We start from the raw sequence: 131247 nt of genomic DNA on the forward strand, positions 1-131247 counted from the left end.
GCTGGCCAGAGCTTGCTTTGGTGCAGGGCGGTATGGTCCAGAGCCCGTCCCTGTACCTCTCTGACAAGGGGGGAGCAGGAGATGTAACCCTGCAGATGTAAGTCATAGCACAAAGGCGAATTGGCTCCAGGAATGTGCTGCAAGGAGTGTCACGCTGGTGCTCCCACTGTGGCTTCTCCCCACGATGTCCTCAGGGCTTTGACTGGGACATGCTCAGTCCCTGCAAAGCAGAGGCCAGAGCTGCTGCTGGAGAAGTGCATCACATTGATGTTGCCCTTGCTCCCAGAAGTCTGCTGTTCAAATTCTGATCTGAAGTGGGAAGGGAATTAAGGATATTTCCCTTGGGTGTTTATTCTCCCCTCTGTATGTCTGGACTGCTGCTTAGAGCAGGGGGAGAAAGGGCGAGGGCATGTTTGTGGGTCGTCTTCTTGAACCTGGGGTGTGTAAACCGTGCTGATGTTGTCCTTAGGAGGAGAGCTGGGCATGGGAAAGGAGGTTAGGGTACATGCTGGGGTTAGGTGACTGGAATTTTAGAGGGAGAGCAGGCAGGAAAACTGCTGCCAGGAGAGAGGAAGGGTATGCCTTGGGAATAAAGAACAAGGAAGACGGAACGCTTGCCAAAAGAGGGAGACTGGAACAGGGAGCTCTTGGTGTAGAAATGAAATCTGTGATCACTGATCCAACATAGCACCTGGAAGTAAGGGAGCGAAAGACTCTCTGCTGATGGAGAGCCTGCCTGGAAAGACATGTGCAGGCTCACCAGCCTGTGGTTTGTGCTCACAGCCGTGGTGGGTCTGAGGGAAAAGCCAGACTTTTTCTCCGCTGCTGTCTGACCATTGGCCTTACCACGTATTTAAACCAAATAATCAGTTAAGTCAGCAACCAAGTTTTATAGCCTGGGTTTGTGCAGGGGTCTGGTACTGCCCCATCTCCCCGATTCCTGATTGCTGTATTGGGTGTTATTTCTGTTCCTGTTTCAGACCTGTGATCAATACTTTAAGACACAGAGTCTGTGCACTTGTTTTTTTCAGGTGTGTCCAAACTTTTCTGACCTTACTGCAGCACATAGGTGCCTTTTGCTTCTTACTCTGTTTGTCTGTCTTTGATGGCATTGGAAGCTTTCTCCCTTCCTCCCACAATTAGCTGAATTTATCTGAGTGCTTGAAGCCTGGGCAGAGCGGTTTGGTTTCAGGATTGCTGTAGCACAGCTTGATCCAGTCAGACCTCAGACCCCCGCCTTGCACCACAAGAGCTCTCTGAAGCAGAAGTTCCTCCTTAAAGGCAGTTGCAGTATTAGGATATCTTTGTACCACAGAGGACAGCTCAGGACTCCTTGTTTCTTTGACACATCCTTGAAGAAACGTGCCAGTGCATGCAGAAACCCGAACACTCTTTCTCCTGGACTTCCACAGGGAGCGTGGATGAACGTGTGGCTCAAGCCCTTGCTGTATCAGACTGCTCTGGCATGAAGTGCTTCCCAGCAGCATGGCTGTAAAGTGGCAAAGCTATGAAACATCACTGCAGAGCGAGGTAGTGAATTCAGAAAGCAGCTTCATCCTTTCTCAAGAGGTGTCAGCTCTACAAACAAACTTTTCAGCACTATGTTCCTCTCTCTGGCCAGGAAAGGCAGGGAATAGCCCACCTGGAAACAGATGTACCCTAAGCCCTCTTCTGCATCCCAACTCACTGACATATAAAATCCTTGAACTGACCCCAGGGCAGATATTTTTTTACCCAGAAGAGAGGGCAGGTGCCAAGGGTTCAGTGGACTTTTACCACTGTTGTTGAATTTACACAGAGGATGGTCTGGTTTTGACGGCTGCTATCCGCAGTGCAGAAACGTGAGAGCTGCCTTCGGATGTGTGGGGTTTAGAGCTGGGGGCTAAATCTCTGTTCCTATTGCTATGTGCACCTGTGTTAGGAGAAAGGAAGCAAGAGGTATGTCATTGCCGTACAGTTACAATTAAAAATGGAAAATGATTTCCAACCCATCATCTTTAAATTAATTTGCAAGCCTTGCAGGTTCCCCAGTCCGCTGTCTGTAGGCACCGTGCCTGTGTGATGTGGATGTGAGTGGGTAACCATACAAATTAAACAATCCACACTGAATAAGCTGATAAAGCTATTCTAGGGGAGTAGGAGCTACTTGAATACCTGTCTTTCAATGTATCACTGTAGCTGGCATTTTGTCTGGGTAGTCACGGAGTTTTTCCTCCTAGCTGGGCTAGTCAGGAGGTAAAAGATGGACTACTGTGTACAGACCCATGTGAGAGGGTAGGTCAGAGCTGTGGTTGCTACCTATAGAGACTAAGTGCTTGCTTGGAGACGTAGTTATGACTGACTTCACTGTCGTGCTCTCCTCTCCTGTTGTGCTCTGGCCAACTGCGTGTGAAGGACTGTCACAGCTCTTAAAACATTGTTGCCCATCTCCTTGTGGGTATCCCCTCTTATTTGTTATGGTTCTGAAGAGCTGTGTCTCCAGAGGGATAGTGATGGAGTGCCCTGCCACTGTTGAAATGCCACAGTCAGCTGAAAAGCAGCCTTGCTTTTTACCTTTATCTCACCCAAGCCCCAGGTGCTCTTCTTCCCCTGTGCTTGAGATTTTTGGTTTGTTTTGTTTAAAGTGATAAAGGCTTCATAATAAAATCCAGGCTTGTATTTTAACCCCTTAGCACCTGCCATAGAAAGGAGATCCTAAATAAAGAAGATAGTTGATGGTTTACTTCACTGTAACACTGTCAGGACAGCCCTTTCTATCGGTCCGAAGGTATCTGGGTATCTATCCGTCCGAAGGTGTCATGTGCAGCTTAGCACTATATTACCCACTCGTGTCTCACTGAGGGTTTATAACTGATGCTTGTAAAGTGCTTTGATGGTAAAAGACTGTCTATGTTTGAGATATGGATATCAAGATTATACTCAGAATTCATCCATCACCTATCTGTAGATGCTTTGCATTGCTTATTTCCTAATGAAAATGGAAATGCATTTCCTGGAAAAGGGTAGCATAACTGGTAGAGGAGTAGAAGAGGAATACAGAAGCTTGCCAGCAAGCCTTGTGAGTCCAGGGGTGGTTGAGCCTTGTGTTGTATAATGGAAGTCGATGCTGGTGTTGGATGTGTGACTGAACGTGATCTTCCACAAACAGATGTGAGGAACATAAGGTAGCAAAATATAAATACTCAGATGAGCTAATATTACAGCATTCCCATCAAAAGAACACTCAGACACTTGGTCTTTCAACAGGTGGTGTGTGCAAGTGGCACATCATGCTTGTGCATGTATGAGGTTTCAAAAATTAAGCTGCTGTGTAAGTGAAGCTAGGTAGGGGGCCAGGGAAGAGTAGTTTGTTACAGCAAAGGGTCAATGTGATTTCATATGACTTTGGAGGCCTGGGGGTGACTGAGCTTCGCTTTGGGCTCAACTCATTATGTAGAACTATGTGTAGAGATCAATTGTTGATCCTAATTTCTTCCAGAACTTAAAGGTTAAAGGAGAAGTTTAGTCTGTCTTCACATAAATGAAACTTGCAAGCTTTTTAAGAAGAACACTGCATGCTTTCTTGAAGGAACTGGGGAGGAGTCAGATGCACTGACATACAGTATTTGGCATTTGATTATGCCTGAAGGTACTACAAGGTGTGGGATGCTCCAGTGGGTAGACAATGTTGGAAGAATTCCCTGGAGTTGGAGACACCTCTGCTTTTCCCTTCCCTGCAGGACAGTAGGGGTAGCACTAATCAACCTCCCACCTTCTAATGGCCACAAATGATAAGAAGAGACCTCTACATCTGTGCAGTGATGCTGCCTTGGAGCCCAAAGCAAAGGCAAGTCTTTGCTCAGTGGCTCATCTGCTGCTCTTCCCTTGCACGTGATCCACACGGAGTCCTGCACAGCCTGGTGTGGAGTCCTAGATCTGCTGTATTATTGGAGGGCAATAAAGCTAAAGCACAATCTGGGTCTGAAGAGCTGCACCATGCTGTGCTTTGCTGTGACAAGGAGGTAAACAGCCACCGAAGGCTGAGCCTCTCCAGCTCCTAGTGACTGCAGAGAGAGAGCTGTGTTCGTTGCGCTTCTCAGGTCATGCTCCTTCTTTGCAACGATGCTGGATAATCAGCTATTCAAAGCCATCTGAGCTTGTTTGTCTATGTAGAGTATCAGCTCTGGGCTAATCTTGCCCCTTATCTAATCGTCTTGTACCGCTGACAGCACTAGCGCAGCGATGCCTCTGTAGCTCTTAGTCATTTGGGTGGCAGTTTGTACATATGCTTCCTTTATTTTGCTGCACTATGTGAAGATGCACGTGAGCTGCCTGCAGGGTCTGGGCAAACTGGGTGGAAGAGCTCTGGAAGGCTTCACTGGGTTGGGGTTTTGCACCCAAGGTGCAGGGTGAAGGCTTTGTCATGAGAATGATGCTTTTCCCCTAGCTTCTGGAAAGGTCCTTGGTTTTCTTTCCTTATAACCTTGCTTAACCCAGCAGCTACTCGTGAGGGTTTTAATTTTTGATTTGTCTCTCCTGGCTTGCAGCCATGCTCCTGAGAGCCAAACTGGGAGTGATTCCCAGTCCAGATGTGACAGTAGCTCTCTGGGAGACCCTGCTGCCGAGAGAGAAGTGGAGTATGTGGAGGGTTTTAAGTAACCCGATAATGTTGGTCTCCAAAGTCCTTGCTAGCTTGCTCTTTTTATTCAGCCTGGAATTTGGATTACCCAGCAGTGCATCTGTCAGCTCAACCCTGTTACTGGTTACATACCATAGTCCCCTATAGGAGCCTCAGATAAATGTTGTTTGAAACACTGCATCTTTCAACTTGGTCCACAGTTTACCAATATGATCTGCAACCTGTGTAAGACCAATAATTTCTAATACTATAGAATAAATGTTCATGCCAAGACTGGCTCGTTGTCCTGGTGCGGGAGATGTGGAAAAACTGTGCTGGGCTAGCAGTGTAGCAGAGGAAAGGGCTCCTGGAAAATGCGGTCATGGTGTGACAGCAGCATGCAGACTGTCAATGCACAGGCTCTCGCTGGAACAGAAAAACAAGTTAGGAAGTAATGATTAAGATATTAAACACAAATTTTCATCCAGTAGTGGGTTTACCTTGATAATATCTGCTTCCTATCCACAATCCAAAGATTTTGCTGTTGCTATTGACTTTACCTGGAAAGCACTATGGATATTATCAGGACATGTAGCCTGATGAAATTTAGGATGAATATAGCATTAGATACCTGGTGCTTTAGTTATGATGTTAAAATACTGATAAGCTGTGTAGTCACTACATCCTGTACTTATTTGGAAGCACATTCAGTCAAAGATACCGATTGCATGCTTCTCAGTTGTGCAGAGATCTTTTGATTAAACATCTCTCCATAATCTTTCTGAATTTCATTCGCACTATGTACTTTCAGGTGCTGTACATATAAGTGAGAATATTCCCCCCTTTGTCAGTCTCTTGACAAACCTGGATATTGGTTGAACATTTTTTTTTCTTTCCATTCAACCCAAGCGTTCTCATTCACTTGTGAAGTTTGTAGGAAATCAAATATTATGAAGTACATGTAGTTTTCTGAATAAGTCTACTTCAAATGTATGCACACAAACTGCATATGAATAAAACAAATAAAGAAAAATTAATGCCTACAAGATAGCTTCATGCTGAAAACGAATGTTCCATAACCATCCTGAAACACAGCATATGAGTTCAAGATTTATTTCTAATACTTGCAAACAGGAAACAGAATTACTAATCCTGACTAATCTACCCCAAGAAAGTGCTTTTCTATGGCCTGAAGGACTGAAATAAAATCCATTTGTTTGTTTGCTTTGGAAATAATCGGGTTTTCTGCGTGGAAGGAAGCAGGGCAGAAATGTGGCTCCTGGGGAAGAAAGGGGAATTTAACCGGGCTGCAAATCCCCCTAGTTCTCCCCAGTGACCACATCTTCTCACTCTTGGCCCTCTTCCCACTTTGCAAGAAAAAAAGGATCCTAATACAAGGTTTTGTAAAAAAACCCCACACTTTCCCTAGCTGAGAAGCTGGAACACTTTTGTGCCAGAAAGTTGCTGAAAGACGGAGCAAATGTACATTGAGCTGAGCAAGGGTGTCTGAGGAAGAACAATGAACTCTTTCTTTTTTTATTTATTAGGGATTTAGGTCTGGATTTGGAGTTGCTGATTCAAAGAGGAAACATGAAGCAAATTGGAGCTGGCCTTCTTTTTAGCAGACCTTACCGTGTGAAAAGCTAGGGGAATCTTGTCCTGGATTATCAGTGGAAGTAGGGCTGAGAGAGTCAGAATAACCTCAGAGTCCCTCAGCACCAAAAGTTAACTTTTTTCTGTTGGACTGGGAGTCATTTGTCAAGAATTTTGATGCCCAAAAGTAATTACATAGATCTTAAAATTGGAATGTTATCTGGAAGACACAGTTTCCTATAAATTTGCAACAGTATTTTTGACCTTTCACGTTGAATTTGTTTCATGTTTTTATTTCTTAAGGGTAATCAGCTAATTACTTTTACAGTTGTGGTCTCAAATGAGTGAAAAACAAGACTCTCCATCCAAAAAAACCCGTATCTAGACTTCTGCTTCCCAAGATTTAGACTGCTCTTCTTCTATCAGGGGTGCTACGCAGCTGCAATTTGGTGAGGAGGCTTTTTGTATTTGCAGGGAAGTCCCTGCTTGGCAGGAGGGTGCTGCTGCTCTGCCAATGTGCCACATGCTCCATCAGTGGAAAACAGATGGTTTTTTTTCTCAAGAATTTTTTTTAATATCATGAAGAGTTAGGATACTTGAGTTTTTTGAAATTGTCAGAGACACTTTGGTCAAACCCATTTGCTTTGGTACTGTGAAACTCTGTGGGAAACTTTTATGGATGCTGAAGGGGATGTTTTACTAGCTGGAGAACTTGTGTTTGAAGGCATACACATTCTTGAGTTATATGTGTATTTAAACTCTGATCGTACCAAGGGTAGATATGAGCGTGGAAAACCAGTGCCATCTTACTGTAGATAAAAACTCACTAAGCAGCAATAGATCTTCTAGGCAGTACACTGCACCTGCTGTGAATTATTAATATCCTAACCTAGATTCTGTTGAAACTAAGGGAAAGATTTTCATCAACTCCAGAAAAGGCTGAATGAGGCTGTTAGCTGGCCCCGGTGTTCATGTGCGTACGTAATCACACTAAAGGACTGCTAAAAATTGAGTGCTGGCTTATTAATTGCTATAGTGATAAGGCGGAGACCTTCCTGTATATGGCCTGTTTGAACTGGTTGAAAAAGGTTGAAGACAATTTCTGCATTCCCCCCTACCCCTTTGTATTTCCATTTCACAGTTCTTATCAAATTAACCTGTCAGAAATGTCCTTGTCGTTTGCCACCCTATGCTACAGTAGGCGATAACAAATTTCAGGAAACATCTGTTGCCATGCTTTAGCTGGGGAGATTTTCCTGAAGTTTAGGATAATGTAGCTTTTACTTTGTGTTCTGAATGACTGCGTGATGCTGCTGGATGCCGGCACGTTTTTGTGGCATTCTAGGCAAGCTCAGACTGCCTTCTCATGGGAGGGAAAACTCCTGCACGGGACAAAACTGTGCCCTCCGCTGCTTTCTGGGAACATGATAAAGGTGCTTTCATCCCTGTGAAAGCAGGACATCCCATAACTCAGCGTAGTTTGTGACTGTGGCTGCTCCAGGGTTTATAGCCTGGGCTTTGAAAGGGTTTTTCTCCAGTGCTTAGCAGGGTAGGTAACCATCAAGAGGAAGCTGCATCCGACCAGCCTTTGAAGGCAAAAAGAGAATATTAAGTGTACTGAAAGAAAATGAATGAACTCGTATTTTTACAAAGCTAAAAGATGCCTTTCAGCTTCAGCCCTTACCACAAATGGTTTGGGATGAGTCGGTATTCCGTAAGAGGGACTTGCTGCAGGATGCACCTGGTGTAAAGTTGCTTTCTTCCCAAAGGCAGTGCAGAACATGGGGACCATGTGTGCTCGCCCGCGGGACACCCTGCAGCCCTGGCCCAGGAGGTCACGGGCCAGCTGAAGGCAAAGCAGAGCTGTGCCATTACGGAGGATAAAGCAGTTGCTATGAGAAGAAAAATATTATCCCGCTTTCTGGGAAGGTTACTAGCTCTTGGATTATTTTTTTTTTCCTTTATTTTTTGTGAACAGCTAATTTTAAATTTCAAAATGTACTGATTTGTTACCAGCTGATCTTTAAATTGTTGCCTAAGGGTTACCTCTACTATATATCGCCTGTTAAGGTGCCTTAGTCAAAGAGACCAGAGGGAAGTTTGCATTTGCACTCTTGTAATGTGAAAGAGCCTACACAAGCTGTGCATTTGCAGTGTTGTTGTTGTTTTTTTAATGTCAAAACCTGAAGGGGAAGTATAGGATGCCAAACTTTTTACCACATTCGAAATTTGTTATGCAATTGTGAAGTTCGTGGTTTCACTCTAAGACTTTGTGGGTTTAGCGAAAAGAGCAGCACCTGTATTTAAGCTTGGAGGTGTGCAGTTAATAACTTAAACACAAAAATAAGTAAGCAAAAACTTCCTTGTCTGGGCTTATTAGGTAATTTTCAGCTTGTCATTAACTCAGTCAGGTCAAGATATCTGTGGCGTTGCTCAAGGATTTGTGCAAAATGGTATGTTTTAACCCTTAGTAATTTCAGCTGGAAGTCTATTTTAATCTTGCTTTTTTTTCCAAAAAAAAATGAACTCGACACTAATACCCCTGGGTCCTCATTCTCCATGTAAACTTCAGGCAAATAAAAGTTAAAAAAACCCCAAACCTGCCCTAAATATGTGGGGGGTTTCAGTTGTGTTAGCAAACCATTATGTAATGGAAATGGCATGTGTAACTAGAGTGGTACTGGCTGCCACGCAGGTGAGATGGGAATGCGAATGCAGTTTTCATTCTCGGGCCACCGCTGCAGCTGGGAAGCATGGACTCTTCCGTGGCTTTGGGGTGACCGTGACCACCTGTTGCCCTTTTTACACAAAAGCAGCCTGTGCCAGCCAGCAAAGGCGAGTGCTGACATCTCCAGAGAGAACAAACAGAGCCCAGGAGAGCAGCGAAGCACCCTGGCACGGTAGCCTGGTTTAGAGTACATGGAACGCTTGCAGCTGGCACAAGAACCCTGGGCTTCACACGTTGTCACTGAGTGACTCCTTAGTAGTGCCCACTGATGTGCAACCTCCTGTCTCATGTAGGGTAGGAGAAAGGAAGCAACCTTCCATGTGCCTCTGGGCAGGAGCTGGAACACTTGCTAAGGGAGGACAGCTTGCAAGGACAAACGTGCTCCTCTATCGGGCAGGTGCTCCTCTATCGGGCAGGTGCTCCTGCGTCCCGTGCCAGGGATCCCTCTGTTCCAGCTAGGCTGTGGTGCTGCGCGAGGCGATAGAGGGTGGCACTCATGGCAGGCCATGGCTGGAGCCAGAGAAGATCAGGGGTATGATAAAGTGAGGTCTCCGTGGTGGGTAACTGGGGCAGTAGGTGTCCTAAGCATGGTGGTGGGACAGGCTGGGGAAGCACCGGGTCAGAAGTGATGGCTCGACCAGCTTGCGCTGTTCAGGAATGGGATAGGGGACCTTCTGTTCCAAGAAGTACTTGTTGTCCCAACCGTAAAGCTTGCTTGGGTCCCTGCATGACGGCAGAGTGCATGCTAGCCAGTGCAATGGGCAGGGGAAGGGTGCCAACACCCTGTAGCTATTTTGTGTAGACAAATGGACATACGCTCAACATGTAAATTGATAAATGGTGGTTCTTGATAACAGAGATGTGTCCAAAAAATGCTTATTGTCCACTGATTATCACCACTTTACCAGAGAGAGGCCTGTTCAGCCTGTTTTTCCTGTCTATTCCCTATAAACACAAGTTTGCACAGGAAGGTTTGTTATTCCCAAGCCAAACCTATTTGTTTTCCTGTGCAGCAACAGCTGAGTGAATCACCCCATCACAGTAGGGAGAGTGGAATTGTTTCCACCCATTTCCAGAGACAATACGGGTGATTTATAATGAAGGGCTTTGACAAGTTGTTCTCTTAATCCCTGGATTGGCTTTTATCCCAAAATGAAGATGTAGTTCACTGACTACCTTGTTGTGGAATACTTTGATGGGGTGTATGTTGGCCACCCTGATGTTATCCAAGTCCTACAAGTCTTTTATTAAAAATATTCCCAGGGCTCATCTTTCCCCACGACATTAACCTGTATGTTGGCTCTAGTTCTCACCCTGTCTAAACACAGCCTTGCACTGAAGCATGAAGGAGTGGGCAACCTCAGTTTTGTAGCCAAGAAGGAGCATTAACCAAAGCCTGAGCTACTCCGGCTGCCAACCTGAACTCCCTGCACTCATCTCCCTTTCCCACAGGAGCCAAGCACTGGAGCAGACCTTGCAACACGTGGGTATCCTAATTCCAGAAGCCTGTGCTGCTTCAGTGTCTTTTTTGTGCTCAGTGGCTTACACGGGTGGCTCCTGTGGATCTTCTCCCTCTGTTGAAGCTAGGCAGCTGATAACCTCCAGGGCTGGGTCACCCATCATCTTGGACTGGCATCTGTAGCCTTGCCTTGTTTGGTACTTGATGGGCTTGGGCAGATGAGATGGGGGGCCGTCCTACCAAAAGCAGAGCTCTGCTTACACACATGGTTTAAGTGTTGTGACGTTAGGTGTTATATGAAAATGCAAATGACAGAATGGATGTACATGTCCCAGTATGCAGATGTGTTTTGTAAGAAATGAGATTCATTGAGGCTTTTTTGAATGCTAGGCACTAATTTAAAGTCAGAGCATTAAAATCACTCTGTACAAGCTCTTTGGCTTTTGGAAAGGGCTGGGTTTTCATTAATTCTTTCTGCGTTCCCTTTCTGACCCCTGTAGGCACTGACATCGAGTTGGAGGAGCCCAAATAAATCCTCACAGTGGTGGAGCATGTTTTTTAGCTGGCAGGTTTGGGAAGGTAAGCATGCTCAACTTAAGATATCCTTTAAAAGCAGATGTCATCTGCCATGACATCTGGCCTGCTCCTGGGGCTGAATTTGTGCTCGTGCACCAATGCTCGTTAGAAATAGTTGTTAGGAGATGTGGGTATGTGAAGAGTGTGAAAACATTCTGTGCATTTGGAATTCGTGGCGGTTGAGGGATGTTCAGTGTGCTGTAGTCTGGCACCACTTGGGACTCTGCTGTTCAGTTCTGTGTTAAACATGTGCTGGTGAACAGTAAACTCTACCAAATAAAACAACTTACTCCTTTTGTCAGCCAGAAAAATTGTGCTTGGGGTACGTTCCGGCAGAAGAGATGGTATTTTATTTTTTGACCCAGATACTTTGTTTCTTTGTTGGAGTTTAAACATGATAAATATTTAACTACTGAGCTTTCTTGCTCTGATTATCTCGGTGTAATATTTTACTTAATATTCAGTTAAGCAGATGGAACATCATTGTTGGTTTATGTATTTCTGTAATATAGCTTTATACCTTGCAGCTTCTGTTCTCGAGTAGATTTAAGAAGTAAAGCATGTAAACTTTATATTTTTTGTGTGATGCCTTTGACCCTCAAAAAGATAGATATACAGAGGAATGGCGATGGGGGAAAATATTTTACAAGAGGAAAAGTGAACAAGTTGGCTTGTTTGTACTGCACTTGCAGAAACAACCAGCAGAACATCCTAAGTTTGTGGTTTTACTTAAATAACTCTCAGATTTGAAAAGCTTTATGTTCACTGTTTGCATGAAGCAAGTAGTAAATCTGCTAGTAAACTTGTGCATACATACAGCTTGGAGGAGGAAGGATGCAACCTGTGAACCGAAGTTCAGAGAAAGGAAACGGACTTGTGGCAAATTAACTGGCTTTAGCACAATTTAATCTGTTGTTGTTTCATGCTGGTTTTTCCAGTCCTGTGTCATTACATAGGTACTTTGCCACTGGAGGAAATAACACTTTTGCTAGCCTAACGTAAGCAAACTGTATCAGTTGTGGCCAGGTTGTCGTCTTTTTCTGATCAGAATACTATTTCCATAGGACTCCTTTACTCCTTCGTATCTTCTGGGGTTCAAACAGACTCCCCACTGCTGTGGGAAGGGCAGTTCCTATGTGCTGAGGGTGAACTAAACAGAGACTTTGTCAGTTCGTACAGCCGTTGGTCATCAGAAGATCCCAAGCCATAAGCTACATATTTATGTTCAATGGGGTAGAGAGCAGAAGGAGAAATATTTGATAAACAGAGACAGTAACAGAAAGTGAAAGGAATAGTAAGTGAAGTTGAAAAATCCTTCCTGTGTTTTAAAAAACCCACAAAATCCTCAAAACTGAACAAAGTAATTACATGTTTAAAAACATTCGCCTTTTAAGTTCAGGCTAACTAAAATAGGTTGCTTTTAAGTTGGCTTTCTAGTTTTGTTTCTATTTTTTTCCTGAAAAGTCTCCCTATATATTTGTGTATGTATGTGCATACGTATCATGTCTGTCTTCTGGCATGCAATAGAAGTTTTGCAATTATTTTTTTTTCCCTGTGCATTTATACAGAGGATTTCTTAAACATTTTGTTTTCCTGGTTGGTTACCTCAGTGTTCAGAAGACTAATATTTCGTGGAACTCGGTACATTCGTGACTTCCTTACTTCTGTCATTCTAAGTTGAAGAACTATTTAAAGTAACATAATGAGCGTGACAGAAGCATCGTTTAGGTTGGCTCTGCGCAGACCTTTATCCAGCTCATACATCAGTATGTTTGAGCTTGTGTTCATTCGTGTGTAAGGAAGACAGATGACTGTGGTCTTCGGGAATCTCCCCAAATTTATTTTTCTCTCTCACCTAGAGCAGAGTTTCTTACTTCTGGTAGGCTCTTACATTTGGGGTATTTGCTGTTGTGCCCAATACGATGTATTTCTTAGGTGAAAACGCACCCATATGGGGATAAAAATGGCATAGAAATGACCAGCTTCAGTTGACTTCAACAAACCAGTTCATCTGTTGGAATCCTACAATATCTTACGCTAGTCTCTTCTTCACACAGTACCTTCTTGTCCCAGCTCTAGCTGCCATTTAAGCTCAAGTCCCTCACTTCAAGAGGGATGTAGAGGTGTTGGAGCATGTCCAGAGAAGGGCAACGAAGCTGGTGAAGGGTCTGGAGCACAAGTCTTATGAGGAGTGGCTGAGGGAACTCGGGTGGTTTAGTCTGGAGAAGGGGAGACTCAGTGGGGATCCTATCGCTCTCTACAACTAACTGAAAGGAGGCTGTAGGCAGGTGGGGAAAGGTCTCTTCTCCCAGATAACAAGTGACAGGACAAGAGAAAGCAGCCTCAAGTTGCACCAAGAGAGGTTTAGATTGGATATTAGGAATTTTTTTTTCACTGAAATAGTGGTGAAGCACTGGGACAGGCTGCCCAGGGAGGTGGTGGAATCACCGTCCCTGGAGGTATTTAAAAAACACGTAGATGCGGTGCTTGGTTACATGGTTTAGTGATGGACTTGGCAGTCCTGGGTTAAATATGGACTTGATGACCTCAAAGGTCTTTTCCAACCTAAATGACTCTATGATTCTATGAAAGAAACTTAGGTCCCCGTGTTGCCACTGTCTTTCATTGTGCGGCAGGAATGTGTGCACTCACATCCCAGAAAGACAACCATACCCTGGGCTAATTCAAAAAAAGTGTGGCCAGCAGGCAGAGGGAGGTGATTCTACCCTCTGCTCCATGCTGTTGAGACCCCACCTGGAGCACTGCGTCCAGTTCTGGAGTCCCCAGCACAGGAAAGACATGGACCTGTTGGAGCAGGTCCAGAGGAGTGCCACAGGAATGATCAGAGGGCTGGAACACCTCTCCTGTGAAGAAAGATTGAGAGAGTTGGAGCTGTTCAGCCTGGAGAAGGCTCCAGGGAGACCTTATTGTGGCCTTTCAACACTTAAAAGGAGTCTTATAAGTCTTATAAGAAAGATGGGGACAGGCTTTTAGCAGAGCCTGTTGCGATAGGACAAGGGGTAATGGTTTTGAACTAAAAGCAGGTAGATTCAGACTAGGGACAAGGAAGAAATTTTTTACAATGAGGGTGGTGAAACACTGGCAGAGGTTGCCCAGAGAGGTGGCAGATGCCCCATCCCTGGGAACATTCAAGGTTAGTTTGGATGGGGCTCTGAGCAACCTGATCGAGTTGAAGATGTCCCTGCTCATTGCAAGGTAGTTGGACTAGGTGGCCTTTCAGTGTCCCTTCCGACCCAAACTCTACAATTCTAGGAATACCCCAGGTGACACGCAACCAGACATATATTTCTGTGAGAGTGGGGCCCACTGGTGTCACCTGCCAGGGCCCTGGGGACACCTGTAGACCTTAATGAATGCTGAATGTGGATTCAGACCTGCTGAACGGCAGAGCTCAGAGGGCCGTGATCAGGGGCGCAGAGCCCAGCTGGGGGCCTGTAGCCGGCGGTGCTCCCCAGGGTCAGTGCTGGGTCCAGTCCTGGTCAGCCTATTCATCAGGGACCTGGATGAAGGGACGGAGTGTCCCCTCAGCCAGTTTGCTGACGATACCAAACTGGGAGGAGCGGCCAGTTCAGCAGAAGGCTGCGCTGCCCTTCAGCGAACCCTGGACAGGCTGGAGAGCTGGGCAGGGAGGAACCTCGTGAAGTTCAACCAAGGCAAGTGTAAGGCCCTGCACCGAGGGAGGAACAACCCCAGGCACCAGCACAGGCTGGGGCTGACCTGCTGGGGGGCAGCTCTGCGGAGAAGGACCTGGGAGTCCTGGGGGACAGCAGGTTGCCCATGAGCCAGCAGTGTGCCCTGGTGGCCGAGAAGGCCAATGGTACCATCCTGGGGGTGCATTTGGAGAGGCATGGCCAGCAGGTCGAGGGAGGGGATCCTGCCCCTCTACTCTGCCCTGGGGAGGTCACACCTGGAGTGCTGTGTCCAGTTCTGGGCTCCCCAGTTCAAGAGAGACAGGGAACTGCTGGAGAGGGGCCAGCGGATGGCTACGAAGATGATGAGGGGCCTGGAGCATCTCCCTTATGAGGAGGGGCTGAGAGAGCTGGGGCTGTTTAGCCTGGAGAGGACTGAGAGGGGATCTTACCAGTGTCTACAAATACCTTAAAGGCGAGTGTCAGGAGGACGGGGCCAGGCTCTTTTCAGTGGTGCCCAGTGACAGGACAAGGGGCAACGGGCACAAACTGCAGCACAGGCAGTTCCTTCTGAATATGAGGAAGAACTTCTTTACCTTGAGGGTGGCAGAGCACTGGGACAGGCTGCCCAGAGGTTGTGGAGTCTCCTGTGGAGATGTTCAAAACCCACCTGGATGCAACTGTGCAACCTGCTCTAGGAGAACCTTCTTTAGCAGCGAGTTGGACTAGATGATCTCCAGAGGTCGGTTCCAACCCCAACCATTCTGTGATTCTGTGATTAATGGTCCTGAGCAGCCTCACCTGGGACCCCCACCCCTGCCCCTGCCCTGTGGTCCAGGGTGCGGTCTGGACTACACCATACCCAGCCCCATACCCTGCTCTCCCATGTTCTTGTTTTGATTTCCCTGGATGGAGCCTGGACAACATTGCAGGTAGTTGGTGGCCAGCCCCGTCTCCTGGATGGGCCCTAGACATGCGTCCCAGCCTTGTCTCCAGTCCTGGTGCTGGATCCTGCTGTTCTCCACTGGGTCTCTGCACGGACCCCAGCCCTGACTTGTCACCTCAGCTTGCACAGGGCTGTTGGCAAACCCCTGTGGTGCCACCTGCCCAGGTGCCCTGGCACTGCTCCTGGGGGAGAGCATTGCCTCTGCTGGAGTTGCCCTCGGCTCCTTGCTCGCTCCCTGCTATGGAGTGACCCCACTACCTCTTCCTGCTCCGTGGCTTTTCCTGTCAGGGCTTAACGTTCCCTTTCTCAAGTGGATGAAACAATTACAAACACAAACCAAACATTATTCCATTTCCCACTAGGAAGAGGGTTGACAAGACATAAGTAACTATGCCTGCGCCACGGTCCCAGTGTGTCATGTTTTTTAATTGCAATATATGCTAGACATTTTGAAGTGCTTATTTACATAACATTTCTTTGGTTTTCTTCTCTTGAGATTCCGTGCGAGTGTTAGCAGATGCAGATACAGTATGGTAGAAGGCTAGGCAGTCTGTTTTGTATAAAAATGATACACGTGGGATAACCTGATTCGGTAGAGTGATGTGCATGCCCTGTAAATCAAAATAAAAACAACACAGCTAAGAGGCTGGTTGTTTTTTTCCTGGCAGACGCTTAACTTACTTTGTCAATGATAGCCAATGCACGTATATAAGAACAGTACTTCGGTATCAATATTGTTGGGAAAAGCAAATACCTGTGCTGAAAATTCTATAATATGCGTAGATTGCTGAAATAGAAATGCTCTGTTTTGGGTAATCTATTTACAGGATAATTGCCCTGTTAATGTAATGGTGCTGGAGAGGAGTCCGAGAAAGCTGGTTGTTTTTCTAAAGATTGCCTTCTCCAAGCTCAGCAGTGGTCCATCCCAAAGCGCAGGCAGTCAAGCAGACTTTAGTCATCATTAGGGAAGCCACACCTGGAGCACCGTGTCCAGTCTGTGCTCCCCAGTACGAAAGAGACAGGGACATACTGGAGAGAGCCCAGTGAAGGGCCACGAATATGGTCAATGGACTGGAGGTTTCCTCATACAAGGCGAGGCTGAGCAATGTGGCATTGTTCAGTCTCAAGAAGGGAAAGCTTGGGGGTAGGGGGGATGCTTGTTGGTGTGTATAAATACCTATTTGGGGGGGAAAGAAGAGGGAGGCAGGCCCTTCTCAACAATGCCCAGTGACAGGACAAGAGGCAACACCCCCCCCCCCCCCAAAAAAAACCCAGGGAGTTCCCTTTAAACAAGAAACCCAGAAACTCCTTTTGGATCTCTTTATTTATTATTTCGTTTATCTGATATACTTAATGAGAGTGGATTTCCCTAGTGAGATGGGTTTAGAGCCTGTATGCCCTGTACACTGATAAAAAAAGTTGGTGACATCTCAAATATAATTAAAAATGTGTATGTAGTTGCTAAAGGGTCCTAGCCCCCCCTGATCCACAGGAGCTCCAGGTTCGTTACCTCCCCTGTGTAAGATAGACAAAATCTGCAATTACAATATTGGACTATGAGCAGCTCCTACTTCCCTGTTGTCTATATATGTTTTTCTACATAGCTTGGTTGAGACTGAGCCTGTCTCTTCTCTGATAAGCTGGAAAAAAGCCAATTTCAGAGTAACATAGTCCCTGGATGTATAATCTGGTGAGTGTCAAGTAGGAGTAGATACCTGGCACTAGCGAGATGCCTATTTAAAAATTGCGAAGCTGGGACTTTTGCAATTCCATGTTGATGACAGGATTCATGAAAAGGTATGTAGGGGGGAAAGAGAGAGACTTTTTAGAAACCCTCTTTCCAGTGAGAGACAAGAGAAACTCAGTTCACTGAAGCTTCCCTGAGAGAGGGCTAAAACATGTGGTTTATGGCCTTTAGAAACCCAGATGTGGGGAAAAATGTGCTAATGAAGGATTAATTAGCATAGTAGAAACAAATCATAATGAGTTTTGGTGGCTGGCAGATGGAACCTAGAGGGACAAAACATGAAGTCACCAGCGCCTGAGATGGTCTATTTCTGCATCGCTTGATTCCTTCATGCAAAACCCTGGACCCAAGGCAAAAACCACGTGGCAGAGTCTGGCTGTGTCTATGTGAGCATGGCGTGTAGCGCGATAGGAACAAACCACCAGAGCCCAACCGCGGCAGCGCAGCTCATGTCCACGCCGCCTGGCTTTGCTCGGGATAGTTTTAGTGTTGCTACGGACTCCATGCCTGTTAGCAGCTGCAGTCAGGTCAAATGACCTTCTGGATTATGCGTTACCATTTTCCTTCCCTGAGAAAGGAATTTATTTTGCATTTCCGAGCCCCTCTCCAGCCTCAACCCAAGTGCAGCTAAATGGTGGCTATCAGCAGCTTCACAAGCGCCGTCTTCCTTTGTGCTAAGCAGTGAACACGGGCTGGTTCCCTTGCTAAAAACCTCGTTTCGCAGGAACTCCTGTGCCTGGCATAATCCAGTATGAACTGAAGCATCAGGAAACGGGGGTTACCTTTATGGAAAATATAGGTACCACCAATAATTTACAAAATATTTATACATATATTAAAAAAAAATCGGTTATTTCAAGTGTGTGTGTGGGTTAAGGCTATACGTAATATATATATTTTATATATATTATGTGTGTATATATTTTATGTATGTTGCGTATAGCCTTAACCCACACACACACTTAAAATAACTCAAGTAATACCTACAAAACACCGGGAAACGATGGCGATGCAGAGCGTGCAGCACAGCGGGCCCAAGAGGCGCGGGCGGATGATTTACAGGCCGAGGGGGCTGAGGCAGCGCAGGGCCAGGCGCGTCCCCTCAGGGCACTGACACCGCGTCCCCTCACACCGCCGGGCACTGCCACCGCCGGGCCCCACACACCGCGTCCCCTCACACCGCCGGGCCCCTCACAGACCAGCTCCAGCGGCGGCCAGCGGGTTACTCCCCGCCCCGCAGCAAGGTCATCGTCCTCTCCCAAACCCCTTCACAGCGCCACACGGGCCCCTGCAGCCCGCTCCCCCCGGGGGCAGAGCCGTAAGAGACGCTCCCCCCGCACCCTGTCATCTGGCCTTGCCAAGGTGTGAGGCGGCGTGAGGCGGTGGCCCCGCCGTGCCCGCGCTCGCCTCGCTGCCCCGGGCTTTCGCTCCGGTTTGTGCCCGCCGCCCTCACCGCGGTTTTGTAGGGCTTATTGTGGCAACCCCCGGCGCACCGGAGCGCTGCCCTGAGCGGTATGGGGTGGCGGCCGTAGCCCGTCCGCCGGCCCGGGGGCGGGGAGGGAGGCGCGGCGGGGCGGCCGGGGCGGGGGCAGGCCCAGGCCCTAGCGCCCGCCGGGCGGCGCGGGCGGGAGGGCGGGCGCAGGAGGCGGGATCGGCACACGCACACGCCGCTCCCGCCGTGCTCGGCTTAAATAGGGCGGCGTCGGGGGAGCCGCGCACAGCCGTGGTTGTTGTTGCCGCCGCCGCCGGGAGGTGAGCGGGGCGCGGGGGCACCGCCGCTGCCGCCCGGGGCGGGGGACGAGGCTGCGGGCCCGGCCGCGCCGATGGGCGGGCAGGGCTGGGGGCTGTCGGCCGTCAGGGACGCGCCGGCCGCAACTTGCCCGGCCGCCGCCGAGGCGGGCTGGACTCGCCGGGGCCTGCCGCTGCCGCCCGGCTCCGCGGCGCTGGGGCGGCCTGCGCGGCCACTGTCACCTGCGGGGCCGGGCGGTTGGCGAGGGGTGGCGGGTGCCGGCGGGGCCGTCCCGCCGCCGGTCCCCTCAGGCTGCCTCCCCGGGGTCGCGGTGTTTTCGCTTCCGCCCCGCGCTGGGATGAGCGCCCCGTGGAGCCGGCTCGGCTTCCCCTCGCACAAAAGCCTTCAGGAAAGCGTAGCCGGCTGCCTCCGGCCTCCCCCGGCGCTGCGGCAGCTCCGGCTGGCAGGGCATTGTTCGGGCTCCAGCGCTGCCCGCTCCCCCGGCACGGCCCGGCCCGGCCCGGGGTAAACAACCCTGGCCGCGGAGTGGTCGCCGCGGCCGGCGCCGCTGTCGGGGCAGCGAAGCCCGGCGCTGCCCGGGTGCCCAGCCCAGCAGCAGGTAGCAGGCTGGGGAGCGCAGTGCTGCGTGTTGACCTGAGGGCTTTAATGTTTAGTTGCTTGGACCTCGTCCTCAAGTAGGCTGTTCTCACGGGCACGAATGCAGCAGGCACTTGAAGCAGCTTTTATTTTTGTTTTTCGTTTTAAGCGGTTGAGAGCGTGTATGGATATGTAGCGTAAGGCAAACTGGCCTAAAATGGAAGGTTGAGCGACTTTGACTTTGCAGGCCTCCCCTCTGCTGCTGGGTAGGACTTACAGTGCTACAGCGCGGGGATTTATCCTGGTTACACGGTGCTTTTGTTCTAGGATGCATACATTTCTCGTTCCTGTTGAACAGGAATTGCAACACTTGGAGCCTTCTGAATTTCTAAAGGCCATGTCGGTGAGCTGTCTGGGGTATTACAGACACCCTCTTGGACCTAGTAATCCATCTAAACGTATGCCTTGCTTGGGTGAGGGTCTGAGATATGATGGTCATGTCCTGTGATAGGAAGGAGTGACAGCTAAAGAAACTGCTGTAGAAACCCCGTGGTTCTGATTCTGTAGATAGACCACAGCTATTCCACGCAGTGTTAGCAGATATTTTTTTTTTTTTCATCTACATTGCTTTACAGGGAGCCATAGAGTTTTCTAAGCTTGCTCCGGAGTGTTTGTATTTGCATGTCTGCTTTGGACCATGCTCTCAAACTCACAAGCTGAAATTTCTCAGCTCAAGAGATCTGGATCAGATTTCTTGGATCTAGAAATTCTGAGTATAAGAAGGCATTATTGAGTTTACTGAAAAAGACTTATTTTACTCTTGCAACAGCAACAATATTAATAATGCAAAAACTGAGTTCTTCATGGAACCACATTGTTGGTGCCTGATTCTCTAAACTGCAAGAGTATCTAGCTCACTTGTATTGGAATATGAAAAAGACTGATGGGGAAAATCTATAGCTTGTAATTATAAGTAGCTGTTGTGTGTAGCATATTCAATTCAAGGTCTTGAGCAAAGGGCCTTGGCCTATTCTGTGGACTGCATGATTATAATGGATTGTAAAGGCAGCTTCTAAATCTGGTAGATGCTGGTTTGCAACTACAAATCTGCCAACATGAGGTTGGAAGTAAGTCTTCAGTTCTTGAAAAGCAAACCCCCAAGTAGCCTTTTGCTTCAAGGGCAAGTACAAGACTGGTATTGATAGAAAAAAGAAAGCAAATAATTCAAAATGGAAGGAAAGACAACTTCAAAATGGTTAGCTGGGTAAGTGACTCTCCTATTTCTTGAGTGAAGTCTGTGTAGCTAGCCGATTATCCTACCTCATTGCTCCAGTAGAAATGAATACCACATGAGATTTTTTTGGAGGAGATAGAGGTCGGTTATACTTTCTCTGTCCTGGGTGTGTTGATCTCCAGTGGGGGAGAGAGTAAATGGTTTCTTCTTTCTTTCCCCTCCAAGAAAACAACGCTTTGACTAATGTGAACAATAGAAAATACTAGTAGGTTGGTTTTCTGGTTTGTTTTTCTAAGTCCTGATAATACATTTGGTAGAAATAGGTAGACTCAAAAAGGCTAATGGCACAAAATTTTTCAAATGTGCAGTAGAGAGGGGGAGAAAGATATTCTGGCTCAAGGAGATACATTGCTTGATAAATTGGGCTTCTGGTAGTCTGATGGATAGACTGCCTGCCGTATCCTACTTCCCTGCTGTGCTAAATTAGAAGTTTAGATATGTTAAATATTTTAATATGTTAAATATAGCCAGTGGTAACGCCCCAGAAGTCCTCACAATTAAGAGGGGAGACCGTTTGTTCATTGGTTTTGTGTGGGAGCTTACAAAGCCATGTGGCTCAAGGAAGCACTGCTGTACAACATTGACCTTTACAGGCAGTAGGCTGAACCCTGGCTGCAGATGAGGGGCTTGCGTTTCTGGAGATCCTGCCTGGCTCCTGCAACAAGGACACTTAATAACACAAGGCTTCTGCTCTTTCTTGCTACCTTCCATGCTGGGAGTTACTCAGCTACAGAGAGTAAAATATGATAGTAAAATATTCCCTTTTTTGTTAGGATTTTAATCTTAGTAGTACTGGTAGCTTGTCCAAAACTGACTGAAAACAGCATGCATGGTTTTATAGAGAGTTAGAGGAAAATTTTTAAATCTTTTTTTTGTAGTTGGACTCCTTAAGGTTTATAGCAGAAATGCATTATATTCTGTTTGGAGAAGATTTCTGGCTTTCTCTATGAATTTTTGTTCTTAAACCCAGAACTCTTAAGCTTGTTAGTTTGATACTGCATCTGCCTTGTTTTGAAAACTTGGCCTCCGCAGCTGGGCTGCGTTAATAACCTGGTAAGGATGGATTGGTTTCCTAGGAAAGCTAGAAGAAAATGCTTACTATCACTGACACAGAGGAAACGGGGATATCTTAATATCAGAGGTCAAGAGGTTGCTTTGTAGTCATCTTTCTTGTGATGCTGGTGTTGGGAGGTCACTTGGTGAATCAGTTGCTTCTTCTAAGTTCTTACTGATCTGTCCAGTCTCATAGTGCTAAGGGTTATGTTTATTTTTTTTAAGCACCCTTCTGAATGTAAACACTGTCTAGTGTGATGCAATGTGGTTTAGTGTACCTGACCCAGGTTGCCTTCTGCTAGACTTCAGGTGACAGAAGTATGAGTAAGGAAACTCATTCTTGCAGAGTCTTGGGTGAGCACTTGAAGTGTGTGTGAACTTGATGTTGCATACTGGGCTTTCTGAATAAATAGCCTTTTCCTGGGAGGGAATGAATAATTGGTGTGGTCTACTCAAGCTGTTAATGTCACAAGAAAGCTGCTAGTTTGTAGCAGTTTGCTTCTGTAGGGTGATTTTTTTTTTTTATCTAAACTGTATTTAGATTGAGGTTAAATTAACAGAGTAATGTCATGATGTACTTGCAAATCCGTTGTAGGGGTGCAATTCTAATGAATGGTAACTTAGGCTGCAAAGTAGTTACTTGTGACCATCTTCTGTGGCCTTTGAAGATGAGAAACTGATAAGACTGTTTAGTGAGGTGTTGTGTGTGTATGGGCATGCATCAAAGGAAGCTTAAATTGATCACTGTCTCAAACCAATGCTTCCTACTAAAACGTTTTCCTTAATATACAGGGTTGCCAAGCGCTGCTGGAGGAGGACTGTAGTTGCTCAAAAGGCATTGAGCAGGTTCTTGTCATGTGGTTCAGCTCCTGAACTTGAATAAACTCCAGTGACCTCATTGGTGTGCACTCAGATTACTTGTTGGACATCATTAAGAGGCAAGAATCCAGGTGCTGTTCCATTTGCCTACAGCCAAATGTCTGAGGACAGGGCTGTGACTCCCCTTGTAGATGGAGACAGTGATGCATCAATATCAGATGTAGTGCTCCTTAAAGGTTGTAGCAAGAGTCTTAACTTCAGTTGCTGCTTATTAGTAATCCCTATGGCCCAGCTGATGGGGCTGAATCCAGTTTGTAGGCTGCTGCCCTCCAGTCCTGCTTTGTCCCAAGTGCAGGAATAGCAACTGAACCAGCAGAGGCAACCTGAACCACTGCATGATGCCCTGTGGTTGCTCAAAGCCAGACTGGGGGGCTGAAAAGGGGTTGGAGGTGGTGAATATTAAGGACCTGCTGATTCCTCTCTGAATAATGGGATGGATTCCTCGCTAACAGTTTTTTATTTTAGTTCCTCCCTTTTTACTGTTGCAGGAAAGTTGATCTGTCAGTTGCTGCTTTAAAAGGATTTATAGCTTTGAAGCCTGGCTGGGTGATCTAGGTGATTCTGGGTAAGATGAGATACTTTTTTTTTTTATGGTGGGGGGTAGGTGGAAGAGGAGATCAGAATAGTGGATTAGGCTGTTCAATAGTACTTGATTTGTTCAGGGAGGTCCTTTGTGGCTAAGGAGAGACTGTCATGTCCTATATGACATGACAGGCTGCACTACAGGTGACATCTTGCTGTTGCATTTGTGTTATACAAAGCTTAAACGGAGGATCCTCCTTCAGGTTTCAATTACCTATGCTCCTTTGCTGTATCTTGAGGGTGGTTGTGGTTTCCTTACTGGTTAGTTTCGCTCTGTCGTAGATGGTTGCAAGATGGTCAAGTTACTGCCTTGACTGCAGGGCTGGGGAAGAAAGTCCTGGGAGCATCTGCATGCAATGTTTGGAGTTGCATGTTTTAAGGTGTAATATCACAACAGTCCGTCCCTTTCCCCAGCCATGCTGCCCTGTTTCCTCCTGGGACCTAGTGGCTATCTGGTCATCCAGACAAGAGTTGATCTAGCTGAGGACTAGTATCAGAACTAAACCAGGAAAATGGTGTTTGCTAGATGACCTCCCTAGTGTGACTGTACAACCAGATGGGTGCCTGTCCAGCACAAAGAAGGTTTCAGGAGCGTGTATCTGGCACAGGTTAGACTGACTGAAATTTAAGATGATTATAAATGTACTTTGAGATGAGGATTATGTATTTTATTCAAAAGAATTTCTCTTGTTAATAGTTTTGTTGCACCTGCTTTTATACTCAATAAAGGGGCTAGAATATGGTTCTGCACTTGCTCTTTCAAAGGATGAGTGAAGAAAGACTTAAGTAAAACAGAGATCTGTGGGAGCTGTGTAGCGTAACCTGTAACAGTAAGAAAACAGCAAACTGCAATGTCAAGTAGCTGTTGGGATAACCCAAAGGTATTATATGGGTGGCTGATCCCCTGCTCCAGCATATCCTAGTGAAAAAATCTTAGTGCCATGTTACCCATAATAAGAGATGGGCAGCTCGTCTTGCAGCTTTCTCCTGTCTGTAAGAGGCTGCAGAAATAACACAGCCACTTATTTTACACCAGGTAGTGGACCTGCCTTTATGGCAGGCCACTGCAGTGCTAGTGTGCTGTTCATCTAAATATTAGGATAGAGGAAGAGAGGCCGTTGGTTCTTGGGGTTGTTTTTCTTAGCAATACAGAAGCTGATGGCTGTTCTCTTCCGTTGCACTCGAACGATGTCTGGCTATGGATAGACAATAGGCAGGCTGCTGCCGGCTGTAAATAGCCCATTGTACACTGAGAGTAGGAGCAGCAAAGAACGGCAGAGTCCTGCCAACTTGGGTCGTTGCCTTGAGATACTGGCTCTGCTGTAAAGAATGAGTCTTGGGTGCTGTGGGGTGTGTGTGCGTGTGTGTGAGCAGAGAGTTGGCTTTGTCTCAGCCATACAGAGCTCCTTAACCAAATTGATATGATGAGTTCAGAGGGATGCTTTCATGGGCTGGATTTTTGGAACTGCTGTTTCTGTGGAGGTGGCCAGGACAGGTAGTTATCTCTGAAGCAGTTTTGCCCTGTTATTAAAACCACTTTCCTCTATCTGTCTGGTATTGTTTCTAAACTTAGGAACAAAGATCTACTGGTTGTGTTGAGGAAAGTGCTTTTGACCTCAGACACTGTCCATTCTGCTCTAAGATTTTTGCTATATGTAGCAACCAGAGTATCACAGACTGGTACTTCTCTTATCAAGGATCTTCTTCCTTTGGGTCTCCAGCTGTGACTTATAATCATCTGCTGTGTCCTGGCTCACGCTGGGTCTGAGCTTCTGAGTCTATTCCTTGTGGTCCAGATCCTGTCTGGATGAGAAGCAATCGCAGGCCCCATGTCTGTGAAGACAGCATGGCTTTTTTGCTTGTCTTGAGTGAACAGACTTAGCTGGGTCCTTCCTTGAGGAAAAGGACTGCAAGCAAGATCCTAGCTCCACTGAGAAGATCTTTGTGTCTCAATCTAAAGGCTTTGAACTGCGCTCCCTGGCCACGGTAAAGACCCTGGATGTCTGATGTGATTGGAGCATGAGCCAAGTAAATACTGAGATGGATCAAGGAAGGATGAGAGGCATTGAAGCCTTCTTTCTTGATGGGGTGTGTTTGGATACATATGTTAAGAATGTGAGTTTATTCTCCCTGTTGCATTTGGCTTTGTCTTAAATACAGAAAATGGAGAGTTGGTAGGACTTGCAGATGGTGTTAAAGCTAGGAATTGCTTAGTCTGGGAGAAAACTCTGTCCTAACCTTGGCTTTTGTGCTGATGAGGCAGAAGGTATAATAAAAAAATGTTATCCCTCAATATAAACCTAAGCAGTAAAACATATCATTAAGTAACTGATAACTTGTGGTATAACTGCTCAAGAGAGGTTTTATGTTTACAGGCTGCTCTACAAACAACTGGTCAAGGAAATGAAGAGTAGTGGTGGGTGTATCTTTGCTTGTCACCTAGGCTGAAATCATAGCAGCTCCTTGACTACAATGGGACTCTTACGTGAATAAAATGATCACGTTTACTTCAGTTATTGTTAGCTGTAATAGCACCACAGCCTTTTGAAAGAGTGTATCTCTAATTACATTGCCTTCCTAAATCATAGTGTGTGCACGGGACACATCATGACTAATGCAGAGAGAAAAGCAAGTGCCTTGTTTTAAGTCGAAGGTGTTTACTGTGAGGCTTGAGGAGGGAAAAGCTAAGCTTGCTTCTAGCCTTTACATACGTTATAGCCCCCTTTTATCTAGTTTCATAACATGGTGCCTCATATACACAGAATTAACTTGTAAGCCAAGACTTCCTTGCCGGAGTTACTTTTTATTCTTACTGTTCATCTGTGTATGTTAAAACTTGAGGTAGTTTTCATGCCTGCAATGCTAATGGGCATGATGATACATAAAAAGCAAGAGTATGGTAATCCTAACTGTTAAGTCGGTAATTCACTTTTTTTTTTTAATACTTTTATGCCAAGAGAAGGTGAAGAGGTTCCTTGTTAGCATATTCAGTTCATCTCTACCTTCCATTGCTACAGCCTGATGTGTTGTGGGTTTTGAGTATAGTCTGCTGTGTATTATAATGCAAATAGCCAAAAGGCATTTCTGTAGGGCGGCCCCGCACTGTGTATCTAGGTGATGCAGCCCTGTACCCTGAGGCTACACCACAAAAGAAAAGTGGGTGGGAAAGGGCAGTGCCTGCAGACTGAGGAGCACTCTGTGGGTCTGGGACCCTTCCAGAGGTGGAACTTGATTCTATCCTGACACTGCTCCCATCCATGACTTTACTCCAGCCTGTCCTTCTGCTAACATTGTGAAACCGTGGGCCCTTTGAACCAATTTTTACAGCTTTTTTGCTGTCTCTAGCAAATCCTTGTCTAAATACTAGTTAGACTTTTTGTGAACTAGACAAGTCTTGTGTTGCCTGGTTGAATAACGGATTGCAGCAGTAAAGATTTCAAGGGCAGACTGTAAACTAGAGATTTTCCCATAGAAATGCAAAACCTTAGCCTGGTATGGTTGGTTTTAAAACTAATAAGCATATAATTCTGCCTGTCTGGATTTTGGTGTCTCCTGCAGTGGTGTGTTGTTACACAGTATGTTCTAACTATTTGACCACATATCCCGACATTCTTTAGGACATTTGTTTAACTTTATTGTCCATAGGAAATGGCCAGACCTACATTATCTAGGTCAACGCACCTCTGCTGTTCAAGCAAGCAGGAAAGCGTTGCTTCCCCCTGCCCCAGCCAGGGAGCAGCCATTGTCGGCCGGCCCTGGGTGGCATGGCAGGAGGCTGAGGTGGTGACAGGCACCGGTGAGCGCCGCTGCCAGCCGGGCTGGCGGCCGCCCTTCAGCGGGCGGTGGGGTGACCGGGTGCCGGCTGCCATTGGCCACGGGCAGGCTGGCCGCCTGCTGCTTACCTCTCACCCAGTGGGCAGGAGCTGGTGGGTTTGGCATGTGACAAACGTCCCGGGAGACCTTGGCTGTGGAGGAGAGCACCAGCTGAGCTGACTGCAATCCCTTTTTTCCGTGGCTGGTTATTTGCTGTGGAATATCCATGTCAGCGAGTGCTGGCGGGGAGCAGCCTTTTTCAGCTCTTCCTTCTGTGTGAACGTGAGAAATCAAATGTGCTTCCTGTGCTTGATTATATTGCTGTGTACTTCTGCCTTGGGCCTCCTTAGATGCTGCTTTAGGCTGCCTCATGACCAGAGATAAATAGCTGGCATGGTGCTAGGAGAAATGGGCAGCTTGCTAGCACAGAGGAGCTACAGGAGGTTACCAGCTTTGAAGGCAGCTTGTTGAAGTGAGCTTTCTGTGTGTGATTGAAGGGAGAGTAGAAAAGAGAGTTTATTTTACTGGATTTAAGAGATGAAAAATCCTGCTCCTGCTATGCCACCACAGGATTAGGATGCTCTTTGTTGTGTTAATCAAGGCAGGTTAACATTTTAGCCCTGCCCTTCCTCTCCTAGACTTCCCTGTTTGACACTGTTTGATCAGTCTTATAGTACAACTACTTATTTTGCACTTGTGAAATGCTGTCCTTTAACAAAACTTTTGCTTTTTTCTGAAACCTCCTGTCAGCCCCACCTGTTTTTCTGGACTATGAACCAGTAATTGCTTGCTTAATTGCAGCACATAAGCCTAAAGGTATTGCCTGCGTAGTGGCAGATCAAGTTATTTCGTTAGTGGGAAGCCAGTAGGATATATCACTCCCACAACAAGGGGGGGTGTGTTCAGATTTTTGTGTGTAACTTTCTTTCATATCACCAGATTCCAGCGTTGGGACAGCTGCACTGAACTGCAATGCAAGCACATGAGTTGTTTAGACACCTACGAATGCCAGAACTTGGGGATGTCAGACAGTATGTGCGCACCCTTCCAACAAATACGCTGATGGGCTTCGGTGCTTTCGCAGCTCTCACAACCTACTGGTATGCAACAAGACCAAAAGCACTAAAACCACCATGTGATTTAGCAATGCAGTCTGTGGAAGTAGAGGTAAGTGTCACTTGATGGATTTTGAAGCCTAAAGGTGGCATTCAGAGAGACAAAACACTGATTAACATAAGAGTGTTTCTCAACTTGTAGTGTGTGGGAAATACGCTTCGGGGCATGTTTGTGTTTTTTTTCTGAAATGTGGCTTGAACTCTCGGGTTTTTTTGGCTTTTCAAATTTGAAAACCGGATTGAAGTTATAGTGGTAGTAACTAGCATGGGAGAGCAAGTCTTTGGGCTGAGAAAACTGAGCTTCTGATCTGACTGGTGGCAGGAAACCTGTGCCCGTTAGAATTGGCACAGTGTGTTTTCAATTCCTGGCCACGTGTTTAGCTGATGACCTATTAAATTAGGTCTTGGGGTCAGAGTGAGTATGCTGCTGTATACTGATTAGGCTAGTACTTTTCTGTTATATATAGCTTATAATAGCTGACAGATGAGACTTTGTATTGGGTTACAAGCATGAAGGTGGTACTAATTGTCCTTAGATGATCTGCGGAATAATATATTAGTCCTGCGAAGAGATCCCAGCCATGGAGTAAGTTGAAATTAAAGCAGCCACCTGCTAAACTCTGGATGTGCTTAGTTTTTATCTTGTGCTGTTTAGAGGCAGACAGAGTTGCTATTGGGTGGTGTTTTTTTCATCGTGGAGTCAAATATGGAAACAGTCTGACTGGGAGTAACTGTTGCTTAGAAGCAAATATAGACAACTGATTACATGGCTGGGGTTTCCTGAGCAGCAGTCGTTATATCAATTCCCCTGTTCACTGCAGAGTCAAGATTTTACCGTTACTTCATTCTTTCAAGAGTGCCTCTGTATTTCTTCAGGCTGCACAAGGCGCTTCCTCCTTTTGAAGGAAGGAGACTGCTTTGAAAGGCTGTAATCTTCAAGGGAGATACTTACTAAATGTAGGATTGTAAGGCTGGCAGTATCTTTCATTGATAGTCAGAAACTACCACTGTATATTTTTGCATACATACTTGCAACTGAATTCTCCCTTTATAGCATTCTTCTGTGTGGATATACTGCATCTGGTTGTCCTGTATCAAATGCAATTAAGATGGCTTCTTGTGCTTAAGAGTAACATGACTACAAACTGATGAAATGAATGTGGCAGAGCAGTTTGGAATCTACAGCACGTAGTTTTCATGAAATTTAGCAAAGCAGATTCCTGTCATGGTCTCAAATTAGGCACTTCCTTTGCCATGTTTCATGATACTGAGATTGAAGAATAAAGCATTAGTTGGCCCCTCCATTCAAAAGTTCAGTTAGTGCCATTTATTTTCAGATCATCTTCCCAGTATGGTATCCAGTAAGCTTGCTGACAGGTCATGTTACTATAGCAAGTAATGGTCTGCTGTTAGAAGTACACAAAGGGGAAACAAATATGCTCTGGCAATGTGATAATTGCCAAAAATGCCTCTTGTCAAGGAACACGTGTAGAGTAAGGATCCAGAGGTCAGATTTTGCTTATCTTGGTGATCTTTTCCCATCCTGACAGCAGCCACGTAGTGGATAGAATAATCTTGTAGAGCAGCCTGTTTTGGTGGCTGGAATTACCTAGCAGTGAAAGCTTTCCAGCTCTGGAGGGCCTCACTAGTTTGGTATAGACTTCAGCAAATTTGGGGAGCTTTGTATTAGAAGACAGTAAAATAGTGGCTCTTAACTGGCCATAAGCAAGCAATTTGTCACTGGTTTTATCTGAGATTCTTGACAGCAGTCTCAGTTCATTGCCTTTACCATGAAATAGCTCATCGCTGCTGAATTCTGTGATTGAAATCGTTGTTTGGTAGCATGAGACTTCACTAAACTACTTAATGCATCATTGATCCATGTTGTACTAATTACCAGCGTCTCTTTGATCAGAGCAAGATAGGTATAACAGCATTATTTTTCATTGCCTCTTTAGAAAATGCATTTTAATGGGAAGATGGATGAACAGTAGTAAAACTCAAAAACCAGCTGAGCATATTAGCATGTCTTGGAAAGAAGAGCTCAGATTTTGAGAACACATTGGAATGAGCAAGATCTATCCAGCTTTGTTTATTGACAGTGCAGATATAGCCCTTAATGTAATGTTGTAAACTGTACCAAACTAATCAAATGAGAATGTATGTTTTGAAGCAAGTTTCAAGTGCCTGTTAGAATTGATACTCTTATGACAACGGTAATGAGTGTAATAGAGCATTTGGGATTCAGTTTCTCACTGCATTTTTGTTTAGAATTTCACTTACCTGCATTCTCTTATACATGTGTTCAGCTATGTCACTTCTTATTGTCACTTCTACAGAAGAAAAGTATCAAATATTGCTCTCAGATTATGTCAACATTTTTTTCTGGCTTAGCAATACAATATTAAAAGACTTAGAGAGTAAGCAATGTGCCTCAAAAAAGACATGGCAGAAGGTAATTCCTCTTCTCTACTGTTCTGGTATCTAATCTACCTGTTCATTAATGGTAACAGTTTTGAACTATAAACAAGCTTCTGTTAATTTTTACTTGTGGCTTATTTCCTTGGCCTCTAACAAAGTTAGATGAAGTCGGTGACTGGAGTAGGGTTTCTACACGTTCTGGTAATAAATCTTCATAACATTATATGGGAGGGAAAAGGATCCTATTTATTTCTGTTATACGTCACTTCCCATCTCTGGAAAGCTTCGATTTGGTAAGCCAGGACCCAGTGATCCATTTTAACCATCACTGAATGAACGTAAAGATTGCACACTTAGTTGAATATTGGTATGGAGAGTTACTGAGAGTATCAGCTCTTCTAGAGTAGATACCATGATGAAAAGATACGGAGTATGATCTTTAAAGTATACATACTACAGTTAGGTTTCACTGAAAGAAACCCTCTTGTCTTCAGAGCTCCCAACCTGATCTCTCTTCAGGGGATCTTCTCAGAGGTAAGGTGAAAATCTCTCAGGATCCACTTTAATCTTGTCTCCCCTCCTACTGACAAGGGACTAATGAAGAGCAATTCTAAATAAAGTCTGACTAGTGTGAGACTGTATTGCTGAGACTTGTGCTACATTAATGGTAGAAATAGGGTATTAGTCCTATGCTCCAGACCACTGATCATCTTTGAAGACCTCTGCTGGCCCCTCTCCAGCAGTTCCCTGTCTCTCTTGAACTGGACACAGCACTCCAGGTGTGACCTCCCCAGGGCAGAGTAGAGGGGCAGGATCCCCTCCCTCGACCTGCTGGCCATGCCTCTCCAAATGCACCCCAGGATGGTACCATTGGCCTTCTCGGCCACCAGGGCACACTGCTGGCTCATGGGCAACCTGCTGTCCCCCAGGACTCCCAGGTCCTTCTCCGCAGAGCTGCCCCCCAGCAGGTCAGCCCCAGCCTGTGCTGGTGCCTGGGGTTGTTCCTCCCTCGGTGCAGGGCCTTACACTTGCCTTGGTTGAACTTCACGAGGTTCCTCCCTGCCCAGCTCTCCAGCCTGTCCAGGGCTCGCTGAAGGGCAGCGCAGCCTTCTGCTGAACTGGCCGCTCCTCCCAGTTTGGTATCATCAGCAAACTGGCTGAGGGGACACTCCGTCCCTTCATCCAGGTCCCTGATGAATAGGCTGACCAGGACTGGACCCAGCACTGACCCTGGGGAGCACCACCGGCTACAGGCCCCCAGCTGGGCTCTGCGCCCCTGATCACGGCCCTCTGAGCTCTGCCGTTCAGCCAGTTCTCAATGACCCCACTGTCCCCTCGTCTAACCCACTGAGCTTACCTGTGAGGGTGTTATGGGAGACAGTGGCAAAAGCCTTGCTGAGGTCAAGGCAGACAACATCCACCGCTCTCCCCTTGTCTACCCAGCCAGTCATTCCATCACAGAAGGCTATCAGGTTGGTCAGGCATGAACTACCCTCGGTGAATCCACTTTGTCTGTCCCTGATGACCTTCTTTTTCTCCACATGCTTGGAGATGACCTCCAGGATGACCTGTTCTATCACCTTTCCAGGGATGGAGGTGAGGCTGACGGGCCTGTAGTTTCCTGTGTTGTCCTTGAACTTTTTGAAGACTGGAGTGACACTGGCTTTCCTCCAGTCCTCAGGCACCCCTCCTGTCCTCCATGACCTTTCAGAGATGATGGAGAGTGGCTGGGCAATAACAGCTGCCAGCTCCCTCAGCATTCAGGGGTGCACCCCATTGGGGCCCATGGATTTGTGGGTGTTGGTTTTGCTCAAGTGATCTGTCGTGTGATCCTCCTCAACCAAGGGAAAGTCTTCCTTTCTCTGGACTTTCTCTCTTGCCCCCAGGGTCTGGGAAACCTGAAGGCCGGCCTGGGCAGTAAAGACTGGAGCAAAGGCAGCGTTCAGGAACCCCACCTTCTCTGGGTCCTTTTGTCACCAGGGCACCCACCTCATTCAGCAGTGGGCCCACATTTTCCCTAGTCATCCTTTTGCTATTCATGTACTGTAGTCCTTGATATCCCTTGCCAGATTTAATTCCAAATGGATCTTAGCCTTTCTCATTGCTTCACTGCATGTTCTGATACCATGCCTGTATTCCTCCCAAGTGGCTTGTCCCTTTTCTACATCCTGTAAGCTTCCTTCTGAGGTTTGCCAGAAGGTGTTTGCTCATCCATGCAGGCCTCCTGCCCCTTTTGCTTGATCTTAGTCATAGGAATGCACCTATCTTGAGCTTGTAGGAGGTGATGCTTGAATATTAGCCAGCTGTCTTGAACTCGCCTACTTTCTAAAGCCCTAACCAAGGACCTTCCTGGAGGAATCCTGTGGAAGTGGCCGAAATTAGCTCTTCTGAAGTCAGGGTTGCAGTTCTACTTACTACCCTGCTTCCCTCATGCAGGATCCTGAGCTCCACCATGTCACGGTCACTGCAGCCAAGGCTGCCCCCAGCCCTCCCATCCTCAACCAGTCCTATGTTTGTGACTACAGTGTCCAGGAACACACATTGCCTTGTTGGTGCTTCTACCACCTGTGTCAAAGTTACTGTCAGTGCTCTGCAGGAGCCTCCTGGACTGCATGTGCCTAACTGTGTTGTCTTTCCAGCAGATATCAGTCTTCCTTGGGAACCAGAGCCTGTGATCATGAAGCTACCTCCAATTGTCTGTAGAAGGCCTCGTTGACTTCCTTATCAGGTGGCCTGTCATAAAGTCCCACAACAGTGTCCCACATGTTGGCCTGCCCCTTAATCATTACCCATAAGCTTTCAACCTGTTCTGCATCCACCCCCTAGGGTGAGCTGGATGCATTCTAGTTGCTTCCTCACATAAAGAGCGACTCTACCACCTCGGCTTGCTGGCCTGTCTTTCCTAAAAAGTACATAGTCGTCCATGACAGCATTCCAGTCATGCAATAGCTGAACAGCTTTGGCTATTGATTTGAATGCAAGTGTATGCCTGTCAGATATATTAAATCTTGCTTTAAAAACCCAAATACTTCTGTTTGGCTCCAGTTCTGCTAAAGCATGTAGAAGGATAGGATATAAATAAACACTAGGATGTCAGCATTTTCTAGTAGTAAGAGTTTGGATTTGTGACGCTGACTTCACTCACACACACACACCCCCCATTAAGTTACGAATTTTAGCTGTTGTGTGCTTACCTAGGGATCAGCATGCTTAAAATTATTAAATTATATGGCTGGTTTGAAGACTAGTTTGTATTTCTTGCTCCTCAGAATATACATGTTGGTGACCTAAGCACCACTTATAGTATACTTTCCATCTTGGGGAAAATAGAAATTGGGTCTCTTGCCTCGGAGGTGTGGTGGAACCAATAGTGTGTCTTGACCTTACTGCTAATCCTGAGCAGCCTGTGTCAGCAAGAAGCAAACCCAAGGCTTGAACAAAAGCAACTATCCTGTTATGCGACCCAAACAGGCACTGACAGAGTAATATAAGCCTCTGTAGAATAAATCTGTTTCCTTCAGCTGCTGCTATTCTGAACCAATGCCAAGTTTTTACTTAGTGTCCAGCATTTGTTATGTAGTGGGTCAGTTTCCTGCAACTCACTGAGCTGCTGCAAGGGATGCCTTCCATGTGTAACGAGAGGCTGTTGTGTTAATCAGATTTTATTTCCTGGCTCCTTTAAGAACACTTTGGTAAAACTGGCAACCCTTTTGAGTGCTTACTTTTGTACTGGACAGATCTGTTAGATCCCATTAAAATAACTTTTGTGAAATCAGTGAAACATTCCAGTCCTGAGATTCAGATGTTTGGTGGTTGTAATGACCAGTGATTTTTAGAAAAGTTTGCAGCAAAGAGACCTTTCCCTGATATTGACCAATATTCTGGATAAGGACCCTTTGGACAGGTTCTTAAAACAGCCATTCTTGCTACTCTCAAGCAAAATGTGGACCGATACTATAGTATTGTCTAGTAGATGAGTTCAAACTGAGAGCATAAGGCGGCATCTAAATGACCTTCAGCATATTCACTGCATCTCTGAAGAATAACATTGAGCTCATGATGGTCTTAGCCCAGGGAGCTGGGTGTTTTCCAGAAAAAACTCTTACTCTAGGGCTGTTAGAAGTTCACTTAATTCTACCGTGGGGAAAAAAAGAATTGGGTAAGCAAACCCCCACATTAGTTGTGTTTTCCTTTACTAAAAATCATGAGAACTGATGGGGTCTTTTCAGTAGTAGCCTATTACAGAGTTTTGTGGTTGGTGGTTGTTTTTTTTCAGAAGGACAGTTCAGTCAGTGTTGTATCGAAGCAGTATGCCGTCTGTCTGATAATCCTCATCCTCAAATTTGGTTAGTGCCTTAGGCTCTGCAAAAACTGCTTTTGTGGTGCTGTGTAATACGGCATGTAAGCAAAACAGCAGTAGCTCAGATGAGTTGAAAACAAGTATTTCTTGACTGTTACCAAGGAATGGCTTAGAATATTATATGTCACTTGAAACGGGAATTGTAGCACATCAAACATGGTGCATGTGATACATTGTACTTGTTGACTTGACCTACAACTGTGGTTACAAACCAGGTTCTGTGATCTTCCTCAGGTTAGCTGAGGAGGTGGTAAAACTGGGAAAATCTAGAGGCTGACCTTGGTTATCAAAGATCTGTGAAACCAGTCCAATAAAGCAAGCAGTCTTGTTTTTATTTCCAGGTGGAGGCATGTGCTAGTGATCTGTTAATTTCGTATAGGGTAGATGTTGGTCTGAGTGCAAGTACGCTCTTGAGTTTCTAATGTTACAAACTTTCAGAGGTAAGCCAGTCATTAACTTGTTCTGGGTCACGTTCACAATGTAAGTTTCTGCTTACTGTCAAAGGAGTGGCAAGCACTGCATTAGGCTTGGTGTTTTGCTAAAACAAGTTAGACTTGTTTCAGTGTTGAAATATTTCTTTTCTCTCTGTGCCTTTTATAATGTGCTACCTCCTTTCTGTGGACGTGGGCAATATGACATCTTCTGCAGATAAACGGGAGGTTATCTAGCTTCTGCGTGGAACAGATGTTTTCTGGTCTTCCAGAATAGTTTGAAAACAGGAAAATAAGCCAATGGCTGGGGAGGGCCTATGATTGCATATGAATAGGTTTTTGACATTGTGGATGATGGACAATTCAGGCACAGATTTAGTTAGTCCAGGATTTGACTTGTGAAAGAGCCGGGTGTTGACTACAACCACTGATAAGAGAGGGAATCTTACGCAAAGTTTACCCAAGACCCTTTGTTTAACCACTAGGCTCTCCCTGCGAAGAACTTGCTTGTAGGACCCAATAACTGTGGTCCAATAGTACTTGCGTAACTGCAATTTGTGAAACCTGATTGATAGAAAATGAGATTATTTCATCAGTTAATCTAAAAAAGGTGATGTTAAAACTATGAACTACTAAATTCTTGTATCGACTTCCAATTGTAGCCTATATAAATGCTTACCTGCTGAAAAATGGTGATTTTAATCTTCAAGGTAGTACTGTCTTGACTGCCTCTAACTAGAGATCAGGGGGAAACCTTTTTTTGCAAGCTGGAATTAAAAAATTGAGTCCTTTAATCCAATTGAATCTGCCATGGAGTATTTTACTTATGAAAACACTTGTTTAGGGTGTTGTTGGCCACCCTTAAAATCCTTTAGACTTTGAAACCATAGTTTGAAGCGTGATTATGTTTTGTAATCTTAATTGGAAAAGGAGATTAGGATCTCAGCATTAATATTGTATCTAGAGAGCTCTGAGGCTGGAGTGATTTAGAAAGCTTGATGGAATTAATTATGCTATATCCTGCAATAATAGAGTAAAACTTTTCTTAAGAAAACCTGTGTGTCTAGTAAGGACTGTCTAAGGGTGTTCTGTTGTTCTCATTGGTTCTGCGTATTGTAGGTAGCTGAGGAATGAGACTTTGCCTGACACGTTTTTAGTAATGCAGGGAGCAGTCTGATTCTTTCAATGATGTCCTAGGAAACCTTGCAGAGATCTCTCCTCTGGTGGTGAAAAGGAACAGTTGTCTCAAGCAGAATTTGCCAAGGCTCATAACTAAACTTAACGGATAAGGTGATTTTATTCCTTCAGGAAATTAATTTATAACCAAATGTGTCTAACCTTCCTAATTGGTTTTCTTAGGGTGGTGAGCATGCTCGAAGGTCATCTCTTCTTAACAGTGATGAACTGTTGGTTTGCTACTACGATGATGTGAGGACAGCTTATGATATCTTCCAAAGGGGTGTGCAAGTATCAAGTAAGTCTAAAATTAAAATCAATATTTTCAAAAATAATGTATAGAACTAAAGGTCTGGGCTCTCTTGAAGTGGAGTTGGGGATAGGGGATATCTACCTAACAATAAAAATGTATTAAGTGAGCATTCTTGAAGGCAGATTTAACTGTGATCTCCTGTGAAGCAGAGTTGTGTGAATGAAGTCAGTGCTGTGCTCCTTAGCCTAAGCTAACCTTGTTGCCTCTGTCCTTCCCCAGCTTCCCTCCCTGTCTCCCCTCTAAAAAATAAAAACAAAAAGTTTGCCTTCTGAAGCTGTCTGCAAAAAATCTAGATGCTTAACACTGAGAGTGTGGTTAGTGTGGTGTCAGGACAGAGGAGTCAGGGGTTGAACTTTGATTAACTTTTGGTTATCTTTTTTAGATAATGGTCCATGTCTAGGTGTTAGAAAACCAAACCAGCCGTATGAGTGGATCTCCTATAAAGAAGTAAGTAGTCTGTCTAACTTAATGCTTTTGCTTGCTGAGACCATTGTTACAACATCCAGTAATGCAGTATAACAAATCTTAATCATTTGTAGATGTCTTAAAATAGTAGAAGAATATTGCAGAAAGGTTCTAGTTCCTATTACAGTATCTTAAAGGAACAGCCTCAAATATGTGCAAGGTGGAGAAGAGTATCTCCTTCGCTTACTTTGTTTATTAACAGTTTTATTACAGAATTTTTTGAGTTACCTTGGCAGCTTTCAACACCTCATTGCTGATGTTTAGAGCTTGGACACTGTGGCTGCAGCTTTGAAGTAGTATTCAGGGACTCTGACTGCTGCTACTTCAGATGTTTGCTTCTGAAAGTGTCATTTTACACCGGGCAAAGTTCTGTCTACAGATGTTGCTTGTGCTTCTTGACAATGTGTTCTCCACAGTGCTGAATGATGGCTGGAGAGGGCGTTAGGCTTCTAACTAGCAGCATGCTCCTTCGTGATTGCTAAAAATACTTTATGCAAATGCTTTAACAGCTGTGCACTTTCAGGTTGTTCCTGATTTAAGCAGTTATTGTCTCCAAATTTGCATAAACCTCTCCTGCTGCTGCATACTGTTAAGGTCATTAAACGCCTTTTGCGTGTATCAGACCTCACTTTTTTCAAGGTGATTTTGCTGGGCACATGTAAAGTGCAACCTCTCTTTAATAAAGCTTTGCAGTTTGAGTCATGTGACTAACATGGATTCAGGTCATGTGCTGTATGGAAAGAATTTAGGAAATTGCCTTCCCAAGCTGTGTTTGTAGAACTAGCTGGGTTTTGCCTTATTATTCTTACACTTTTTGAAGGGAAAAATGCTATTCCCATAGGCACTGAATGAAGCAGAAGGATGGCATATGTAGTACTTGTGACCGAGCAGAAATATAATGACGAATCATTCTAGGGTCACTTCTAGGGTTTAATACAGATAAAACAGCCTTTTCTGTGTATGTGGGCTTAAGACTTAAGCTTACACTTAACACTTTCAAGTCAAGCTGGATTGTCTCTTCTGCTGCGTATTAAGTGTAAGTATAGTATCTACAATCCACGTGGTGTAATTGCACTGCAGTATTCAGGTTATCAAAGTCACAGAGGGCATCCAAAATAGTTTTACTTCATACTAGTTATTGGTTTGGGGTTTTTTGTAAGACTTAAAGTAAAATAATGTTGAAGGTTATATACTGATGAGCTTGCTCTCTTTTTGGTTTTTGTCTTCTGTCTTTATTTGCCTCTCTAGGTTTTAGACAGAGCTGAGTGTGTGGGCTCTGCATTGCTCCATCGAGGCTTCAAACCATCTCAAGTTCAATATGTAGGAATCTTCTCACAAAACAGACCTGAGGTAACTTAATTGACAGTGTGTATCTTGGTGGCCTAGCTGCTGTAGAAGTGGCCACTCCTATATCTGTTGCTTTTTGGCAGTGTACTGATCTTCACTACTACGAGTGCATTTGGTGTTGGGAAAAGGTTACAGGCTGGTATTGTAGACTCACAAACCATAGACATGGCATCTTCAGCTAAGAACCAAAACTGATGATTGACACAAGTGTTGGTGTCTTATATTGTTTTTTTGCTCCCAGAGCTGAATGCAGAAGGCTGGAGAGCAAGAAGAGAATCGGGGAATCCAGAAGAACTTAACTAATTCTCTTTCCTTTCCAGTTTATAGAGGATGCCTGTTTAATGGGAAGCTAGTGTGGTACTTGGTGAATGTAATCATCACTTGCTTTAACATAAAAAGTGATGTTAGAGTACAAGGTAATTTAAAGTGGTTGGAAATCACAAGGAGGTGTTTAAACCCTTCAAAACACAAAGAAACACGTAACTATTAAATACTTGGACAAATAGAAGATGGCTAAAGGTGATAGTTCTATCTCTGCCAGAAGCCCTGGGCACAAAGATTCTGGGAAGGAGAACTGCTGATGAAGGCAAAAATCGAAAATTAATTGTAGTTTAATAAAGGGACAGAAAGACTAAAGAAAGTGACATAAAGATGATCACCTGACAAAGCAAAATGATGTTATGAACCTGAGAACTGTGGGGAGATTTAGATTGATTAGCTAGTGTGTCCATTTTAACTCAGAAGTCGTTCCAAATTGCTGTTTCTAAAAATGTTATGAAATAGGAAAGATTTCTTCTCTAGACTTGTTTATTAAATCTATATTATAGGACTGAATTTTTCTAACCTATGTTTATGTGCTTAGTAGCTGAAGCTAGTACTTGCTGCGCTAAGCTAGTTCAATCCAAATCTGTATTAACACAGGAGACTAGTTCTTAAATTTTGTCAAAAATATGCTGTCCCTCTTGATAAATTTCCCAGCTGGATGCCATTATCTGGAGCCATCTACAGTGTTGACAGGGTTATAAGTTGTATCAGTGTCTCGGTCATGCTGGACAACAGCTTGCTGTTGGATTCCTTCTGATTTCAGTTTGTCACTGAGCCTTCTCTGCTGTCATTAAAATGCAAGCTGTGTGACGAGTGACCTTCACCCCATTCCTCCTCTCCCAACCTACACCACAAAAAAACCCCTAACTCTAGCCTTGTACAGATGAAGAAAAATATTTTTTTCCAGACTCTTCAATCTGTAGTAGTTTGCTGCTGGGATTTTCCTGCTGGAATTCCAGTTCTAACAGCTACAGTTTTTTTTCTGTAATTAAAAAGGCTGGGATATCTCCAACTAGGAGGTTGTTAAATGACCTGATATTACAGACTCTGCAGTTCAGTCTCCTGTGCTTGTAACATTAGGAACTGGAAGTAAAAAAGGGAGCCAGGTGTTAGTGTTGTGCCAGTTTGAACTGTTTCTCTATAGACCTATAGTCCTCAACTGCTGGGTCAGTGCGTTTTCTGAAGGAGAGCACGGTAACGTGGTCTGCATTTGGATCACAGAGACAAAATGTGCTTGAGTTGCATTGCTCCAGCAGGCTTTGAGTTGGGTCTGGAATGAGCTGGAAAGACTTGTTTAAACCAGCAATTATAAATCTGGGATTTTCCCTGCTGAAAAGTACTGGATGGGTGTTGTGACATCTCCAACATAATCGCTAATCCAGACAGGAGATTATGTGAAGTTGGTTTTTTTGGGTGTGAAATGATTCACATTTGTCAGTTCAGGGAAAAACTGGGAAAATCCCCTAATGGGGAAAATCCTAGCATGTTACGTGCTTAAATAGTCACTGAAAACCAAACTTGGATTTAGAAATAAAAATACTACTTTCTGTTTTTGTAACTTGAAAACAGATCATCTCTTCCACAAGCAAGGAAGTTGTTCTGGATTGAGAAAACAGGACACTGAGATAGTGTCCCTTAATTCAAGATCAGAGCCACATCAGAAAAAGCAAACTGAAGCTTTCAGACTGTTGTCTGTATTCAGTACTAGTTGCTGGCTTGGGCTTTGAGAGAGATCTCGAGTGTCAAGGTTTGATATTGGTATTTAAATACTCTTAACTTTAGGAGCAAAAATGGAAGTAAAATGTCTTTGTAGTCCAGAAAATAAAGTTGTATTGAGAATGGAGGCTGCAACAGAAGCTTTTATCGCTGTATGCAGCTTTTGAAGTCCACTGTAGTAGACCCCCACTCTATTAAAGTAACTACTAAACTTCAGGCTGCTGAAGGGCAATACAGGTGCCCCCTTCTTACACTTAGAGGGGGATGCTATATAGGAAGAAATACTCAGTGGATCCTTTCATGGCTGGTATAGGTGTGCCTGCTTAGACTTACCAGTATGTCTAACATCTGCATGAAAGTCTAGTTACCTGTTATCTGGCCTTGTACTAGCTTTATAAGAAGTCTTTTTGGATAAGAGGTGTACAACTTGCCTATTGCTTAAATACTTTCAGAAAAATTCCCTGCATTTAAGGCTGTCTCAGTCAGTAGAGAACTTTAGGAAACTTGCCCCTTTGTAAAACTGAGGTTTAGCAACTTTAACATAGCCTCTGTATTAGATACTATATGGAATAACCAGCTGAATGATATTTAAGTTTGTCATCATACGAGGGTGAGGAAACTGGCTAGCGTCCTACAAAAATACTGGAAAGTGTGACAAAGTCTAGGGGTGGGGAAGAGAAACAGGCACTCTTGTTAATGCAGTGCTTGTTGAATTGTAAGTTCTGATAATTTTTAAAGACTCACGTTGTTTTGTTCGTGTCACTGGAACTGACTAAATGTACTGTGTCTGAGAATTTTTGTCACTTTTTGATGGGGAAAAACTGAAATGTTCCAGTTATACTGGCCTCTTTGTGTGTCCAGAGGCTCCCCTTTCAGGAGTCGCATACTACTCTGTATTTTGGTGTAGCTAGTTGTTTACAAACTATACCAAACAAATACTATCCAGAAAAAGAATTGCATGACTATCTTATCTTAATGGTACTTTGAATGAAATCAGGCTTTCTATAAAGCATTGCCAGCTTGTATCACACAAAATAAGGCTGCAATATCTATTCTGTTTGAGTACTGCACTCATTAGCAGGCAAATCCTACTTATAGCAGTTTGCAGGGATATAATTGGTTTTTTTATAGAAGTCTTCAGATTAAATTCCTTTAAAGAAGAATGGTTAGTCTTGAGAAATGCTGAGGAACTTTCTGGGGCTGGCTTTCTAAAAGACTTCAGTTTAACTGCCTGTGTTGCATGTCTGGCCATCAAATGAGATGCAGGTAATGTAGGGTTAAGAATACTCTGTGTATATAAATTTAATGCGTGGCAAGACATGAGCAAGCCCTTCACTGATTCATATACCATAGTAATACAGAATATTGAAGGCTTTGGCTACCTCTAACCTAAAACCAAGGAAAAAATACTGTACCCTTACTCAAAGTCTTTCTGTTAATAGGTAAACTAAGGAGACAGTTAATGTTAACTGCTTTTTCAGAAGTGCTTAAAATTACTCCTAGGGGCAGGGCTGAATTTTATTGGATTGGATTCTTTCCCATAGCTCCTTATTTCTTATTTTTTTTTCCTTTCTTCCTTCCACCGATAAAAATTCAGTAGGTCTTCTAAGTAAACAAATTATATAAACTGCCACTTTTTTTTTTTTTTTTTTTTTTTTTTTCAGAAAGACTTGCTCAAATGAGCTCTGTCCTGTTAGCTTCCTTGTTAAAATCCAAATATGAGTCTGTCTTGGGTCTGTTATGGTAAGCAAACACATAGTGACTTGCATATTTTCTGTTTTGTGCAGTGGGTTATCATTGAACAGGGATGCTATGCATTCTCCATGGTGGTGGTGCCACTCTATGATACACTGGGAACGGAAGCAATTACATATATTGTGAACAAAGGTAGGCCAGTTTCAGCAGCTGCACGTGTGATGGCAGAGCTGACTGAGGGCGGAACTGTAGCCTTCTTCAGAAGTCTTCCATTACCATCTCCTGAAATATGTATGGATCTAGTCTAAACATAACTTGTCATATTTATACTGTGTTTCTCTTTCACCAGCTGACTTGTCATTGGTTTTCTGTGACAAACCTGACAAGGCCAAACTTCTGCTAACCAGCGTGGAAAAAGGGGAAACTCCAATACTCAACACCATTGTTATCATGGAGTCTTTTGGCACGGATCTTGTGCAGCGTGGCAAAAAGTGTGGGGTGGAAATCTTCAGCATGAGAGAAATAGAGGTAAGCACACTTAACCCACTTCACTGCTTTCGTCCCATTTACTTGTGGAGGAAGAAGACTGTGTCTGTTAGACGGATTTTAGGACTGGGAACAAAATGTGGTAGATTAGTTGCAAAATACTTAGCTATCTCATGGGTTGAAGTTTACTCAAAAAAGAATTAAAAAAAGAAAAACAACTTGCTAATAGTATTTTGCAATGCTCAAAATGTAAAAGTGTATATGCCGAGATGGCAGAACGAAAGCTTGTTAACATCGTCCAGACTAAACACCAGATCGGAGTGTTAAGGCTTGCCCGTGCGAAGCAATAGCATGATAATTATATACTGTGACTAATACTTCAGAAATACTTATTTCAAAAAGAGCCTGTGTAGGTTTTGGTCTTGCAAAAAAAGGCATTTTCCCCTGTCCAGTGAATCTACAAAAGGTTTTATGGGGGAGGAGGAAAATGGCACTAAACTGTTCCAGCGTAAGCTTATAGTAATGTAGGGCAGTGAGACTTCCCGGCTTTGGAAGTAGAAACCATTTTGCTTAGCCACCTCATAATGTTCGAGTCTTGGTTTTGCTTGTAGATACTTTGTGTGCATAGGTCTCTTATGCAAGTTTATTTCATAACTTCACTCATGATTTAGAGAACTCTGTTCCCGGATCAAATTGCATAAAGTACATCTTTACTGTGAGGTTATGAAATTTGGTTTAGCCTGGTTCCAGCTGTTCTAGTGAAGACTTGGCTCACTAAGACTTGGGTGTCTCCAAGTAAGAGTGTGTGTCTTGTGCAGGTGGCAGTAACTGGTGTGAAATGCTTTGTTTCACTGAACCTGTTTTCATAGCAGTCTTAACTGCTATGTTAACAGGGCCATCTCCTGGTAAAGACACAAAAATGCCAGCATGTCTTTTAAAAGCTGATTAACTGTATGGCAGCTAACTAGCCTCAGCAAGACTGCCAGGTTGGCATGGGGCTGAAAACATTATGCAGAGTAAGTGACTTACAGCGCACTGGGAAAGGGTTGAGTTAAACTTGGAAAAAGGTATGTCCAGCTGCAAGCTGGTACACTAAAATCAGTTTCTTTCCTTGAGTTGAACTCCAGTTTTTGGCAGAGGAAGATGCTTTCCACTGCATCTTCTGGCTGCAGAAAAACAAAACCAGGGGGTGAATGTTATCTTTAAGTTAGAAGTTTAGATACTTCAGTGACTTCCAGTAGTACTTTGTAGCTCTTAACAACACTTGATTTTTGGATTAATGTAGTAATAGGTGCTCCCAGACACTCTTGTCGAAATCTCAGGACTTGGGCAAACTGAAATATTTTTCATAGTGTTTCAGTGAGCCGTAATGAGTTTTCCCTTTCTTTTTTTAAGGGATAGAGGCTTTTAGCGACACACAAAGGGCAACTATGAACTCTTTAGGAGCTTAGATTAGAATAGAGTGACTATTTGTAGCTTTCAATACTTGTTTTCTGGATTTCTGGCTTGATCTTATTTCTCAGCTGTGGTTTATAGGTTGTGTGACCCATTCCTTTGTGTACCTCCCAGGTGCCATAAGCTTGATTTCTGGTGGCCAATATCTGTATGTTATGCTGTGGTTACTTAGAGCTGTGGAGCTGTGAATAAACGGCTTTTCAATAGGAAGAGATGTTGGAGTTCTGTTCTAGGAGATCAAAAGAAGCGTGTGGAGATCTTAGCTGTATGTTCAGCAAGTACCAGATCTTACTCAAAACAGGCTGTAGCGAAGTATTTACCTTCTGGTATGAAATGCAGACAGTTTTGAGCAGGCAGCTGCATTGTCTTAGTGGCAAATTTTTGCATAATGGTCCTGTTTCAAAAGGGTAAACTTACAAGGATGGGAATGTTACCTGTGTTCTGGACACTCCTTGTTTTTTGTTAAACCTCTTTGGGTAAGCTAAAGAGGTACATCATCATGCTAAAGGAAGTCTAGGGCTAGTAAAGAAATGCATAGTGCCATTGTTGTGTACTTGGAATGTGAAGGCAATGGTGAGGTTGATGTGTCTGCTCTCAAAGGGTGATTCCAAAGCTATACTTTAGAAAAGGTCCATTTTCATTAGGGTTACAAGTTGGACTTGGTGATCTTTTCCAACCTAAATGGCTCTCTGATCCTATTCTACAAGCTCTTAGGCTGGTATTGTTTCTAGTCTTAAATGGGCATGACAGTAATAAACCTTGATTTGAAACTTTAAAGCTCACAGATATTGGACATCAGCTTTCAAGTCTTTCATCTTAATCTTTATGCCCTTGATGATAAAAGGATCCTTTTGATATCCACTCCCTCCTGCCTAAAGAATATCATAACGGTCAGGCCTGAATAATCGTAAGGAGGGAGAGGGAAGAAGAGGTTCTAGAGGAGAGAGTCCTGCGCTCTGTCTCCACTCTTCAGTATGAGAGGAGTACAAATCATCAATGACCCTTCACAGAGAAACTTGTCTTCCTTCTCACAAGCAGTGATGTTAGTGTGGGGTGCTTACTGAGATGAGTCTTGCTCAATCTGTTCAATGGTTGTTAGTGGCATATGTCTTCTACATGATGTATGGACTTGATTGCCTGCTGTGGCTTGCTGTGACACTGCTTAACCTTGAGCGTATCTAGTGAGTGGCTTCTGCTTTACTAGCTGGAAACAAAAAATCTGAGTTGTACTACTTCTGTATTTGTAAAACATGGTGGTTACAGAATAACTTTAAAATGTCCTTTAAAGCCTTTGTTACTCTTTTTATAAGCTAAAATGCCTTTACAGGCAGTCTAAATAACGGAATATTATGGTGTTTGGTAATGTTGGTCTGATAAATTTAAAGCAAAGAAGTTACATGCTCATGTCTGTACTGTTTCTCTCCCCTTTCTCTCCTTTCCGTAGGAGCTGGGAAGAACACACAGGCAGAAACCTATGGTAAGTATGAAGTTAGTTCAAGTGGCAATCTGAAGCTGGATAGCGTTCTGTAGATTAAACTAGCAAATCTCCTATAGCTCAAAAGTAACACTAATATTTCTGTGTTTTGTCCAGGAACATATTTTTCCTTGTTACCTTATTTATGCTAATACTTTCTTAACTCTCATAGCCTCCAAAGCCAGAAGATCTAGCAGTCATCTGTTTCACCAGTGGAACGACAGGTACACCTCATTACATTATGCAGAATTTATAATCCTGTGCGTGCAAAATTAATTCAGAAGCCCTCCTACTTTTTTTTTTTTTTTTTTTTTTAAGACTCTCCCCGGCTGCTGCATCTTTTTGGCAAGTAGTAGCTGGGGAAGTTTTATGGTAAGGCTCCCTTTGGTGTTGTGTGGTTTTTTTATTTATTTATTTTTTTCTCCATTGATCAATACAGAGTTGCAGCATTGGGGGGTGGAAGTGTTACATTTTTGGGCTTAGAAGTAAGTACTGAACCGGTATCTCCATTACAATAAAGGCTCTGCATCAGGCTTCAGACTTTCAATTCTTCCATAGTGGTTTTTTTTTGTACTGTATTAGCAAAATTTGTTCCTTGGCCCTGATCAACCTTGCTGTAAGACCAAAACAGACTGTCTAGCTGTCACACTTTACATTTGTGAGTTAATATGCAACACTGGCAGGGAGCAAAAGGGAAGGGTACAATGGCAAGCTACACTTTTAAAGCAGATGTGAGATCAGAAATTAAGTCTGGGTTTGATAGCTGCATCTTTACCTGCCAGTGTGTTAGCAAGTTCTCTGCCTTTAATTGATACACGAGAAAGATATTAATGTCAAAGAAGGGACTGATTGACTGAAATGCTATTAGATAAGTTACCAAACAGTGGTAAAATCAGAAGTATCTTAAAATTTCACTGTTGCATCCTGATGTGCTTCTTCCTTAGGAAACCCTAAAGGAGCTATGATCACTCATCAAAACATAGTCAGCAATGCTTCAGCTTTCGTGAAAACTACAGAGGTAAACTGCAAAGGTTAACATTGTGGATTTGTGTAAGGGAAATAATCTCAGGAGTAAAACCAACAGTGAAATCTCATTAACTTTGGTCTTAACTTTTAGTAAGATCCAAGTGAAAATATAACTTGACAGCACTCTGCCCATGCTAGGTCAGAAATCAATGTTTCCTGGTTTCTTCTGTCAGGGTCATGGATTTACAAATTGGTCTGACACAAACCAAACGTTAAAAGATCCCGATGTGGATCTGCGTTACATTCTGCCGTGGGCTTACAGTGTTTGTCATTAGTGGAAGTTCTGCATCAACAGGTTTGTGTAGAGGCTAGCCTTTTCCACTAAGGATGGGAGAAGCTATAATTTATTTTAACCCCCCGAAATACTTAAAGCCCTTAAATGAGCAAGCAGCACAACTCTTAAGCATTTTTACTTGATACATTGTTAACTTTTAGTTTACTTGAGACTACCGTAAAGTTCATCTGCAGGTTAGCTAAGAAGACAGTTCTAACACACACAGATGTAATTAAAAATAGAATTGTACTTATTTTGCCAAGTACTCTACATATAGAATTGTTTTTAAGTTAAGCAACTAGTCTCACAACTAAATCATGTAAGCTACTTTTGATATCAACCTCATGGTAAATTGCATAAGCAAATCTTCTGATCTAAGAAACAGTGTGTGTTTCTTTTTTAAACCCCTGAGGTGTACTGCTTTAGCCTTTTTCATTCCTCCTCCCTCCCAATGTGTATAATAGAACTTTCTGTGGTTTCTATGAGAATTTGTTTCTATTTGTAATCATATGAATGATAAAGTGTAATAATCTGGTCACTGTAGTCAAATCTAACAGATTACTGTTTCTGCAGTGTGTGTTACTCATGCTGGTTGTCAGTGCTGTAATTTCCTTAACGAATGAAAGACAATGCAGCTTCATTACTGACAAAACTGAAGTGAGGGCTGTGGTTTAGAGATTAGACGCTAGGTTTCACTGTTGTGTTTAACTTGGGCAAAATAGAGAATCAATGAGAATTAACTTTAAATTTTACCAACACTTTCAGAAAACATTTATGCCTTCCTCTGATGATGTTCTGATATCATTCCTGCCCTTGGCTCATATGTTTGAGAGAATTGTAGAGGTAAGCATCTGTTTGTACTGAACTGTTGAGAAGCTCGCTTGTCTTACAGAATGCCTGTCTCTTGAATCCCGGTGGTTATGAATATGTCCTATTCTTTTTTTGACTCTTGCACATGTGTATGAAAGCTTGAGGTAAGGTGCAGGGAAACAATATCCCATAGACAATATCCAGTGAGTACTATACAGCTGGTTTTCATGCGGAAATAAAAACATCAACCTTAGAGCTAGGGTTAATAAGAAACTGACCTGCTAGAACATGAGACAATCCCTTAGTACCTGTACGCTGCCTAGAAATTCCCTCTAATATAATCAGTGTACGATTAAAAATCCATGCCATTCTTTAATCTGCAGACTTTAAAGCCTTCTTTTATAATGTGGCATCCTGCTTGCTTACACAAAACTTATTTTAAATCAGTTAAACTTACTGTTGCTTCCAAGAAACTTCAATAAAAAGGGTTTTTGTTTCAGTGGAGTTCTCTTCCAGAAAATGAAAATAGCTTTTAATGCCATTTAAAGACAAATGTTGAAGTTCTCGTGGATCACTTGTTTTACCAAAACTGGGGCTTAATTTTTGAGGTTGAGGGGACTCAGATTGTCTTAATACTGGAAGACTTAAGGACCTCTGAGCCCATAGTTAGGTGGTACGCATTATTGAAAAGATGCCATTTCCTCAAACTTCTTGTATACAGTAGAGGCACAGGAATTTAATTACCATACTTGAAGTTGAATTAATGCCTCTCCCTTAGGTGAGATTGCAAATATGTATGTTGAAGGTAGTCTTGTCCCAATCCGTGCAGGGAAACAACAGCCTCCATGCAAGTGTGAAAAGGCATGTGGAGCCAGAAATTGTCCTGTGATTTCAGTTAGGAATCCTGAGCTATCTACCATAACTCTGTATATATACACATACAAAAATTTACTGGGGTATGTGTGTGTATATATGTATGTTAGGAAGATTGGGAATGTAGCGTAACTGAGGTGTGCAGGTGCCCTTAGGCTTTCAGCACTTTTTTTTTTTTTTCCCCTCCCCACCCCCCCACGCCCCCCGGTGACCTGGATATCTGTTATACTTCAGTGTCTGTTTTATTGATGCCTGTCTTGCATCGGAAGGTACAAACTCTGTAGGTAACAGCTCTGCTCTTGATCATGTAGTAGAAACAGGATTGGACATGTTCTAAAGGATAAAATCAGAAGAGAGTGCTTGGATCTCAGTATTACTCTGCCATTTGAGGTCTTTACAAAGTAGGTGATTACTTGTATGTTTACATAAGGAGATTAAGCAAGAACACTTTCTGGTAAAAAAGGAGAAAACATTTGTTACTGTCTGAGGTAGGTATGAACACAGGCTCTGTGAAAAGTAGTCTTTAGAGTACTACCCCTCTTGTAAAGTTAATGTTTGCTGATTATTTTTTTTCTGGCTTCCTTGGGAAGTTAGAAGGGTCAGTGAACTTGACAGGACAAATGTGTTCTCACCTAGCAAAGGCAGTTGCTGCTCAGTCCATATGAATTGATGCATTTGCTGCTTTTTAGCAGATGGTGGCAAAGCACAAGTGGAAAGGAGAAGTGACATTCTGAATATCTTGTGCAGGAAAGATGAGAATTGATGGCAGGGAAGGCAGAAAAGTATTATGGAGAAAGCAGAAGAAATAAAAATAAGTAGGTGTAGGTTAACAACATCTCTACTCTGCTTGTGTTTATAAATGAAACCCAAACAAAAAGGGGGTATATGGGTGTTGTGGGTGGAGCTTCTAGACTCTTAACAGAGAATATAGAACACAACCGGATTAAGTCTGCCTTCCTTGGAGTAGGTCTGAAGTGATGCAGAAGTAAGCAGTGGCTCTGCTGGAGTCTTCTAAAAAGCATCTTGATCACCTAGCAACAAATCTTCTGTTCCCATCAGTCCTATGAAATGGGAAGGAAAACCAGGGTGCAAGAGAATGGAAATAAAGTAGCATGAGGCAGAAATCCCTGTTGGACCAGTAAATAGGATGTATTGACTTTAAATGCAGAATTTCTTAGTAAATAGCAGGGAACAAACAAAGGTCTCGTATTTTTAAATAAGCTTGTTAAATATTTAAAATAGAGAGGTTCTGCTTTTCACTCTTTTGCTGCCTCTGAGAATTGTCTTATTTGGCCAGCTGCCCTTTTTGGGTAGCGGCTTTTGTGCTATACAGTCCTTGGCCTGTGTACACTAGGCATGTCTTGCTACTTGGTCTTTCTAGTCCCATTCTGTAGTCTGAGAATGCTGCAGAACTAGTCTAGAAGCTTGAGAGGATTTAAGGTGGATCCTGCACAGTCTAATCTGCGTAGGGTTGTTGTACATACACAGCTCGAACACATTATACATCCTGTGTTTTCAGAGTGTTTACCTTTTTCCTAACAGTGTGTGGTTCTGTGCCATGGAGCTCGGATAGGATTCTTTCAAGGGGATATCAGACTACTTATGGATGACCTAAAAACACTGCAGCCAACTGTATTTCCTGTAGTACCCAGATTGTTGAACAGAATGTTTGACAAGGTAAGTCTACAGGCATGACCTGTGCAGAGTTTGAAGATACTTTGTGAAGTTTGTGCTGTCAGGTTAGGAGTAACTGTTGTGCTCTGGGATGTTAAAATGGCATGCAAAAACTTACGTATCTCTTGCTAAAAGATAGCTGAAAGTGCAGGAAATAGTATTGCTTGTATTAAAATACTTTCAGGCAGCAAATACTAGTGTTGAAAAGCCTGACTGACTGGGGGACTTGGTTCTCTAGCTTGATTAATGGCTTACTGTTCTGCTCTGAGCAAGTTATTTAGGTCCAGTCTACAACGAGAACATGAGGCTTAGCATCTGCATGCCATGCTTTTAGCGTCTGACTCATGGAGTGGAATTTGCAAACCAAGGTCAGGTGTTGGCCTACGTTTGCGTGGACGCATACAAGTTTCCTACACAGCAGCCAGCATGTTCTAGCAGGCAGAATTATAAACCAGCCAGTCAGGAGTGCTGGGGAGAGGGTGTGTCAGCAGCCCCAGTCTCTTCTGTATGTACTGCTTGCCTGCTCAGGGTCATCCGAGATGGAAATTCAAGAAGTAGATTCTCTTTCTTGGACTTGAGATTTTAAATCATCCTTTTTGCATATGGATGACTGACTCTTCTTAGTATATAGCTGGAGGAATTGAAGGATATAACAAAGACGTCCTGTAACTGCTAAAGAAATGGCAGAGCTGCCTAGGCTGTCTTAGCCAGAACAGTGCTAATCAGGAGACTAGAGGAATGGCAAGTAATACAAGATTCTGTTTGGCCCCAGGAACAAATGGTGCAACTTGGATCCATTTGGAGGGGAGGAAACACTGAGACCAGCCTGTAGTGCTTAAAACATAGCCCCTCATTCTGCTCACTCGTTCTGTACTGGAATTTGAGAAGCAGAGCCAAAGCTTGGGACTCTCTTCTCCTATCGTGATGCCCTCTTGCTTCTTAACTCTGGTACCCTGAGGCTTTCATACTTCTATGACAGTGTTTCAACCTCACTCAGCCTTGCAGTGACCTAGCGTGTGAAGTTAAGAAGTGGGAAATTGGGGTGGCAGGGGGGCCACAATGATGAAGAGCTGCTGAGTCTTTCTCTTTCCAAGTGAGTATACTCATCTGTGGTCTGCTGTTGAGACTGCTACTGTGGCTTCCTGAGAACAACCAGCAGGAGCCTTTGGAAAGTCATCCAAAGAGCAAGTTTATATCTGCAAGACAGATCTTCATTTGGCATTTCTGAAGAGACCTGCATCTCCTCAGAAAACCCGGTGTTACTTTACGTACTGTGATGGTATGCTTTTCAGAATATGCTGAGGATTATACTCAATTTGAATTTTGATCATACTGGAATAGAAAAGTATAACATTCATTTTTCATTCATTCATTTTGATGAAGAAACTATGCACTGGAACAGCATCATGCAGCTTGAGAAGAGGCGCCAATTTTGGCAAACATCTCTGGAACAGAGGTGGAGGCCAAAATCAAAATTCACAAGTATTTTTTACTGGAATTCAGGTGCTTACCAATAAAGATTGTTTAATTTACTTTCTTTTCACTGTTGAAAATCTCTATGCATGCTGCTGTAAGAAAAAAGGAATGGCAGTCTGTGAGAGTTCTAACCACAAATTATCTTTCTTAATAGATTTTTGGACAGGCAGATACTTCATTAAAGAGGTGGATGCTGGATTTTGCTTCCAAAAGGAAAGAAGCAGAACTCAGAAGTGGTATAGTTAGAAATAACAGTTTCTGGGATAAAGTAATCTTCCGCAAAATACAGGTATGCTTGGAAGTCTCTGAGTCTAAGTTTGCAATTGCTGAATTCCATATGAATGGTTATAATCTGGTATGGCTTTCATCACTGTTTAAAGACTACCTGGCTACTCAGAATAAAAATCAAAGCGATCTTTTTATTTCCAACTTCATTTTTTCAGTTCCCTTTGTGCTAATAGTACCAGCTAACTGTATTAGGGAAGTTACTCTCAAACAGTCTGGCGCTTCTCTCTTGGGCCACTTTGAAAGCAAAAGCAAACGCTGTCCTTCTGAAGGAGGAATGCTAAGTGTGGCACAGTGCCACCTTTAGTCCCTACTGTCTCCTCACTGTTGGTCACTAGTAAGTTACGCCTGCTATTATATCTGGCACTCACTTGCTGTGGCTTTAACCTTGATTGTACAACATGCCCATGTGTCTGCTTTTTATAGCATTCGGGATGTATGAGAAGCTGATATAAGGCAGTTAAAAATAAAGTCATTGCTCTAAGTCCGTGACTTAAGCTCTTTAGACTTTTGGCACAGTCTGCGTTGCAGCGACACCACAGTATAGTCTATGTAGATACTGTATGTTTGAGATACTGTTTCTTCCAGCCATTAATGAGATTAAAAACTCTGCAAGAAAGACAGCTTGCAAATAGGAGGCTAAACTTTAATCTTTCAGCACTAGTGGGTGGTACTGTAGGTGAATAGTGGCTGAGGGTAGGATGGAAAAAAGACTCTGGAAATCTCTCTGAAATGGTTTTCGTGTCCACAGTATCTTGTGTCTGTTGTAGGCAAGTTTGGGAGGAAAAGTAAGGCTGATGGTTACAGGAGCAGCACCTGTATCTGCAAGTGTACTGACCTTCCTGAGAACAGCTCTTGGCTGTCAGGTGAGTTTCCTGGCTTTAATCTTAAAACAAAGATTTTAATACCTGGTTCCAGCTTTGTTAGAGCATTTCTAGTAGTCTGTGTATGTGTGTATATATATATATATATATATAAAAAACTCTATCTGGCATTCTTCTTGAAGACTATAAAAGTGCATACTCCTTTCCAGAGTTTATCTCTGTCCCTTGAGATTTCTGTGCTCATCCCAAAGTCTTTATTATAACTGAAGTAACCAGCTGAACTGGCTTAAGGTAAAGGTTTTGGAGGGGGCTGCTGTAAGCAGTAATTACTGTTCTTGGATTTTAAGTTTCTGGGCTTGCCTTGCTTACAGAATTATTCATAACTACTGTAGAGAATCTAATCAACGTGATGATATTGTAGTGTTCTTGCTTTGAAGACAAGACTGAGGACCAGATTGCACATGTTGCATTTATCTTCAGAGTATGGTGTTTTTAGGTAAAATCTGAATAACAGTGGCACAGGATAGAATAAATGTGTCAAAAAAAAACCAAGCAGAGAAAACACAAAAAAACTCTAAAATGTGAGGCTTTCGTGACTTCTTGAAGTGCTTCAGTAGTGTGCTGGTGTAGCAATGAGTTCTGCACAGAAAAGGGAAGCCTGTCTTGTGTATAATAATCACAGAGCTGTAATAGCGTGTAGGGATTCCATTCCTGGCTGTCTTGGAAAACCTGCCCTTAAATGATGTGGATGAAGTCATTGCTAGTGCTGCTGTTCTTGGTTTCTTCTTCTTGCGCCCTCTGCTTTCTGTTTTGATCTAGACAGGTGTCACGTAGCATGTGAAACAGAGTAAATATTGGAACTGAAGGTGGAATATTAGCACTTAAAATATTGTGTATTGTGATAAAACTCTTAACACAGTGATATTCTTTTCAGAAGATGCTGGGGATTTTGCTAAACTCTAATCGACTAGTAAAAGAAGCAAAATATTAATTTCATTTTAGTGAAGAAATCCTATGTTGAAAAATAAGAATCTTAAATAATTCTTTGGTTTCATGTCCTAGTTCTATGAAGGTTATGGACAGACTGAATGCACAGCTGGATGCTCACTGTCACTGCCTGGTGACTGGACAGCAGGTATGGTGTTTAGTGGTCTGCCTGTCTGTTAAGTTTCGGGACACTATACAGGTCACTCGTCACATTTAGTCTTCAGTACACCTATCATGAAGCATAAGATTCTGTTTTTCTTCATGTGAAGTAAAAAAGTTTTGAAGGGATTTCCTGAAGTTTCTACCCCTAAATAGTTGGAAATATTAAGTAATCCAAACTTTTAATAGGCTTTGTCCAAGCTGAAGTGGATTTAGGAAAGCGGAGGTCATAGTATCAGCCCTTGTAACTTTTGCACAATAGGAATCTGCTGTATGTAAGCACTGTGTTAGAAATGTAAACGGCATTTTTTGGTGTTAGAACGAACAGTCTGCATTTCTGTCAGTAGTTACCTCTCTAGCTTTGTAACTGAAACAATACCATATTTAAATAATATAATATTAATAATTATTATTAATTAAACCCATAGTAGGACATTTGCTACTTAAATGTACGCATAGGTCATGATTATAAGAAAAAACAAGCTTGAGTGCATGGGTCAGCTTGTAAAATTCTAGGGATATCTGAGAATTTAATGTTTCAGTCCCAGCAAATTTTAATCTATTACTGTACTGTTGTCGGTGTAGTGTATTACCAGAAATCGGTTTTCCATCTTTTTTTACTTTAGCATGTAACCAGCTTATTGTTTTAAGAACCTGACTAAAAAGCCGTTCGGGCTATTGAAGTGTACTCTATTTGATAGGTCATGTTGGAGCACCCATGCCATGCAGTATCATCAAGCTTGTTGATGTACAAGAAATGAATTACTTGGCTGCCAAAGGAGAGGGTGAGGTCAGTAATTTCAAAAGGTCAATATGAGCCTCTTATGAAATCTTGGAAAATGTTTTTTGTTCCTGAAATAACAACTAACTGTCTTAGTTTACTAAAACTGCTACCTAAAATCAAAGACCCCTGCCTTGCCTGCATGCAGTGTTGGCTAACGATTCACAGAAGCAAAACAAACTAGTGTATCAAAAGAGAGAAAGCATGTGGGGTAACAGATTACTGTGTATTGATGGTTGTATGACCAAATACGCTACCCTGCAGCTGTGACATAGTTGAGAAGCTAGCTATCCTTCAGTAAAACACTAGCGGAGGGCTTTCCCCCTGCTATTGCCAAGTGCTAGAGAACAGCTGATGCATATAGTTTGTTACCCAGCTTGTGATGTGTGAAATGAGGTGATTTAATGTGGCTGGAACACTGTTAAGAGAAATGGACATAAAATGCAATGAGGGCTGCTAATAATTTGTGACAACTGCCTATGTGTTCTTCTGAACATCTTCCTGCAACCTGTACTGTACAAATTGAACATGTATATTTTACAAATTGCACTTTGAGGATTCAGCTTTGTGTGTAAAACTATATGCTGTCTTTCAAATTTTTTCCAAGTAAGAGATATAAAACTTTGTGTACGTACTTCAAACAGATGTCCATGTAGTAATTTATTTTCCCCAAGCCCTGAAAGAAAATTAACTGTGGTATCTTTCATATGCTTTTGAGAGGCCTTGGGGGCAGTTGGAGTGAGAAACGGATAAATAAAAAGTAGCTTAAGTGGATGACTAATTTGTGACTGCAAACAATACACAATCTTTGTTTCAGTTGTAACTTGTGTGAGACTAGAGACAAATCATTGGGCTTTAATTCTCAGAAATACTTCAGGATTTAGTTGGGTGTAATGGTGGGAAAACATTTTCAAGTGGAAAGCACTGTCAAAATTCTTTACTGTTTTCCATATGACCCCATGTTTAGTCTTCATCAGGAATTTTTGCTTTACTTTAAGTTTTTAAAGCTTGATGTGCTAGAGGAACTGAGTATGAATTCTCATAATAAGAAACAGTTAAGTAGTGGATTATTTTTTTTTTAAAAAAACACCTTCTGAGAAAGTTTTGCTTGCACTTACTGTGAATGTTTGCTGTGTTAGGAGTTACTTTGGACTTGAATAAATAAATGTGGTAGCCCCTTAATATATCGGGTACCATCTTGATCTTTCAGTCCTAACTTCCTCGGTGTGACCTGTTCTGAATTCAACAAATAAGTGTTGTAACTTGTTTCGCAAAACTAAAGCCCATAGCTATAGAGTTGGTTCTCATTATCCTTTGCCTAAAATAAATCTTCCTCCTTATTTATTGCCTATCTGCTCTTCAGCTGGATTAAACACTCCTAGTCCTCTTTTCCAAGTAAGCTTTCTGTCTTCTCCATTCTGTCAGCCTTGCTTTTCACTTTTGTCAGCTACCTATGTTCAAGAAGGATAAATTTGTGAATGGAATTATAAATGCTTATATGCAGATGAGGTCTTAGTGCCAGGTAGCAGGATACAGATAAATGGTTTGCTGTCTCCGCCGGGAAAAGCTGTCACCTGGGGTTGTGGGAGCCATGCAAAATGACATGTTTGATCAGTCAGCTTTTGACTTGACCGGGATGCGTAGAGTTCTCCTCTACTCCTATCCTTCCACACAGGCTCTGTTTTGTAGCAGAAATGACTTGGGTCTTAAAAACCTATGACCTTGGTGATGAGTTTGGTATGGTCTCTATAAGGTCGTCAGAACCCTCACTAACATTCTGATCTCCTTCCTGTTGACATCTCCTGTCCATTGTACTGTCATTCACCAGCATGCCATATTTTATGCTGAGGTAAGCACTGGAAATACGTGGGTTGAGTTTTTCAAGAATTGGTCTCTGAACTATACTTCAGTAACTTCTTGTAGTCTGAGAATTGATCCTAGTGCCTGAAGATGCTTTAGCCAGTTCCTTGCCCATTTTATTATTCCTTGTCCATTAATAGTTGGCCTTGTATTTTATCAGCCCCTATTGATTTATTATCCATTTGGCCTTAACTTAAAACTGGATTTTCTATCCTATTCTTCCAGGTCTGTTCTAAAGTCCTGATAGTATTGCCCAGACCAGACCCTTCTTACTGTCGCTTGTCATCCTCGTGTGCCAAGCCACTCCCAAGTGGATGTGGCGGTTTGAATCCTTTTGTTGCTTCTGAGGACTCTTGTGTAGAGCTTTCAGGGGTTTTGGACTCCTGATTCCCCAACAGTTGTGAGCAGTTGAGCATCTTGAAGTTTTGCCTCCATACTGTTTATCTTGCCTATCTCTCTGTCCTCATTTCTAAGGAGGTATTTTATACTCCTGCTGATCCTCAAGTAACAACAGTCCTATCCTGTGTGTGTCCTTCTCCACCAAAGTAAACTTACACAACCTTGGGTGTTACATTGGGAAGAAATTACTTAAATTGGGGATCATCTCTGAATATTTCAGGCTTTGTTCCATGCTCCTGACTAGTTGCTGTACTTTAGTATTCTCTTACTGACAGATTGTTTTAATTTAGCTTGTGAGGGTCTGTCCTGATTCTCTGGCAACCTTTTCACCTATAAACCTTTAATCTTGTTGAAGCTTTTCTCATACCTTATAAGCACATTTCTGATCCTAATAATGCTCACACATCCAGGGTATATCCAGAGAAGCTGTTCTTCATTTTCTACTGAGTATACAAATCCAGACAACCTTCAATTTAAAGAAATTGCAGGTTTTCTTTATTGAGAAGTCTTGGTCACATTTGGACAAACATATACCTTGCTTGATATACAGCTTTTTCATCACTAGTTTTAGCACAATGCCCTTGCTGCTTACCAGAACTGAAACAAATACATTGCCAGGCTGAGAGGTAATATCTCTGGATCCAGCAGAATTTCTTCACATAAATAAATTTCCTCTGATAAATTCAGATTATTCTTATAGTAGGTAGGAACACTGCTGCTAGGCTAGGAGAGAACAGATGCTTCCAATTGCTTCTTATTATAGCGTATACCAATCAAAAATGTTAGGTCTCCAAAAACCATGAGTAAAGATTTCTGTACTAATGCAGAAACTTCATCTTGTCTTTTTAGTGGGGGTTGTTGAGAACCATTGGAGAAACAATTCATTGCAAACAGTGTTTGTGAACTTCCCTTCATAGCAGCATACACTAACAAATGGCTGTTTTCAGGTGTGTGTAAAAGGGCCGAATGTATTTCGTGGCTATTTGAAAGATCCCGAAAAAACAGCAGAAGCTCTGGACAAAGATGGCTGGCTTCATACGGGAGATATTGGGAAATGGCTACCGGTAAGTGAACTTATATAGCTGAAATGTACTTCTGTAGTTATTAGCAGTAATTTAACAAATAAAATAGAAAATATTTGGTATTGAACACAATGAATTAAGTGAAACACAAGTAATTTTAGGAGGAGGAAAACTACTGCTGTAGATAAATCTTTGTGTCTGGGGTTAAAAAAGTATTAGTGTCAGTCCTGAAGCTTTCCCTAGTTTGTTAGGTGGGTGGGGAGCCTGGTTTCTTACAAGGTTAGTCTTGACAGTACTCTGGCTGTAGCACTGTTGCAACTGTTACTAGTGTGGCATGCTTAAGCTGCGTAGATTGGTTTTTCAGTTGAAGTGCCTCTTCTGAGTGGAAGTTATTTCTGTCAACAGAATGGTACATTGAAGATCATTGACCGGAAAAAACACATATTTAAATTAGCTCAGGGAGAGTACATAGCACCAGAGAAAATAGAAAATGTGTATCTGAGATGTGAAGCACTTGCTCAGGTGTTTGTCCATGGAGAAAGCTTGCAGGTAAGCATTCTTCAGGTAATTTAAAAAATGCGGAAAAGAGTCTTCCTTTCCTCCCTCCCCCTACCCAAAACTTTGGGACTGAAATCTTGGAAAAAAAAAAATAATTAACATTATACGTTTTGGTTCTAAATGTACTTTTGACTCCAGCAGTTATATAGCATGTTTCTGGATTTAGTTTCAGATGGGATAGTGGAGCTGGATTAATTTAATTGAGTATTAATGGCTGTGTAAGTTGCTAACAGTGTACAGGGAAAGTAATAAAAAAAAAAACAACCACAAACCCAAGATGTCCAGGTTGCAAGTGTAAATTACAATGTGGGTCTCGACAAGAATAATTCTTTTTTAAGTGCAAGCTGCTCTCCTGTGTTCAAGTAGCAGAAAGGTGGTGACTTCACAGCAGGATCAGAAATGCTGTCCAGAACCTAACACTGACTAGTAAGAAAAGCGTAGGAACTAAAAGTGACTTTAAAAGAAAAGAGCTTGACAAAAATTCCTTTTTAGGCCTTCCTAGTAGCTATTGTGGTACCTGATCCTGAGACTTTGCGCAACTGGGCCAAGAAAAGAGGATTTGAAGGCTCATATGAAGAGTTATGCAAGAACAAGGTGAGTAATATCTAGCTGAACCGTTAGCGGTTCTGCATCAGCTTTTTCAAGCTATATACAGTGTGTTCCTGTGTTCACAGGATGTCAAAAAACACATTCTGGAAGACATGGTGAGGATTGGGAAAGAATCTGGTTTGAAGTCATTTGAACAGGTAAGATGCTTGAGAGAACTGAACACCTAAGTCTTTAAACTTGTTAACACCAATATAATCTGACTCTCCAGAAACTGCTTTTAATTTGCATCTGGAAAATTTTTAAAGTGGTGGGCTTTGTTATGTTGTCTGGGTGGTTTTTTTAATAGCCTTGTCTGTTTCAAGGAATGTGGCTTGGCTAGTAACTGTTTACTTTCCAGGTCAAAGACATTGTCATGCACACTGAAATGTTTTCTATTGAAAATGGCCTGCTGACACCAACGCTGAAGGCGAAGAGACCAGAACTGCGAAAATATTTTCAGTCACAGATAGATGAACTCTATGCTAATGCCAAAATGTAACTGAAAATGGAATGAGGAAAGTGGCACACGTCTGATGTCTACTTTGGCCTTCAAATCTGTAATTTGACTACAGCAAACATAGGGAAGGAAACTGTGCAATCATTAACTTGTACAAAAATGGGTACTTGCCATAGAAGCATTGAAGAAATGGAACACTGCCTTACTGTCGAGTTGTGTTGCATACTGTTTTTATGGTGACCTACAATTTCCAAAAAGAGCCTTAACTATAAATGGTAACTATATGTAAGTTATTTAAGACGTCCTTGGCCAAAAATGGGACTCTTTCACCAAGGAGCTAAGGTTTTCTTATTGCCAGCATGTTTGCTGTCTGCAGTGTATTTTTTTCAGTTGTCAATTCCACAAAGGATTTGGCAGGTTTGAAAATGTCTCTTAAGTATCTTGCATCCTCAGAAGGGTTACTTAATTGGTTCAAAAAACCCCAACCACCCCACCACCAAAACAACACCTTTACAGTTGTATAGCTGGTATCATATCTTGCATTAATCCTACTATTAACTGGGGCAAGGCATCTGAGTTTCTTTTCTCCCTTCTGTATCTGCAGCCAGTTCTGAGATGTACTTTTATAAGGTAGAAGTCAGAACTCCGTACAAAGGAGACCAATGAACACAAGTTCCTCAGTAAGTCTGTATATGCTGGTTCTTCACTGAAAGTGGGGATGCAGTTAATTCAGCAAGCCTAGGCTTTGCTATGTTGACACAATGCCGGAGTGGTGCCAGCCCGGAAAATGAAGAGAATCCTAACTCTGGCAACAACACTGGAGACCTAAAAACAAAACCATTCAGGAGGCTGGGCTATGCTAATGGTCAGGTAAACATTGCACCTGTACTAGCCACCTGTTTCCCTGTAACGAACATGTATTTAAAATGCGTATTTTAAAATGTGCCAGGTCCTTTATAAGCAGAAGAGCTTCTGACATAACCTCTCAGTTTTCTGTGCTTTATATATGAGCCACTGAGTATTCTTCACTGAATAGCAAAATAGGTCAGGTAGAATGTTTTTGCCTGATGCTTTGCAGCAATTGGAAGTATTTATATATGCCAACAGAAGTGTGTGTTGGCACAGGATAGGTATTTGTTCAGGGATAAGAACCTAATTCCCAGATAAATTACAAAATAACTATTACCTTTTGTTTGAGAGATCAGCCTTATTACAGCATAAGTCTTTTGCTATCCTTAACAGAGTTGGTTTTGCATTAGCATTCATTGCTGTTTTTTTGAAAACATGGATATATGTAAAATACAAGCACAACAAGGTTTGCACTAAGATTTGTGTGTGATTGTAATGCACTACTCTGTAGCATAATTTCATACTTGTGTGCAGTTAAGGTACACAAATCTGAGTCAACTGTTAGAGCAGTAGTTTGTTACATTGGAATTCAAATGTTTGCTTAGTGTTGGCTATTTCTATGTTTTATAAAACCAAAACAATTTTCAAAACCAATGAAGGAAACCAAAATAAATATTTCTGCATTTCAACGCAGTGAAGTGTTTGTTTATCAAGGAAAGGTGCTGCTGACTAATGAGCCCAGGTGTTACTTGGTAACTGTGACAAGCTGTAAAACTCCACTGACACAAACACACTAAATGAAGGATAAATGCTGGTTGTTGACGCTTTACTTGTGGAAGGTAACTTTCTGCTTTGGTCTGGTATTTATGTGTAAGGTTTTGGCTAGTATCTGTAAGAAAGGGATGCTGTTGTGTGTAACTTGCTCCATCAGTATTCTTAAATGAACAAACAGATCTTTCTTTTTTTGTCTGAAGTATGGTTTCTGATGGGTGGTGTTCTTACCATCATAAATAACTTTTAAGTGAAATCTGAGGATTTCTTAAATCTTACGCTCCTTCTGTGTGGTAGGGGTTGTCATCATTCCTCCCCTTCCCCCTTTATACTGTACATCTGGCTTTAATCAGGGGCGTGGAATGGAAGATTTCATGGGCAGATTTATCAGAACAGGCTCGATGAAGCATCACCAGCAAGACACTGTCTAGAGCTCGGTATTAACGTTCTGAAATAATAAGCACGCCTATGTTACTAGCTGTGGTAGACCTTCTGCTTTTGAGTAGTATCTCCTTTATACATTTCTTTCCTACTGCAGAAAATCTAAACTACGCTTTTTGTCGCTTGTTTGAGTATGGCACTGAGTATGTGTGTATGCTGCTTGGAAAGAGTGTGAAGTGTCACCACACCTCTCCTAACAGAGATGGTTGGCAGCTGGATCTAAGGGTTTTGTTCTTAACACATCCTATCAAAGAAAGCTTTCTTGAAAAGCCATTTTTATCCCACAGAAACAAAGCTGTGCGGTATGTAGTCTGTACCACTGCTTGTTACCCCTTCAGTTCATGGACTGCTAAATGGGGCTGGGTGCTATAACCAGCAAATTAGAGCTATAAAGAGAACTCACCACTGTTAATCCTAAAAGTGCTGTTTCACAGTGGCTTAGTTTATTTGGTTGGACAAAGGGGGTTGGGGGTGGGTGGGCAGCAGCAGGTGATACTTGAAAGAACGCTCTTCCTTACCTATGGATGAAGAAATATGGCCTGAAAAGCATCCCTCCAACTAGTAAGACTTCTGACAAATTGCTGAATCTCCTGTTAACAATTTAATTGCAGAGTAACTTAAATGTCAGAGCTGGAATGACAGGTTTCCAGTCTGAATCCTACTTTTTTTGCCACACATGCTTTTTTGTATGTCTTGATTAATTTTCTGAACTGCTGCAAGGTTTTTTTTTACCTTAGATTTCAGGTAATCTTTATAGAAATCACCTAAATGCACTTGTTCTAGATAGGAAGTGGAACCTTGGCCTACTCGTATGGTGCCACCCACGTACAGCACCAGCCCAGGGCATGGGGGTCGGAGAGGAGAAAACAGGGGTGGTGGCTGGGGGGAGATTTTTGTGGGGTTTTTTTCGGGGTTTTTTTTCCTTTTTTTTTTTCGGGGGGGGTTCGTGTGGATGGGTTATTATTTGTATTGGTTTTTCTCAATGTAGTCAGATTAGTTGGTAGAAAAAAGTCGGGGCGAGGGCTAGGTGAATTCTGGAAGAGTGGATCCAGAACGTGCTGAGCATCGTGGGTGCGCTCGGGCACTTAAAAAAAAATATCTTGGTATGTGGGACGGGGAAACGGTCTCTTCCCAGGTGGGGGGGGAAGCGCCCGGCGATGCCGCGGGACCGTAACTTGGTGGTCCGCTGTGGAGCGATCCGCGGGCACAGGCGTCCCCAGCCGGGCCGCCTTCCCGCCGCCAGCGCGCCCGCCTCCTGCCGCCCTTCCGCGCCGCCGGGCCCGGCCCCCTCGCGCCCCGCTTCCCCTTCCGGCGCCGCGCCGCCTCCCCGCGCCTGCCCTTCGGTTTGAATCGCGGCGGGAAGGCGCTGCCGGCGGGTGAGTCCCTGCGGGGGGCGGGCCCAGGGGCGCCGGTGGCCGCGGGGACCCGGGGAGAGCGGGGGGCCGCCGCCCGCCTTCCCGCCTTCCGGGCCGCGGGGCTCCTGGCGCTGGGCCGCGGCCGCTGCTGCCGGGCCGGGGCCTCCCGCCTGAGGGGAGCGGCGGCCGGGAAGCGGAGTGAAGGTGTCGGTGGCGTTCCGCGCCGTCTTGCTTTGTGTTTTTAATGTTAATGTCTCGTTACGAACTTAGGCGTGCTGTGGCGGGCGGCGGGCTCGTCTGACAGAGCGAGCTTCGCCCCTTTTGAAGCGGGTTACGCGTCGTGTGTGGAATTAACAAAGATTTCCCGTTCTGCCCCAGGTGCTGAGCCGGAGAGAGCAGGTTCATGTTGGGGACAATTTTTTCAGTAATTTCATCCTCGGTTATATATTCAGCAGCATATACCGGACAGTGAAATGTCCACAAAGAAGAAAAGGAAGATAAATCATTCTAGCCATAAATCCAAGGTGAGTTTTGCTGGGCTGAGCAGGATTATAGCAGTGGTGCCCGGGCCCTGGTGCGGGGCTGTTTGGCAGGGGTGCGGGGAGCTGCGCTGCGCACTCCCTGCTGGTGCACCTCTGGGGGAGTCTGGGGGGTTCTTACCTTTTATTTTTTTTCTTTTAGGAGTTACTACATCACCAGGCAAAAGTTTGAAAATGGTCTTGTAAAATTCGAAAGAGGACAGGGCACAAGGGCACCTAGGGATGGGCCAAGGGGTAACTGCTTTAAACTGAAAGAGGGTAGATCTAGATTAGATATTGGGAAGAAATCCTTCACCGTGAGGGTGCCGAGACACTGGCCCAGGCTGCCCAGAGCAGCTGTGGGTGCCCCATCCCTGGCAGTGTTCCAAACCAGTCTGGATGGGGCTGGGAGCAACCTGGTCTGGTGGGAGGTGCCCCTGCGCATGGCAGGGGGTTGGAACTAGATGATCTTGAAGGTCCCTTCCAACCTAAACCATTAAACTACTCCCTGAACAGGAACAGCTGGACACAGCACATATTTGTCTTCGTGATCTAGCTTTGTAACAGTAAAAGGAACGACTAGCATTAGCTAACAGAATGTACTTAGGGTGTAAAAGGGCTACAAATGGCAGGGGGGTTGGAACTAGATGATCTTGAAGATCCCTTCCAACCTAAACCATTCTACCATTCTGTCAACAACTTATAGAGGAAATTGTTGATGTGTCTATATTTGGTACCGTAACAAAACTTGGGAGGCACTGTAAGTGCTGGTAAAATTAAAAGCTCGGGAAGTCAGTGTTTTCTGGGACATAATTCTGTTTCCATGCATACATGCAAATTGGTGGGGAAATTCACTCCCATGCTTAATGGCGTGAATGACACATTTATAAATATTTTGTAGGGGAGGTTTAGATTGGATATTGGGAAAAATTCCTTCGCTTTAAAGGGTTAAGCATTGGAACAGGCTGCTCAGGGAGGTGGGAATCACCATTTGTGTAAATGCAGTGCTTAGGGACGTGGTTTAGTGGTGGGCTTGGCAGACACTTAGACTTGATGATCTCAAAGGTCTTTTTCCAACCTAAACGATTCGGTGATTCTATAAAGTAACACCATTCTCTTCTACCCTTCTGCTTTGTGGAAGTGTCTGTGTAATCCTTGATTTATAAATTCCGCTTTTTGTAAGAAGTTACACTATAGCTTTTACATTTTTTAAAGTGAACATAAATAAATTGAAAAAGGTTGGAAAATTATGTAGGACAAAGATGAAAGAAGAAGTATTTTAATGCCTGAAAAGAAAAAGCCCACAGATCATAGAAAACAGGTATTAGGCTGTTACAATATTTTTTGCCGTATACACTTAGTTTTATAAAATAAGATAAAGCTTGCACTAAGTCTAGTATCAAACAGCAGAATATATCAGTTTTATACCATCAGTTCTCTTAGGGGAAAAAAAAACCTAGCCTGAGGAAAAAACCATATGCTTCAAATACTTTATATCATAGCTGAGTAGTTGATATGGTCCTGGTTAAATGTATTTCTAGTCCAATGTTCTTGAAAGTCATTGTCATATTTAATCTGGTTTACACTCGAAAAGCTGGATGAACTAGCTGTTAATTTCATACCCATCCAGGAACACAAAGCTAAGTCCCATCCTCCGCGGAAAGTACTTCCACTTGAGGAACCAGATGTCTCAAGGATACTGAAGGTAGCAGAAGACAATCAACTTGAGGACCTTAACGATTCATTTGGTTAGTATCAACTTGAATGTCACTTAATGTGTGATTTTCATGAACAAACCACATGGGCAAAAAATTTCAATGCTTACCTAGGGAAAAGTGTTGTTTCTTTGCCAGAGAAAGATACGGGCAGGAGAGACAGCAGGGGGTTTTTTAAGAGCGATGTTATTTTCTGTCATTTAGGCAGTAACAAGAATGATACTGTAACGTAAAAGTCCATGGAAAGGTACTGACTATTCACACAATATAACATTGCAATTGTGTAGGGTTTTACATTTAAATGTGGAAGTTTGAGTCTTAAGTTATTCTCTGTTGTTACACGAATTACGCAGTGAGATTTTTGCTGTTGTAAGAGTATTCATGGCAGCAAACCTAAGATATTCACGATTTATTCTGCCACTTTCGAATGTTACTCTAAAAAGTAACATAAACACATACTATTTTTGGTGAAACATTAAAGCCACTTTCACGCTCTGTATGGGACTTGTGTAATGAGGCCTCAGTATACTGGAAGAGAATCAACTTAGACAGAATAGGTGCCCCTGTGTGAAGTCCTCTGTTCTTAAATATGCCAATACTGGTGAGAAAAATGTTTGAAAAAACATATAATTAGAAACTGTAGAAGAAAGGTTGATCGGTTTCCCAGCTGTAATAGTTACTACTCTAAGAAAATGATGGAAATACACATGCAACTGCTAGAAACAGCATTGAAAATGAGGTATAAAGAACAATATAGCAAAAAGGGTTGTCATAAGGAAAAGACTGGAAAACGAAAAGCTCTTCCTCACTTCTGTGGTATGTATTAAAGCTATAAAAATGATGCCAGCTAACACTGATGTAAGCTAACACTGAATTTTTGTGTCAGTGTGCTTGAAAAAAGAAACCTGTACTATGGAAGGCATACTAAAACCTTAGAGTTCTCAGAGTCCTTATCTATTTTGGTAGCTACCTTCAGGAATTCTGCACTTACAAACATGCTGTAGCAGCTGTAACTGCTGCCTCATAGCATCCAATAAAGCAGCCAAAAATCCATATATATAAAAAAAAAAAGGGTATAGTTTAGAAAGTAGTTGTTTAAATGTGTAGAAGATTAGTGTATGCTATAGCAAAGAGAGACTTCAAATAAACTTCAAATAGAATGTTTTGCTTGCTATATGCCATATGTATGTGCTGAGCTTTCCTGCACCTTTGGTTTCAGTTTGTAAAGAAATAGCAGGTGGATGAGTACAGAAACTATGAAGCTTTTCACTATATATATTTTTCCTAATGCTCAAATAATACTTTTAACAAGACTTCCTTTGCATCAGTGAGCAAACCACAAATATTTTAACTAACTGCTTAATGGCAGACAGCGCTTGCATGTCCGTGCTCTTTGCCTGAACAGATGGGAACAGTTTTCATCCAGCTTATTTCCTGTTCTTTATAGATCACCCTTTGCACAGTACTGCTGTGGATGCTTATGGAGAAGAGTGTTCACAAAACAAGTCACTTGGTCATGTTTCATCACAGCAAAGGAAAAAACCAGAAAGAAGGTCTGGTGAAAAAAATAATTGCCGGCATTTAATTTAATCGTTAGATTTTTAGATTAAATAGGAAGAATCTTCTGTTTGTCAGTTTTCCCTAGACGCTTATTAAACAGATGCTTTAACTCAAAATTTCCCAGATGAGAAACAAAAAAGTAAGTAAGGTTGCGGAATGCAGGAGAAAAAAAAGAAGAAATTAAGACTCTGCCTTCTGTAAGCAATACATTGACTTAAGTACTTACTGAATTTTTCTAATACAGAAGGATTTAAAAATACCTCTGTGAGGTATTGATTAGTTCTCTAAATGCTGGTGTCTAAAGTTAAAAGATGAAAAATTGAAAAATACGTAGAAGCCAGTTAAATTATATGTAACAAAGAAAAATATTTTTTAAATCTGTTAATGGAAATTTTTGTATATTTCCCATTTGTTAAATCAAATTTGGTTTAAATCTGAAATAGTTCTTATTTGAATGAAATAGCAAGACAGCAATAGTGCTTGTGTGATAGTATGTATTTTTTTATGTTTTTTGATTTCCAGCCCTGCCCCTCACCAAGAAAGCCTTCTCCATTCCTGCTAAAGTATCCTCAGTAATAATAATTTTGTCTTTGTTTCAAAGTTTCTGCTCAAAACAACATGGCTATCCCAGTGGTCAGTTAGTAATAGATTTCTAAATTGTCATAAGGGTTGCTGTTGAGGGATAAAGATTCTGTTCCCTTTACGTGCTATTTGCATTTTTTTTATGCAATCTATTTAGGAAACACAAACTAAGTTACATAGCAGTACAAAATGTTCCCCAAAACACGAGATTTTGTTGTGTGTAGGACTGAAGATCAGTCTTTCTTAGTGTGTAGTGGGTTTACGTGTGGATATTTTTATTTTCCTAGGAAAAAAACGCATCACTCAAAACCATCTGATAGTGATGTTCAGAAATTCAGCTCATCTGATCCTGAAGATGAACCCCCCAAGGATAATGTGGTACAGAAAAAGTTGCATGAGTATTATCAGTCAATTTAGTTTTAGCTTGCTTAATGCCATGCCCACCTTAGAGGCAGGGGAGAGGAAGACCTTTCCTTTGTTACTTAGTACTTAATTGTATCTGAAATAATTAATCCTCAAAGTATTCCTGTGAGATGGCCAAGTGAAATGCTTAAAGCTACAGTCATCATGTCAATAGGGAATATAATAGCCAAATGTTCCTAGGTCCTGGCCCATTCTCTTACTCATTTGGGAATGTGTTCTTTTTTTCTTTCAAATGTCTTATTCGTATCTGGAATATATGTTCTTAAATAATGGCATACTAAATGAAATATAAATCCTTTGTACTTGTTCAGTATTGAAGTAAAACGTATTTAGGAGAGAACTCAATTTTTAATTGATAAAATTACTTTTGAATGTATATTAGAATTAAACAAAACCCACTCGGTTTTGAATGAGTGGTTTTCCACACTTAGACCACACCTCGTGTAAAATGCTTTTGGCCCACTTAGCTTCCAGGCATACAGAGGAAGTTAACTGTCTGCAGACTTGAGAAAGCAGACCTGTGATAAAAGAAGCTATGCAGTAGATGCATAGAAGTTTTTTACGTATTGAAACGTGCTGGAATTGTTGAAAATCATGTCATAAAATTCAGTAGAGTGTTAGTCTTTCATCAGTAAACTGCGTGTATGCAGCAGTCGTGTGGAAAGTGCTGCTGGTGTTACAAAGTAGGGAAAGAATTGGGACAGAATGTGAGTGAAGAGGAAGGCGAGCGGGTGCTGTTGATCAGAGATGTGAATCCTGGGCGATGACTATGCTGGACCGAGGGCCCGTGGGCTCCTTAAAATGTTCTGCTCTGGCTACACGGCCAGTGGCTGACGTATCAGTTGGTCGTTGTAGTCAGGCAGCTGCTGTCCCTCAGCAGCATGATCGCTGTGCTGTGATTCTGACAAAATAGGCCTAAGTAAATATTACTGATGTTTCAGTCAGGAAATGCTTTCCTGCATTCTGCCTAATTGCCATCTCTCAGGATTTTAAATTAGTAAACCTAGGGTGGTTTTTTTTGAAGTTAATCTGCTTTTTGTATCACAGAAGGCTCTGAACACTACTCAACTCCAGGCGAAAAAAAAGCGACAACCTTCAGAGGACAGCACATCCGATCTTTCTGGTAAAGTACTTTTCAAACTCCCATTTAGCTTTTCCTCATTTCAGATGAATGCTTTTTCCTAACTTCGTGGGTTTCGTTTCCAGTATGTAGCAACATACCGCTTCTAGAAATGGGTGATTTTAGTTTGTTTTGGTATAGACACTCATTAGCAATTGTTAAATTGAGGGGCTTGTGTGCCACACAGCTCTGATCCCTGTGGTTTGCATCCCTGGACTTGCCTGTTGCTCCCTTGAGGAGGTAAAGCACAACCGTGCGCTATCCCTCGCACACAGCCTGGCTCCTTGTGGAGGAAAGCTTGGATCCATGGGCATGGAGCTGTAAGACGTTTCAGTACATGCCTTGGTCTGGAAGCCTGGAGCACCAGCTGTGGGGCAGAACTCGGAGCGCCTCTGGCTTACAGCATAGGCACAGCTGTTAGTTTAAAGATCTTTGAGACAGGGAGCTTCAAGACAGTGGAATTTCTTGTACATAGAAACTGTTTCTCAGGTGTCATCTTGCTTCCTTTGAATGGTACCCTGTCACTTTCAAGTGCTAGATTTACATTTGGGAGTCTGTGAAGAACCAGGGTTTCACTTTTTGTGGAATTAGTTAATAATGCTATTGCAAAGTTTTAAGAAACCTATTTGTATATAGCTTTTTTTTGAAGCATATATAGTATTAATACAAAATGTTTACAGGTATAACAATTCATGATTCTTTGAGTAATGCAGGTTGCCCGAACTCAGGCTGACAGTTTTACGGCATGGCTATATCTACACTACACTCTGTAGTTATCAGTTAGTTTATGTAAGTGCTCCTGGACTTGCTTGAAATGATGAAGAATAAGTAGTAAGTTTTATACGATTGGTCATCCAAATTCTAAAGTGTTCCCAGATAAATCTGTCACAGTTGCTCCGCCAAAACCAGATGAAATAATTCATATATCCCTCTTCTCAAGTTTCATATTAAAATGTTCATGACTTTTTGGTGGTTATTTTAATGGTGGGCACAGTAACTTTTCTATTATTTTAGAATATGTACCTGACTTGTGCAATGCTTGTCTTCATTCTGTTGTTTCAGAGGATGGCCCATGTTCTGTACAGCTTTGGTGTCCCAAAGAGCTGAAGAGATCTTCTAGAGATATTACAGAACTGGATGTTGTTCTGGCTGAATTTGAGAAGATAACAGCAAATTACAAGTAAATATTCTGATTTCCTATGGCTGAATACTCAGTTTTTAAAACAAATTACTGATGTCTTTGCTAATGGGCTGCCCTTTAGGGAACAGCAGTATTGCATGGTTACATTCTGATGTTATTTTAATGATTATTATTAGGTTTGTGTGATCCATGTGTTTTCATGTGTGATCCTCCAGGATCCGCCACATAAGTTGCCTCCAGGGATTTGATATTTTTCCAGACATAAGAACATGACATCTCAGCTGATGTTTTTTAATGTAGAAATTAAGCTATTACAAGTACATGAAAGATCTGCAGTTGCTTCTGTTACTAGCTGCTTAACATTGGGTTTTATTCGTTACTCAAAGGAATGTTTTTGGATGAGACTTCTCCTTTACTAAATCAAATGGGTTGTGTTTTCTCCCTCTGACTTCTCCAGACCAAGCATAGAATCTAACATTTGCAAAAAAGCTATCAATGGCTTCTGTTCTGCTTTCAAGGGCCAGATCGCCGATCTTGTGAGTACAGCATAAATAAAATCAGTTTTGTGATAGTGGTTATAGAGCTGTATATTACATTGTAATCAAAATGCTCTGGTTTTTTATTGTTCTTTCCACAATTATTTTATGATACTTCGAATTTGCTAATCTCTTGTCAGGATAAATATCACGAGAACAGTTTGTTGTGTGCAGGTTATGATTTGCTGCCTCTGTGCTGGCTTTCATGAGAATTGCCTTTAGACACAACACTGCTGTCATGCAAGTATGTTGCAAAATTGTCAGCTTTGAGAATAGGGAAGCATCTAATAATTCTGAAGTGTTTGTTATATTGTTGTGGTTTAACACCTGACAGCAGCTAAGTACCACACAACTGCTCACTCACTTCTCCCTGCCCCTGCCTTGGGATGGGGAGGAGAATTGGAAAAAAGGTAAAAATTATAGTTGGGAAAAGAACAGTTTAGTAATTGAAATAAAGTAATAATAATAATAATGAAGAGGAGAGGGAGGAATAAAACCCAAGGGGAAAAAAACCCCAAGTGATGCACAATGCAATTGCTCACCACCCGCTGACCGATGCCCAGCCAGGCCCCCAGCAGGAATTGGCAGCTCCCAGCCAGCTTACCCCAGTTTATATACTTTCTATGGTACAGAATATCCCTTTGGCTAGTTTGGGTCAGCTGTCCTGGCTGTGCTCTTTTCTGGCTTCTTGTGTACGTCTTCTTTGACAGAGTATGGGAAACTTGGAAAGTCCTTGATTTTGGACTAAGCACTGCTTAGCAACAATGAAAACATCAGTGTGTTATCAACATTCTCATTCTAAATCCAAAACACAGCACTGTACCAGCTGCTAAGTAGAAAATTAACTATCCCGGCTGAAACTAGGACCCTTACCTAGAGCATTATGTAGTAAACCTGGAGAGCTGCGTAATTTGAATGAGCAAACACTTATGACAAACGCGGGACTAAAAAGCTCACAGACTAGAATTTGAGGAGGTTGATGATTTAGTCTTTATACTGTGTCTCAGTGACTCGTGCAGAGGCACCTGGCTAAGGCCTTTAACGTAGTTCAGTGAAAATCATCCTTTTTTAATGAACAGTTTGAACCTAACTGTAAAAAGCTTATTAGCTTGGAAGACTTAAGATTTTTTTCTTACTAATTACAGCATGTAAAATAAACTCAGAACGTTGTAGGAGTTGTGATAAGTACAACGGACAAGTACTAAAAGTAAAACATAGTCCTAGTGATTCACTAGAGTGAGTAAGTTTTAAAACGACTAGATTTATAATTTTTATATAAAGTTAAAGAAAAATTAAGCTGGCTAGTATCACGCTACTCGGTACAAGGAGTATTACTTGCACTAACTCGTGCAAGATGACTAATTTTGTGCAACAGTCTTCCTCTGGGAGGGTGAGGAGGGAGGAAAGAATTGATAGACAACTGATACACCTGTAGCCTTCCTTTGAATCAGTGTTGGTGTTTTTAAATAGCTTTTTATGTTATTCCAAAGTAATTCTTGCACCCATGTTTTTAGGAGGGTAGTGGTGAAATCAAGATCCGTAATCTATATTTTTTTTTCCTCTAGATAGTAGAAGCCCAGCAATTAAAGGATATAAAGAAAAAAAATGCTAAGGTAAATACATATATATCACTAGATTGTACCGCATATAGAGGTTGGCAGTGAAATTTCAAGAAATTGACTAGAAGAAATAAAATAATTCACAGAAAAGTGTGCACTGTACTACAGAATCAACTGCACAAATAGAGGATAGGGAACTACCAGAGATTTTTTGGAAAAGATCTCAGTAAACACAGTGGATCGCAAACTCCCATCGGCTGTATACTGCCGCTCTGGTGTAAAAAGAAGGAATGTGCATTAGAATGTGTAGGTATCTGTGCATGTGAATTTTTGGTTTGGTTTTTTTTTTTAAATGAACACTGGTGAGGCATCTGGAGAGAGCTAACCTTCAAGCATAGATTAATATGGAGTCTAGGAGAGCAGCGAAGATAGTGACCTGTGAGGACAGAATTGATTTGTTTAGTTTAAAGGAGAGAAGTCTAAGGGACATAAATGTATATGCAAACTTTCTGTTCAGAGGAAGGCAGTTCCTCTGTTCGTTCAGAGCGTGTAGTAATTGACTGAAAATGCAACAGGGGAATGTCGACAGGAGGAGGAACTAGTGTAAGAGCAGAAAACATTGCAGTGGTTTCATCGGGAGAGAGGTGAATGCACTACAGCAGAGATATAGAAGAGCAGGTTGGGCACTGTCTGACAGAGGTTTTCTGCCCAGATTAACATCTCCCACAAACTTTGATGACAAAATAGCTTTTAACAAGTAAAGTCAACAGAAAGCTTAGCCTGGGAGGTAGCAGTTAATGTGCTAAAGTCGTCTTAATTGGAGGTGGTATGATAAGCTACTCTGCATGTAAAAATTAAAAGTTTAATACACATCTAGCATTTACAGCCACTCAGCCTTTTTCTGCCTCATGCATTTGTTTAAAATGAGATTTGTGGCTGCTAAATTTAAATTTATGATTAATTTTGGGGTTTTTTTTAATTGGACATATTAAAGCTTAATTATGCTTAGTTTCTTAGTTATGGCAATCATACTGAACATATATTTGTATTAGACTGCATTTTTAAAACAGAAACCATCAAAAACCTGCTGGAGTCGGTCATGTTTGAATTCAAAATGTCATAAATTCCTTTTGTATGCTTGTAAATCTGGTGTTCCTTAAGAGACATTTTGGATGGGGAGGTGAGAGTTTGACATTGTAAAGAGCTTTAAAGTATAAAATACAAACGTAAAATATGGCAGTATATAAGGTCTGGTATCATGGAATCTCCCACACCCAGCATCAGGGTGTGATAAAACCTCAAAGAAAAAAAGCCAATGAAATTTGAGTTGTTTGCCTTTGAAGTTACAGAAACCATTTCAAAGACTTGCCTCACTCTTTGTTTCAGGTAGTAAAAGACATCAGTAAGAAAAGCCAGCAACTGTTGCAACTCAGAGAAGAGCTCATTAGGTATGTTTCTAATGATGCACAATAATAGCCTGAAGAACTCGTGGAGTCTGGCGTTTTGTAACTCAGAAGTGAAAGTAACCTTTTTTTGTTCTTTAATTTCATTTGATGAAACTCTACTGTTCTGTATTCCTTTCTGTTTTTACAAAAGCTCAGGATAGCCTCTCCTTTCCGTATTTCAGTTGCCTAGATAGTAATTCTCGCAAGTTCTCTTAGCTAACTAGCTACTGGAATGGTATTTCAGACCATATGTTCATGAGAAGAATGCCAATGTTACAATGGGAATTGAAAAGACAAGGAATCACAAATTTACAAAGATAATACAGGGGGCTTTTTTGGTTTTGAGGTGGGAGAATGTATTTCATCTCTGCAGTCTGGCCGGGATGCCTCAGAGTACACGGTTTGCTTCCATCTCATGGGGCCAGACAATTCACATTCTCTAATTTAGATACACAGCACAAAAATTATGTTCTTTAGAAGAACCGTGAGACTTCCCCAAACCCAGCTGGTTACTAGTGACAAGCTTTACACCAAAGCTGCGTATAACGTGCGTGCTGTAAGTTAACCCCGTAGGGAGCCACGGGCTTGGATCCACAAAGGCAGACTAAAAGCCCTTTCTCTACAGCCATGAGAGTCTTGGGGTTTTTTTGCAGCACTATGGACAAACTTCACTCAACTAGTTAAAGGCATCTCTCGATATGGGTTTGAACCCCCTCACAGGTTGAAAGCTTTCTTCACATTTTTTATTTGTTGGTTTTAATCCTTTGCTCATCTTAAGAAAGCTTTTTTTGCTGCAACGCTGTTAAATGAAAGTGGCTGTTGGTGTTCAGGTTTCGGAGTGCGATGTTAATGGGTTGAGCCCTCCGGTTCATTTAGGCGGGGTGTACATAGTTTGCAGTTCCTGAATATGCTTCAGCGTAAGCACTGAACACTGCAGCCTGCGAGCAGGTGTGTACAGAAACAGAGCACCAGGTACTTCAGAAACTTTACTTGGAAAAACTGAAGTGCTTGAGAGATTGGCTATATTGTCAGACTCAAAAGATGAGATGCGGAAAAAAATGTAGGGGTTTTTTTTGTAGGGCTTTGGACCCATGGTCCTGTTTAAATAACATGCTAGTTGTTCCAATTAAACAGTGTGTTATGGTAATCTGTGGTTTGTATTTCTGACCAACCTTTCCCTTAAGTCTTCTTCGGAGGAAATGTTACTCATGAATAAATACCCAGATATAGTTGGCAAAGCCTTGATCTTTTTCAGAGCTGAACCACAACTGATACAACTAAAAAGAGAGTATGCTGAGATGCAGGAAAGGACATCTGCCTTGAGACAAGCAACTGAATTTGTTACTGGTTTAAAGGAGCTACAACAAGACTATCTGGAGTATAGAGAAGAAAACCCAAAAGAAAAAGAGATAGTAAGTACATATTTTTCCATGTGTTTCCGAACTGTTAGGGATCAGTCCCCCAGTCCTTTATTTTTTCCTGGACAGATGGGCATTTCTATTAATGTTTAACTTTACATTAAAAAGCAATACTTTGTTAATTGTCTTTGTGGAAGCAACTTGAGAATCGTTGTTGTAACTGTACTGTAGTATCTCACTGTCACGACTCAAAAGGAGTCGTCTGGGACGACCTCCCTCCCCTTGGGACCAATGACCCGTGTCTGTGATACCCTTGCACTGAATTAAGGTGAAACAACAGCAACCAGTTTAATGATTTATTAATACAAAATACAAGGCATGTTGTTAGATATGGTAGCTCAATGGGGATGACTTTAACTGGATAAGCAAGTCCCATGCCACAGGTTTTTACTTAATCCGGTCACTATTCAATGAAGAGAGGGAGAGGAGAAGGGAGAGTGAGGGCGGGGAGAGAGATAACAAGAGATCACCACCCATGGATCCAGCAGCATCCTGTTGGTCCTCCACCCTGAGTCTTGGTGGTGATGGTCCCACCCAAGCTTTCATCGTTGGGTTTTACGCTCTCGAGAGGACACATCCTCATCAGGGGGTCCTCACGGGTGGTTGTGAGGGGTGAGCGCCCCCAAAAGCTTTGGACAGCCCCTGCCGTGCGTCTGAGCAGTTGCCTTCTGTTCCTGCAGAAGTTTCTTCCAGGAAGCACTAGCTAGATCTCACCTTTGCCAGACCTAAAGCCATTGCAGGCCTGTGGTTGTAGTTACCAAGTTAGACAGCAGCAGCTCACTTTGCAGCAACAGTTCATTTCAGTTCCTCTCCAATTTGTGAGAACAAATTGTATTTCAGCACCAGTGTAACTTCTCCTGTAGCGTTAGAACTCCTTCCCCCCTGACTGTGGCTCCTGACCTGGTGTGGTGTTCCCTGCAGACAACGCTGCACGCCTGCCCTGTGTAAGGGAAACGCTGCCATTTCAGAAGACTCTAGTGTTGGCTTGTTCTTCATTTTTGAAAATCATGTTGCACCACTTCAGACAGAGAAAAAAAGAAATGCAGATATTTCAGTGATTTTTCCAAGAGTTAAAAATGTTGCCTGTCATTTTATTTCCTTAACAACAGTATGGACTTTCCAGCCTCCCTGCTCTTCTGGTGGAGTCGCGGAGAATTCTAGGAGCAGAAGGACACTTTCAGAATATTAATAGGAAACTGGAAGAGGCTCTGGCTGTACAAAGAGGGAAGTTATCAGAGAAACATTAAGTGTTTTTTAATAGACTTTTTGATGTTCATTAGGAACAAGTATTAGAAATGTCAGTGCTTAAAGCTTGTTTAATCATCGTTGCTCTATTTTGCTTCAATGTTTAAAAGAAGTCACTGACTTAATCAGAGATTGTATCTTTCTATTGTCAAATAGTTTGTGGGAGAACTTAGTGAAATTAATAAAATTGCAGTTCTAGTTAAAGCAGTAAATTTTCTGTGCTCTGTGAGCAATGCCGGATTTTAAGCTTGAGCTATTAAAGTAATGCAATATGTACTTTTAAAAAAGGACACAGACTTCGGTTTGATAGACAAATTTTTTATTAAATTTCTATTTGACCAGTTTCCTCCCATTTCTGGAAGTGAAGAAATCTATTTTACTTCGCTTGTCAGTAAAACTTGGACATACTACTAAGAAAACAGAAACCACACAACGTGTTAAAAGTGCTAAGGTCAGAGCAGCACTCATGATGAATTTTCAGTCCAGTACTCTTCAGCCCCCATGTAATCTTCCATGAGCTCCTTGTGCCATCCGGTTGCTGAGGTTACTTGTTTGTTAGCAGTTACTTGTTTCTTTGCCTTACCAGTCTGGAAGAGCACTCTTGCACTACATCGGAGTATCTTTCACAGAAAGCGTAGGATAAGCAAGCTTTGTTGCTGGCCGTCAGTTTGCTAGCCAGGTCTGTGGTTAGCTGCCGCCTTTACTGCAAGTGTCCTGTTTACTTGAAGTTTCCAGAAGAACTTCATCAGGAATTTCTTCGGTGGCATAATTCAAACTATCATTTACAGCTTCAGCTAGCTCCACATCTTCAGTAGCTTCCAGGAAACAGGAATCATCGCTCGTGTTGTCCCACTCGCTGTCTGACAGCAGGAAGTCTCGAGACAAGCTTTTTTCTAGAGATACTGAGCTTTTAGACAAGTCTGGCACGTCAGAATGCGGTTTTACTTTTTCTTCTGTGTTCCCCCTTTCATCCATTAGAGTATACTCTTCTTCCTTTTAGAGGTAAGAATATTAATTATTCCATACGAAAATGGTCTTCAAACCTTTCAGATCAGTTAAAAGTTTGAAATTCATCCTGTCACATCTAATGGATACTACAGAAAGCTGGCCAACAAGACAGATTTTCCAGCATGTTCGTTTATAGCCACGTTAACCTATGGAAGCCTATTTTAATAGGAGAAGAAATTTTCTGTTTTTCTAGCAAACTACAAGTATTCTGTTGTGTACAGCTTCTTAAAATAATACAAGGTTAAAACTAATTTTAGTGTCTGCTTAAAGATACTGACAGGATCTGAAAATGTATTTAAATTACACTTCCTATGAAATAACACTAACAGCTATTGATGATCTGCTTAAGTAGAGCTTAATGTGCCATGCTGCTTTATGAAATTTAAAAGTGCAATGTGTAAACTTAGAAGTTGCAAAGATGTCAATTCTTATGGCCTACTCGGTGGAAGAACTACTATCTTCAGGGCTTAGAATCCGGGTGCAGCATCAGGTTGGTTTAAATATTCTCCCTATCTCTGTGGGTAAACATCAGTGCTTTAACACACTGAAACGGCGCTAAGTGAACTTCACCTTTGAGGGTCACTGACTTAAATTTGACTTTGACTCAAGTGTTCCAGGAACATTTTTATTTCGGCTGGCCCAGCACGAAGTCAAACACGCACAGCAGAGCTTAACTGGGGCAGTTTTTCCATGCTGCACCTGCAGCGGTCTTGTGGTTTATGCCCTGGGGACCGCTGCTCAGACCAGGCCAGACCAAAGGCTCGAGTCCTGCTGCAGTTAGGCTGTTCTAGTGACTTAGCATCATCTCTGCTGACAGGCTTTGAACTTAAGAATGAACAGATGGAGCTACCACACCAGCCCAGCTGCTCTGGGGGAGCTATTCTATACCTGTGTAATGTATATGTACTGTATGGAGAGAGAGAGAGAGCGCGCTATCTCCGTATATATGTATAACATACTGTCTGGAGCTCATCAGACTGCATTAGTGGGCGTTTTCAATCACTTCCAAAGACAGCTTTACTCACAAGAACTTTAGTGTACCGACAGGACAAAAACATACCTCTTTAAAAAGAAACGGGAGACATATCGTAGGTGGTAGTGGAAAACCTAAATCAAATATACGGCATTTATTAAAGTTAACATTCCCAAAAGTATTAACTGTAATTGCTTTGAAATCACAGAATACTTACTTTGTGATCTGAAGTTTTCTTCTCTGCAGACTGGATCGTGACACTTCTGATACCAGACTTCCTTCTTTAGATCTACTAGAATCCTAAGAATGAAATAATTCAGTTTTTAGTAACAGTTCATAAAAGAGGTGAATGCATACAGTAGGAAACAGACACTAAATGAACAGGCTTTGTTTGCCTGCTTCTATGAGTATCGCCTTCATACTCTTTACATACTTACTACTTACTTGTTTTGTATAGTCTATTTGTTTAAATAAACTTCAGGCTTAAGTTAAAAATACGTTCCTGTTAAGACTAACATTTGAAAGTGCAATGTAGTCAACTTCATTACGTTCAGCTTGGAAGAAAAAGTCATTAAAGTAAGATTAGTATATGGGAGCTAACTGTGAGATCAGATTTGTTGCTGCTGCTGTTACAGATAATTTCATTATAAAAGCCAGATAAAATCACTATTTCCTGTCAAATGTAGACCACCCAGCTTTTTCAGCTGCGCTTTAGAAACACCAAGCTTCAAGCAACTTCCTTGAGAAACACCAAGTTCATCTAGCATGGCGGCTGCGGGGGGGTCATACCCTTGTTTCTCAAAATCATTCCTTATCTTTCAGTTATTTTAAGTGTTACATAGAGTTATTTTGAAGTTAAACATTTTCTACTAATGATATACTGCAATTCTAAGGTAATCTAAAAAAACCTGACTTTCCAACACTTATTCTGCTAAAACTAAGAAGTCTGAGTCCTTGTCGAGTCATTAGCAAAAGTCATCTTGACTGAGTGGTGGCAGGAGTTACTTTTGTCATTTTAGTGTATGTAATTTAAGAATTAATGTAATTTAAGAAGCACTGCAAGTGAATTTAGAAGTGGTCTGTTTTCTTTACCTTATTTCTGATTGTTCAGATTCCTAGCTAAGAAGCGTCAAAGCATGGTACCACTTAACAGCTTTAACAATCTGACTTGTATATTAGCAACTTTAGGCACGCATTTTAAATAGCATCAAGATTACTTCACAGAAATATTAGCAATACAGGTTCATTTGGCAGGGGGAGGGGGAAGTTGTGGGACGTTTTTTTTCTTTAAAAGTAGTATTGTATCCCCACAAAGTAAGAGAGCAGAAATTGTAACAGGTGCTGATTCTATCTGTACGATAGAATCTATCTATCCTTTTTTTCAGCATTTTTACAGAGTAACAGTTAAGCAGGCAAATAAATAAAGCTGTTTTAAAGCGAACAGTTACAGAACACACATGATGTTGTTACTTTTGTGAGCTCTTCCAATATTTTCACACCAACGGTAACCAGAAATATCATACACAAGTTTTTCTTCCTGAGAGAAGTAACGCCATTGCCGTATCCCTGGGGAAGAAAAAAAAATTGAGTAAGTTCTTTAAAAATAATGCTGCAGAATAGCGATTTGTAAATAGCAAAGTGGTCTTTACCTCCTTGTACCCCATCTTTATTAACCAGAGAGCGAACAAAATAATCAATTTCTGGATACGGTGACCCCTGATAACCTTCCATGGAATCTGTTAAAACAAATGCCAAGTATACGTACCATTACTGGCTTTGCCGTTGTAATACGTGACACTGTTACACATGATAGACTGTAGGCAGGAAGCGTACATGAATCGCACCAAATCCTTACACAAAACTGGAGCTAAATTCACTGTTACCTTCCCGTAGGTCTTTCAAGTGCTACCCCTGCCGCACCCCTGCAGCGCGGAGGGACTGGGACAAAGTGTGACAGCTACGGGAGGGCAAGTGGCATTCAGGTGCTGCAGGACGCTGCCTCCTGCAGAGCGAGCTGAACAAAAGCCCTCTGAGAGGTCACCAGTGTGTAAGTCACTGTACAACTAATTTAAGAGTACTGTTTTTTCCGTACAGTAGAAAAGGCTTGAGGTACCTCTACTGCTCCTGGTAGTTCTACTGTTTGAAAAGGACGACATTTTTCTCTCCTCCTTTGAAAAGCCACATGACAGAACTTTTGTGTCATCCCTTACTCTGAAGAATAGAGAGGATACAAAGGAAAACACATGATTCTTACAGCATAACACACCACATACTGTAACATATCATAACATAGCCCTGGGCCACCAGCTCATGGGGTTGGCGCAGAGTCCTCCAGAGGACCCTGCTAACCTCCGCCAGTCTGCGATTCGGCTCGGTACGCTGCCTTCCCTACCTTTTGCTATCCCCCTAGCACTTTTTCTTGTCATTCGGACCATTTCCTCTGACTTGCACCGGCAGAGGGCATGGGTTCCTCCTCCAGAACAGCACAACTTGGTTCCTGGCAAAAATCCCAGGACCCAGCCATATTAAGCACTGCCGGTCCACACTCTTCCAGCAGGGTTTGCTCTAGATGTAATATTTACGCACATATATCCCTTGAAAGGCTTCCTTTTTCTCCCCTCTCTCTCTACAATGAACGGCTTTTCCTTGCCGTGTTACTAGCTGGAAGCCAAATGATCACTGAAGACTAAATTCGACACAGCAGAATTTCTCATCCATGTTTATGGCTGACTCAGCTGATTCCTGTGGTCTGAATACACCACACTGTTGATGCTACGGGGCTGCTGGCAGCGGTTCAGGGTAGTGACTATTTCAGGATATAAAAATTGAAGTCACAAATACATGTTTTTATAAAAATATTATACATAATACCATACAGATGGCTGTACCACTTGAACCTTGCCTGCAGCAGTAACGATTAGGATCATCTCAAGACAGAGTCAGTGCAGGGTTTAGACAGATACAGAGAACTTTGATTATCTTATGTACCAGTATCCAGCCTAAGGAGGGATCTGCACCAAATGGGAAATCTGCTGACAGGCAAGTAAACATGTACAAAACCCCTTTTTCTTTTAATCATACTTCAGAAAATATTTAGACTCTTCATATTTAATTGACTGGAAAGCTGTAATTTTTCCTTTCAGAACTATACACAATCTGACCAAATATAATAGTTGTTACATTTCGGCATTTTGAGTGAGGCAAGTGTATGGAGAAACGAGGCACAACTCAGAAGCTGTACCACACGTTCTGTGTTCTTTAAACACCTGAAAAGTAGTCCCAAGGAATTTGTTACTCAAATCCAATTAATTCTGTGGGAAGTGCCTAAGTTACACTGTAACAACGTTAACAGAATAACTGCCCATTGACTGGAGTTAATCATAACTGCTGCAGGAAAAAAATAACTAAAATATTTTAAAATACGCATTTTAAACTCCACCAGAATTAAAGAATTACCTAACATTGCAGATCAAAGACGAAAGAAAATATGCTTCTTCCAAGGAGACATCCTCTTCACAGTTAGGGACAAACTTATTATCCTCCGATATCTTCAGAATCACATTCTTTCCTGCTTTTGATGATTTATACATCCGGAAATTTCTATTCTTTGTATAAACTCCTACAGGAAAACATGTATTACTTAACATAACAACACTGGCTCAGATTTAAGGTACTCCGTACTCATAAATTAAACAATTTTCCTTAGGCCCAGCTACAGGTCTAAGGAACGGACAAAACCTATTAGTGACTTCAGCTCACACCCCATAGAAGAAATGCAACCAAGCAAGATGATGCACACACGTACATTTTTATGTTACAGAAGCATTAAGACAAACACCCAACACCTCTACTTAGGCATTTTAATCATTCTGACATGATCATCACCAGAAATTTCCCTTCAGCCTAAGAAATAGGTGCTTTCACATGAACTTTGTGAAATACAACTGACCCCAAAAAGCTGCAAAATTATTTTAACCAGAAGGACCTTCATCAAGCTTTCTCTTTTCTGTGAACCACACATCACTTGTCTGAAGCATGTATCAGGAAAATTTAATTCCAATCTCAAAAACAAAAAACAAAAAAAATGAACAGGCATCTTAAACATGGCCTAATTAAGAATTTGTTGAGGATGTGACGAGAATGTCACATAGCTTTCTATCACTGCAGCCTCATGACAGCAACTCAGTATTCCAGTTATTTTGATTTGAGCTTTTCAGTTTTGAGGTAAAGTGTGTAACATAAATATTGAGGATGGTTAATTTTGGGGGACTACCATCAGATTCTTAAAAGGTGATGCAGTAAATGATTTGCTTTTCTTTAACTTCTGTCCATGAATATGCTCGAAGGATTTTTGAACAGTAGGTGCAAAGTAATCCTTCTGAAGAAGCAATGGAGAAGCCTTCCATACTGCCAAATTTGGGATTATGTTTCAACAGATCAGATATACTGAAGTGGCCAGCAATAAAAGCGACGCTGAATTCCATGAGAAGAATTTGAAGGAATGGGGGTTCATCAGAGAAGGCTGAGAAAAACCCAAGATAAAGTCGGCAGCATACTCCATACATAACAGACTGCTGTACAAAAGCATGCCAAGCTATTTTCGTTTCACTGAGACAAGGCACAAAGCAGTGAAACCAGACATGGGGATGGAGAAGGGTGGAACTTTCAAACTTTACCTTGACTATGGGTGTTGTGCTCCTGGAGATTTTTAACCTTTTAATACCGTGGGTAGGCTAAGACCAGCTGGGCCATGAAGTGCCCAACCCAAAAATTCTATTATTCTGTCGTTAAAACCTAACAAATGCCATTCCAAACAGGGGAGGAAGGCTCAATTCATGTGTATAGAACAATGCAGAAGGCCACGCCTGTAAGACATGTTCCATAACTGAGCAGCTTTAATTCAACTGAAATGACAAAAATGCAATATATGCTATTCTTTTTTAATCGAAATAGGAGCACTAAGTCCTTAGGAACAAAATTAGATTCTTGTGTGGCAAGAGTTTCTTCAAATAATTAAATCTAGTAATATAAGAAGTTTCGTGGATCAAGAATCTAAGGGTCCTTTGAAGTACAGCATTTATGATTGCATTTTCAGCATGTATTGTATTTGGTTTAAATTCTGACCATAGGGACAACAATAAGAACACTGTTGTTCTTATTAGCTGTAATCAAATATTAAGAAACGTCTCATTTCTCAACCTTTGCTGCATCCCAAAAAGCACTTTTATATTTACCTAGATCCACAAAAAGTTGCTTGTTGCCTTCTTTATCATTTACCATTAGAAAAGAAAAATCCAGATTTTGTCCCTGGTGTGATGTTTCTGTATCCTTCGTTTTGTGAGCAACGGCTGGCCAGCCTCTGGAAGCATCTTCGACAGCTGTGAGGTTTGTAAGAGAACCACCTAATCCAACTGCTTCTGCGGAACACTGGAAAACACATCCTGCTCCTCCTTCTGGAATCACAGCAGCAGCTTTACTCTCCATTAACCTTATGGCTGGCTGCAAAATGGTTCTCACAAAGTTACCTTAAAAACAAACAAAAAACCCCCGAGAACAGCTAACATCATTTATGAGTCACAAAAGAACAATTCCTGTACAAACATTTTCAACACAGCCAAGAGGGAAGTGGTTGGTGTTCAGGTTTGGGGTTTTTTTTCCACTTCTGGATTTTTTAAAAATATCTTTTGACCAGCCCAGTACAAAATGGTTCTAGTTAGTAACTAAGAATTTCTTGCCTGGCAAGAAATTTTACTAAACTATTTTTTTTTTTTTAACAAAACTGGAGAAAATAAACACTTGTGCATATATTAATTGTATCACACAGCCACAACCTTCCTCTTTGCAGTTTTACTACTGAGAACAGAGAGAACTGAAAAGCAGGATGGCTGAGCAATGACCTCTGTAGAAATACAGACAACATAATGAAACTGAAGTGCATAGGCTGTCACTAGAATTTCCCAAACTAAATTCAAAGTCCCAGATGAAAGGGCAAAATTGAAATAGAAATCTTCAGTATCTTTCAAAAGAATTTCTCCTAGCCATCACAAGACCTGTGCCACTGCAGTTATTAAAAGCTTTTGACAGACTACATCTCAAGCTGCTGCGATGCATGGATGATCCTGACTTAATGATTAATATGAGGAAGAATTTTGCACTGAAATTTCTGTGAACCTGAGTTTTCCGCTAGAATGTCAGAAACTTAACAAGTTCAGTTTCAGCCTTCAGGCTAGCTTAGCAGGAACATTTCTGCGGGTGAACTAGGCTGTTAATAGTAAGGCTTACTCAAATGCTTAATGTAGGAACACTTGGTTAATGACAGTAGCATCAAGAACGAAGTAGTCGAGGTCCCTTGTAAAATGTAGTTTGATTTAATATTTCAAGTACCACTGAGTGAAACTCTTCGATACACAAGTAAAGCATTCCTACAGCTTTGCTATTACACAGCTTATTTTTTTATCCTGTCATACGTAGTTTTTAATCATTTAGCTGAATATTTTTGCAGTAGTTAATGACAGCATGTGATGACATTAATGAACTCAGATTTAGAATTCTGAAGAGCTTGTGATTGTCCGTTTCACTACTGCCTTACCTAATTTCACTTTCAGAATGACTGAAAAGGTTTACTTGCAGCTTCACAGTGTATTAACTGATTTAAGAGTTTGACCAGGGCTTACTCAAACAACAAATTACTTTTTAAGAAGTATTTAGTAATGGCTTCTCAAGCTCCCAGTATTGTAATTCAACTCCCACTGTACCTCCAGGCACTGCTAGATGGTAACCAAAGACGGACAGACAAAACCCATAGCCAAATTACACAGGACACTTAACTAATGAGCTAGAATAAGCAGTGGAAGCTTCTACTGAAAGAACTGACTAATGCGATTTAGTTATCAAGATCACAGGCTAAAACTGCTGTCATACCAAATTATTTATCATCCACGTGTTACTTAAAGAGTTTTATACTGGCAGAGGAGTTAAAGGCCATACTTCTGAACTACAAATTGCAGTAATCCCATTTAAGTCTTTGGGGTCTGCAGCCGTTACCGCAGTGTCACATAAGTGACTGCTCTGTGTCACGCTTGGGGCTGTCAGCCAATATTAAAAGCACTTGCTTATAACTTTGACAATCTGCTTAGCTTGCCATGTGAGCTACTACTCATAAAGTTTAGGGACACAGATTCCACTGCTCCTAAGAATGATGAGTAGTTCTTTTAATGTTAAAAAAAACTGAAAAAAAGATTGGTTCTGAGAAACTGTATTGCCTCTCTGCATTGGAGTAAGGATCTGAATTCTGGCTTGAAGTGATGTTTAGGCCATGGACCACATACATATATTAAAAATATCTGGGGGAATAAATTCTGTACATGCAGACAGGCCTACAAAACCTCTCCTTACAGTTTGCTCTACTTCTCCAGGTGTTCACGCTGACAAAACCTTTCACAGATGGTTCCTCAGAAGAGCACAAAACATGTTTCAACCCTACGCAACTTTGATCCAACAGCACATGTGTTCTTCCCATGAAATAAGCAGACAATTCAAAAAGAAAATCAGATTTTCTCTAATGCCATATGGGGCTAGAAAGAAGCCCAGCACCATGTCATTAATGATAGTATCACTGTGCTGTCATTAATTACGAAAAGCAAAGAGCCCATCTTCCTTGTGCTCTATACAATCCCCTACTAGGCCATACACAGTGCACAGTTAAGAAGCTACTTAGGAAATACTACATTTCTTTTTTTATACCACCTGTGTAAGCTTTACTCAAGACTGGAATGAGGGGAGCGGCAGAGCTAGAAAAAGAGGTAAGGATGAGAAAGGAAAAGGAAGACTGGGAACAAAGACAGTCAGACAGATAGTGACCAAGCTGACAGCAGAATGAAAGCAGGAACCTGAGTGGGACCAAAATTATGAACCAAACATCCTCAACTTTTCCTATTCTACTGCCAATGAAAACCCAGTAACAAAGAACACGATCTCTTGTAATCCTGCTGCTGTTGTCACAGTTACTCCTGAACACAAACAGTAGAGCTAAATGTCACAAAGCCAAATTTCATCCCTTCTAATAACGCCTGAGATTATTAATAGGGTACTATATAACTGCATTTCTGCTTCCGCTTCCGCACCCTGCGTGTTTGTTTTAAACAAAACCAGTAAGAAACAAAGGCTACAAAATCAAACAATCAAGTATTAAGAACTTACAGAACCAAGGCTGCAGGTGCAATGTTAAATAACCCAAAGTTCTGCATTTGTAGGTTGATACAGATTTTAATTCCACCACTGGGGAAGCTGTTTTCCATCAGTTCCTGCTTCACTCAGACAAAACTCAGCTGATATTTTCTTGTGCCCTCATTGTTTCACGTATGTCTATAAGACTGCTCTACCGCACACCATTCAGAATATATATAAAAGAAGAAATCATTAATTTCAACATTAACTTTTCTTAATGCTCACCACTAGTAACTCAGTACTTCACAAACAGTATTTTAAAAGTATCTCAAAATACTTCTGTGAAGTGAGGAGATTATTAATACACTTATTTTAAAAATGGAGTCAAGATAACTCTGAACTGGCAATTCTTTGTGTTGGAGTTCCCCTATCCCATGAAATCCCAGCTTACATCAACAACTAAAATTGCTTTCAGCTTTCTCTTAATCATGTTTATGCACAGGTGGCTTGAAAACATCTTCGTCCTGCCTTTCTGACCCTCTGCTGAGCACAAACCAACTGTATTTAGAACCAATTATTGTAGCTGTAACTGTTAAGGCTGACACTAACTTGAAAATTAAGGAGTCATAGTCACTCCGTAAAAAAAATGTCGCATCAAAAGCTAGTCTTGGCAGTAGTGTTGTAAATAAAGCATACAGGCACAAAAAAAGTTACATTTTTGCAGACATAAATGCTAGTTATAGAAAAAGGAAGCAGAAGATGAGTTGAGAAATAACGAAGCTTAATGAAACAGAAACAGGTAGCCATTTCTGCTGGGAATACTTACTTGTTTCCACATACAATTCCATTAAAATAAATATTCAAATGTGAGATGGCACTGTACAAAGTCAAAACCTCACATTTGTTTTCTAGATGTAAGAGAAAAGAACAGACTTACCAGCATGAATATTATCCTTAAATACAGCCTTTTGGAGTAGAAATATTAAGTGTCGACTAAATTTTTCATCAGTACTGGAATCTAAATCCAAGACATCTTTGGCTGAACAATTTACATCATAAAGTTCTTTTAATTTTTGGCTGACAAGCTGAAATTATAAACATTAAAAATGCTAGAGAAAATAGCACAATTAACAGTGGTATCTATAAAACCTATCACAAATGCACAGTCTACATCTTTTTTTCAGATTTTTCTCATTTTGAGCATACAATTAATTTAATTCAAACTAATTCACAAGATAGCAAATTTTAACCAAATTTGACATAGACTTTATTTCCTGAAATAAGCAAGTCACTGAATACACTTAACAGTGATAAGCTGAGCAGATTTTTCAGTTTTTAAAGTTGAATTCTAATTTAGTAGCTTTATCTTCTGGGTTTTTTCCACCACAAAACAGTTCACACTGTGAAAATGTTTGCACTGCAGGCTTAACTAGAATGGAAGACAGAGGCTGTCATGATGTAAAGGGCTGGTATGCTAATTCACTGTTATGATTTAGCTAATTCATTGGTATGACCCAATGAACACTAACTAAGCAGAAAATATAAGATGTCTGGCTCTAAAATAGCTCTAAAAACCTTCCATAAGCTAAGCTTGTGATTACCCATGTTGAAACTGGGGCTTGGAACCTAAGGGTCTGGAAGCTTAGGGGGTTTTAGCATCTCAGATCCTCCACCCAGGAAATCCACAGTTCTCTTCTTAACCTGAAGAATCTAGTTTTCAGAACTGATCCGGCACTGCAGAAAATCCCTCCAGATTCTATATAAATGAAGGGTTCTTTACAAAGGAAGGACCACAATCACCTTTTTCTTTCTTTCCTTTCTAGCTAGGAACATTTAAGTGTCACAAGTCTCACAAATAAATGGCCACTCACAAAGAGATTCTATTGGAATAGAAGATACTCTTCTAAAAACCTGCTTTACTGCCCACCTCTGTCATACTGAATTTGCAGTGGAGCTCATTTTCCAACAAAATTTGCAATAAAAGGGAAACGTGCACTATTTAAGAAAATTGGTAATTACCAAAGATATTTAACTGTAGGTACCAAGTTGATATGTGCAGTCACCTGATGTTCTCTACATCATCGTTTAACTCAACTATAATGAACTACTGTCTGAAAAGACCTCAAGTCAGGAGGGATCCGTCTAAGCCTTGATATACGACTGTGCCAGCTGGCAAAGGAAATTAACTAAGTAATCTCCGAATGGAACTTTTATTGATGCTACTATGAAGACTACTTAAACATTCCTTCAGTTTTACAGCTTTGAAATGGCACAGCACATAAAACAATCAGCAAGAGCAAACATTGTATCAGTAAACCTACAGTAGATATAAGCATTCCAACATCACACTCTATATTTCCATTTCACGTAAAGAAAACCTTTGCTTTAACTAAAACAATCAATACTTTTTACTTCATTAGAAATAACCACTAGGTATACAATTCTTTTTCATTTTACTACAGAATAATCAAGATGAAGTGGTAAATACTTTGCTTTCATATTAAATCAACAACAAATTCATATTAATCTACAACATTGACTTTGCTCCAGTTTACCTCAATTAACTTTGCAACCATACTCTTGCCATCTGCATCAGGATTTGCTGGTTTGTAGAACTCCAAATCGAAATACAGTTTGCAAGCATCTTTTTCAGGAATTACTTCATAGCAATGCATAAGACTTGTTTTATAACCTTTACTAAAGAAAAACAAAACCAAGTCACATCTCATGATAAACGTTACTCATACATATCAGCTGCAAACAAGGATCCCACAAGTCCTAAATATTTTTCAATCACCCATATTAAAAAAAGTAGCAGCCCTATAATGCTTTGAAAACTCTGTAACTAGTTTCAGCATCAAAACTAAAGTATTCTCCTCACGCCCCCACAAGTCTTACAATACATACTGTCAACAGAAATGCTATTGAGAATTTAAGGAGCAATGGAAACTACAGTAAAAACCTTAGTAAGTTATTGTTTATATGTCTTAAGCACTGAAAATGAGATTACGTAGACTTTTTTCCAACTAAACCAAAAATTAATCTCATTTTAAAATTAGGAAAAAAAAAAATCAAGCTTACTTTTCATATAAAAATCGGACCTTAAGTTTTCTTATACTTCATAACCAAATGTTTTATTATAAAAGAAAACATTGGGGAAAAGGGTTCAGCACATGATCAAATTGTCAATACTTGAAGCTACATTATGCAAATACAAAACCAGACATTTATATTAATGCCCATTTAAATTGATATATGACTAATAGAAATATGTTTGTGTCACTTGTTGGTATGATCTGCTGAGGAAAGCTGACAGCAAAAGTGAACCTACTGCTATTAGATTTAAGTAGACAGGTTTCTTAATCCACAGGGAGTAATGGCAGTCTGCAGCTCCAAAGAAAGCAGAAACCCACGACAGAATAGATTGGTTTGTCCTTAGGAAGATTTTCCCCATTGCCAAGATGAAACCTCAGGCAACCCATTACAGCTCTGTGCTAGTCAGAGCAGCACATGGCTGCTGAGAATAGCTCTCCGGTAAGAGCTACTACTAGATATAGCACACTGCTATCTTATGGTAAAATATAGGGTACCTTTTCAAATACTCACGTGTAATAAAACCAAAGTTCCTTATATGATGTCACAAGGTAAAACCTCTGTGCACTTTGTATGTCCTTTTCCAAGGCAAATACATGAACATCCTTTTTAAAATAAAAACATTGAAGTTTTTTAATTCAAAGAACCAGTTAAAGTCTTCAGAAGTTCCTATTTGACATTAATTTCTTTGGTCAAAGGTTAGTAAATACTAGAAAACTACTAGTAGATCACTTATCTCTTTTCAAGCTAAGTAGCATCTGTTTTTAATTAAGAGCAGTGTTCTGATTTCAGTTACACGAGTAAAAATTTGAAGCTTTTCTTTGCTGCGCATTAAAGTAAACTCTGTTTTCTCTGTAAAGGCTTCATTCTTCTGATCAGTGGCAAGTGCATCTAACCAGAAGAGGAACAATGTCCTGAACGGAATAGCCTCATGGGCATGGTGGCAGCATATGGCTTTATAGCAAATATTTCGACTTTATATTGTTTATCCAGAAATGGAAATCTGAAAAGAAAACACAGAAATATCTACTGCTAAGCCAGCATGAGTGCACTTTGGAAAACAGACTGTCAGGATTACTTAAACACCTAAAACAGCATGGAGAAAAACACAGTACTTTCTTTAAAAACAACAATCAATCTGGAAAGTATTAAACTGAAACCAGAGGATACATTTTGCATAACATTTGGTTCATCACTTCTTATCATCTGAACTTGCTGCTCTGCTGCCACTGGAGAGTTATATTGCTATACTTTGTCTCTGCCTCCTGTTTATCTTCTTTATGTTCCTCAATCTTTTCCTTCTCTTTCTTCCTACTCAGCTCTCACTACCTTCCCATTCTCCTGCCAACCCTGACAGCTTGCCCACCTGCAGAATAAATAAATCTATCACTACAGTGTTACCAAAAAGCACTTATACTGTTGGAGGTTAATATCACGTATCAATTCCTATGTTAGAACTAGTACTTCTTAAAGCTACCTCCAGTATAGCATGATCTCCTACAAAGACGAAAAAAAAAAAATCAAAACAACTTGCTGTTTCAGGATTGGGTAGAAAGAGTTTAAAAAAAAAAAAAGAAGAAGAAAAAAAACCTTGCAATCTGATAAAGATTTTACTGTCAACCAAGCTTTTAAATGAAGTTCAACCTTGAAAGTACCTAACGAGCAGAAACATTCACCTAACAAATAATTTACCTCTTCGCAGGTTTTTGCATACTGGAAAGCTTCAGCCTGCCGACAAAATATTTTCCAAACAGAGGATGGCTCAGAGGGTTTGGACAGTTTTGGTCTATAAACTGGAGGAAGAGGGTTCCTTTCATAGTGAGATGCTAGTTCTTCCACTTTCTTCAGCCTTTCTTCCCATTTTCTCTTAATTTGTCCTAAAGCAATTACAAGTTGTCAAATCAGTATCAATTTCTGTTTGTGACTGAATTGTAATATATCCTGTACTCATCACTGGTCTTGTTTTGTTGAGCGTACTTTATTAATTAACCGAGTGTAGCCAATATTCCAAATCAACACCCAACCTTGCTATGATACTGATTTTAACATTAAATCTTTCTACACAGTTTTGGAAGTAAATATCTTCATAGTCATTTCGGGTCTGGCCGAGCCCCACAGCACCCTCAGTGCTGTGCTGGTGGCTAGAAAGGCGGTGACAACACAGCAGCGTTGCGATGCCGCTGAGCAGCGCTGGCACAGCATCACGGCTCTCTCCAACCTGCCCCCGCCTCACCTGTAGGCTGGGGGTGGGCAAGGTCTTGGCAGGGGACACAGCCAGGGCAGCTGACCCAGACTGACCGATGGGATGTTCCATACCATATGGCATCTGCTCAGATAGAGACCCTGAAAGAAAGGAGAAGGAAGTGGGCGGTGGGGGCATTTGTTATTTACCACGTTGGTCTTCCAGAGCAACCGCTACGGGTACTGAAGCCCTGCTTCCCGGGAAGTGGCGAAACATCACCTGCTGATGGGAAGTAGAAAATAACATCTTTTGGTTTCTTTCGCTTCCCTGTGTACAGCTTTTGCTATTGCTTCATTAAACTGCCTGTATCCTGACCCACATTTTTTTTTTCACCCATCTTATTTTCTCCCCCCTGTTCTGCTGAGAAGGGGAGTGATAGAGCCGCTTGGTGGACACCTACTGACCAGCCAAGGTCAACCCACCACAATAGTAATACTATCAAACTTAGTACTACCAAATATAAACACAACAGAATAGACACAATAAGGGAAGGCCTAGAAAGTTTCATTTTTGTTTACAGAATGATATTACATTCCTTCTCAAAAAGCATACAAACTGTGTTAACCGGCCAAACAATATCTGCAAGGAGTGTGAAAAAATACCCCTGTTATTTCTGCTTTATGGTTGGAGAGACAAACGAGATAATTAATTTGTATGGGTGCTTGACTTCCCGAGAAAAATTGAGATTTCAGTGACTCTAGTTCTAAGCTCTGTATCTGAAAGTAAAAGAACTCCACCGTTGACCTTTGCTATTGATCAGTAATACTTTCACCTGCTTTAAAATCTCCTGTACTTTCTTGCAAACTTAAGACAACAGTCTTATCTCTGTTCAAGAAACAGCACATGATGCAGTAATGCTTGCTATCTTGCAACCTGTAAACTAGTTACATAAAGTAATCTGAATACTACAACGCCATGTAGTAAAGCATGAACACACATTAACACATGTATAATTATTTCTAAGTATAATTAACCTTTTTTCTGGGAAAATGCATTGCCCCCCTGAACACTGGCAAAATAGTAAAGAGCACTGCTAAGAAACTGTGAAAGAGAGGAAGAGGGGCAAGAAGTAACAAAGATCAAAGTGCATTATTTTTGTTCTGCCCGGTATAACCACTTTGTACTCCTAACCACCTCCCAATTGCAATGAAAGATGAAAGTTGAACTAACTATACTCAACAGTATTCAAATCTTTAACAAGCTGGATCTATAAGGTGAGTTTGAGTGTATTTAAATATTCTTGTGGGCCCCAAAGCCCGAATTTTGGATCCTCTGAATCCCCCTCCAAGTTTTCCACAGTAAAGGCTCCTGGACACTTGCGTTTCTGCCCACGGTACATCTGAGCCTGCCTTTGTTTTGACAGTTTAATGCCTTTGTCAATTCTAAATAACAATGTTTTTTTCTCTTACAGGGTTCAAACATATTAACTCTATAGACCTTGGCAGTCTCCAGACCTGTGAATTTCCTCCACTCCCTTTCTTTTCATGCAATTAAGTTTCTTATTTAGGAATGAAAAATGAAAATACAGCCAGCAATCAGCATTTCTCAGAAGTGCTAGCAGAACCCTCAGTTTCATTTTGATGCTGTTGTAAATTAATTGATACCGTAAAAATTGTAAAATAAATTCATTTGGCTCTGATGTAAATTAATTGGGTGCAAAAGACATTCCCTACATGAGCACTTTTTTACAAGCTGGCCATTAAAAAGAAGGGAAGTAAAGGAAAATTCCCACAGGTATCTACTAATTTTAAACTTCCTGCTTAGACCAGGACATACTTTTGCAGAAACACAGCTGGGAGGATATCTGAGCCTGGGAGAAGGCTGATGACCCTTACTTTAAACTGAAATCTATCACTGTTCTTGCAGCCCACACACTCTTGGATTCTCAGCAGCCCAACACATCAGGTCTTTTCAAGGTAACTTCGGTTCCTGTATCAAATATACCAACACAACACATCTATTTAGAGCAGGTACAATTTACACTTACATACTAGGTGTAACTACAGACTAGCTTTCTGAGTTTACTGGGAAATTCCCACTGCATTTTCCTCCTTTCCGTCCCACCAGAAGTAAGAGGAGTACTTGTTTTTATTTTACTTGCCAGAAAGTGATTTTGTTACCAACATGTTTGCACTTTGGTGTTTTTGACTCAGCAGTATGAGCATGTGAAGGCCCCGGGGGGAAATACACTTCCTGGGAGATGACTTAAAGAACTTGCTATTTCATTTCCCCTTTTGATGGAAGACTACCTTTTTAGTGATGAGGACAGTGAAAATCTTGTAATTTTGTACCTTTGATGCCTAGGTTGGAGGTTTTTTGTTTGTTTTGTTTGTTGGTATTTGTTTGCATTATTGTTTGGTATTTGTATTACGTATGTCCTTATATTTTAGTAAGCAAATAAACAAAAAGACCACATGCTCAAAAATCTAGAACAATGACAACAAAACACACTACCTGCACCTACTGAAAAATGAAGCTTAGACATGCAAATCAATCGCTACTCCAAATAACACTGCTACACTGGTTTCCTGGCTGGTGCGTATCATGTAGCATAGCTCCATGGCAAAATTCATGCTCCTCAACACTACTAAATTCATGACATTTTCTCCCAGCTATCGACTCAGCCTTAGAAGAACGTATTAAATAACGATGCTAAATTTCTTAACATTAGTAAAAGTTAGCGTGGTTATCCTTATTTTGAGCTGAACCGTGGCATACCAACAAGCACTACTCACCTTCCCTCGACAATAACAATGAGCACCAAATTTTCATCTTGTGCTCCTAACAGAAGTAGCTTCTACGCTTAAGTTCTGAGGAATTTCATGCAACGGGCAGGATATTAGACCTGGTGATAAGACCTCAAAAAGCAGGCGCATTGTGAGAAGCTGGAAAACGCAGTTTCTAATGTTAATCTTCGCTCTGCCTCTCGCTACCAAAGGTCGATAGACAAATGTGAAACTAACTGACCTGAAAGTTAATGATGGAGCCAAAAACAGGCCCAGCTGCAGCGAGGGGTTGTGTAAGGCGGGATGGCGGGGCGGCAGGATGGCGGGGCGGCAGCAGGCTGGTACGTTCAGGTTCAGACTGCACTTGCCCACCAGCTGTACCATTCCCAGGCTTTCACCGCACAGCGGCAGGAGATAAATCCCACCGTAAGTGGAAGGTTCTGCTCCGATACAGTCAGGCACATCCGCGCTTATCCAAGCTGGCTGGAAAGGGAAAGACAGCCTGTCATTTGACAACGACCCTCAGAAATCACAGAAAATAGCAATTATCTTCACGAAGCACCGTTCCCTCAAAAAAGCGGTTGTGCTTCCAGCCTGCGGAGGAAGAAAAAGGCCCACACCAAGAGGGTTTGGGCCAAGCCAAGCACAGCAGCACTAAGCACAGTGGGACGGGCCGCTGCGGGCTCGGCTCCAGCCCGGTGACACGTTTCCCCCGTGGGACAAAGCACGGCCGGGGGCCGGCCCGGGCTAAGCCCCGCGCTGGGCAGAGCAGGCCCGGCGGCCGTAGCGACACGGGGAAGGCCACGGGCGGCGGAGGGGAGGCGGCCGCCCCGCAGGCCCCCTCAGGCGCGGCGCTGGGTCCGGCCGCCCGCCGCCTCCCCTCAGGGCCGCCGCGGAGCAGGCGAAGGCGCCAAAGCGACTCCCCGCCACGGCCCGCGTGCCCCGGGGCGGGCTGCCCCGCCCGGCGCGGGGCGGAGCCAGAGCGGGCGCGCGGCGGTGGCGCGCCGAGCCGAGCCGAGCTGAGCCGAGCGGGACGCAGGTGGGAGCGCGGCGCCGGCGGAGCGGGCGGGCCGAACAAAGCGGTGGCGGTAGGGCAGGCCGGCTGGCGGCCGCCCGGGCCCAGGCTGCGGGTCCGCGGCGCCTCGGGAGTCGGCTGAGGGGAGCGGGGGCGTCCCCGCTGCCGGGCCGGGAGCGCGGCCGCGCTCTCCCGGGGCGGGCTGGGCTCAGCGCGCCGCCGCGGGCGGATGTTTGCCCCCTCGGGGGCGCGGCCGCGGTCCCGTCCCGGTGCTCGCCCGGAGGGAGGGCGCGGGGGCTCGGTTAGCAGTTGCCCAGCAGCGTAAGGCAGATCGTTACCTCCCTTAAGCGCGTGTTTGTGGAGAAGCTGCCTAAACAAAAGGAGGGGCGGGGTGTGTGGGGGGTGAGCTTTAATTTTAAACTGCTCTCTGGCGGTGGCCTTCTTCTGGTGGTGGGTAAACTGGAAACGCGGGGTGAGAAGCTGCCTTTGGATCTACCGAGATAAAGCGTCGGAGGCAGCGGGTTACCCTCGGCCTAGTGAGCGTCCTGCAGCGGCCCGGCCGCTAACGGGGGGTGCGATAGCTGAGGGGCAGCGGCCCGGGGGGGCTCGCCCCCCAGCCCCCGTGCTTGAGGCACTCACACACACAGTGAGTGACTTTTTATAGCACGTAGGAAACCCTGTCCGAGGTGTGTTGTGTCCTGTCGCCAGCTGGGTTGGAGGACAGCGCCGGTAATCCCATCTGTTTACCCTCCAACCCCCTTAGTTCTCGCCTTTTTAACTGTCTTGCTTCTGGTGGGTTTGAAGATAACACGCTCTCTCCTTAGCATCAAGGAGCCTGGCGAGGCTAGTATCTGTTGCAGTGGTGGTGTGGTTAATAGTTATAGGTGAATTAATAAGCAAGGGTCCCATCTAATCTCAGAGTAATTTCAGGTCTTGCTGATGTTGCAGGCCAATGCTGACTAACTAAAAATCTGTTCGCTTTTGAAAGACCAGAGTGCTGGCCCGATGGCAGTGTTTTCCGACAGCCACATCCAGACCAGAAGCAATGTGAAGGGCTGTTAGGGTATTGGCGTGCTTCCATCACTGTTAATAGTGCTTAATTGGGGGATAATGTTACGGAGAAAACGTAATGGAATATTTCAAGTATTTTCATGATTAGGTAGATAAGTATTGGTTATCATACATCGTAGAAACAAAAATTCTTAATCTGCATGTCTGCATTAGTATTGCAATGTGGCGTGTATATATTTATGTACATAAAATAGCTTCTTTGAATGGTTGACATTTTTTCTTGCAGTCATGTGAGTCGGAAAACTGCCCTCTTCTAATCTTTAAGGACATGTTTTATGATACTGGTTTCTGTTTTGGACGTGTATTTTCATACTGCTACAATGGTTGCTCTGTAGCAGCTGACATATACTGAACACATCTTGTCTGTGGTTTGCATATTTCAAGATACAGTTGGTAACTAGAGACAATTCAGTTATTTGTTTCCTTCCCTGTCTGAGCAGCTTTGGTATTATTTTTATCACTATCATTAGTTTCTCTCGTTGGTTCACAATTCAAATAAATGCTGCTTTAAAAAGAAACCTAATGGTTCTTATGGCAGTAGTGATATATGATAATGTGAATTTATTTTCATTAGGTCCAAGCAGAATAAGTAAATCCAGGCTGGAATGGAGTAAGGACATTGTTTTGTTTATAATTTTCTTACCAAAAGAAAAGCATCGGAACAACTGCATTTGTATAAGGCAAAAATATATTTTTTGCTTTTGTTGCTGTACAGAGAAACTTTCATCATTTTTGGTAGCTTGTCAAGCATAGTTTTGGATGCTTTTGAACCACTTTTATTTTTTTTACTACTGAGTACCTGTAAAGATCACTGTAGCGTCATCTTTATATTCACTATCTCTGTCTCACAGGATTTAAAAAAAAACTTCATATTTTTTCAGATAAAATATTGTAAAATAAGCTTCCTAAAAAATACAGAACATGTTCTGCTAGATTAGAAAAATACTGTTGCTCCTTTCACCTACTTGTTTTTTAAGTTTCCTTACAGTTGAAAGCTCGTCTTACCTAAGCTTTCAGACAAAAGAATATCAAGGAGCAGAATAACAATTTTTTTTTATTATATTCTTTATGCCTTGTCCTGCTTTTCCCCCCCTCCCCCTATTCCTAATGGTGTGAGATCACCCTCTATAGGGGAATGTCTATTCTGCTTGACAGAACATGACATCATTGCATTACCTAAACCAGGATGAGGCAATTCTTAGTAGCCTTAGAATCAGCACTGTCCTCCAGAGTGTTGCTGTTACCCTGACCAGTGCTTTAGAGCAGAAAACATACTACTGGTTAAAACGTGCGTTTCGGAGCCTAGCAACAAAACAGGCATGTCTTTGTGGGTGTCTTTTGTTCTTTAAAGAAGTGCAGATGACTCGATGGGTTAAGGTGCTGAGAAATTGATGGATATTAAAGGTGAGTTACAGATTCTATTTGGAAGATAAAGCACGTGTATTTTAAGTACCTAACATATTATACATGGTTTCTCTTTACTATCTCTAGTGTATGTAAAGATTCTTAGACAAGCTGCAGTCACGGTGCAGTAGAATGCAGTAAGTTCTAACACTTCATTAAACAGTTGTAGCTGTAGGCTGTGAGCTAGGCTTGCAAAGTCTTTACTAAGAAATATTTTTATTATATGGTATTACAAAATGTGGTTTACATTTTTCAGAAACGAAGTACTGTAGTTCATTGTAACTGTAGGTTTTGCTAGCTACTTCTTCAAATTTACTCGTTTCTTTGACATTGAATCAAGGAGAGCAGTTTCAGACTTTCAAGGTTGCAGAAGGGTCAAGGAGATAAGTAATAATTTAAGGTCACTTAAAGGTTGAAGATCTTTCTTACTGTTTGCAGCATAATTTAACATTTGTGTTATAGATGCATTCAGGGGTCCCAGTCTGTTAGGTCTCTGATTAGCCTACTGACATCTGCTGCTTTTCACCAGTGTTATTCCCACCAGCTTACTAAAACCAGTCCTAAATGGAACGCAGCATTGGTTAGAGCACACCTGATGTGAACCTGAGGCAGCCTAATGATCAGTTTACCCTCCCTAATGATTCCAGTGTCTCACCTGCTTGCCAGAGAGTTTGTTAGCTTTCCCTATACCTTAGCTGAGTCTTTCTCTCAGTAGTTATTGGTAGCCCAGGCTGGCTCATGTGGTAGACAGGAGGTGTCTGCAGTTTCTCTAGGCGCATATTGACTAGTTCGGGCTAGCTGGTTGGTGTACTTTCAGCGCTGGCACTGCAGGTCTTCATGGTGCCAGACAGCTGGGGTAAACACCTGGGCCTTTGGCAGAAGTTCAATTCCATGCTGACACGGCTGCGCTGCTGTCAGCGCACACACGGGCTGCTTTCGATAATGGTGTGGCTTTTCATTGCTGTTGGCAGACAAAGAACAAACAAGAAGGACGTTAACCTTATCATAGAACGGTTTGGATCGGAAGGGACTTTAAAGATCATCTAGTTCCAACCCACCTGCCATGGGCACCTTCCGCTAGACCAGGCTGCTCCACGCCCCATCCAGCCTGGCCTTGAGCACTGCCAGGGATGGGGCATCCACAGCTGCTCTGTGTCTTTTCTCAAAATCTGTGCGATTGCCAGTGCCTCATCACCCTCACAGTGAAGAACCACCTTTTCCCTGTCTCTCCTGTTAATCCCAGACACAGTGAAAGGTTTGGGTTGTGCTTCTTCACACTGTGCATCTCCTGAAGGAACAGCATGAGTTGCATCGGAGTTGTGGGTCAGTCTGGTTGGATGTTTTCCTACGAAATAAGTTTTGTTCGGAAGTGTCAGACTGAGAACTCAGGGAAGCTGGGAGCCAAAGCCACGATGATTGCAGGTAGGGACAGGGTTGAAAGAGGCATAGAAAATCCTGGAAGCTGGGCTCTGCTGGAGCAAGGGAACTTCTAGTGTTCTCGTGAATGAAAGCCATTCTTTCCATTCCCAGGGATCAGAAGCTCTGCTTTCCAGTTACAGCTGGGTCCACACACCAGTTGTCAGTCTAGACTAGACTTTCTTGTCAATGCTAATGCTCCCTGCCCAATGATAAGACATAAGAGTTGGATCACTGTCATCGTGCTGCGGGTCTTGGATATTTAAATTACCCTTGGAAAGTGCTTGTCTGTTTTCACATAGGGAGCTTTTAAGGAATTAAACTTTGAAGTTAGGATGAATGAATCCAGATCGTGGTGCCAGGCAGGCAAGTTCAGCATCGTAGATGTAGTTCCTGCCCCGTGATACTGTTTTAAAGTGAATTTCTAAAATATAAAGCAATAACGCATTTCGGAGATTGTATGCCTAAAATAATCAAGCTTATCTGATGCTTTTGTAGTTCGGTTTTCAGGAAATTTCCTGTGTGCTGCTAATTCATATTCTGAAGTCTGGAATAATTTTGTGAGCAAGAAGATTTCTTAATTATATCAGTGCTTCAGGATACAAAGAAATAGTATTCAGAGTAACCTTGAAGATCTTCTGAAGTAACTAAAAATGTAAGTAAATGTATTTTAAGAAATAAGGAAAAAAGAGGGTTATACATACCCAGGTTAGTGCTTCTGATGAATCAGTAATTGTTGCCACAAAATGGATGTTCATGGTGTACTAGCTGGAGTATAAATACAAAGTTAAGAGCCTTAATATAGTAACAATAATAATATGATGGTGTAAGATGGCAAATATAGTTTGCCACCAAAGAACCTAATCCTTAAATAAGAATCTTCATTTTATCTGACCAGCAAATCTTACTGCTTGGTCTGGTTATTTATACATCCCTATTCACCATAAATATATCTGCTAACTAAATTTCTTTAGAATACTTGCCTTGTAGTGCCTTGTTTGTTTCTTGATGTCTAAGCACTTATTTCACTCCTAAACATTTCTGACTTTGTCCTATCTGACGATTTAACTTTATGATGATTCATCTTTTTCTGAATCCTGAATTAAAGGTAACTTGTGGTAATGTGTTCCATGAGCACACACGGAGTAACTAGAAGGGCGATTTGGTGTGTTTAAATTGATTTCTGGATTGGTATCGATCATCATTTCTTGTCCTGTGTTCTGATCAAAAGTAAATAGCAGCCTGTATCATGGAGTGCATTTCATCAGCTGTTTACAGTTATATTGTTGTGGTTTTATGTTCTTTATATTGCAATTGTCTTCACATACACCGATTAGCATTGGATGCAGTGATGTTTCGTTTGAAATGGAATGCATAGAAATTATTTATTTCTCAGAATACTATGACCCAAAACCTAATCTTCTATGTTAGTCTTTGCACACACCTGATAACTTGTATTGCTTGGTTTTGGATCTCAATTTCCGTCTTACTGAGGCGGAAGGATTCATATATGACATTATTCATGATACTGAAATGCTACTAATCGTGTAGGGACATTTCAATACTTCAAAGATTGTTTTCAGTTTGTTGGTCTCTTATCCTACGTTTTGTAGGCATTTTCAATTATTTGGTCACAGGGATCTGCAGACTATTTTTCCCTTGGTTTAGAATGCAGTAATTTAGAAAAACAGTTCATGTTCTTCTTTCAAATGAAAGATATGTCAGGATTACTTAGAAATGCTATTTTTTGCCTACCAATACTAACAGTCCTAGGCTAAAGTTATTCTGTATGAATATCTCCCTTTAACATTCCTGTTTTCTCTATACTTCTAAAAAATTGCTCTCTAATAGTGTAAGGCTTTAAGGAAACTGAACAAAAATTAAGCAATCTGAAGGTATTTCATATGAAAATTAGCTGTCATATATTTCTACTTTCTTATGTTTTCAAGCTGATACTTGAGAGTCATAATGGCAGACACAGGAGATGGACCACATTTGGGGAAAGATCTGACAGATGCAAAATCTATTCCTGGTTCCAAAGGGTAAGTGAGGTACTTTTGGTTGAAGCCTTCAATTTAAGTCTTGAGGAATCCTGTGCCGTAACAGAAGGGGAAAGCCATAGAAGAAATAGCGCTAAAGGGAAAATTTTCAATTATGGTAAATTACAGTTGTCATAAACAACTATTAGAGTTGTTGTACTGGCTTTGAAAATACAGGCCACGTGTATGCGAAAGGAGCTAAAAAGCAAAAAAACTTGAGGTGCAGTTAGACTTGGCTTAACAGTATTACCAAGCAGTTAGCTGTTGTTGAAAAGGCACTTCCCTGTCTCAGCCTCGGCTAAATGTTCAGCCTGTTCCTTGAACTGCTTCTAGCGCTCAGCTGAACCTGTGGCAGGCAGTTCAGCTGCTCGAGCTGACCTGCTGTAGGGTTGTATGTGTGGAAGCAGAAATGCAAGGGGAACTTACAGGAGTGGGAGAGGGGAAACACAGGTCTGTTCCTCCTGGTACCAGCTAGTTGTTAGGCTGGGGTAGCACCGTCTATCAGATCATGCTCTCTTTGGGAACTTAATTTGTTTCTGACATCGTTCTTTTTAGTATTTCAATGAAAATTGGATTTAAGAGCGTTACAGGCTTTTTATTTGTAAAATAAAATATGACAGTGGGCCCCAATCGTGTAACCACTTGCCTGTGTGATTATATGAGAAAATCCATACCGACTTCAGTATATATGAACTGAGCAAAATTTAAAGCCGTTGCAGAGTCATCAGTGGTGGTGTAGTCAGCATGCTCATTAAGGCAGAATTAAGCTGCGTATAGTGTCTTGGTCTTTCTAGGTTTTGAATGTTTACTTGTGAAAATCCAATGGTAATATGACTTTTGGTTAAAATTCAGAATAGATTTACAATCTCAGAGCTGATCTTGCCTCCAGGTAGGTATGTAGCTTTCAAAAGATAATGTTAGAAAAACCTATCTGATTTCTTGTTGATACAAGAATTGGGTTCCTTAAACTAATTCTTCATAATCTCCTGTGCAGAGCCATTACCATTTTAGACACATATATGCGCACATTTTACTGCACTTGAAACAAATGTTATTTGGGACCATAACTGTAGAAAGCAGTTTTATTTATTTTAACCTCTGGACAAGTACAGTTTTCACTAGTCCTAGATCTACCCATTTATTTCACAGACATAACTTAGAATCATGGAATGGTTTGGGCTGGAAGGGACCTTCAAGACCATCTAGTTCCAACCCCCTGCCATGGGCAGGAACACCTTCCACCAGACCAGGTTGCTCCCAGCCCCATCCAGCCTGGCCTTGGGCACTGCCAGGGATGGGGCACCCACAGCTGCTCTGGGCAGCCTGGGCCAGTGCCTCACCACCCTCACAGTAAAGGATTTCTTCCTTATATCTAGTCTAGATTTGCCCTCTTTCAGTTTAAAGCCGTTACCCTTTGTCCTATCACTACACTCCCTAGTAAAGAGTCCCTCCCCATCTTTCCAGTAGGTCCCCTTTAAGTACTGGAAGATCGCTACAAGGTCCCCCCAGAGCTGCCTTTTCTCTAGGCTGAACAACCTCAACTCTCCCAGTCTGTGCTCATAGGAGAGGTGCTCCAGGTCCCTGATCGTCTTTGCGGCCCTCCTCTGGACCTGCTTGAGCAGGTCCGTGTCTTTCTTATGCTGGGGCCCCAAAGTTGAACACACTACTCCCAGTGGGGTCTCATGAGAATGGGGTAGTGGGGGAGGATCGCTTCCCTGGACCTGCTAGCCACACTTCTTTTGATGCAGCCCAGGACGCAACTGGCTTTCTGGGCTCCTAGTGCAGATTGCCAGCTCATATCCAGTTTTTCATCCACCAATACCTCAAGTCGTCCTGCATAGGGCTGTTGGCATTCCACTTACCGCCCAGCCTGTATCCATGTTTGGGATTGCCCCAACCCAGGTGGAGGACCTTATACTTGGCCTTGTTGAACTTGATGATGTACATACAGGTCCACCTCTCTAGCCCGTCAAGTTCCCTCTGGATGACATCCCTTCCCTCTAGGGTATCAACCACACCACTCAGCTTGGTGTCCTTGGCGAACTCATTGAGGGAACTTCTAGGGATCAAGTAGCAAACCCTTACAAGTTTCGTTGGTTTTGATAAAATGACCTTAATTTATTATTATTATTTTGAAACTAGAAAAGAAAGTTAAGAAATTAACACCTGAAGTTTGTCTGATTCCTATACAGAAAGAACCTGCCTGCTAGCAAGTTGATGGACTCTGGAATTCTGCCAGACTACAGTTACAGAATGGATTATCCAGAGATGGGAGAATGTGTAATAATAAACAATAAGAACTTCCACAGAGACACTGGTACCACTTTCAATTCTTTATGTTTTCCTTAATTTAGATAAGTTAGTGGCATTAGTCTTCAAAATATGCAGACCAGTTTTGATTGCAGTCTAAAATGAAGTGGTGTGAATGGGTGTGATTCATTTCAGTGCATTCTTCCAAGCGTGTATAGGGGGAACACATTAGGGTATAGTAGTAACAGAGAGAAAAATTGATCGACAGTTCAAACCCGTCTTACCTTTACTGTTTTACAAATTATTTTTTATGTCTTTGTATAGATAGGTAAATATAAAAATAAGGAGTAGATAAATCTACAATATAGGTACAAAGAGTGGGAGATGGTATATGTGTAACAGTGCAATGCTTTTTCTGTTAGACTGGATCTGAAATAATGGAATAATAATCCAGACTGATACAGGTATAAGCGAGAGAAGAATTTGGCTCAATCAGACTATGCCATCTATATCATATGAAAAATAATACATTTCTCTTACGTATAGGGCTGTTGCCCCGTTTGGGTACAGATGCGGATGCTGCAAGTGTCAGAGAAGTTTTTATGAAGTTGGGATATAAAGTAAAGGTCAACAATGATCTTTCATGCAATGACATTTCTAAACTACTGAAAAACGGTAAGTCATAATACATTCAGTGTGTGTATTAAATCAACCACTGTTTCCAAATATATCTCTAGCCCTCACATGTCTTCTTCCATGGTTCTTTTAGATGATATTTCACACCTACCGGTGGTTTATTGCTAAGGATGGCATGTACGTCATAGTTTCTATGTTTATTCACCTTTGCTGTGTCTCCATCTTTTGTGCCTTGACTGTTCTCTCCGTATCCTTTCTCATCTTCTAAAGAAGGCTGGAAAAAAGGCTGAAACTTAAATGCAGACTGATTTATATTCTGACCCTGGGACCACTGAAGCTCTGTGAGTTGGAAAGAAACCTGCTTAATTGGGTTCTGTGCTATATGCCTGGTGGTGTGGCCTGAGAGGTGTCCTGATCCAGGGGTGGGGTTCTGATTGAGGGACCAGAACAGCAAGCGTGCAAACTCAGTTACTCTTCTAGTGAAACAGCTCATGTTTTGTTTGACTTGTGAAACAAAACACCCTTGTGTCAAGTGAGAGCTTTATACTGCTGTTGCTGTTAGTCTTGCTTTGTTTGGACTTGGCTACATCCAGACCAGCGAATTAAACGGTGCCTGGAGGTACCTGTAGCCCTGGGACACAGTCGATTCTAGTTAACTGTTAGAGGGTTCTGTGGTGTGACTGTGGCTCATGCCTACGAGCACTCTCCCAGACTGTGCCTGTTGCAGGTCACAAGTTCACCAGTAAAAAGCGTTTCAGGGATTATTCCCAACAGCCAGTTAGCCGGCTGCCATCCTGTTCGGGTGGGTGGGGGGGTTGTTTGGTTGGTGTTCAGTTTGGTTTTGTTTTTAATGTGTTTGCTAACATAGATGTAGGTTCTTTAGTGCCAGTTACTGTTTGTGCCAGAGAATGCTCCCAGGCATGGTTAATTAGTATAGGTGCAGCCTGTCTGTTGACGGTAGCTGAAGGTGGAAAGCCCTCTGCCTTACCTGTGGTACCAGGCCTCCTAACAGGCAGTGTAAATCACAGACTGCAGCCTAACTAGAGATTCCCAAAAAACAGCCTTTCCTGACTCTTCTAGGTGCTTGTCCATAGATTGTAGAAATGCCTGGGTGCGCATTGCTTGAGGAAAAAAAAATCTGATTTTTTCCAGAACGGAAATTCAGTTTTTTGGCAAGCTCTGAACAGATGACTTCAGCTTTTGGGACTGTTACACTTTTCATCTACAAACTCTTGCATCTTCTTACGTTTCCCCACTTGGAATTCCTTTGGGATCCTTTCTTTTAAACCATGTTTGTATCTTTTCATACATTTAAAGGAATCATCTTGGTCCTCAAGTACAATCCCCACAATGTCAGGCAATGAAAGACAATCAGAGAATATCTGTTCTGTGCTCTTTGCATACCATAAGATGGAAAAAAGTACCTACAAACACCTCATATCAAGCTTAAATGTCTTTAAGTACAAAATTTAGAGGCCTGAAAAGTCTTTTTAGGCCTTGCTACAGGGAGGAGGGGTGTGTGTGATGCTAGTACCTAGGTCCCTGCAGCAGCAACTTTCATATTCCATTCAGTTCCCATGTAATCCAAGTAGTCGAAGCATCTCTGACTGGAAAGAGAGGTAAGATTTCCCCATCCTTTCTCAGAACTTCCCATCAGTCCCAGATCACGAGCCTGACCATTACTGCATGAGTGAGATGTACCATTCACACTCTGAGACACTGTGGGGGCACCCTCTTTGCTTCCTGACAGTGTTCCTGGCCTAATTCTGTGGCCGTGTCTTAGAATGGGTAGTGTCGGCCTTTAGTTCAGAGTTTTCTGTGTCCAGCCTCCTGAAGTAAAGTAGGCTGGCTTCTTTTGTTCGAAGTGAAAACTGGTTGGAAGTTTCTAAACATGGGAATTAGTTCTTAAAGATTTCCGTCACATAGGAGGCGTCAAATGTTCAAAGCTTTTAGGGAATGCAGGAAGTTAAGATAATTCTCTTTTTTTCTTTCCAAGTTTCTGAAGAAGATCACAGCAAGCGAAGCAGTTTTGTTTGTGTGTTGCTAAGCCATGGTGAGGAAGGATTCATCTATGGTACAGATGGTCTTCTTGAACTGAGAGCGCTAACAAGACTTTTCAGAGGTGACAGGTGCAGAAGTTTAGCCGGAAAACCCAAGCTCTTTTTCATTCAGGTGACGTACAGCTGAATAATGATCATCAAATCAGCTGGATACTTTAAAAAAATACATTGTTTTCCATTAATTACTAGTATGAAAAAGTTCATCGCTTCTAGAATTGATTTAAATGGAATTACTTTTAGAATAAGATTATCTTCAGGTCTAAAAGTGGCACAGTCTGCCCTGTTAGGTAGGCAGTATTTGTAATAGCTGAGGTTGCTTTACCTTAAATCTATGAATTACGTAAAATCTGTCTGAACAGTAGGCAATATTTTAGTGAGTCTCTGAGTGCACTTTTGAATTAATATCTATCTTAACCAAATTGTGTAGCTGACTGAAATAAATACCAGTTACTTTTCTCCTGAGTCTAATGGAAATGTGCCATACAAATTCTTGTTATTTTTGCAGGTTTTTTTTTTTAATTGGGATATTATAGTCTTTAAAACAGGAAAAGAAGATTACTGTTATGATCGTGATCACTGCCTTGATTTCTTTGGTTTTTTTTATTTTATGTTCCATTCTTCTTTCCACCTAATAGGCTTGTAGAGGGACAGAATTGGATTCTGGTATTTTCGCAGACAGTGGATCAGAAGAAACAGTGTGTCAAAAAATACCTGTAGAAGCAGATTTCGTGTATGCATATTCTACAGCTCCAGGTGAGAGACGTGCAAAGAAATTTTTGTTCCTGAAGTTGTATCTATATATCAGCTTGTTTTGATACTGTAGATGACAACTGGCAGTTGTATCCAGTCAGTAGGTGGCTACTTCATCTGTTCTTTTTCATGAAAATATGATTTTTCTTCCCTTGATAGTTTTTTCTCCCCTGATCTGATTTTGAGGTATTTGCTATTCTCAGTTCTTAGCAAAAATCCCAACCACCAAACCCTGAATATGTATCTTTCTCACTAGCAAACTCTCAAATGTTCATCTGCTATAAATTCAGTTAACGTGAGTTGTTCGAATAGTGTACAGCAGGACATCAAAGGCACTATTAATTCTAAGAGAACAAAACAAGGGGATATCTGTAGATGTATATGCAGAAGTGGGTGATAAACACCAACATGTTATGTGCCTATCGACTCTATTTTCATTGCATCCTTAAGCAAAATTAGTGGTGGCGGAGCCCTTAGTATGCCCTTTGCATTATCAGTTAGGTTCCAGTCTTTAATTCATGCACGTAGTACTGAAGACAGCGACACTGAAATCCATTTTGCACCTTGGCTCCATCTGTACCGTCACATCTTTTTAGTGATGTGTACTCTGTGAGGCAGTTGTTAGCGGTTAATGGCTGAGACTGTTGCAGCAGAAGATAGTTTCCTGCCTTTTGATTTTCTACCTGTTGAAAGTTTTCTTAGATGAGAAAAGATGAGAGGATTAGAAAAATCTTTCGAGTGACAGTTTGGGGAGATTATCAAATCTAAGTTTTGTTGGTTAGTGGTTTTGAGGTTTTATTTTAAAACATTGATTGCTGTTGGAAACAAGGCATTGTTCCCGTAATTGTTATCCTGCCCTGTATCGGAGGCTGCTACACCTGATCAATGTGACATCTCTCTCTTCTGCAGGCTATTACTCCTGGAGGAATTCAGCTGAAGGCTCCTGGTTTATTCAGTCAGTGTGTGAAGTGCTGAAGGAACATGGAAGGAAACTTGAACTCATGCAGATTCTAACTCGTGTAAATCGCCGAGTGGCAGAGTATGTGTCCTGCTCAACTCGGCAAGATTTTAATGCAAAGAAACAGATTCCATGCATTGTCTCTACACTCACCAAAGAATTTTACTTCCCTTGTTAAGAGAATTTAACTTTGTAATTTTTCAGTTCCTGTTATCTCTAGTATATATGCAATGTTAGCATGGAATACCACTTTCAAACCTGAATTACTGTTCACTATTGAGTGTGGCATAATGAACTGTGTCATAGTTAGGTATGTCCATTATTAGAAGCAAAACATAGCATGGCTGTGTTAGAAATGCAAACTTGAATAGCTGAAGCACAGGCAAATTTGGAAGTAATGCTCTGAGTATCTAAAAATTAGGAAAAGAAGACTGAAGAAAGATCAGATCACTTACAAGATCTATTTGGTGCTACATTTCACTTCGCTGAAGGGGCAGGGAAAAACGGTTCTTGTAAATAGTTTGGTTTCGTATCTTTGCCAATAGGAAGAAGATTCAGAATGTGGTATGTTTACTAATGATGGTAATATAATAGTAGTGTTGTCCTACATTTCTTCCTAACTCAAGTTCTTGAAGTTTAGGTTATAAACTAACCTAAACAGTTCTTATAACTTAGGGCATGAACTGTGGAAAACAGCCATTTCGTCTTTTACTTACAATTAGGAAGCATATTTAGAACACAGTCAATTTTTTCCTGATCATTTTATAACTTTTTGTATGGAGTTCTAGGTAAAATAATTGTATCAACATGGTAGCTGTTTCAAATTAATTTTGTATTCTGACCTTGAAGCTGAGTGACTAAGGGACCAGTCTTCCCAAATTTCTGCAGCTCTCTTAAGGAAGGAGATGTTGGGGCATATTTTGGGCTATAAGAATGAGTGCAAAAGGAAGTCTGCTCTGAACAGTTTGCTTTCCTCTTTCTGGCCATAAATAAGGGTGGGTTTGCTTTGTGCTATGCATGTACCACATTTAATCAGTGTGGAAACCTAGATTTGTGGTACTGGAGAAATTTCGCTTCTTAATTCTAATATTGATTAGGGTTAATTACAAGACTTGAGCTAAAATATGCTAACAAATAGTAAATTTATATCTCTTTGACTGAATTTTGTGGAAGAGGCTTTTACAAAATTTTAAAACGTTTTTGTTGATGTTTCAGCTTGTGGCAGTCTCTTTAAGATCAGAGAAAGAATGGTAAATTGACTGTAAGAGTGCTTGCAGAACAAGACTTAAAACTCTTAAATGTAGCATAAACAGTGTTGGCAAATTGCTGTTCACTTCCAGAGGCATTTGTGGTTTTGGTTTTTTTAACTTAAATAAAATACCGTTTTCTAAATTATATCATGCTTTTTTCTGTGTATGATTTGTTTAGGATCTGATAGCTTCTGCAGATCTATTTTAACTTTAATGATGTTCCTTTTTCTGAAAATACTCCTTCGCTTTTTCTTCCCCATCTGCCTTACCCCATGAAGTGGAAAAGCAGCTGCTTCAAAGCATTGTGTACTTGTATAGCCAGGGAATAAGAGCAGTGGTTGAGACATGGGAAAATGCAGGTTCAAAAGTGATGTAAAGGTGGCAGTTGTAAACATTGTAAATGAGTTCTCTGATGACTGCCTGCTGAGTAGGAGGAACCATGTGTCGCTCTTGTAGAGATGTTTTGTGGGAGAGGGTTAGTCGATTGGAACTTCAGTTCCGGGCAGATTTATTACCCGTGCTTCTGTTGAAAAACTAAATAGGCCTCTGTTAAACATACCTAAAAATGACGTTCACGAAAACCTGTATGCAGGTTTCTTCATGTGGGTTGTGGATTACCGCAAGCGGCTACATGGTTATATGTTGTAAACGACTGGACTTCTGTTACTTTGCTTCACAGTGATGGGGGAATAGGAATGTTCCCTGAACTCCCAGTTACTTTGCTGTGGCAGAGTCCTGTCACGGATTTTCTCCTCCCTTAGACTTAATAGGTTCTGGTCTTGATCTTTCTGGGTCCTCTAAAGGAAAAATGATTCTCACAGCTTTTCCAATAGTCTTCAAAATAGAGCAAAACACAATCGAATCTAAGTTGCAATGAGTAGCCAGTCATCTAGGAAGATGGAGGTGAGGCTTAGGGAAAGAGGGAATATTCCCATCAGTCCTTTCCTTCTAGGACAAGAGCTGCATTTTACTCGCAAGTCAAGTAAGTTCCTTGACAGTGCCAGGAAGACTTCTGGGTATCTCCACCTGAGAGCTGGTGGTCTGCTCAGTGGGACTTGGCAGAGACAGAATGTGCTGGAGAAGGAAGAGGGCGAGGTGAGAACGTCCTTGAACGCTCAGCTCAGTTCGGCAAGGAGCTCTGACAAGCTGGTGAGCTACACTCATGGCAATTGGGGAAAATGTGAGCTAGTCACTAGGTTGAACTGGGGGAAGAGGCAGTCGGATGGAAGATTGCAATAGTGTGTTAGGAAGGATGAGGAGAACGGGACGACTTAAACGGTTGTAGGGTGATGCTTAGTGTGTGAGGACCACGTAGAAATTAGATGAAGACTGTAGTATAGAGGCACAATTGCCAATCAATCGTTGCAGTAGGTTTTGGCTGCATAAATCACAGGAACTTGGAAGATTAAGGTGGAGGAGTGGCGGCACAGTGAAAGGAGGGATTGTGCAATGTAATTTTAATGAGAAAGAGGAAGCTGCCTTAGTCTGTGTGAAGCTGAAGGAGAAAGGAACAGGTGATTTATGCTAAAAACCTGGCAGAAAGCATATGTCAGTTTTACAACAGGCTCCACTGGTGAAAGGGCAGTTGCACTAACTTGGTATTGTTGGGTTATGTGATAAAAACTTGTCTGCACACCCAAAAAGGAGCACAGAAAGCCAGGGGCAGGAGGGGAAGCCTAAATAATATCCTGCCCTGCGGGGCTACACCCGGGCTCGTCACAGGAGCCATCAGTGGCTCATGTCTGCAAGCCCAGGTGCGCACAGGAGCGTAAGTGCAGGCAGGAACACAAATTAAGGACTTGGAGGCAGAGATACCCTGCCTGGCTCCTCCCAGGGCTGTCCCAGGAGAGCCTCAGCCCCAGGGTCCAGGTGTGAGACCCATCAAGGTGAGTCAGTGCAGGAGCACCCTTTCATGGAATGGTGGGACACGTCATGGGATGCAGGAGAAAAGCATTTGGGGGTTGCACAGGATTTGTTAGGGGATGTTTAGGGAAGGAACCGAAGGTAGGGAAAGGGATGGATTTAGGTGATTTGGGAAGGAACAACTGTGGGGAAAATAGAGGTGTAAGGGGATAAAAAGAACTGATTACATGTAATTAATTTGCTGGTCAGTAAGTTTGGCTGTGCCCTGAGTCTGACCAGCACAGTTCATCCTGACTTCTTAACTGTGTTGCGGTTTACCTCTTCCCGGGTATGTACGTGAGGACTGAGTGCCAGTGACTGGAGACAGACACTGTGACTGTGTCTCTGTGGCGTGGTGACTGGAACGACCCGATTTACAGGCCAGCAGCAGAAGCAGCACCTTAGGTCACAGCGGCACATGTGCGCTTGGAGCGAGTGCAGATGTGGGTGTCAGCAGCTGGGTTGGGACCGTGGGCTGAAAGGGCCGTGTGTGCCAGTGGTCAGGGAGACACCAAGTGCCAGCCCCACCGGTGGGACCAAGGGCCGGAGCGTTGTGCCCATGGTGCAGTAGCTGGAGCAGGTGCGGATGTACAAGTGGATGTGTAAGCACCAGTGAGGATGGAGCCAGGCAGCAGGTGAAGCATCTTCAGAGCCAGTGTCTATATGTGTATGTTCCCACCCGTGGACCTCCATCCTGCTCAGTCAAGGAGGAGCAGGATGAGGCCATCGGTGCTGTCTGCGCGTGAGCATGCTGTCTGTGTTAGCAGTGTGTATGATTACACCCATGCTCATGTGTATGTGTATATATGTGGTGTATACATGCATTCTGTGCATGTGCCCACTGGGAGCACATCAGCTTTGCTACTGGTTGGACCTGGGGACATGCAGCTTGCAGCAACCTTATCTCCCTTGAGCTGTTGGATATGGCCTGACACGTTTTTCTCCTAACGTGTATCGTCTGAAAAAACAAATTCAGAAGACATACTGCCCAACAAACTTCTTAAATGTGAGGGAGACAACTGGTTTTTTTCTAGAAGAGGAAAAAAGTAAGTATGTTGAATATGGAGACCTTCACAGAGACCAGTGGTGAAAGGCTGGGTGAAAACACTTGCATGAAAGGGTTACACCATTTTGAATATACTAACTGATGGGAGCAGTTCATCGATTCCCGGGGAAAGCATTCATGCCAAGCATGGCTGTAGTTTCCAAGCTGAGCTGGAAAGCACGTGCCTGTATTTTCACCTGAAGATACATATATTGGTGTGGCTAGCTGGATTGGCAGTTAAATCATGTCCAAAAGGCAATTTGTGCTGCCTGGTTTATACCAGATCAAGCATTCCCTTCTGGTTAAGCAAATTAAATTGTATTTAATCAATATGTATTTAATATTTATTTTTAAAAGTGAAAGTGTAGATATATTAATATATAATAAACATCTAATAATATAGAATATATAAAATAAAAATATATTTATATTAAAAATATTTTAAATTAAACAATAAAAAACCATTAAATGCAGCCAGTCTGCCCTCCTCCCACAACAACCTCTGAGAGTGCACATCTCAGATTTGGTTTTGTTAAAAGGAAAAAAATGGCAAGTCAAACACTGATGCTCGTGAGTCCCATGGAAACAGTCTGTCCCTGAGAACAGAACCCACAGGTCTGGTACTCTGCTCCGTAAAACAAGAAAACTTGTGCAGCTTACTCGGAATATAAATTTAGGATTGTTCCTCCTGGAGAAGAGAAGGCTCCAGGGAGACCTTATTGTGGCCTTTCAACACTTAAAAGGAGTCTTATAAGAAAGATGGGGACAGGCTTTTAGCAGAGCCTGTTGCGATAGGACAAGGGGTAATGGTTTTGAACTAAAAGCAGGTAGATTCAGACTAGGGACAAGGAAGAAATTTTTTACAATGAGGGTGGTGAAACACTGGCAGAGGTTGCCCAGAGAGGTGGCAGATGCCCCATCCCTGGGAACATTCAAGGTCTTATACTATACATTCATATGCAATTTATATTTTTACCTATAATCTCACATTCATTTATTTGCTGCTAAAGCCAGGCAGTATGCAGATGAAATAATTTTTAGAGATATTAACAGTATGAATAATAATGGCTAAATTATAAAAGTAGCAGCAAAAGGCTTGTCTCCTCATATCCTATTACCAGGAGGAGCTGCCTTTCAGCTGTATATTGCCTCCTGCTAACGACTGCAGGCAGCAGGACAGTCACAGCAGAACTCTGGGTTTGGGGTTTTTTGTGAGAGGGAGAACAGGGTCAGAGACAAACCACTGCTTCAGCACCACAGGGTGTCACTGCAGATAGCATAATAATCTCAAAAACTCCACCTATCGTTTAAAAGCAAACCCAAAAGCCTGCTGAAGGAAGCAGCCCTTTCGCATCTCTCGGTGCCAGGTTGCTGCCTGCCAGCTTGCCTGTTGATTACAGCCTGGGACTTGTATCCCAGAGTACCTGAGAACATCTCAGCACCGCTTCCCAAGAAACCCTCCCCATCTTTCTTGCTGCGTATCAGAGTAAACCACAATCGGCTCATTTTGAGGCAAAAAGGGTTGTCTCTGCTGTCCTAGGCCTACCCAGGGAACACCTCCAGCTGTGGAGCATCTTCCCCTGCAGCTCCCTGCCATACAACTGATAGTCCTGTAAGGTTTAATAAAAAAAAAAACACAATACCCCCAGAGAAGCTTCTGCCACACGTGTGGGGATGGCCTTTAAACAGAAGGATGGTGCAATAGCTAGCTTCACCTGTGTGATGAAAGAAGGGAGAACTGGCCTTGTAAGCTCTTAGATTTTATTTTTATGTCTTAAAAATCGAATTCTGAGGTTGGAATTTTTCTGGATAATCACAAACCAAAAAATTAAGACGTGACTCTTCCAAGCAAAGGAAACATAACGGTGGGTTTTTTTGCTAGAGACCAAGATGTTCTGTCATTAAGACAGTTGCATAATTAAAGTGCCTCCAAAGAAAACAAGGCGCACAGCAGTCACTTTCCAAAAGTGTTTAGTGTTTGCAGGCAAGATTTGGCATCAGGTTCAGTGGCTCACCAGTGCTGCTCCCAGTGCCAGAGGACCAGGGATAGTGCTCTGCCTCTGCCTGCTGCGCACAAGACCACAATGTTTCTGCCAAGTTGAGTGTGGTGGGCTTCACAGGGACTTACCTAGTGAAATTCAATAGTCTGGGGGGTGTAGAAGACCAGCCTAAATGATCGAATAGGTCCTCCTGGCTTCAAATGGTATACAGAAAGGGACCATGCATAGCTGTCTCACTACCTCTAATGGACCCGATAACAGGTTTTCCTGCATATGCATAAAGCTATACTAATATTACCTGAGCAGTTTGAGAATATCTGATGTAAAGATGTACCTATGGATGAAGAGTGATATCATAGTACTCCATGGCCATTAAGAAAATACTGGTTCAATTTATTTAACCACAAGACCTTTAAAGAGAGCAGTGGTAGCAACCAGCACGGTGCAATTTATAGTCTTCTGTACAAAAACATGATTAATGATAAAGAAAAACTTATATGGGATTTAAATTTTTAGGATCCTTCTTTCCAGACACAAGCATTTCCTCTTTCTCTCCCCATCTACTTCTGGTACTAAACCCAGAACATTTTGCTGCCCTTTTATCCCATTCAGCTAAAAGCAGCTTCCTCAAATGCACAGGTCTCCTGCACGATGCAATGTAAAAAGGCCAGCTAAAGGCAGATGTAACCTCCTCTGGACAGAGCAGTTCTCCTGCGGAACCCCTTCATCCTTCTTTCCCTCCTTGTCCTCAGCTGGTTCTCCGTGCTCAGCTCTCCCAGCTTGCCTCGGCTGAGGCTATGAGCTTTCTGGGTGAGGGCTGACCTTCAGATGGTGGGGCTGCTGCTGCTGCTGCTGCTGCAGGAGGTCCTGAGCCTGGACATGCACTTGGGGTACCATGACTTCCTTACCTGACATCTGGTCCCATTGGCCAGACTGCTTGCTGGTAAGAGTGGTGACCCCCTGAGTGTGGCCTTCTCCATTCAGCCTGCCTGGTACTGGTATTAAGACCTCAGGAAGGCAATAAATAACCCCAAGCGAGCTGTGGTCTCTCTGCCCTTCAGGCTTGACATTTAAAGCACACATAGGTTCACCCAAGGGTCTATAATTTTTGGTTAAGCTTTTCTCGCCCAGGATAGGGCCTAGATAAGATTACAAGACACCGTTACGATAAAAATGTCTCCTGATGTCTATGGAAGATGGGAGAAGCATCGAAAGAAGGAACCAGCTTTACCGAGTCTCCAGCAGCACAGCAGGAGCTGGTACCACCTCTGCCTTATGCTTAGTAGCTGCTGCTCGCTGAAATGCTACCGAGTGAAAGCATTTAGAGGCAAAATGAAAACCAGACTCTTCCCCTCCTCTCACTAGTCCCCATATTTTCTGCCTGCAATCCTTCTGGGGGCCAGATGGAACGTACAAGCCTCCTGGCCAGCACCCACCCCAGCAAGGATTCCTGGTCCTGCTGTAGGCCAGCTCTAAGGGCCAGCACTGCGCAGGGCTCAGTAGCCTGCAGGACTCCAGGTTTCTGTAGGCAAGCCCGAAGGGTAGCACTGGCACTTTTGTAAGTCATGAAAAAAAAGGAGGGTTGGATTGTGCTCTAACCAGTTAAAAAAAGACCGGTGGCTTAACTGCCCAGACCGACCTGGGTCTGTGATGACAGCAGGACAACAGCCACCTACTGCTGAAACCCCCAGCAGCAGGGAGGGGCAGGAGCCCAACAAGCATCACCACCTGCCCCTCTGGTCCCCAGCTGGGTGCTGCCAGGGCTGTATCCCTTTGGGGCCAGATGCAGGCTGGCTGAGCTGGGGCACCCCTGCTGGGGTATGCGGTATGCAGGCTTGACCTGCTGGGGCATGTCAGCGCAGGCCCTTTGCCATCAGCTTCACCCAAAGGTACCTCTGTCGGAGGCAAAGGGGAGAGCAGGGGAAATGAGAGGGACAGCAGCGAGGGGGGAGGCTGGAGAGGGAGGTGGCATCTCGTCCTGCAGCCTTTACATACCACCCAGCAGCTCTGGAAACCTCTGGGGGAGAGGAGGCTTTGCATCCATGTATCAGCTACTCTGAGTCTTTTAACTTGGATGTTGACCTTAGGAATGTAACCAGAGAGCTGATTATAAATAGTTTGTGCAGTTGTTGATGAGATTAAAATGTGCTGCGGCAGGCAGTTGGAAGCAGAGGGTTACTCCGGAGTGTGCCTGGGATGCTGTACCCTCAGTCATCTACGGCTGCGCAGCAAGCCTGAAAAGGGAAGTAGCTAAAAAAAAAAAATGCTCAAAAAATGGTCCCAGGGAGAGGGGGGAGGAGGAAGCAGCCCGGCTTATGAAATTGTGGGTGAGGGACAAGGGGGAACGGGCCAGGGAGCAGAGAAAATTAAGGAGGGAGGACAGTCACTGTGAGGGATCATAGTCCAGGCATGGGGTGGACTTACCTTAGAGCTAAACCAGAAAAATGTCCTGGAAGGAAAAGGCTAAACCAGCAAACCCCTAAACCCAAGGGAATGCCACAAGTAGCAGAAGTGAAAACCTCCGGGTAAACCATCGGTGCCGATCTGTGTTTAGAGCAGCATGTGATGGACCTCGGGAGAAAGGGAGGAAAAATGAGGTGGGAAAGGAGGAGTGCAAGAGGTGGGTGACCCAGCTGTGGCTGGGAGCTGCAGCAGCACCGTGAGATGGGCATCAAATGTCCCTGGGAACAGCCACAAGCACCAGCCACCAGTGTGGGCAGGAGCTGCTGCCAGACCTGTGCTGCCCCAGCGAGCGGAGGGCAGCCACCGCCTCCTGGAAAGCCGCAGACTTTGCAACCTCAGAGACTTCACAAGGGAAGGACAGGGAAGGAAACGGCCGGCAGGTCCAGTAGGGCAGGAAAAGGAGTTAAGGAGGTGGTGCTGGGCAGTGTAACAGACAGCGGTATCAATCTGCTGTGAGGTTTTCTGCAATCACTGTGAAGAGTTTTAAGGAGAAATTGGAGAGGTGCCAGGAGCTGTGCAGGGTGCTGCTCAAGAGCATCATCCAGATGGGGGTGGCAGCTGGGAAGAAAGCAGAGGAGGCTTTGGTGGGCAATGGGGACCAGGAAAGGCCTTGAAAGCAAAAGCGAACAAGCTACAGCGGAAAACTGTACTTGGAAGAGAACAGTGAAGCAGCAGAGACATGCAAGAGGAGCAGGGCCATGACCAACTGGGCTGGGAAAGCCACCAGTACCACACCTCCAGGAAGCTGTCCGTGGGGAGTATCACCTCTGCAAGGCCCCAGCAAAGTATTGGTGGTGGCCAAGATGTGGAGCTCTTGAGTAAGAGTCGTAGCTGTACGGATCCCTGGAAAGGCCAGGTCACAGGTCACGGGATCCTTCTCAGGTGAGTGGGTAGGTAAGGTGAGCTCTGCCGGTGTCCCTCACAGGCTGCTCCCACCCGGAGAGGTGCTGAGGTCCCCCCATGCTAGTTCCCTGCCAGCTCACAGCGCAGGCAGATCGACAGATATTATTCAGGACAGATGGACCTGGAAACTTCAGGCTTCTCTCTGTCCTGCCTCTGAGGACCGCCTGGTTTTTTAGTTTGACAGGAGAACGGTGCTGGAGCAGAGTGGATTCATCAGCCAGCAGCACAGGGGATGGAGTGGGGTTTGTGTCTGATGGATGAAGAGCTCCCTGAGGAGGGGTGTGTCAGGGCAAGAGAAGGAGATAAGCATGGAGCACCCCTTGGTCACTGCTGAAAGCTGGCAGATTTGGGAGAAAAACTGTTCATCTGTGTAATTCATAGATGGGAGAGTTTTGCTGAGAGAAGCAGCAAAAAAAAAACCCAAAACCGTTATGAAGGACTAAAAGGAGTGCTCTGAGAGATGCTCAAAGCACATTATTTTCTCCCCCTTGCTTCAAAACAAAATAGTAGTTACCAGCCTTGTCCTGGTGACTGAAACACATAGAGCAACTGAAGGATGTCTTATTGCTGAGTGCTTGCACTTTGTGAGGCCAGCAACTTTCACAGACGCCAAGCTCTATAAACCCATCACTACAATACAATATTCCCATCGAGACACTCTTCCCAAGTTCTGGCTGGAGCTGTGTCCCTACACCTGGCCTTCTGCATTCCCTGGTGTGATTTTTAGGGCTCAGTGTTACCTGGTAGTAACATTGCAGGAGGCAGAATGTAAAGCCGTCCATAACCTATAAGGGGCTATATTTTTCCTACCCGAGGTGTGAGCAGAGTTGGAAATGAAGTCTCTTTACTGACATAACGCATAGACCTAGTAAAAATCATGCTTCTATGAAGGGTGAAACTTCAGTCGTCAAATTTCCTGTGGCTTTGTGCTTCCTGTTTATGTTCCTTTCATGCCACGTGTACAACAGGGTGAGCTCTCCTCAGGGCTCTCTGGGTGCTCTGCACAGCCATGCCTGCCTTGGCCAGCACCTTCTCCCCAGCACCACGGCCGCTGCGCACTGCTCCTCGGTGCCCTGCACCAGGCAGGAGTCCATGGCGGAGCCGGGTGGGATGCTGAGGGCCAGGGAAAAGGGGCATTGAGAAAATGTAGCCACAAACGTGGCCTCTCTTCTCTAGGAAAGCTGGCTGAAAAGTAGAGTAAAAGCAAAAGGCAAACCTTTATCAGAACAAATGGCTCCTGCGTTTCTGGTCTTCTGGTGGGAAGTGGGAGACGAGGCAATGAGGAGAAGGTTTCTTCACCGGTGAGAGGGTGATGGTCACAGCTGCCGTGGGTGATCTGTTCTTGCACTATCACGGGGTTCTCCAGCACCCCAGAGATTAACGCCGTGTTGAAACCTGTGTGCAGCGGAGCAGACAGAAAGCAGTTCAAAGAGAGCATGACCTTCTAGGTTTCGTTCGTTTTAATGCCAGGCATGATTTAAAAAGAAAACCAAACCTACATTTCATAGGATTAATAATAACCCCACCAAACCAAGCACCTTTCTTTTGCTATCTAGCATTTTAGGTTACAAGTACGAAGTATTGGGGAGCTTCGTGGGGAGCCAATTCACTCACTGGCTTTACTCTGGGTTTAAGCTGAAAGCCACATCGCTTGTAATCAGACCTACAGCTGAATCGTGATAGTAGGGGAATAAAACCATGGTAGAAGCTGAAGCTGGGCAACAAGGTTCCATCATGGATGTACATGCATATGCTGGCACGGAGCGATGAGGCATTTCTGTGCAAGGCCCCTGCCAAAGATCGCAGCAAAATGCCACAGACCTTTGGAACCAAAAGATCCAAGTTGAAAAAGTGTAAAAATACAGAGGCAAGCTTTCTCTGCCTCAGCCTTCTTGTTCTGACTGTGCCCTGACCTCTCCGTAACTGCAGGAGATAAGGTATCTGCAGTGTACGTCGGCGTTTACCCCCTTTCCAAAACAGAGGATCGTTTGTTTTGCCATCCCGCAAAATGTTGCAAAACATTCAGAACACTGATAGCAGCCCTAAGTCTCCAGCGCTGCAGGGGCCTCCCATTTCCAGGCTGCTTTTATTCCGCGTCTTGGAGGCATGTATGAGACAGTAGTGTGGCCACAGCAAGACTCATGCAGCTCAACTTGCTGAGGTCCCACAGGGATTTTGGTTGAGAAATGGAAAAAGCAAAACTCAGATCTAGTGAGATTAAAGTGAGATCCTAAGGGGTGTGTGTGGGGGTGGGGAATCAAGGAGAATTTAGCCCACCCGGGACTTTCAACATTGTTTTAAGGTGCAGGCAGCCCTGTCAGCCTTACTGCCATTGTGCTGGGCAGAGAGGAGTGGTCTTACCTGCGTGCCCCCGCTTACTGCTGGGGTACCTGGCAGTGCACTGGGGATTGCTATATGCCAGAGCTTTAATTTCCAGCCGGGATTAGCTGGCTTTGGCTTGCCAAAAGCAAGAGAGCCATGCCAGCTCAGGTGGGCTGAGGGCTGCACCTCTGCCGTTCCCATTTTACCATGAACATTGGAGTGACAGAGATGGCCTGTGGCCAGAAGGAGCCCTGTGATGACGGACACTCAACGAGCCCCCCAAGCCCCATGGCTTTTGTCCTTTGGGCATTTTCTTCAGGTTAGCAAAATGAGTGGCAGCTTTGTGTGCAAGCAACAGCATCTGAGTTCTGGTGGGACGTGGGAGACGAGGCAATGAGGAGCACCCGCACAGCGCCAGGCTTGTGGAGAGAAGTCGTGTCTTGTACCAGAACCACTAATAGAGTGGGAGAAAGGGACATTATGAGCAACCTGTGCTCCTTTGCCTTCCTCATCTCCCCAGCTGATCGGGACTACCACAACCTGGACACTGTGACTTAAGGAGAAAAACCAACAGTGCATCTCGGTCTTCTCTTTTGGTTGCTATTGTAGCTCACCTGTGCTGTCAGGCCAAAGAACAGAAGAGCAACGGTGAAGTTAAAGTACTTGCCACGAGCGATCAGATGGGATGGTAGGCCAAGTCATGAAGCTCTTCTCAGAGCTACCTTCCGTGTCTGTTCCCTTTTGCACGTGAATCTGTTTAATGCAGTGGCATTTGGCTTTGGCCAAGGGGGAGAAGCCATTCAGCCAGAGAGGCTGCGACTTCTGGCTTGAAGAAGTGAGAGATGCTGCTGCTGAGAGGGCCAGGTGCTAACACTGCTTTGGACAACTGGCCACGGACCTGCACTTACGGATGAGCACGTGCTTGTGGATGAGCTGAAATGTTCTTCTTAAGCGACAAGATTCCCTGGGTTGGGAAGAGAGAGGAGATAATGTGATGAAAACTTGAAATACACAGTCAGAAATAACGAGGGTAGCCTGTGCAAAGGCCACCACTCAATCTGCTAACAGCTTTTGTGGAAAGGTTCTCTGCAACTGTTCCACAAACCTATTTACAACTGGTTTATGTGCATTAAGTGTTGGCTTGCCAAGCAATGAAACATTACCCTTTCTTTGAAGCTGACTGGGAACTATTAACACCTGCTTATCAGGCTTTTACATATCTAGCCCAAGGTATAATTTTATAAGGCTTTCCCACACAGAGAACTCTTGACTCTTCAGCCAGATCCATTCCGCAAGTGAAACGGTGGTGCGAGAGGAAAAGAAATGCAGTGAAATGACACATAATTGCTTTTTCTCCACCTCTATTATACGGGGAGCAGGTGAGTCAGCATTCCCATGGAACTACTTTACTGGGAAAGGAGGAGCTCTGCCTTGGCCTGGCAGCTCTCTGCCCTCACCTCTGCTTTTGGTATCTGCATACCAGAACTTTCCTGCAGGGCTGGTTGCTGCTTATCAGCACCATAACATGCATACCTGTGGAGTACTCCTTTCATTAGCAGGAGGATTTGCCACCCCACGTGTAATTATTTAAAGCAAGGTGCAAATAGGGAAATAGTAACCACAAGCATCTGAGTTGTGTTTTTCAAAACGGTCCCACTAATTGAATGTACTACTGCAGTCCAGTTAGGTTCAGGGGTCCAGGTGTCATCAGAGCTAACGAAGCAAGCCTTCTCCCAGGTTTAAATCACCTAAATGGCTGCTTCTGGATGTTATTGTTGTTTACCTCCTGGAGATATTGAAAACACAAGCACAAATAAATTGTGCTACTGAAGAACCATGGTACAGAGCAATACTATTTCTTGCAGTACCGTACAAGAGCAGGATTCCTGTGAAAGTGAGACACATTTGTACCAGGCACTGTAAAACTGAGTAAGACGAGACAGCTGTTATCTCCATGAGCTTATCATCCACACAGGCATAAAAGACAAAGTCTGAGAGAAGTAAGAGTAATGGGGAAACCTCTCAGCAGGCAGGGAAGGTAACTTAAATCTCCTGAGTCTGAACTGGCACTGACTCCAGTAGCCTACTTTCAGAGACCACCTCTCTGAAGATCAAGGTTGATTGTTCTCCTGGTTATTTTTTAATTTGTACATTTTAAAAACCAAAACATGGGGGTTTTTATCTGTCTGCCTCTCCCTGATCTGCACTTGGGAAGTCAGCAGGCAGAGTGCATCGTGAGCCTTGCTTCTGCATTGCATGCCGCTAATTAAAGAAGCCATTCAAAATAAAGCTCCTACTCATATTCTCTATTAATAGCCAACAGCTTTCCTCCTCCCTCCCCTCCCACCACCTCTTTCTTTTAAAGGGATAAAGCTGCCCTGTCCAGGGTTTTGAGATTCCTTGCACTCAAATACCGACTCAGCATCTTTCAAGCTGCGTTACAGCTGTGCTCCCTACGGCAGTTTCCTCATAAATATGCCCCATCAAGACCCCAGTAGCGATCGCAAATTCTGGGACTAGATGACTTAAACTTGATGTCAGCTTTTACTGTGCCAAGGCTTCTTGTTAAGCCCCTGACACTCATTATCCACTTTCCTCTGAAAGAGCCTCTCCTCTGTTATGCGGGCTTAGCAAACCTGAGAGCAGGGCAACGGTCAGAGCAACAGAAATGACTTGTCAAGAGAGAAGTGCAGTGAGATGGGCTGCAGGAAAGATGAGTCATGGGTGAGCTGCACTCCAGAAACAGCTCAGCAGGGCCAGCTGCTGCCTTTCAGAAGATGAACTTGCTGGACTGGACGGGCTAGCACTGAAGGTGCAGCAGAGGAGCTCAGCTTCAGCCAGGTCAGTGCACTCCAAAGAAGCTGTACCTGCTCTTCTTTTGAGAGGATGGTCAGCTGGGTGTGCAGAAGCTATGGGAGACTGGCCTTGTCAGCCCAAATACACGCAGGCAGGCAGCAGGTGGGACTTGTTATCCAGAAATTACTCCGCTGTTAATAATTAAACACCGATTAGGAAAGGCAAAAGATCCAAAGCTTTAAAAAGGGTGCTGACTTGGAAATGGATTTGTAACTTGCTGTTTCCACTTTAACTTAAGGGAGAAGAGCCGTACATTAAATGTTTATAAATGGCTCCTCTTGTTGTTGTTGTTGTTCTGGAGTCACATCAGGTTGTCACCCAGGCTGTGCTGCAGTATGAGCTGGGGAGTGCACCAAAGAGGAAAGGTTCCAGCTATATTTAAGTAGCCCCCCAGACATGTAGCGTCAGAGGCAGCTGCAGGGTCAGACGAGCTGGGGGCCACACAGAGCAGCTGGGGGCACACAGAGCAGCTGGGAGGCACACAGAGCGCTGCCTGCTTTGCCAGCAGGAACCCTCCTGAGCAGGACCTGCCCATACTGGCACCTGTCTGTCTCCACCACCCTTGAGGGGCTGGGTGAGGCGGCCATGCCCCAGCACCTCCTGCCTCTCCCCCTGAGCTGCGCAGTGGTCCCTACTGCCCAGCACAGGGATGCGCTGGCTTGGACCGCAGGAGGCAGGGATGGGAGGTGGGATGCTGGTTCACCCATGTGGACGCATCTGCTAGCTGATGCCCAGGGCAGCCTGGGGAAGGGCCCATGGGTGGGTCAGCTCCCTCTGTCCTCCCATCCTCCAGCTCTGGAGGGGAGGAAAACACTCCTAGCATGGGGTGGGACCTTTCTCCTCACCAACGCTATGGGACCTTGGGAGGATTTTTGCAGAAGAGTGTTGTCTGCTTTAGATGGCAGTTGGTGGGGGAACACACCTGGTGAGCATTTCTGTGATGAGTGTCCCTGGAAAGGCTTCTTTATATGTGAAAATCCACTACAAAGAGAAAGTGAAAAGAGAAAAAAGTCCCTTCCCCCTCAACAAAGTGATCTGATTTCAATAATAAAAAAGTTCTGGATTAATAAATCAAAGCCTGTGTTTACACCTGATATGAAGCAAAGCTCTTAATATCTCGTTATTATCCAGAAGAAAAAGTATTTGTTCTGCTTTGTCAAGCCAATAGGCGATATATCACTTATCTTTTTATTCTACCTCAGTTTCACTGGGAAAATTGCCATAAAAGCTTCCACTTCAGCGAAACGCTCTATTAAAGCAGGACTAAGCGGGATCACTTTCAGGTAGGATCTGCTGAAGCAGCCTGGCTCTCATCCAGGTTTTCTTTGCCAAGCTCCACTCCAGCCCTGAAATGTCAAGATGCTGTACATGTTTTTAAAGGACTGCTTTCCTCCCTAAAATTTGCTGCAAGGGCCAAGAGACGTGAGGAACTAAAACTGTCTCACAGTGCTGGTGTTAAGCAAATTCCTCATTCCTTCTCTTCTCTCCTGTTAATGAACTGCGTACAGCAGCTGAGCTGGCAGAGTGATGGGCTGAAGTACTGCAGCCAAGGAAAAGCAGTGACAAGTAAAATGAACAGGCACTTCAGCCCTCGGTGGTGTTCTTCTTTGTCATATATACATGTTGCTGGTTCAGAAGAGAGGGTCTCCCCACCTACCTGTCCTCCTGGAGCACCTGGGTGCAGCCAGGCCAATATGATCCGGAAGGTATAAAAATTCTTTAGTAGAAAAGATGTCAGTTGTAGGTTATTATTTTATCTCTTGGCTCTTTCTGATTGAATTTGCTAAAGGATGGATAGAGCCGCACCTTAATGAGGACACATGCCTTTACTGAAATGGTAAGAGTCTTTGAGTTGCGATGGAAAAGTTTTATTTTGCAAGCTAGAGAAATTAGTGTTCAGAGATCTGGTCTGAGCGAATAGATTTTTCCATCCTGGAACAGTTTTCTGTAATTATGACTTTAACTATTACCAATAAAAACAAAACAGCACGCCCACCATATAAATTTTTTGCAGTCAGAAGATCAGCACAGCTGGAATATGAGAGCTGAGAAGTGCTTGCTAAATTAGACACCCTGTTAAGCCTCTCAAGGGCAGGTGTCCCCGCCGGTGTAACCCAACCGAAGACAAAGAAATTATCCCGTGGATGGATCTGCTCTGAAATGCATTAAGGAAATTCCATCTTTGTGCTGTGAATAGCACTGGGGTGGTGCTGCTGGCAGGCAGGATTGCTGCTGTGGTGAGTGAGTCCCTGCTGTGGCCGGCCAGGAGAAGCTGTGGCTTCTGTCCACCGAGGTGACACGGCTGAGCCCCACCAGGAAGGGGGCAGGGGTCCACATCCCATGGAAGCAGCCTGAGCAAGCTACATGCCACCCTGCAGCCGTTAGAGTGGGAAAGAAAAGGAGGAAAGACCACAAAAGGATGGAGCTGAGGAACCGAAGGCAAAGAGGGTGAGCTGGGAGTCTTCCCATCCGCCCTCCCGCGTGCGCACGTAACTGCAGGTGCGTGAAGACTCTCTGAACTCTGAACATGAGAGGAATTGCTCATGTCCTTGCATTTAAGGGCGCTCAATTGGGACTTAAGCGAGTCAGTCTTCCTGTCCCCCAGATGTGGGCTAAGGAAGAAGAGACCCAGCTGTATCTCCAGGTCAAACATCTGCGACGGTTTGCAGATGCTTCCTGATGGCCACGCTCTGCCCGGCCCCCTCCCCGTGTCCAGGCTGGGGTCACAGCAAACACAACAAAGGAGTAACAAGCTTTGGTTTCTATGAATTTTAAAATTGGCATAAATACTTCTAGAATGCTGCAGAAACACCAAAGACCATACAGTCTTTTTATTTACAACAGTATAAACACAAAGTAAATGCAACAAACAAACTCCTACAATGAATAAAACTGATTTCAGAGGAGGAATTAATTACAACTTTTTGAAGTGTTAGCTCGCATTTTTTCCATTATACTTGGGGTGATTATCTATGTTATAGTAATATGCAAATACTTTAAATTCTTAACTATAATCAGAAATGTCTTGTTTTGTTTGGGTTGTTTGGTTTGTGTTTTTTTTTTTTTTTAATAAGAAAAGTGCCATTACTATGTAGTATCTAAAAATATCAGTGCTACAGATTACATCAGCATCAGAATTTTTTTCACAGGACAAATTAAAATTGACAATAAATTTCACTGTACATCATGATCAAAAACATGTGTAGGCACTCAGGAAGACATGGGTAATAGTATTAAATAAGAATTATAGGACTCTTGCGATTGATTTATTTTCTTGATACGCACTGGCCTGTAATGCAAATTACCACCATGGCTTCTGCTGGAGAGCTTTCCTACTTTTAACGTAACAGAAAAATAAACAGGTCAGCTGTGGGTGAGTATGCAATCTTGGGACCCAGTTTCAGAAGAAAATTCAACTACTTGAATTCTACAGATAAAAAGTCCCGACCTCCATGACAGTGGTTTTAAGAACCAGAATGACGGTATAGTTGGCTCCATGTAAAGACAGGGTGAAGCCCCACAACAACAACAACAACAACAAAAAAGACAAAATGTCATAAATATTATTAAACTTTTCAAAAATATAATTCAATTTCAAAAATAAGCTGAATGGCTTGTTTTTCTTCTGGAACTTCAAGGATTCCCAGTTTCAAGTTTTTTCTCACAGAAATGAATGCCAGGCCAGCACAGTGACTTTTTTGTGAAGGAAGGATGCTGAGGGAAACAACCGATGCCAGTAGCTGTGTCCCTAAGGAAGGTGATTAAAAGAATAAGTTGCAAACTCTGGCAATTCTGCAGAGAAAAAGCTCTGGATATTTGATGCTTCTGGGTTACATTTCCTGATTCTAAAGCTTCCAGGTCCTACTGAAACAGCAAAGTCATGAGAGGTTCTGGAGGGAATGAGTCACTGCTGAAAGTTAAAGTTCAGAAAACAAAAGCTGGCCATTCCCATTACCTTTCAACATCAAAAAAAGAATCCCAACAGAAAACTAAATTCTGGTGCATCCTGCGAACCCGTGGTGCTAGAAGACATGGAGGGAAATGCTTTTTGTTTACACATTGGATGCACCCCATGGAGGTCCTTGAACGCGCCCCACTGGGATTGGCTGAAGGCGGTGGGGAGAAAGAGCAAGAGCGAGCCGCACATTCTGCTCCATGGTTTGGCTAGTGTTTGCCAAGGAAGCCAACTGTGTTTTATTTGACCAAAACCAATTAATGTCATTCATGGCATTGCCACTTTGTGAATAAGCAGTCCTCTGAGCGTGAAATTAAATTATTAATATGATGGTAAGCATTTTTTCCCCACAGTATCTCCTGATACATAAGCTACAGTCTTCTTTGTCACAGCTGCCTCATTCTGTAAACAAATTAACAGCTCGTACTAGAAATGGCAACAGCCACCAAGCACTGCAGAAGCCAGCCCCAGCTGCTCTTCCCTTTGCTCGGAGGGAGGTGTTGGAGCGGTGATGGGCATCCCCCAGTCCTCAGCCATTTGCAGGCATTCCCAGCCAGGCCTTTTCCAAGGCTTAGGACAAGGGCATCCTCTGAACTGCTTCTAGCCCTTAGGAATTTGTGGCTTAGGGGGCTGCTTGGGGCAGAGTCGGTGTCTTTACATTTGGTAACACTTCATGAAGTTTTTTTCTTCTGTGAATACCTATGGGTGCTTTTGTGGATCCTCTGTGAACTTTTGGCACCTCAAAGCAGGATGCCCTGCTGTTTAATTACCTGCTGCGTGAAGATCTACCTCCTCCCGTTGATGCCAAAACAGCACAGAGTAACTGCTCAGAGACCAATTTTGTCTTCAAGCAGCAAAGGTATTTATTTTGTGCAATGTTGAGGAGCTAGCCGATTCACACCGGACACACTAGCTCCAAAGTTTTCAGTGAAAAGTTAGGTATTTTATACAGTTTTTTTTGTGAGAGGTTACACAACGTCTTTACATACATACTCATTTGATTTTGACACCGAATCATTCCATTCACAATAGGTGGGATCTAGGTGGAGCAGACCTTTCAATTTGCTTTGTTCAATGATTTCCTGACTTGATGGTCTCCCTATCTCCTTCAGGTGCCCACCTTAACTTTTCTAATTATGCAGAGCACATTCAGTGGAACCTTTTCTAATTATTCAGAGTACATTCCTTTCTCAACACAGAGCATCACCCAGAGCATTGTACCAAACTCATCCTGACTAATCTTTTTTTTTTTTTAAGACCTTGTTCTGCCTTGTTCTGTTTCACCGTTTGCTTTGAATCTACCACCTGCTAGTTTCACTTGATGCTTTCTAGTTCTGAATAGTGAATGCTGTACCACTTATCTAAAGGAGGACACACCTATGTTTAGTTAAAGTCGGGAGATGTCCAAGGACCCTTATTGCAACATGATGGATGCACAGATTGCTAAATCCTTGGTTTGGTTGTCTTTAAAAGGGACATTTTGTCTTAGATTCCTGTTGTACATGCAACGTGGCGAAGATGGAGGCTTTAAACATGACCGCTAAGGAATAGAGTCTGCATAGAGACAACTCCTCAAGGACACTGTCCAGGCACAAGATGTGTTTAAGTTGTTAACTTGAAGATATACTAGGTCCTTGAATGAAATGTGCTAATTGTCCAGGTTTGAGATATGTTAATGAGTTCCCAGAAAGTTAATGAATAGACAAGAGCGACTTGTATAAAGAGGGGGCTGAAAGGTTCCCTCGGGGTGCATGACTTTGGTGGAGTGATCCCCCATGCACCCAGCGTTGCCGAATAAAGATAACCTCCGTTCACTCAAATATTGGTAACTGATTCTTCAAATCAGTTCTTATATTAGAAAAGAAAGCAAATAGTCCATCCCCACTCTTCTTTACTCATGATTGTGTATCCTCTCTTATCTGACCATTTTCTGTTGGTTATCACTTCTCCATCCTAAATAATCCTGGTCACCCGAATCCTTGAATCACTCTAACATTGAGGTCGCTCCACATTTTTATTGATCTTTATTGCTCTTTGGATCTTTGCCATTTCTGTTACAGGTGAGCCGAAGCTGCTGGAGGCAGGCACACTTCAGCCCTCCCCGTGCTCTCCATTGCGCTCTATCCTGCCATGTCCCACCAGCTTTCAACAGTTTCTGAGCACCAAACCAACCCTTCCATGGAGTTATTACCACCACAAGACCTTATTTCGGAGAGGGAACAAGTTGGTTAGAAACTTCTCACTTTCAATCACTTCACTGCTCTCTAATCGCACCCAGCATAGCAACCACCTCCATCCCAGTCAGAGAGTCATTAACACCATCTTAATACTACTGTTTTCCTAGTTAGACCTAAAGCCTGTGCAGATTTGACTTTAGTTGCTGGAGTTCGCTGATTTGGCCCCTTCTTTTGGCGTGGAGCGTATAGCCCCTTTCCCTCCAGCCACAGCCCGCTCTGACCCTCCTGTACAAGCTGTGTCCCATCACTAACGTGTCCTGTGTCCTGCTGATTATCTCCTCCACCCCCGCCCTGTCTGTTCACTCAACATGCCCGTTAAAGCCAGGTGTCTCAGGTCCTCACCCTTGTTCCACTGCGGCTTCACGGAAACCAGTCGCTCTGCTCTCTTCTCTTTTCTTCTGGAAGTACCTGTCATGTGAACACGACCCTTCACAGCTGCTCCAGAGGAACCTGTGTCCCTCCCCATGGATGTGGACCTCTCATCTTACTGTCAGTGTTTCTGGAGAAGCTTTGGAGGAGATGCTTGATTTTACTGTCCTGTCTGGTACCCTACATCTTGCTTCCAAAAGCTCTCCCTTGCCCTTTCCTACTTCTTTGGTGCACATGGACCACAGCCACCTGCTAGGCCCCAGTATTTTTTGGGAGGTGGTGGATTCCCAGCATGCATGGGTCCCTTCCAACCTAAATTGTGCTGTGATTAGGTTCCCCTCAGTGCAAGGACAGCACTTTCCAAACCAGGAGGATTTGTCACCCACAAGGCCTGACTCCCCACCCCACCTCTTGCTCGGTGTCTTCTGCATGTCCAGGGCTGCCACTGTGAGGGGTCCCTGCAGCACCTGGCACCTGGGGAATGTCTCCCTCTCTGTTTGCCCTCCCACTGGACAGCAGGCTGATCCTTAAGCACCCCCTGTGCCCCCCCGCCCCCCCCAACCCCTGGTGTCCCAGCATTCCTGCCTCTGCTGATGGCTGTGCATCACGCAGCTGCACCGCTCGCTTACCTGAGTGTGTGTGCACCTCCATACAGCATACATATGGATATCTGTGCACGTGGGAGAGGTGTACACCTCTCTCTCTTTCCAGATATAAGCTTTCGTAATGACTACGTTTCCTATCTCCCCCGGTGCTTGTGGCCTTTCCTTCATTATCTGTGGGTAGGACTGGGAATGACGTACCAGAACCTCTCCTCAGGGAATCGTATTTTGCATCAGGATTATCTAAATTCTGCACAATACCCTTGGTCTCTACACAGACTTCACGACCAACGGGATTTTGCAGAGCCTGTTGAAGTCCAAGAGCTCTCTCGTGAAGTAACCCAGTGGCGTGAGACTCGCTGGGTTCAAAGGACCCGGTCTGAAATTGTCCCTCTTGCAGTAGGGTGACATTGCTGACAGCCCCAGCACGTGTATGTGTACCAGCTCAAGCCCCCCGCTCCCACCGCAGCGGAGGGGGGAGAGCTGCAGGGAGCCATGCAGTGGGTCTGGTGGGGCTGAGGCGCAGGGATGCCCCAGGTCTCCGGGAAGCCCTGCGTTGGGCCGTGGGCTTGTGCCTCCCAGGCCGGTGCCCCGACCCCTGGCCGCCCACGGCAGCCCCGGGGCTGCAGGCTCCAGCTCTCGGCCCAGCCCCCTGCCCCCTCATCTTATTTAGGGGCCGGGCGTGGGAGCTATTTCAGCCACAAATCAAGCGATGAATAAATAAAACGTAAAGATTTCCACGCGGCCAGTCAGCCCTTGAATTACAAATTAAGTGTAAAGGTCC

General features: G+C 42.9%; 4 protein-coding genes across 16 annotated transcripts; 3 read left to right on the forward strand and 1 right to left on the reverse strand.

Annotated features, from left to right (window-relative positions):
- Nucleotides 1–18926: 18926 nt before the first annotated feature.
- ACSL1 (acyl-CoA synthetase long chain family member 1) lies at nucleotides 18927–61612 on the forward strand. 2 transcript variants are annotated; one of them, XM_056326308.1, is made up of 21 exons: nucleotides 18927–19048; nucleotides 28183–28410; nucleotides 36930–37044; nucleotides 37442–37506; nucleotides 38773–38874; nucleotides 42699–42798; nucleotides 42956–43134; nucleotides 45992–46024; nucleotides 46194–46245; nucleotides 46966–47039; nucleotides 48087–48164; nucleotides 50547–50681; nucleotides 52309–52443; nucleotides 53210–53305; nucleotides 54326–54398; nucleotides 55111–55199; nucleotides 58397–58513; nucleotides 58877–59020; nucleotides 59522–59623; nucleotides 59704–59775; nucleotides 59976–61612. In XM_056326308.1, exons 2-21 carry the CDS (start codon nucleotides 28216–28218, stop codon nucleotides 60114–60116), a joined length of 2097 nt encoding a protein of 698 aa, XP_056182283.1. In that variant the 5' UTR covers nucleotides 18927–19048; nucleotides 28183–28215; the 3' UTR covers nucleotides 60117–61612. The 2 variants fall into 2 exon arrangements, with proteins under 2 accessions (XP_056182283.1, XP_056182282.1); XM_056326307.1 differs by lacking the exon at nucleotides 18927–19048 and adding an exon at nucleotides 23337–23413.
- Nucleotides 61613–63422: 1810 nt separating this feature from the next.
- On the forward strand, nucleotides 63423–76950 carry CENPU (centromere protein U). Of its 3 annotated transcripts, none has more exons than XM_056326320.1 (12): nucleotides 63423–63511; nucleotides 63869–64014; nucleotides 65639–65756; nucleotides 67171–67276; nucleotides 68153–68243; nucleotides 69336–69411; nucleotides 70471–70588; nucleotides 71007–71085; nucleotides 72651–72698; nucleotides 74031–74092; nucleotides 75345–75501; nucleotides 76617–76950. In XM_056326320.1, exons 2-12 carry the CDS (start codon nucleotides 63964–63966, stop codon nucleotides 76752–76754), a joined length of 1044 nt encoding a protein of 347 aa, XP_056182295.1. In that variant the 5' UTR covers nucleotides 63423–63511; nucleotides 63869–63963; the 3' UTR covers nucleotides 76755–76950. The 3 variants fall into 3 exon arrangements, with proteins under 3 accessions (XP_056182295.1, XP_056182294.1, XP_056182296.1); XM_056326319.1 differs by lacking the exon at nucleotides 63423–63511 and adding an exon at nucleotides 63548–63694; XM_056326321.1 differs by lacking the exon at nucleotides 63423–63511 and adding an exon at nucleotides 63548–63694 and having other exon boundaries at nucleotides 69339–69411.
- Nucleotides 76951–77330: 380 nt separating this feature from the next.
- Nucleotides 77331–95720, reverse strand: PRIMPOL (primase and DNA directed polymerase). Of its 9 annotated transcripts, none has more exons than XM_056326314.1 (16): nucleotides 95581–95720; nucleotides 95202–95443; nucleotides 94070–94163; nucleotides 92384–92456; nucleotides 91685–91869; nucleotides 90506–90597; nucleotides 89455–89596; nucleotides 87837–87984; nucleotides 83968–84258; nucleotides 82190–82352; nucleotides 80847–80944; nucleotides 80383–80469; nucleotides 80191–80299; nucleotides 78951–79033; nucleotides 78821–78867; nucleotides 77331–77745 (listed from the first exon to the last, which is right to left on the reverse strand). In XM_056326314.1, the coding sequence occupies exons 4-16, from the start codon at nucleotides 92448–92450 to the stop codon at nucleotides 77440–77442; spliced, it is 1818 nt and encodes a 605-aa protein (XP_056182289.1). In that variant the 5' UTR covers nucleotides 92451–92456; nucleotides 94070–94163; nucleotides 95202–95443; nucleotides 95581–95720; the 3' UTR covers nucleotides 77331–77439. The 9 variants fall into 9 exon arrangements, with proteins under 9 accessions (XP_056182289.1, XP_056182285.1, XP_056182288.1 ...); XM_056326310.1 differs by lacking the exon at nucleotides 95581–95720 and adding an exon at nucleotides 94970–95119 and having other exon boundaries at nucleotides 95202–95540; XM_056326313.1 differs by lacking the exon at nucleotides 95581–95720 and having other exon boundaries at nucleotides 92384–92453; nucleotides 95202–95540.
- Nucleotides 95721–95862: 142 nt separating this feature from the next.
- On the forward strand, nucleotides 95863–109956 carry CASP3 (caspase 3). 2 transcript variants are annotated; one of them, XM_056326322.1, is made up of 8 exons: nucleotides 95863–95999; nucleotides 100377–100521; nucleotides 101816–101908; nucleotides 104098–104222; nucleotides 104702–104830; nucleotides 106788–106963; nucleotides 107487–107604; nucleotides 108511–109956. In XM_056326322.1, exons 3-8 carry the CDS (start codon nucleotides 101835–101837, stop codon nucleotides 108735–108737), a joined length of 849 nt encoding a protein of 282 aa, XP_056182297.1. In that variant the 5' UTR covers nucleotides 95863–95999; nucleotides 100377–100521; nucleotides 101816–101834; the 3' UTR covers nucleotides 108738–109956. The 2 variants fall into 2 exon arrangements, with proteins under 2 accessions (XP_056182297.1, XP_056182298.1); XM_056326323.1 differs by lacking the exon at nucleotides 95863–95999 and adding an exon at nucleotides 96108–96296.
- The last annotated feature ends 21291 nt before the right edge of the window (nucleotides 109957–131247 follow it).

This window comes from Falco biarmicus, chromosome 1, assembly GCF_023638135.1.
Source record: "Falco biarmicus isolate bFalBia1 chromosome 1, bFalBia1.pri, whole genome shotgun sequence".
NCBI lineage: Eukaryota > Metazoa > Chordata > Aves > Falconiformes > Falconidae > Falco > Falco biarmicus.

What these genes read in the sequence shown, in the direction of transcription:
- ACSL1 (XM_056326308.1), top strand. Translation starts at nt 28,216, where the DNA reads ATGCAAGCACATGAGTTGTTTAGACACCTACGAATGCCAGAACTTGGG. An exon ending in TGCAGTCTGTGGAAGTAGAG is followed by an intron (nt 28,411 to 36,929) that starts GTAAGTGTCACT and finishes TGGTTTTCTTAG; the next exon opens with GGTGGTGAGCATGCTCGAAG. An exon ending in TCCATGGAGAAAGCTTGCAG is followed by an intron (nt 59,021 to 59,521) that starts GTAAGCATTCTT and finishes ATTCCTTTTTAG; the next exon opens with GCCTTCCTAGTAGCTATTGT.
- CENPU (XM_056326320.1), top strand. Translation starts at nt 63,964, where the DNA reads ATGTCCACAAAGAAGAAAAGGAAGATAAATCATTCTAGCCATAAATCC. An exon ending in GGACCTTAACGATTCATTTG is followed by an intron (nt 65,757 to 67,170) that starts GTTAGTATCAAC and finishes TGTTCTTTATAG; the next exon opens with ATCACCCTTTGCACAGTACT. An exon ending in ACCCAAAAGAAAAAGAGATA is followed by an intron (nt 75,502 to 76,616) that starts GTAAGTACATAT and finishes CCTTAACAACAG; the next exon opens with TATGGACTTTCCAGCCTCCC.
- PRIMPOL (XM_056326314.1), bottom strand. Translation starts at nt 92,450, where the DNA reads ATGTTTCGCCACTTCCCGGGAAGCAGGGCTTCAGTACCCGTAGCGGTT. An exon ending in GAACTTTGGTTTTATTACAC is followed by an intron (nt 89,597 to 90,505) that starts GTGAGTATTTGA and finishes GTTTTTCTTTAG; the next exon opens with TAAAGGTTATAAAACAAGTC. An exon ending in GCAACTTTTTGTGGATCTAG is followed by an intron (nt 82,353 to 83,967) that starts GTAAATATAAAA and finishes GTTTTCCTGTAG; the next exon opens with GAGTTTATACAAAGAATAGA.
- CASP3 (XM_056326322.1), top strand. Translation starts at nt 101,835, where the DNA reads ATGGCAGACACAGGAGATGGACCACATTTGGGGAAAGATCTGACAGAT. An exon ending in GAACTTCCACAGAGACACTG is followed by an intron (nt 104,223 to 104,701) that starts GTACCACTTTCA and finishes TCTTACGTATAG; the next exon opens with GGCTGTTGCCCCGTTTGGGT. An exon ending in CCAAGCTCTTTTTCATTCAG is followed by an intron (nt 106,964 to 107,486) that starts GTGACGTACAGC and finishes TCCACCTAATAG; the next exon opens with GCTTGTAGAGGGACAGAATT.